The sequence below is a fragment of the Gopherus evgoodei genome, chromosome 3 (assembly GCF_007399415.2).
Source record: "Gopherus evgoodei ecotype Sinaloan lineage chromosome 3, rGopEvg1_v1.p, whole genome shotgun sequence".
Taxonomy (NCBI): Eukaryota; Metazoa; Chordata; order Testudines; family Testudinidae; genus Gopherus; species Gopherus evgoodei.
The window spans coordinates 84415341-84559519 of record NC_044324.1 but is presented as its reverse complement, the minus strand read 5'-3'; the positions used below and the strand labels follow the sequence as shown (position 1 = coordinate 84559519).

Below are 144179 nucleotides of genomic sequence, written 5' to 3'. Positions count from 1 at the left end.
AGGGACAGCGAGGGCTGTGGTGGATGAAACGGTAGCCCTGCACGCATCAGGGAGGTAGTCAGCCACCAGTCGAGGGAGCATAAGGTGCTCGGAGGAACTGTCACCAGAGTGTCTATTGGGTCCCTGCCAGGACGGTAGACCGAGTTGAGCCACGTTTGAAGGGGCCAGAGGCAAAGCCTGGCATATTTGGTCACATAAGTGCAGGTGGCCATGTGGCCTAATAGGCCGAGGCATATGCGAGCCAAGGCACATGCGAGCCGAGGTGACCGGGGAGTTCTGCAGACCTCAAATGATTGCCGTCAGTGACTGGAAGCGTGGCTGAGGTAGGTAGGCTTTGGCTTGAGTGGAGTCCAGGGTTGCCCCTATGAAGTCCAGCCTTTGTGTGGGAACCAGTGTGGACTTTTCGGCATTGAGGAGCAGCCCCAACTGAGAGAATAGGTTCGTGATTATGTTCATGTGCTGACTGACCTGAGTCTGGGAGGTTCCCTTGATGAGCCAGTCGTCCAGATACGGGAATACATAGATCTGCCGCCTGCGGAGGTGGGTGGCGACGACAGCCATGCACTTTGCAAACACCCTCAAGGCCGTAGAGAGGCCAAAGGGGAGGACCGTGAATTGGAAGTGCCGGTGACTGGCTACAAAGCGAAGATACCTCCTGTGTGGAGGGAAGATGGCTATATGGAAGTACGGGTCCTTCATATCGAGGGCAGCATACCAGTCTCCAGGATCCAAGGACAGGATAATAGTCCCCCAGGGAGACCATTCGGAACTTCAACTTGACCATAAACTTGTTGAGGCCTCGAAGGTCTAGGATGGGCCTGAGGCCTCCCTTGGACTTGGGGATCAGAAAGTAGCGGGAGTAAAACCCTTTTCCCCTCTCGTCTGGTGGTACCTCCTCTATTGCTCCTGCGGTGAGGAGAGACTGCACCTCTTGTAAGAGGACTTGCTCGTGAGAGGGGTCCCTGAAGAGGGACTGGGTTGGGGGGTGGGAAGGCAGGGATGAAACAAATTTGGAGGCAGTATCCTTGTTTCACCATCCATAGGACCCAGATGTCTGAGGTCAATTGGGACCACGCTGAGAGGAAGTAGGAGAGGCGGTTGGAGAAGGGAGGAGAAAGATGCTGTTCTGAAACTGGTACGCCGTCCTCGTGCATACCTTCAAAAGGTAGACTTAAGACCCGAAGGTGCTTTTGTGGGGCCGCTGTTCTGACCCCCTTGGGGTCCGGACTGGTGCCTACGGCCACCTCTCCCGTGCCTTCTGCTGAAGTCTTGTCTGTGCCGGGGCACAGAGTAAGGCCGGTGAGGTTGGGGCCGGAAAGGTCTGCGTTGGGTCACAGGTGTATGCATGCCCAAAGAGCGCATGATGACCCTGTTGTCCTTGAAACTCTGCAACCTGGGGTCAGTCTTTTCAGAGAATAGACCCTTGTCATCAAAGGGTAAGTCCTGGATGGTGTATTGGAGCTCGGGTGGCAGGTTGGAGACCTGTAGCCATGAGATACACCTCATGGTGATACCTGAGGCCAGAGTTCTGGCTGCCGAGTCGGCCACATCGAGAGAAGCCTGGAGGGAGGTTCTAGCCACCTTCTTCCCTTCTTCAAGGAATGCAGCAAATTCCTGGCGAGAGTCCGATGGTAGAAGATCTGTGAATCTACCCACCTCTGCTCAGGTAACGGCTCAGGAGGGCCTGCTGGTTGGCTACCCTGAGCTGCAAGGCACCTGCCGAATACACCTTGCGGCCCAGTAGGTCCATCTGCCTAGCCTCCTTTGATTTGGGGGCTGATGCCTGTTGGCCGTGGCGTTCCCTCTCGTTGACCGACTGGACAACTAATGAAGAGGGAGGAGGGTGAAGATATAGATACTCGTACCCCCTAGAGGGCATCATGTATTTTCTCTCAACTCCCTTTGCCGTAGGGGGAATGGAGGCTGGGGACTGCCATAAGATGTCAGCAGTGGCCTGGATGGTTTTGATGAAAGGCAAAGCCATCCTAGTGGGGGTATCTGCCGACAGGATGCTGACAACTTGGTCCTCAACTTCCGGGACTTCCTCTACGGGGAGATTGATGTTGAGCGCCACTCTCCTAAGTAGGTCCTGATGGGCTCTGAGGTCTATCGGCAGGGGCCCTGATGATAAGGTCCCTGCCACCATCTCGTCGGGAGAGGAAGAGGACGATAGACCGGGAATGAGGGGGTCCTGGATGGCCTCCTGCTCCTGAGTTGGTTCCTGCTCCAACGGTAGCGGGGAACTGGTGGGTGGGATATCAGCTCCTCTGTCCCAGCTGGAGGGGGATGGCTAATGGTGGCCTCTGGGGCTCGATGCTCTGAGGAAGCGGAGCGGGCCTGGAGCAATGGGGCACCCTGGGCCTGATGGTGCGCCCAGGGTGTCCAAAAGGACCACTGGTGAGGTCCCGGGTCCTGAGACCGGACCTCCTGGAAGACCCCAGTAGGCACCTCCGTATCTCACTCCTGGTCATAGTAACTGTCCGCGTGGGAGGATACAGACGACTGCCTGGACGGTCATGGAGGAGCAGAGAAACCTTGGGCTGAGGTTCCAACGGACCTTGCTCCCTTCTTTAACGGGGACCGGTGCCGGTATGCCTAGCGGTACCAGGATCGAGATTGGGACCTGCGACCGGACCGGTGCCAGGAGGTCGACCGAGATCTCGAGTCTCTGCAGTGTGAATGGCTCCAAGAGGTACGGTGCCTGGATCGACGCTGAGAGCTGGAGCAGTGCCGTGAATAGCGAGGCGGAGAGCTGGAGTCCGACCGGTGCCGTGTAGGGGAATGGTGCTGGGACTGCGAGTGGCGTCGAGAGCGGGAGCGTTGTCTCGACCTGGAGCGTCTACGGGACCGCGATCTTGAGAGGTGCCGGTCCGCTGTGCTGACGGACGGTGGTCTAGGCAGGGTCGGCTTGCCCCGAGATTGGATTACCCGCACCAGCGGTGCCAGGGGTAGAGGCAGTGCTGAGTTCGTCAAAGCGATTAAGTCTGTCGCTGCCGAATATGCCTCAGGCATGGATGGTATGGTGAGCTCTACCGTGGCACGTGCCGGGGAGCTATGAGGTGAAGGACTCGATGGCCCTTGCGGGACCGGAATCAACGGTGCCGATTTAGTCGGTGCCGCAGCAAGTATCGGCGCTGGGCGGTTGGAACTGGGCGCGCTCTCTGGCTGCGGCGTAGTTGGTGCCAAGGCAGCAGGAGTCTTAGCCTTCTTCGACCTCGGGGAGAGGGTGCGATGCAGAGTCGACTTCAGTGCCGGTGTCGGCCGGTGCCAAGAGTCCTTAGGCATACCAGTGCGATCCGGTGCCATAGGGGTGCCTCTGTTCACCGACTGACCGGCGCTCGGTGCCGAAGGTGGCGGTGTCAAGGCCGCCTCCATGAGGAGCTGTTTTAGTCTGATGTCCCACTACTTTTTAGTGCACAGCTTGAAAGCTTTGCAAATAGGGCACTTAGCTGTTAAGTGTGATTCCCTGAGGCACTTTAAACAGGAGTCGTGTGGGTCTCCTGTTGGCATCGGCCTGTGACAGGCCGAGCACGGTTTGAAACCTGGTGAGCCTCCTCTAATCCCGGCTACTCCTCTAATCCCACTAAGTAATACTAAACTAACTATACTATTAAAGTAAGAACTTATAACTGAGTTTATCTATATATATATAAGAACAATAATTATGCACACGATAACAACGAGAACTACGAGTAGCTAGGGAAGGTGGAGGTCAGCTAAGCCACACTCCACTGTTCCAACGACCGACATGGGCGGTAAGAAGGAACTGAAGGGTGGCCGGGTGGGCTGGGGTATATATACGGTGCCATAGCGGCGCCACTCCAGGGGGCACCCAGCCGACCCGCCGAGTGTTGCTAGGGTAAAAAAGTCTTCCAACGAACGTGCAGACGGTACGCACACACCTAACTGGAATGCATATGAGCAATCACTCGAAGAACTCAGAGAACCATTTTTCAAGAGATGCTCCTAAATCAGTGCTTTTGAAAGTTTTACTCTTATGTTTTTTCCACTCTGGAGGTCCCAGGATTAATCCTTGGTGTCAGCCAAGATGAGGCCATTGCACTAACATCACTTAAACCACAAATTTCTTTCTATATAGAGATCTTCTATAGTATATTACCTTTGAATGCATGATCAGATACTCCAAAGTGCTCAGCAGCTGGCACCACTCGGTGAGAACATTGGCTGCTGGCCAGTCCTCTTCTTCAGAAATCATATGGAAGTCTAGTTGGCCTCTCTCTATATTAGAGCTGGTAAAAGAAAAAAAAAAGAGGCAATTTTCTGGAGAAAATATTTGCAAAAACGACTGTTCCTTGCTCTTTGTCAGGCAAAAATGTTTTTATTGAAATTTTTTGACAACGTCTAATAAATATAGAGATTTTATGTATGGTACTCTAGGCTCCAGTTCTGCTCACACAAAACACCAGAGGCTTCTCTGCGAATACAAAAGAAAACTGCCTTCCCAAAAGGGACTCATTCTTTGGGGTTAGAGCACATTAAGAGAAAATTTCAGATTCAAATGCCCTTCCAATATCCTCTGAGCTGGCTACTCAGATAAACCAAACTACAGACAGCTAATAAACAGGATCAGACCACAGGGTAGGGCTCAATTTTCAGTCTCCCCTTAGAAATTCTAGAAGCTTCCTACCCAAATGGAGAGAGGTTACCTTTAGCAGCCTCTTTTTTCTAGAGGCTGACCTTTATTTCTGCTCCCCTGGGTTAGAAAGGAACCACTGCTGCCTTTGTTCTAGTGATTCAGACTCCCAAAGGAATTTCTGTGTTCTCTTTCAGCTTCCCTGATCTGTACCAGGAACTCCCTTGAGTCCTAACTTCCCTCCTGTCCTCTCTGTCCCAATATCTAGACTTTACATCATTTTATTAGGGAAACTCAGATGGCGTGTGCCAGGGATCATGGTCCCCCATTTCAAAACTGAAAGGGTCTGTAATGCTTGTTGCAGGTACCCTTTGAATACGCAGCTACTAGGCACAAAAATTCTCTATAGCAATTAGTCTTATGTTCCAAGTAGATATATTTTCTCCTGACTTCAGCCTGATTGAACCTTGAGAGAATTCAAATGTTAAAGCCTGATTAATTTATCTTGGGTCTCAGTGTTTCACCTTAACTGTATAGTAACCCTGTTCAGGGAGTGCTCTGCAGCGGGTGTCTAACACTGCTCAGCCTTCTGGGTCCAAATTAAAAGATTTTCAGATAACCAGCAGTGTTACATTTGAACCTGGTGTGGGTCAGATAACTCTAGCTAGGCGTCAACGTCTATAACAAAACACGCACCCCTCACCAGGTTCCTAATATACATATGATTACACCATAAACCTTTTAACCAAACATTCATATCCTCTTTCCTGTTGTATATTCTTTCCTTGAATTAATTTCCTCTGCTATAAGTTATACCCATGATTACCAAAGAGATTGGAATATGATGACTTTGCTTACTTTCTTAGTAACCTCCATAAGGCAACACTTGATTGTTAAAGATAGAGAGAAGAACTGAGAATACTGGGGAGGGAGGGTAAACTTTTCAGTGAAGATCTTTCTTTTGTAGTTTCCCCCACTTAAAAATGGTTTCCTTCTGGGTCAACCAGGAAAAATACAAATTATTCTTCTATCGTCAAGCAAATTGCTGTCTTCATATGGAAATATAGACAATATAATTAACTGCAATCTGACCAAACAGGTGGTAGAAAAGAAAGATGCAACTATGAGCCTCCATCTTCAGTGAGACAGAAGATTGGGCCTGGCAGTATGTTGATTTGACAAAGTGTCTCCAGTATTGTGATAAATAAGTCTGATCCTACTGAACTGTTAAGGAGTGGTTTGCCACCTGCTAATTTCATCATGGACAAAGGAGCTCAGGTTGCCTGGGATGCTGAAAGCATCCTGGATTGCCTGGCAAGAGGTCCAGCCATGTTTTTTATATTTAGCATATTTTGTGTTTTATTTCATCCTCTCCTCCTTTGGCCTGATCCAAAACCCACAGAAATCAATGGAAAGCTGCCGATTGATTTCAAAGGCCTTTGGATCAGACCCTATGGCTAGACTCTGGTAATTCAGTATTTTCCAAAATACAGGCAGTAAAACTTATAGGGAGAATATGAATAAGAAAAAGAAAAAGCTATAAGGACAAGTACACCATTCAGCATAATGTCCTTTACTGGGTAAAAGAGAAAGTTATTTTTTCCTCTGCAAATGAGACAATATGATGGGGAAATTAAATTAAATGGTGATGTTATTCCCCTAGGGCAAAACAATTCCATTCAATAAATTAATTTTACATCAGTAGCTCTTTCCTTCCTTGAAAATGACAGTAATAACTTGACAGCTTAAAGCTTTAATAAACTTCAAGAACTAGGAGACTTACCTCCCTTAAAAAAAAAAGTCAAGCATATCATAGGTATTATAATCATTCCTTGTTCATCATAAAAGAAAAAAAATCCTCCAAATTCAATTCTACTTACTGTATTTACTTGATGAACCAGACCACTTATGATGGTTTTTGACAGCATGCAGTTTTAGTATCTTAATGTTCCCATTCTTCAGAAGATGCTTAAACCTCAGTGACATTTTGAATTAGGTGCCTCTAAATAAATATTATATGAAAAGGGCAAACACCTGGAAGAAAGTATTCTGTGTCTGAGACAGATTTGCCTGCTAAAAAAAAAAATGTTATAAAAGCACTGGTCGTTGTACTCAGTGTCTTAGAGGACTCTAGGGTCTCCAATTCCCACTGACTGAATTGGAAATAAAATAAATAGTATTTTCTTAAACATTCTTTTTAATTTTTTCCTTTAAGAAAATCAGCAGCACTATGGCATATCCACCAATAAACCCACCATCCCCAAGCTGAGCACCTCACTATGTTTCATTTTGTAAGGGAGAGCTTGTACAGCTGCTACTGTTTTCTCAGAATAGCTGCAAGGAGAAATGAAGGGCTCTCTCTTTCTCTCTCTTTATTTTTAATCCTCAAAGTCAACTCACAAGTGCAAATATTAACCCCCAGCCCTAGAATAAGTCATCTCTTTTATCCTTCTCATAAAAACTTTATGTTTCTCCAAAAGTATTTTACAACTGTGACAGAAAGCGCTGTTGCAGATTCCGGTAGAATAGGACTGAGAAAAAACCTGGGAAGTCAGCCAGAATTAAAGAATGATTCCCCTTTTGCACCCGCTCCAGGGTATGACATCATCTCTTGTACTTTGGTGCCTCCACACAAAACCTTTGGATAACAAGCCAAATGTATTGTGCCAAATATCTTTGCTATTATTACCATTTTTCATTTGGGGATGAGTCTGATAAATGATTTGTAAATGTAAAAAGGCCATTAAATAGAATAATAAAGAGTTACTCAATTCTTCAGCTGCACAGAGTGGTTCCAATTAGAGTTTGAAGGAGGAATATTGCCCTTTCTATCATTCAAGTCTATGATACAGCACATCTCCCTGAGGTCACGGGTCCTGGATATTCAAAGAAAGATGTCACCTATACACTTGAATAGATTATAGAAGTTTCCTATTCAGTAAAAATTTGGGTCTCCCTAAACATTTATTGGGTGGTTGGGCAGAAAGGGCATTTTAATAGCCTAGAGCACTACCATTATTCACAAACCATTTTGGAAAACAGGATAATGAATCTAAATATTTGCCACTTTTTCCTTTGGTTTAAATCAGAATACTACTTTTAAAATAACCTGTTTTAGGGTACATCAGCATAAGAACATAAGAACTGCCATACTGGTCAGACCAACAGTCCATCTAGCCCAGTAGCCTGTCTTCCAACAGTGGCCAATGCCAGATGCTTCAGACGGAATGAACAGAACAGGTAATCATCAAATGATCCATCCTATATGAACACCTTTTTAAAGCATGTTTTTAAGTGAGAGGAGCATTTGTGTTAAAGAAGAGGCCAAATGCATGCCCCAAGATGTGCTCAGCATCCTCAACTGTTATTGAGCTTCAGGAGAATTCAGGACAATCAGCTAATCACAAAATAGAGGCTTTAGCAGTTGATTTTGAAAGGTTGTATAGTTGAATTCAATGGTAGTGGAGGGTGCTCAATGTTTTCAGGTGTTGCTCAGCACCTTCCAGAATTGAGGCCTTACTGGGTATCTTTTGGACAATCCCCAATGGCAAACATCTCCTCAACTTCATTGTGAGCAGGGTCTGACCCTATGAGCCCAATCTGCATTCATTTACATCCATGCAACTCCAGCTGAACTGACATGGAGTTGTGCTTGCATTTATGAAGGCAGAATTGTGACCTGTAAGAATAGAAGGGAGAGGACAGAAGGCATTCTGGTGAATTCTCTGTTCTATTCCACTGAAAATTTTGATTAAAATTGATTCCCTGCCTCAACTATTTTTCACTGAAAACAAACAAGAGGTCATTTTTAAGCACAGAGTTCTGTGTGCTTTAGTAATTATAGAAATGATATTTTTGAGTGACTCAGAAGAGAAATTATCCATTGTCAGACAACTTTATTAAAACCTTACATTAATAATGCCTAAATATAGCCCTGCTCTCCAGCAAGTCATAGGGTCTGGAACATGGTCTTAGCCATTCTTACAAGGTCACCCAGGTGATTTCACTTGACATACAGCAGCAATTTGGCCTTCATTTCTTCTCCCAATGGCCTTATTTAACACTCTTATCGGAGATCTGATCCTTGAATAGTACTAGTGGCATAATAATAATATATCTATGAAAACAGTGATTTTACATTTTATTAAAAGTATTAATAGTAAAGGATAACTAAGACTGTGACAGCAGTATGCGAAATGCCCTCCTCTCACAGCAGAGAGAGAGAGAGAACTATAACATTTTCATTCTGTAAATAACTTTTGAAAGCAAAATAAATACCACTGCATTTCATTATAAAGCATCAAAGTTCAGCCAAGCAAACCATTAGATTTAGCTGGACTTTTTCATATCTAACATTTCAGCCTGTGCAAATAATAAATGACATGCTTGAGATAGTGGGAAGTTTATAGTTTGTTTCTATTTTGGTATTTTTTTTTTTAAGTTTTAAAAGACAAAACCATAAACAAAAATAAGCAGTTCCTTTGCTACATATTAATAGCATTATCTAATGGCTTCTTTTTAAACTCATTAGACTGGAAAGACATTTAAGTCTGGATGAGACAGAATCACCTGATTTTGTTCTCATGTGATGACATGCCAATTGGAAGAGAGAGATTACCAATATAAAATAAAATCTGCATTTATATATATTTAATATATTAATATATAGAAAATTAAGAAGCACTAATTGTGAAATTCAGGTCTATTCAGCAGGCTATCACAAGGCCTATGCACCTCTTAAATCCTCAAAATAGAGATTAACTAGTAATTAATGTATGTGTCAGCCTGCTGAACTGCACAGGGCTGAATTTCACCTAAGAATTTTATACTGCAGTGGTATCTAGGATTTAGTTTTCTGGTAGCTCTCTTTTGGTGGTGGTTATTTTTAAGGTGAAATCCAACAGAGGAAGCACATCTGAGAGATTCTATCCTTGGGTACAAAAGACTCCCTAAGTGATCTTGGATAGGTCAATTACAAACTCAGCTCCAATTCTACTTCCCAAGGCCTTGAACCAAAACCCACTGCAGTTAATGGGAGTCTTTCCATGGGCTTTGGCTCGACAATAAGGAATACCTGCTTAAACTGGTGACACCTTACCTAATGGCAAAAAGGACAAAGAATACTTTTTAAACACTGTTACTGCAAGTGAAGTCAGTTGCAGGTTGAAATGCTGAAGGGAAACGTGATCCTAGACCCTTATCTTCCAGACCTCATGGCTCCTTCACTCAGCATGAACTAATGAAATTTCTCTAGGGGTACCCTTCAGAAGAATGTATTTCAAAGGTTCACCGAACTATAAAAGAGAGGGAGATTGAACCCCTAGGCTGTCTTTTGCTTTAAGGAGACAAAGAAACCAAGAGATTTGATCTCGGTGATGGGTCCTGGCCAGGCCAGCCAGTAAAAGGCTGGAAAGGAGACTGGCTGTAGAGATACTATTTTGAACAAAAACTATATCTCACTACATTACATTTTAGACTTTTAAGTGCATGTTTTCACTTTTAATTGCTTGTAACCAACTCTTTAGACTTGTGTTCTTTGACTTGGTATCACTTAATCCATGCTCTTTTGTTAATAAACTAGTTTTGCTTTCATTCTGAGCCAGTTCAGTAAAGAATGTGCTTCTAGTAAGCTAACAGGTTGGACTGTTATACTGTCTCTGTAGAGGCAGCAAACCTAATACTTTTTTTCAGTTGAGGGTCCAGTGAGAGGACTGGAGCCAGCAGGATGACAATTTTGGGGCAAATTCAGGCCTGGAAGGGTGTGAAGGCCATCCTGCAAGGAGTATCAAGTTCGGTAGCATGAGTATTCTGGCCTGCTGGTAGGCTGCTGGGGTCAGAAATCTGAACCAAAAGCTACCCAGCTACAAGTTTTGCAATGAAGAAACAGAGTATTCCCAACTGTAGGATAACGCTTTCAAATGACAAAACTTTCTGGTTTGCAGTGCTGTTGTAGCTGTCTTGGATCCTGAAGACAAGCTCTGTGTAAGCTCGAAAGCTTGTATCTCTCATCAACAGAAGTTGGTCCAATAAAAGATTATCTCACTCACCTTATCCCTCTAAAACTGTCTGGGTCATTTCCTTAGCTGGTGTGATCTACTGAAGCCAATGCATCTATGTTAATTTATACCATTGGAGGATCTGATCCTTTGAATTAGGCTCAGATTCAGCGAAGCATTTAGAAATGTATTTAAGTTCATCCCTATTCAACAAAGCACTTAAGCATGCTTAGTGTTTTGCTGGATAGGAATGGATTTAAGTACATACTTGCGTGGCTTTTGTGGATCAGGCTATAGAACATTGTCATTATTTAATTGCAAGTGCTATAGTTAGAGTTTCTGTTTTCAGGGTTCACCAATTTCATCTTTCAGGTTTTATTTTTAGCATTTTTTGAGCTTTACACAGATTTCCAAAAATGGGAGGGGAGGTGCTCAGGGCTCTCTCTTTGATACTGCAATGAGAAGATTTTCTTGGGTACGTCCCATAATACTTATCTAAATAGGATCTACTTTAATTTTTATTATATGTACAAAAATGACTTACATGTTAGTTTAAACCAGGGATTGGCAACCTTTGGCATGTGGCCCGCCAGGTTTGCCACTTCAGGCCAATGGGGACTGCGGGAAACGGCACGGGCTGAGGGATATGCTGGCCACTGCTTCCTGCCACCCCCATTGGCCTGGAGCAGCGAACCGCAGCCAGAGGGATCTGCGATCGTCCGAACCTGCGGATGCGGAAGGTAAACAAACTGGCCCAGCCTGCCAGGGTGCTTACCCTGGCAAGCCACGTGCCAGAAATTGCTGATCCCTGGTTTAAACTTTGTATCCTTGGTTTAGTGCATTTGTTCCTGCTATGCTTTAATGTAATACTGTTTTGAATAGCATTATGCTAAAGCACTCTAGGAAACCTTTAGTAAGCACCAGCTGGGTCTATACAGACTAATTAAAGCACAACACGTTAGTGCGTTTTAGAAATCACACCATTGTAGTCCACACTACTGCTCCATTTAGACAAGCATTTAGGCTACATCTACACTATGGACCTAACAGCAGCCCAGCTGTGCTGCTGCAAGGTCTCCTGTGTAGCCGTTCTATGCCAGTGGGAAAGAGCTCTCCTGCCAGCAAAATAAAACCACCCCCAACAAGCGGCGGTATCTTTGTTGGTGGGAAAGTGTCTTCCACCAACAAAGTGCTATCCACATTGGCACTTTTCACTGATACAACTTTTGTCTGTTGGGTGTGTTTTTTCACATCCCTGACTGAAAAAGTTTTACTGACAAAAGGGCAGTGCAGACATAGCCTTAGATATAAGCTAGGGAGTAGAGATATCACCTATATAAATAAACTGCACCGGCAAAGGGGTGAAGTTAACAGAAATTAAATAATCATTTCTAGTATCAGAAGGGTAGCCATGTTAGTCTGGATATGTAACAGCAGCAAAAAGAGACCTGTGGCACCTTATAGATTAACAGACATATTGGAGCACTGCATCCGATCGAAAGCTCATGCTCCAATACATCTGTTAGTCTATAAGGTGCCACAGGACTCTTTGCTGCTGTAACCATTTCTGGTGTTTTTCCAGTGTTTCTTGAGTAAACACTGATATTTTTGTCCTAGGGGTGTTCTATTGGTGTTTATTGGTTAAACCGGAAATCAGAATCCCTAATTATGGCTAAGAGACTTGATTAGTGATAGGCGAGCCACAAAAAGTTTGAAGAATTGTTTCAGATACAAATCCAAAACTTTTTTTACTATTTTGCTAATGAAACATAATCCTGACAAAAAGCTTGTTTTATGAAGTTAACTTTTTTTTTCAGGTAGTACATCAGATATCTGCAGAAGAGAGGTGATTTTTATGTGCTGACACATTGCTAACACATCAGTACTTCACAAGCAATTCCTATCAATTACATTCTTGTTCATGATAGGAAGCTTCAACCTGAAAATCAGATTTAAGTTTTTAAGACCCAAACTTGCTAAGAATTAGCCCATTGATTCTGGTCTGTGATTCCAAGGGGATCTCAGTTCAAAAAAAAAAAAATCATAGTTAGCTTTTTTCCCTTAACAAATTTAAGAACGTAGAAACAAGTGGAAGCTACATTCATTTGACTACCTGTACAGTATTAATAATCTCATATCCTCTGTCAAAAAAATAAGTTCATGGTAATTTTTACTTCCACTAGGCCCACTCCCTTCTCCTGAGTTGTAATTTCCCATGGCTAAGTACAAATGAGATTGCTACAAAAGAGAATAAAGTTGACATCATTTCCCACAGCTGTGTAAGGCTCCTTGTGTAATTATTGAGCCTGTGATGATGTATATGAGAGCAAACCACTTTGTCAATAGGCTGCTGGAAAGAATTAGAGGTTGGACAGTTTATACAAGATACATTATAGAGAAAAAGTGGGTAGACTTTGTGGAATGGAGCCAATATAGCAAAAATAGAAACAGTACTTGCAAATAGACCAAGACAAGGACTTCACTTTACAACTCATTGTCTCAAATGATGATTACAAATTATTAGTACAACCTGTGCAGCCCTCTATCGCATGGCTCAACTACTTGACCTTTGCTGCTTCTTACCTTACAAAATTATAAGCACTTTAGTACTTGGTCACAAAACTCTCTCCAAGATTTCTTTACTGATTATCTCACTTTCACCAGCTTCTGTATCAATAGTGAGTGATGGGATTGAGAAACCTTCATCGTGCGATGCTGTACCTGCCCCTATGAGGCATTGCAAACCCAAAGCACTCTGCATGATGGGATAGCTACCAACACTGCTCTGATCTCTGTATTAATGCAAGAGCTATTATTGCGGATGTACTCCACCGACACAAGGAGCATAGTGTGCATGTGCAACTGTGGTTTAATTACAGCAGTGGCTGTATGTTGGCATAACTTGCATTAACAAAACTCTGTAGTGTAGACAAGGTCTGAGAGATGCGAGCTTTTGAGCCACACAGAGCTCTTCTTCAGTTCTGGGAAAGGTACTCCCACCAAGGTGGAACAATTTGTTTAGCATCAATAGTTAGCACATATTGTAAAGGACCATTCAAGATAGAGGGCCCTGTTAACCCTCTGCAGTCACAGGAGAAAAAAAGGGAGGTTACAGGTTGTTATAATAAGCCATAAAACCAGTGTCTCTGTTCAGTCCATGATTTTCAGTGTCTAGTAGAGTAATGACTTTAAATTCCAAGGCTTGTCTTTTGAAGGTGTTGTGCAGGTTTCCTTTGAGGATGAGGACTGAGGATAGGGTGACCAGCTGTCCCGATTTTATAGGGACAGTCCTGATATTTGGGGTTTTTTTAATATGGGATCCTGTTACTCCCCACCCCCTGTTCTGATTTTTCACACTTGCTGTCTGGCCACCCTAATTGAGAAGTCATATATAGAGTGATAGTTTTGTGAAGAGTGTTCATCCACAGATATAGTGTGTTTGTCTTTTATCATTTTCCTGTGTGAGTTCACTCAAGAGTATAGTGGTTGTCTGGTTTCACCTACATAGTCATTACTGGATGAGGTATACTACATGTTGTGATAGGCATGTGTAGGATCCATGGATCTTGAAAGGTTTGTTGTAGGGAGTGTTGACCATTATAGCAGTGGAGATACGTCTGTAAGTTTTGCATCTGTTGTTCTGGCAGGGGCTGGGGCTGCTTTGATTTGGTGCGTCCTGGTCTGTGTGGTGCTTGCTTCTGATGATGAGTTTGGTGAGGCTCGGGCGTTGTTTGAAGGCCAGAAGTGGGGATTCATGTAAGATTTCTTTCAGGATAGGGTTTCCATAGGGCATGAGTTGTAGTTGTTTGATGATACCCCACATGGGTTCCATTGTGGGGTGGTATGTGACAACTGGGGTGTGCAGTCAGGGGGTGGGGTGTAATTTCTATAATGAAGCAGGTTCTCGCAAGGTATTTAGTTGTCCCATTCCATGATGCAATCTACTTTTCTGGCGGAGTATCTTTGGTGAAGGCAGTTTTGAGTATGTTAATGTTTGTATCCTGGACTTTCTCCTCAGAGCATATTCTGTGCCTAGCTGTAGATTTCTTGGTGTGTTCAGGGTGGTTAACAACAATCTGTAACCCATGGATTCCCTCTCTTTGTCCTATGACTTCAGATGTGTTAACAGGCCACTCTTCCTTGAATGGTCTCTTAAACTACATATTAACTATTTATGCTAAACAATCTGTTCCACCTAGCATTTTGCTGTGACACTGGAGTTCCTTTCCCAAATGGGAAGAAGAGCTCTGTGTAAACTTGAAAGCTTCTCTCTCTCACCAACCAAAGTAGGTCCAACAAAGGATATTACCTCACCCACCTTGTCTCTCTAGTATCTTGGGACTGACATGGCTATAACTACATTGCATATATCTATAGTGTCAGTTAATGTGTAAAGTATTTGTGAGCTTTACTGATGGATATATTTGACATAAAATTGCACTGCTAATAATGCTGACAAATGGAGTATGAGCAAGGTAAGGTTCCCAACTGGTTCTGCTAACGCACTACATCTTGAGTTGCAACTGTGTGACACCTCTGCTATCCTAATCTTGAGCCTCTCTTAGCACAAACTGTTTACTGTGCCAACTTATGCATGCCAATTTGTAATTCTGACATCTAACGGACCATGTCCACCTTCTCTAATCACATCATAGGGAGAAATTAATCTGGGGTTAATGCTAACACCATATACCATAACCCGACTGTGATCTTACATCATTTTATTGAAGAGGTTCAAACAGTTTGTTTGAATTTCTCTAACCTCTATTTGGCTACAACAGATTGTATTTATGAATATAAATTGTCCAAAAAATTGATTATAGGAATCAAGGTTAACTAATTCCAGCACCAATAATGTTAAAAGTTATCAAGACATGTTTGTTTATATGAAGGTTAAACATTTTAGATCCTGAAATGTGTCAGTAAGCAGTGATCAACAATTCCTTTTTGTTGGACACAACCAGCCAAAAAGAAAGGAGTTCTCAAAGTGTGTGAGACACATTAATTTTGCTTCATAAAATGTTTCAGACAAAAGCACAGGTTTTCACAAGACTTTAAGTGAAAATAACAACAAATAAATTTCCACTAAGAAACCAAGAAAGAATGTTTTTCATAGGCATGATTTTTCAATAAAAATTTTGGTTATGTGGTGTCATAAACAGATAAGAAAAGTTAATAGCACAGAAGTACTTTATATCTCTTTGACTGTAAAGGGTTAACAAGTTCAGTAAGCCTGGCTGTCACCTGACCAGAGGACCAATCAGAGGACAGGATACTTTCAAATCTTGAGGGAGGGAAGTTTTTGTGTGTGCTGTTAATGTTTGGTTGTTGTTCACTCTGGGGGCTCAGAGGGATCAGATGTGCAACCAGGTTTCTCTCCAATCTCCCTGATACAGTTTCTTCTTAGATCCAGAATAGTGAGTACGAGGTAGATAAAGCAAGTTAGGCTTATGTTTGTTTTCTTTATTTGCAAATGTGTATTTGGTTGGAAGGAGTTCAAATGTGCATTTGGCTGAAAGGAGTTCAAATTGCTATTTTGCTGAAAAGATTTTAATTTGTACTTGTATACTTAGGCTGGGAGAGTATTCCCAGTGTCTATACCTGAAAGACCCTGTACCTATTCCATTTTAGATTTACAAAGATAATTTTTACTGTTTTTCCTTCTTTAATTAAAAGCTTTTCTTGTTTAAGAACCTAATTGTTTTTTTATTCTGGTGAGACCCCAGAGGACTGGGTCTGGATTCACCAGGGAATTGGTGGGGAGACAAGAGGGAAGAGGGAGAGAGAGGCTGATTTCTCTCTGTGTCAGGATTACTTTCTCTCTCAGTGAGAATCTGGGAGGGAGAAGAGAAGGAGGGGGAAAGGTGCATTTTCCTCTCTGTTTAAGATTCAAGGAGTTTGAATCACACAGTGATCTTCCAGGGTAACCCAGGGAGAGGAAGCCTGGGAGAGGCAACGGTGAGGGAAAGCGTTTACTTTCCTTGTGTTAAGATCCAGAGGGTCTGGGTCTTGGGGGTCCCCGGGCAAGGTTTTGTGGGGACCAGAGTGTACCAGGCACTGGAATTCCTGGTTGGTGGCAGCGCTACAGGTTCTAAGCTGGTAATTGAGCTTAGAGGAATTCATGCTGGTACCCCATCTTTTGGACGCTAAGGTTTGGAGTGGGGAATTGTACCATGACATGTGGGTTTTATATCTGAGTTCACCAAATTCACTTTTTTTTGTCAAAGAGAGAATACAATATTGTAGACATTCTAAAATGCTGCATTTGAGCTGTATTCTACCTTGTACTCTTGCGCAAATGTCTTTAAGTTCTGCATGCAAAGGATGGAATATGGAACTTTTAAAAGGGATCATGTGCTATATATATATACACACACACACACACACACATACACATACACACACATATATCATATTCGGTTTTCAGTAATATCAGTCTATGTTGCTAGAACTAAAATATTGGACCTAAAAAAAGGACTAAAACAATATCACATTAAAATATACTAAACAAGCAGTGGCAGCTCCAGGCACCAACGCTCCAAGCGCGTGCCTGGGATGACAAGCTGTGGGGGCACTCTGCAGTCCCTGCAAGGGCAGCAGGCAGGCAGCCTTCGGCAGCACACCTGCGGGAGGTCTGCTGGTCCTGCGGATTCGGAAGCAATTCGGCAGTGGGTACGCGGAATCCGCAGGACCACAGACCTCCCACAGGCAATCTGCCTGACTGCCATGCTTGGGACGGCAAAAAAGCTAGAGCCGCTCCTGTAAACAAGAATGGTTCTCTAACAGGGCCGCCCAAAGGATGCAGGGGACCTGGGGTCTTCGGCAGCGGGGGGCCCCGCTTCGGCGGTAATTCGACGGCGGGGGGTCCTTCCACTCAGGGACCCGCCGCCGAAGTGCCCCGAAGATCTGCAGTGGGGCCCCCCCCACCAAATTACCACCAAAGGGGGACCCGCCACCAAAGTGCCGAGTCTTTGGCGGTAATTCGGCTGTGGGGGGTCCTTCCACCACGGAGTGGAAGGACCCTCCGCCGCCGAATTGCCAACGATGACCCGGAGCGGAAGAAGCTCCGGGGGTCCAGGCCCCACGAGAGTTTTCTGGGGCCACCGGAGTGAGTGAAGGACCCCGCTCCAGGGGCCTGAAAAACACTCATGGGGGCCCCTGCGGGGCCCAGGGCCTGGAGCAAATTCGGGGGGTGGCCCTGTTCTCTAATAACCAACAGGCAATAACAGGGGCCAATAGTGAGAATCAGTGCACAGTGGAGGGAAAAAATGAAGAAAATTGAGTAAACATTTTATACATTTTAAAATCAGGGCCTGGATATTGATATGAAATATAAGTCAGATGAAAAGAAAGAAGCAACAAAACAGAATGATTAAGACAACTGACAAGCTTAAAAGAAAACAAGGAATTTAATAATTGAAATGCCTACTGTCAAAAGAAAACAAAAGGACAAGACAATGGAAACAAAGGAATCAGGTAAAACTCAAATAAAACATGGGAATAATGATCAAATAAAAATAGCAACTGGGTTTGGATTTTTAAAAAGTTAAACATATAGTTTCCCCTGAAGAGGGCCATTTCACTTGAGATTGTCACTTGAGTTACTTTTTAGACCATAAGGCCATCAATCAATATTTGGTCGCTCCAAAACTCTTAACAGGGATGCCCACATATAGGTTGCCATCTTCCTTCTTTTCATGGCAAACATTGAAACATAAGTTCATACCTACGTGTACGCCAACTCAATGTACAAGGCCTCTCTCCTGCAAAATGGGATTACTTGACCAAGCTGCTATGCAAAACAGAAGATTGATGTCCTTGTGCTACAAGAGACTCATTTACAGATAATGAAAAAGCATCAAAATGTTGCATTCCAGGATACCATTTAGTGGCAAGCGAGCACCGCCCAAAACATGGGTTGGCGACATTCATGAGTCAAGAGCTAGAACATCTGCTCTGTGGACTTGTACCTTTCAATGCGATATGCCATCTCATTGAGAATTGGCTACCTTATGATCACCAATATCTATAAGCCACCAAAAGTTAGTTGTACCAAATCACAGCTAAACTTCAATACAGATTAGAGCTTTCAGTAGCCTTCATGCATCCTTGGCGAGACTGCAGGCAAGTCCAGAATTTCTGAAAAACCTAGGTCAACATGTCAGTAACTGGCTAAAGTATTTCTTTACCAACCTTAGTGCCCTTGGCAAAATGCACAAACCACCATCCTGAAACTGGGGAAAGCAGCTGATGAACCCCAAAACACCTACTAGCCAATATAATTCCTATGCATAATGTGCAAACTCTTGGAAAGGGTGCTACTCCACAGATTTACATCCATCTTTGAGAACTAAAGCCCTAAAGAGTAATCTGGGTTTAGACTTGGACAAAGCACCTGCCATGAGTTAATTGCACTGATGATCTACATTTTGGCCAGCTATCACATAAGCTCAAAACAACAGTGGCCTTTGTGGCTCTGTCCTCAGGATGTGACAGGACAGCCTGCTTCTGAAAGTGTTGAAAATAGTCCTCTGCAGAACAACACTGTGCTGACTATTATGCTCACCACGGGCAAACTTTGCATACCCTTAAAGAAACTGGTCAGCGACTTCATCTATTGAACAACAAGCTCCCACAGGGATCTGTCTCGGAACCATCACTCTGTAATATTTGCATCAGCAACGTACCCTCCACCCAGTCACATAAATATGGCTATGCACATGATTTCATGCTAACCACTGAAGTGAGCACTCTCACCAACATGGAAAGCATCCTTACTGAAGTTTGGAAAAAACTGGAGGAATACTACTGGTGATGGCAACTCTGATAGAACCCTCAAGAAAACAACTGTGTATGCCTGAGCAACCAAAATGCAAAGAAGCACCTGAATGTCACTTTCTGCAACACCAAACACATGCACAAGGATTTCTCAAAATAACTTGGAGTAGTTCTGGATCGTAGCCTCACATACTGCCAACACCCAATGAAGATAGCTGCCAAGATAAAGATGATCACCAACATGGGGAGTAGTTGAGAAGCAGATGCTCACACCTTGTGGACAGCCAAATTGACCCTCATCGTCTCAGCAGTTGAATATTGCTCGTCAGTATAGAACACATATGAAACTTTTTGCTATGCAATTGAACACTGATATGAGAATTCTCAAGGGGGTGTTGAAGTCAACATTGATCATTTGGCATGCCATCTTCATGGATATTTTACCACTGTCCCTACAAAGAAAAGCAGTAATAATTTGAGAATATAACTGCAAAATAAAAAATGTAGACATGCCTATGGTTAGATGTTTGGCTGTGTGTGTGTGTGTTCTCCCTGTGTGCTTGCCCAGCTCTGCACAGATGGCTGGCACAGCAGACCTTGAGCAAACTGCCCAATGACCACAAGATTCATTAAGGTACGAAGGCTCCAGGCCAGGTTTATTGTCAATAAAGCATGGTAATAGCACCTGGCAGCATCTGCAAGGATACCAAGACATATATGCTGTGACAATGGATGCAGCTCAGTGAATGTCAGGACTTTCCATTCCAACCTAGGATGGACAAAGATACTCCCTCTGAGATACATCTTTATACCCTGATACAAACAATTTAGTACTGCCTCTGACATCATTAGTCACTGCCCCGACATGGCTAGTTATCACCTTGTACATGTTGGTTTGATCAAAAAATCTCTATTATGTACTGTCAACCTGACCTTATCTTTTAGGAGAGGTCAGTGTGTTCTTGTTATCCTTTGGGAATGTTTTTGTACTATCCTTGATATCAGGATGTGTTTGCGTGAGTTCATGTACAAGGTAAAACTAGCCATGTTATCAACAGCTGCAGAGGAGGGCGAGCACGGAGCTGCTCAGTTTGTAGTGCTAGTAGCTCCTGGAACATGTCCGCTGGGTGCTCTGTAATTTTTAAGAGCCGCTCCATGGCTTCGTTCTGGCATGCCACAGCCTCCTTTCGGTCCCTCTTCTCACTGTTCCGTCACTCCTTCAATTCTTGTTTTTCAGTTGCAGAGTGCATCATGACATCACATAGAAAATCTTCTTTAGTTTTTCGTGGCCACTTTCTAATTCTGCGCAGTCGTTCAGAAGGCGATAACAAAGAGGAAGGCTGAGCTCCAAAGGTCATATCTGTGAAACCAAAATGCAACATTTTACAGAAGCAATATTGTTTGCAACACACGGACGACTGATTCAGTGATTTAAAACACAGCGAGTACTCACATACCTGTCACTAACTGGTTGACCCCAGGCAAGCACACGAGCCACAAGACCCCCAAAATGGCAAGTGCCCACAGGGGCAGGGTCAATCAGTGTTCCGGGCTTGTACTGTACATTGGGTACATGGCTTTTGGGGAGAGCCAGCACTGTTGCAAGGGCCTTATAATCATTACTGTCCACACACTTTCCACAGGCTTTGTTCATTATGGAAGATAACTCGTGAGTGTGAGCAGGGAATCAAGGGAGGGTCTTCTCCAAGACTGCGGCTTCTGCCTTAGCCCCTATGTGGCTTATTTGTGTATAGCAATGGTCCCCCATCCAGTGATGGCAGAGTGGTGTGGGAAAATTACCCTTATTGGGGAAAGAAACAAAGCAGCTCTGCCAAAGAACCTGCAGCAGCGGATTGCCCATTATCTCCATGAGAGTTTCATGGAGATCTCTGAGGCAGATTCCTGTGAAGTGAGGGAGTCAATCAACACCCTGTTCCACAGCTCAGACTAGGCATATGGTCATATGCGCATCAAACAGACACAAGCCTGCTTTCTGCCCCCAACAACTCACTTCAGCAATTCCCAAAATCAAAGCCACTTACCAGGGGCCTCCTCTTCTGTTTGCACTTCCCCAAGCTTGACTGCTGTGACTGGCTAGCCTCCTCCAGGGTAGAGAAGAGCTCCCAGCTGCATGCATCTCTGACCTCCAAGTCATCCTCTGCCAAGATTTCAGTCATCCTCTGGGTCCCCTTCCCCCTCCACATCCTTCACCAAGATTTCCTCCTCGTGGCTTGGTCCATTCTCGACTGGCATGTGAGCCACCACAGTATCCACAATGGCCTTCGCAGTGGAGGTGGGGTTGCCACAAGTATTGTGTCCAGCTCTTTGTAGAACTGACAGCTCATGGGTGCAGCACCAGAATGGCAGTTTGCAACCCATGCCTTATGATAGGTATTCCACAGCTCCTTCACTTTGATACTGCATCGCAGTGTGTCCCATGTAATGGCCCCTTTCTGTCATGCATCGTGAAATCTGTCTCTAGATATCATAATTCCTATGGCTGGAGCGCAGCCTCCTCTCACCAAATGGACCAAACTGGACAGCCTCCTCTCACCAAATGCTGATGAGGTCCAGCAGCTCAGCATTACTCCAAGCAAGGGATCTCCTGATGTGTGGAGCAGGCATAGTCACTTGGAAAGATGCGCTGAGACCACTGCATGCGTCACCGAGCAAACAGGAAGGGAACTTTCAAAATTCCAAAGGAATTTAAGGGTTGGGGCAGTAGAGTTCAAACCGATGAACTGAGAGGTGAAAATAGGCATTGTGGGACACCTCCCAGAGGCCAATTGCAGCACTATAATTGACCAGGGTGTCTACACTGGCACTGCAGCACCACAGCCCTGGTGCAGAAAGCTGTACAACTCTCATTGGGGTGTTTTTTTACAGCGCTGCAACTGCACAGCTTCTACGTGCTAAGTGGCTTGGCAGTGTGTACACCTTGGGAGTTACACCACAGAAAGCTGCTTTACTGCTCAGAAACTAGACAAGGCTTACTTGTTGGCCAAAAGCATGGGTTCTGATCTGGACTATGCTAGTAACTTACACACAAACTCCTGTATTGATTCCAGGACAAATGTTTCCATGTATAGAAAAACTGGAATATCCCAGAGCACATACCACTCTTCTATTCATACCACCTCATTGACTAATTCTTTTTGTACCAATCGGACCTAGCCTCTTTTTGTGTTGTTGTATTAACTCTAGCAAAGCATTCACACAGCCACTATCCATTATGTTTTATATAACAAGCCTGCATCAGAGCCTTACATGGGCATAGAAGTTACCTACTACGCAAATGGAAAATGAAAGACAAACTGATATGTGAATGTGGAGAAGACATCCAATACCATGGGACAATTAGTGAACCACTGCTCTCTAAGACCTTTCTTCAGAGGGATGGCCTTGATTCATTCCATGTCACCAGAAACCATGTAATGGATGACAAACCTGGATGTTGTTTTTCAAGTTGTTGTACAAAAGTCCTTACAGTCCTTTTGTTTGGCCATCATTAATAGAGGGCAAATACTTCATTTAATTAAAGGCTCTCTACTTGCCTTTGGTATATATGTAATTCCCATGTTTATGTTCAGAACAGTGAACATAAAGGAACCTCCCACATCTCAAATACTTTTTATAGTTCTTATTACATTTTCTCTTGTTCCAGGCCTTGTTTAATCCAAAATATGATCTGGTGTTTAAAGCACACGACTGGGAACTGGGAGACTAACCTACCTTATGGACGATGAGAGATGACATTGATATCTGGAAAGGACTAAAGAAGCACAAGGTATAAAGTATCATTATGTTGAATGCTTCAACAGTGAGAAACTAACTTCATGACTGAAAGGCAGTTTAATGTGTGGAACTGTAGGAGCTAGCATGGATTTGCTGTTGAAAAGGGTGACTGCCCTTGAGAATGGAAAAAACGCAGTCCCACACTGTTCTGACCACATTCACTTTGCTTACTCAGGAAGATACAATGACAGGCAGGGGCTGGAGATGGGGGGAAGGGAGGATTTGACCTTAATCTTGCCATTCAACTCTCTACAAGAATTGCTGTCAGCACAATAGTGACATAAGGCAGCGAATCAATCCAATCCAAGAAAGGGACATAGGATAAAAATACAAACAAGGAAGAAGCTTAGATCCTTTTGGCAAGGTAATCCAGATGTTTCAGGAGGGTGGAGGTTTACCACTGCGTCTTTCCATCAGGAACAGAGAAATGCTTACAACACTAAGTTATTTAACTGTAGAATACCTCACAATCTCTCTACTCATTGTGAATTATGTATAACCTCTCAAAACAGATATTAGATTGTGTGCAGATGGCAGATCACGCGGAATTAGGGATACCTGGTGACGATGGGGAAAAAAGTCAGAACCCAGATGTATTTATTGAAAAAAAGACTTATTGAAGTAGCTGAACTAATAGATCAATGCACCAAAGTTTATGAGTTCAAGTCAACTGTCGCTGGCATGGCTATGGGAGTTATAATATTCTAGTGAAATCTCCAGATTGAAAAAAAAAAGAATTAAAATGCCTTTCTCACTTAATTGATAAACCAAACCTGAATCAATAGTTTCTGATTCCTGACCAGGTCTGACATTTGCCATATGTCTCTCGATTCCTAAACTCTCATATAAACCTCTGCATCACAAGTAGCAAAATCTGAATTGTGGGAATTCTGTTATTTAGTAGAACACAGGGCACAAGAAAAAGAGGTCCTCATTTTGCCACCGTTATTCACTCTGAATAATAGCTTATTCATTAGCTCACTGTAAGGGAGGTATCCAAAGAGTGGCAGAATCTGGCCCAGAGATGGTATGCTTGCAAAAACTATTGAAGCTCTCATGCATCTGTGTATGTTATTATTAATTTAACTATCAACAATGTGCTCTGTGGTGTATTAGAAACACAAGATGACATGGGGTCATACACTCAGTTTGGTAATTTGGCAGAACTCCATTGGAGTCCATGTTTAATTTTTTTAAACTCACGAACATAATTCTAAAATAGCTAATAAGTAATAATTAAATGTAATCTTTTTCACAGTGGTTGCCTTTTAAAAATGTGATTACTGTCATGCCACTATTTGTGGAATGTTACTCAGGCATTCTACATTAATCCACAGGCAAGCTACAGGAATGCTTTGAACATGACAGTAAAGTTAATTTTATCTGCAAATGATACACTCTCAAGAGCTTAAATTGTGATCACTATTATTATATATTATACATATAGAATGTAGCACAGTTAGTTCTATTCCTAATACACTCCATGCATAGCAGTTCAGATCAAATTAAATGATACTAGTAAGGAATATGTTTATACTAATTTTTATTTATCGGTTTTCCTAAGATGTATATTTAGTAAGTGATGATTACTGTACTCTTTAGTCTCCTATGCAATAAATAAGAAATAATAATGATAATAATTGGGAATACTCATGTGTGTACAGTTCAGCAGTTATGTAAGTATTTTCAGAATCAGGGCCTTAAACTGTATTAGTGTAAATTACACCAAATTAAAAAAATAAAATAAAAATAAAAATAATTTTAAAAAATGGCTACCCAATTACTGGAAATAAATATTCAGTCAGATTCAGTCAGATTCATCTGGACCTTTACATTCAGTTGTGTTTTCCTATATGATGGTCCATTAGTATACACAACAAATTCTAATATATAGAGACTTCAATTGCTAATTAAGATAACTCAGGTTTGCTCCTGACAACAACCTAAGTAAATACGAATCACTTTCTCTGAAGTTTACAATATATATTCACAGTCCCTGTAGTATGAAGAACTTTGATTAAACAATGTAATAAGCAAAAGCATAGCAAATCAACCTGCTATACAAGAAACAAGAAGTGAGCATTTCCCAGGTTGTTACAAGCTAAGTGCTATCTATATACAAAAAAGAATCTTTACACCATAGCCAGATTTCCAGAAAAGTGACAGTTATGCTAATATACATTAGCAAAATGTAATGACAATGGGAAACATTAGCTTCCCATCCTTTTCTGTGCGCTTTACAAAAGTGGAAAGTTTCTGAGACTATCTACAGTAATTAGAAGTCCCTGGTTATATTTACACTGTTAGCAAGTGTAAAATATGATGACCCGCTGAGGATTTGCAAACAGCTAAGTTATAATGATGGATCATGGAGGGAGGACATGTAAGATTTCCCAGACTTCTGCTGGGAATACTTCAAAAGTAAAGCATGTTGTTTTCCCTTGGGGTTTATAACACCTTTTTGACTTAATCAATTTGCCTTTTTGCTCTCCAGGAGAAATTTCTCCAGTTTTACTCATGATGTTCCCAGTGTTATGATAGTTAAGAAAATCATCATCTTCTTTATGGTAGACATTGGAGTAGGGTAGAAAATGACTCCTCTGTAAAATTTGGTTCATTATCTTTGAAGAATGATAAATTGTAATCTCTTACAAGAGTGGTTTTTTTTTAATTTAATAATTCTGATAATTTAAAGAAATATCTTAGCTTTCACATTAAAAAGGTAGAAGTCACAAGTGTGAAGACATCATAGCAAAATAAATAGCAATTTTTTCCAAATTATTGGGGTGAATTATAGGAAGAAGCCTGGTAAAAGCAAAATTTGAAGTTAATTTACATTCTCATGGCATCCAAGCAAATTATTCCTTCTCTGTGATGGGATAATGTATGCAAGCCGTGCTCACTTATTTTATACAGTAACATTTGAACAGAGCTATCACTTACTGTATGCTTGCTCTTGTGTCTCAAAGAAATAAAGCAGAGAAATGAGTAATGCTTTATTACTGCCAAACCCTGCTCAAAAGTGAAGAATACCCATGGGCATAGTTTGAAACATTACTGTGGGTAGGAGGAGCTTTGCCCATCTCACTGACACAGCCAAGAGAAAGCAGAGTTGAAGGGTGAAAATAATTCAAGAGAGCTACTTCATAGCCGCAGTATCTATCTCCCCAGCCCCAACCTCTCCAGATTCATAGCTAGAGCTGGATGAATAATGGGGGAAAATAATCTAATATTATTTGAAAAAAATTAATGGAGACAATATAAATTATCTGACAAATATGATTCTACCATCCTTAGGCAGGGGGGCCTGTCTCCCTCCCTTTGTAATAATACTGGTTGTATTATTTGTAGTGCCCACGTGACCCAATCAGGATTGTGGCTTCATTGTTCTAGGTGCTGTGGGAACACACAGTAGATATAGTATCTTCCCTACAGAGATTACAGTTGAGGGCTCAAGATATTTAGCATTCTGGTTCAATCCAGCAAATCATTTAAGCCCAAGTAGCTCCTCTGAAGTCAATGGAGCAAGTCAAGTGTTTGGAGGCAAGCACTTTAGCTTTTTGCTAGAGGGGTGCGAGTTCTTAGAAGTAGGGCTTTCAAATTATTTTTTAAAAAAATTGCAATTAATTGCAGATTAAAGAAAATAATCATGATTAATCACAGTTTTAATTGCTCCTTAAACAATAATAGAATATCATTTATTTAAATATTTTGGAATCTTTCCTACATTTTCAAATATATTTATTTCAATTACAACACAGAATACAAAATGTACAGTGCTCACTTTATATTATTTTGATTACAAATATTTGCACTGAAAAAAAGATACAAGAAATACTATTTTTCAATTCATCTCATATAAGTACAGTGGTGCAATCTCTTTATCGTGAAAATGCAACTTACAATATGTAGAATTATTTTTGTTAATAACTTCACAATGTAAAACTTTAATGCCTATGAGTCCACTCAGTACTACTTCTTGTTTAGCCAATCATTCAGACATTTATTTACATTTATGGGAAATAGTGTTGCCCACTTCTTATTTACAATGTCCCCTGAAAGTGATGAGAGGTATTTGCATGGCACTGGTGTAACTGGCACTCCAAGGTTTATGTGCTAGATATACTAAACATTTATATGCCCCTTCATGCTTCGATCATAATTCCAGGGGACATGCTTCCATGCTGATGATGGATTCTGCTCAATAGCGATCCAAGGCAGTGTAGACCAACACATGTTCATTTTCATTATCTGAGTCAGATGGCACCAGCAGAAAGTTGATTTTCTTTTTTGGTAGTTTGGGTTCTGTAGTTTCTGGATCAAAGGGTTGCTCTTTTAAAACTTCTGAAAGCATGCTCCACCCCTCGTTCCTCTCAAATTTTGGAAGGCACTTCAGATTTTTAAACCTTGGGTCAAGTGCTGTAGCTATCTTCAGAAATATCACATTGGTACCTTCTTTGCATTTTGTCAAATCTGCAGTGAAAGTGTTCTTAAATTGAACAACATGTGCTGGGTTGTCATCCGAGACTGGAAATATATGGCAGAATGCGGGTAAAACCAAAGAGTAGAAGACATACAATTTTCCCTCAAAAAGAACAGGAGTACTTGTGGCACCTTAGAGACTAACAAATTTATTTGAGCATAAGCTTTCGTGGGCTACAGCCCACTTCATCGGATGCATAGAATGGAACATATAGTGAGGAGATATATATACATAAAGAGAACATGAAAAGGCGGGAGTTGCCCAACCAACTCAAAGAGGTTAATTAATTAAGATGAACTGTTGTCAGTAGAAGAAAAAAAAACTTTTGTAATGATAATCAAAATAGCCCATTTAAGACACTTTGACAAGATACTTGACATGGGGGAAATAGATTCAATGTGTGGAATGGCCCATTTAAGACAGCTTGACAAGATACTTAACATGGGGGAAATAGAGTCAATATGTGTAATGGCTCAGCCATTCCTAGTCTCTATTTAAGCCTAAATTGATAGTATCTAGCTTGCATATCAATTCAGCTTCAGTAGTTTCTGACTGGAGTCTGTTTTTGAAGCTTTTCTGTTGCAAAATTGCCACCTTTAAATCTGTTACTGAATGGCCAGAGAGGTTGAAGTGTTCCCCTACTGGTTTTTGAATGTTATGATTCCTGATGTCAGATTTGTGTCCATTTATTCTTTTGTGTAGAGACTGTCTGGTTTGGCCAATGTACATTGCAGAGGGGCATTGCTGGCACATGATGGCATATATCATTTTGGTAGATGTGCAGGTGAATGAGCCCCTGATGGTATGGCTGATGTAATTAGGTCCTATGATGGTGTCACTTGAAGAGATATGTATACAGAGTTGGCATCGAGCTTTGTTGCAAGGATAGGTTCCTAGGTTAGTGTTTTTGTTCTGTGGTGTGTGGTTAGTGGTGAGTATTTGCTTCAGTTTGGGGGACTGTCTGTAAGTGAGGACAGATCTGTCTCCAAAGATCTGTGAGAGCGAGGGATCATCTTTCAGGATAGGTTGTAAATCTTTGATGATGCGCTGGAGAGGTTTTAGTTGGGGGCTGAAGGTAACGGCCAAGGAGTTCAATCACAAATTTAATTTATACATGTTTTACTGTACATTTTGTATTCTGTGCTGTAACTGATATCAATAAATTTGAAAATGTAGAAAAAATCCAAAAATATTTATAATAAATTTCAATTGGTGTTCTATTATTAACAGTGCTACTAAAACTGTCATTAATCACGATTAACTTTTTTAAACAAGTTAAATTGTTTTGAGTTAATCGCTTGAGATAACTGCAATTAATTTACAGCCCTACCTAGCACCTTACAGGATCAAGCCTGTAGGGCTTGATCCAAAGTCCTTTACACTCAGTGGGAATCTTTCCATTGGCTTCAATGGCTTAGGATCAGGCTCTAAGGATAAGACTTTTGTAAGTGCCTTAGCAGCTAAAGACTGCTTGAAAGTCAATGGCACAATTAAATTTTTATCCTTCAGGCCTGATTTAGCACTGTACTTCAGCACATGAGTAACTTTAAGTATGTGAGTCAATGGAATTACTCACATATCTGTTTAATTTCAAGGACACACAAGAATTTGCACAACTAGGGCTTATTTTATGATAAGAGAGTAACAAACAATCAGAGAAAAAGAGAATATAGAAAGATAACTGTAATAAGATCACATGATTACATAAAAAAGGTATGTGCATAGCTTGATGGGTTCAAAACATTTAAAAATCTTGTTATATAAATAATTGCAAATCAACTATCTCAAACTCTCCCTCAACTTAGCCATCACATTTCAAGTGGAAGTTGGTAGGAGTGCCAAATTTCTGACCACTCATGACTTCAAACAATATTGAAAACAAATGTATTGTAATAATTGTAAGACTGCATAACATCTACAGAACAGAAATGAAATACCACATTAGGTTTTCAAACTTCTTTCTACCATCATGAGGGCTAGGAATACTTTTTTTAAAAAAGAAAGATAACTGAGATTCTCACATAATCACATGACTCCAGGAACTGAAGCCTGAGCAAAAAAAAGCAAACACCAACAATCATGAGACTCGCGATAAAAGAGGAAGAGTTGGGAAGGCTAATAATCAATCCCATAATTCCTTCCTTCACCATTTGTTTATGGCCATTCCCTTTCCCCTGATTATGTTCTGTCTTATTTAGAGCTCAATGCAAAAGAAGCATGTTGAGCCAAAGCTCTAAGTGTCAGCATCTGTGCAGAGACTTCTTCATAGTGTAGGACAATTTGCATTGTATTCAGCAATGTCCTGAATGAACTGAGAGAGAAAAAGAGAGAGAGTATAAAATGTGCTCCAAACAACCTGAATTCCAGAGGGTGGGGGAGGATTTGTTTGGCTAAAGAGAAGAAAAGAAGTTGTGGCTCCTTTAAAGATTTTCTCCATTCATTTGGGTCAAGAGGAGAAGGCAAAGGGGCATCACCTGAGCTAGGGCAAACCAGAAGGGGCTCAGGTGAGTCAATGGCCCATGTGCACCTGCACGAAGGAGGGTATTTATATGCTGTTCCCTCCAGATGGCGCCTTCTTTCACCCTAAACAGCAGTTCCCACCCTCCCATCTACAATATCAGAGTAGGACCAGGATTTTTGGTCTCTGGTGGGCATTGCACTTTTTGGGATATTTCATCTTCCCTACAGCAACTCAAATACCTCAAATCAGGAGATTGGGTTCAAGTTGCCGCAGCTTAGCAGGTAGCAGTGCAAGTGATAATTCTATTGGGGTTCCAGTTCCCTGACAAACTGGAGTTGGAAGGGGACTTATGGGAAAGCATCTCCTATAGAAGCTGGGAAATGAGATTGGGGCTCCTAATGTCTGGGGTACAGCAAGGAGATAGTCCCCTCTTCCCAGCCCATTGACCCTCATACAAAGGGAAGGCAGGAGGCTCCCAGTAATGCGCAGAGAATGGGTTGGAAATAGGTGGAAACGATTAAGGAAATAATGATAACCTACACTGTACAATTTATCCAGGGGTAATCCCAGATGAGTTAATAAAGTTGTGATCTAATTAAACCACATCCCCTTGTATCTTGTTTTTTTTTTCTGTGTGGGCAAGAAAATGGGATGTAGAGACAGGCACCCTGGGTGCAGTTGTTTAAAAGATCTGTGCAACTATTGTCTTAACAAAAGTAATTTTTAGATCCATTGTTAATGGAAAATCGACTTCTGCAATATTTGTTTTGCTGCTAAAAAACTGCCCTATGTTATTTTCAAAATAGAAATAAGGTTGTGGATTGCCTGCCAGGGAAAAGCCTCACAGGTTTAGACTTAGCACTTCTTTTCTTATTGCTACTTGCATAGCTGTTTCTTTCAATATTTCTTTACATGCCCCCGAATTCCAAAATTGATTTTTTAAAAATGTGTAGTTCATATTTTAGTTCAGTGCAGTAACTACAAATTATGGGTCAGATCCAAAGCCCACTGAATCAATGGGAGCCTTTCTACTGACTTCAGTTGCATTTGAATCAAGTCCTATGGGCAGAATGGTCATTTTAAGGATTCTGATCTATTCCAAACACCAACCAGGGGTAGCATCTTACTTTGCTTTGCTTAGAGATGAGCTGGAAAAAATAGGCATAATTGTTTTAATTTTAGAAATTCAAACCTTGTCCACTCTTTACCCCCTTGGCAACTGGAAAGGTGGAGGTCTTCCCATTGACTTCAGCGGACTTTGGATTTGGTCTTTACATTACAAAAGGTAGAGTTTCACCTTCCATACACAATCTGATCTAATTCTTCCTAAGTATTTTTACCTGAAGTGCGTTTTCTCATCATTTTCTCTATTCTGTGTAACAAACTTTCAGCATTCCATCATGTCATCTGACTTCTTTTCCCCATCCCTTCTGTACTGGTTATTTACTTCAGTTGAATGTTCTGCTAATTAAATAGCTATACATAGCTAATATAACTTATGCTTGTTAACAGTCTACATATTGTGCATACCAGAAATGAGACTATACCTGTCAGGGACTGGCTATTTCTATTTATCTCTCTGGGCTGAAATCAGTCTTTCCATCTTTCTCCTTGTTGAAATAAATTATTGATCAGACCATTCTTCTCCTACCCTGATTCTCAACCTCCTCTTTAACAAGTCATGTATTATAAGCTACTGAACAGCTGAATTCTTATGTTCATTTTTCACTCTTACGATTCAGTTTGGATCCACATTAACTTGTGAATTTTATATCTATAGTTAAGACCTTTCCAGCATTTTCTTGATGCTTAAGGGTCTCCTGTTTTTATCTCTGGTAAGCATCCTGCTTTAGTTGATGGCAAAAACATTGATTAGCCAACACTGTTCTCTCCACCCTTTTAGCCACTCTAATCTTATGCTTTCCACAGTAGATAAAAGTGAGAGTCAAAATAGTATGTCCAAAGTGCTACTCTCCCTGCCTTTGAACACACAAATAAAAAAAAAATTTGAAGCCAAAGAAAAATGTTGGGTGTCTTACATTTTTGTGTGATTGAGCTAAAGCCTCTTGTCTACTTAGATCAATTGTGTTAACATTTCCATTACTGATAAATTAATAACAATTTTAATGTCTGTACCACCTTTAATCAGATAATCTCAGAGTGTTTTACAAATATTAATGAATTAAGCCTCATGAACTCCTGTGAGGTATGTGTATATATAAATTATTTTATATAGTAAAAGTAAGGCACAGGGAAATTTTAATGATTCTTCAGCCTAATTTTTTGAGGCAGCTTAGCTTTTTCTATGATGGTAACTTTAAACGTTTAACAACCAATTCTTCACACGCTACCATTGAAGCCACATACAGGATATTAGAGAGTTGTTGCATCTTAGTTTTGGGCTACCAATATATTATAAACTGCATACATACCTTTAATTAGCTCTTTCATCATGAAGTGACTCTCTGCCTTTAACTTTGTGAAAGATTTTCTCTTTGATGTTTATTCCTTATTTTGCATAAATTTGTTTTTCAGTTCTTACTATCTGCCATTTAATGCTCTGTCATTGTCTGTCAGTTGTGCTATTTTTATCATTATTTCAATTATGTCTCTTTTATTTCCCAGTTACTCAGGCCTTTAACTGTTTGCAGGAGCGGTGGCCATCAACCTTCACAGGCAAAGTGTAAAGAGCGGATTGCAACCCCTTTTTACATTTATAAACCCAATACGCACTTTGAAAATTTGCATATATATTATGAGTTGTTTCCATTAATTAATTTAATAAACTTAGTTTTGACTCTAAGTAGAATGTTCCTGGAAATCTGCACAAGGAAACACTTAAACAGAAGAGAGATCAGTAGTTATAGAGAATTCAGCCATCACTATTAAAACATCAGAATTTTCCACACCAATACTTCCTTTTCTAAACATAAGGCACACTGAGCTTATAATGGCAACCTCTGGGTCTACTTTTATCTGTAGTTAAACCTGTAAGCAAAAGTTAAAAAATAGTTACCTATTTTTAATATATTTTCTCTATTAAGTCAAAGTAGATGACAACTATTGTATTTGTTTTAAATCTCTATTGCAGAGTTACTTTTATACAGCTTAAATAGAGCAGGACACTAGTCTCATAGATTGACCCAGAAGCGGTTCACAGAAAGCCTTGTGCCCCCCTCATGATTTTCTGTTAAACAGAGTAAATGTTTTAAGGTCATCAAGTTAAAACCTCTATTTTTACTAAATGGCTACACCACATACCTGCATTGGGGAGCCTATTTTTCAACACAGTTTTCTTTCTTTCTTTATTATACACAGCTGTTTATAAATGTCTGTGGAATTTACATTTCTGTTGGAAACTGTTTTACCAGCTAGGTCTGACAACAACAGGTGAAATTTATGCCTGTTTCTGCAGTATCTTACCATTCCCTTAAACTCCCTCCCCCTCCCATGCTTGAGAGCAGCTACCCTCCCCAAAGGAGAGGTGAAGCAGCAATGTATTACCCATGCTTTCTAAACAGTGCAGATATTGAAGACTATACTAAGAGGAGGTGGTAGGTTTCAAAATATCCTTGGTCCACCAACTTCAATGTGAGTTAAGGGTACTGAGCATTTTGCTGCATTTGACCCTTTTGCTGTGGGAAGGGCCTTTAGCAAAGACTTCCAAATAAAACTTCTAACTATAGGGAAGTCTTTGAGAGTTGCAAAAGTTGCTCATCTGTAAGGTTCTACAGTGCTGTGAAGACCTATACACCATTCCTTATTGCGGAGCCTTCAAATATGTTCACCCTCTGCAGGGTGAAACCCTTAAAGATTTCCACATATGGTAGCTGAATGTTCTTTAGCAATGTGTTATTCTTGGTAATTCCTTCCGTCTATGGTTTTAGTTATATCTATATAGGACAAAATTCTTTAGAGCTGTTTAATCGTGCACTCTGAAAATTTCACAGGCAGAGCGCCAGTCACTTAATTGCACTAATTATTATTCACGCATTAGTGCCTATTAGTCTGCACTTTTTTTTTTAAGGGGTTCAGTCAGCATTCAGATCTTGCTTGCTTGGCAGAATGTCATAGTGGCTTTCAAAATCTGGCAAAAAGCCTAAAAGAGAGCCCACTTTTGCCACTGGGATAGCTAATCCAGACATCATTATCGATCAAACTGACATATGCCTGCCAAAATGGTTGAAACTGTGTTACGGGAAAAAAACAGGAATCTGAAGCTCCAGTATTTCCCCATCCTAAACCTGCCAAATGATGGTGATCAAAATATGAAATCCATATTTATATGGATGATATGAGTCTATAATTACAAGTATACTCGTGGGATTTCAGAGGGAATAACATGTATTTAATGATGCAACATTTAAAAAAAATATAAAAGACCATGGTCAGGAAATTCAGAAGAATCTTCCTGTATAAGCTTCAATCCAAGCTTTGATCCTGGTAATACTGAATCAAAATATCAAGGTTAAAAAATATTAATAATAACTGGAGATATACCAATCTCCTAGAACAGGAAGGGACCTTGAAAGGTCATTGAATCCAGCCCCCTGCCTTCACTAGCAGGACTAAGTACTGATTTTTGCCAGAGATCCCTAAGTGGCCCCCTTAAGGATTGAACTCACAACCCTGGGTTTAACAGGCCAATGCTCAAACCACAGAGCTATTCCTCCCTCCCCCATTAGACTACTCCCTTACTGGTTAAGAATTTAGAGGTTCCGTTTAGAGAAAAGGTAACCTGCCAACATAATAAAAGCACAATTACAAAAGCACCTGTAGTCATCAGAGCTTCTAAATATATCTGAATTCCCATCACCAGGCACGGCAGAGGGAGTACAAGGGTCATTTAACATTGTGGCTGTGGAACGGAGTGTGGTATAAGTAACATAAAGGAATAGATATTGTGTGTGGGACACAGAATGATTTTGACACTCCAAAGGCTAGATTTCATTTTATGCTGCCTTTTTACGAAGCCATCCCACCTGATTTATTATTAATATGGATGACACCAGAGTAGATTTGGTACCAGTTAGCAACTGGCCCATGGCAGAACGTGGCTCAAGGCAAGTTGAGAGAGCAAGGAAGGACAAATGTCAAGTCTACGTTGTTCTGGCTTGCACTTTGCCTGGTAACTTACTGTGTCTATCCACAGGTCTCAAAGCAGACTAACCATCATTTCTTTTCTCCACCAGCTGTGACAGCTTCTCTACAGGGCACCAGGGGGCTAACTATAACCATGTGGAGCGTATGTTAACAACTTTTTAGTGCCTTACTTTATGAACATAAAATACCATTTTGGACTAGCAGATGAGCAGCATATCTTTCTGATTATAGAGCTTCACAGAGCATATGCTAGGGACAAATGCTCATTGCATAACCTTGACAGAGAAATCAGAATCTCTCTTACTGTTCCTGTTTCCCAGACTAGCTTCAACCTCTGGATGTACTGGATAGCTAACTATTAAAGGTCTTTTACTGACTGATATTCTGAATTGATCACCCTTCAGTTGCATGATGGAAGAAATGAGAATAATATAAAAGTGAATATACCTAAGGATGGGAAAATGCACTTTGCCTCATTTCTGTCCCACTGGAGCATCATGAGTTTGAAAAGTCAATTTGAATTGAGTTTGTGGGCCACTTAAATACTGAGGGGAGATGGGGAACTGATGTGTGTGTGTGCGGGAGGCAGCAGCAGAGCAGGGGAGAGAAAAAATATAGTAAAAAACACCAAACAGGGCAGAAGGGTGGAGTAAAAAACAAACACACACAAAACCCCCCAAAGACAGAGAAATCATGAAAAAAGGAGCAGACAAGGGGGGGAGAAACACTCTAGATTACAAAGGAGAGGAATACAGAGTATACCACTATGTCCCACACTTGTGATAGCTGAGAGTTTTTGGGTGGATTTTCCAACTCTAAAATATAACACAGGCTTCTCTTCTGCTAGAAAAAGCACTGAACAAAAGTTAAAATCACTCATGGAAAGTTGTGTGAACCCCAAATAATTCTGCAAATTCAAAAGTCAGTGAAAGCGATTCACCCATTCCTATATATAATTCTTAGAGCACTAGACAGAAAACACTTTTTAAAGAACCTCCTCTTGTCTCTCCCCATAAAACTAGAGCCTCACCTATCTCCAGCCTCCTAGCCCCTATCCACCTCTACATTCTCTCCTTCAGCCAGCTCCCTCCCACTTCTCCTGCACACCAGGTTTAACTCATGGTTTGTCTCCATAATGGTGAAAACCAAGTAAAGGAAAAAGGACAGGGACTGGTAATAAAACAGACAGGTCATGTCAGAAAGGAGGCCTGGGATAGGAGGAAGGTTTCTGGCAGGGTGAGAAAAGAGGCAGGGTGAGTCAGGGCTTACTCCAGACATGAATGCTAACCTTCCTGGTTTCCCAGCACCCAGAAGTCCTTCTCGCCATCACAAACCATTGTGTGTAGTGGCTCCCCCAAATCCTTAGGAAGTTAGCAAGTCCTCTGGAGCCATGAACCTGAAAATTAACCACTTTTGTCTTCACTGAACATCATTGCATCCAAACAGGCTGACTCAGTTGAACTGCTGAAGATTTCTGCTTTCAGGGCTTTTCAGAACCTGGCATCAGGGATGCCTGTGATTGTAATTTGTAGTTCTAAATCATCTGAAAAAATGTTACATAATCCATCTGAATATTAAAGTAGGGTAACTTTTCATGCCCCAGTGGGTACTCACATGAAAATTCAAAGTTTGTCAGAACAGTGCAGTCCATAATATATTTTTACAACTTGCCCCCACACACTCTGCATATATATAATTACTATTAGTAGTAACAATAAAGTACTAATAATATGATCAGTGCTGCATAAGACACAAAATAGTTTACAGTGTAAATCAGAAGACAGACAGTAGACAGGACAATATGGGGAGAATTAAAGATGGGAATAACTGTATACATATTGTCCTCGTGAATCCTGCTAAAATCCTATGAAGAGTCTCATGTTATTTTAATAGCACTAGTCAGAAAGTATCATCAATTATGGTTCACAAAAGGGCATGTCAGTGACATCTGGGAAATGCCTTTTCTCAGAAAAGGAAGGTTGAAAAAAAATAAGAGAAAAAAAGAATTTCCTTTTCTACGAGAATGTCCCTGTAGTCAAAGGCTTCTTATTTGCAAAATTGTCTCTTTAGATCCCTTTTGCTCAGTAGCTACTAACTACGCGGTCTTACAGGGTAAAATGTTCAGGCGAGTTAGGAGCTTAATTCTGTTGACTTTCAATGAGACTGAGTCTTCCAAATGACATTTGAGAATGAAATTTAGGCTCCGAAATCACATAGTGCTTTTGAAAATTTTACCCTCACCAAAAGTTAATCTTAATCACCTAAGTCACTTTTGAAAATGGAATGTAGGTTCTTTTAAAGATTCTACCCACAGTGTATGTGACAGTTTTTGCAACATGGCTAATCATCCTCCTGCATGAAGGTCACAGAAATCCATTTATTTAATTTACTATAGGTCTACAAAATCACTAATTTCATGGGGATTAACAATAGCTACATTAATTACCAATAGCTTATAAAAACTTTTAAGAATGCTTCTAACTGTTCCTATCAATGGTGTCCTTGTCTTTCCCCATTCCTTCCTATTGATTGTTACATCCATTTGTTGCACTTTGCCTTAAATCAGATAGCCCATGTCCCAACAATTGTATTGTGTGTTTGCACAGTGTCTAGAACAATAGGGCCCTGATCCTGAAAAGGGAGCCTTCTGTAATAATAATCCTGCAGAAGAACAGCAAAGGCATTATTCACTAAATCACTCAGCTCCCCTTGCATGTTATTTCAAATTTCTTATGTGTTTTTTGATTGGCCAGGGTGGGAAAAGGAAAGAATAAACAAACAGATGATGACCTTTATGAGTAAAACATCTAAGCATAAAAAGATTAATCAACCCCTGTCAGCCAGTCATTAAAATCAAATAAGAGCTTTCCTTGTACTTTTAAAGCTCAGATTTACAGTCAGGCAAATTGTGTAAAAAGGCTGGTAATACAGTGACGCCCAAAGCAACTGGGCTTTAGAAAGCTGACAGTTGCTGTAAAATAGTCATTAAACAACCTCTAGAAGAGACTCATCAGCAGATGCCCCCAGGTGAAGGAGAGAGAAAGCATAGAGAATGAAGGAGAATCTAACATCTTAGCATGACTGAATTAAACAGAGCATATTATGCTGATTTTCAGAGTCAGCCCAGTAATTTAATTTTCATAGCAGTTCCTTTGATTGTAGCAACCATTTTATGAAACATTTATAAAACTTCTTTTTTTATGTAGCACAGATCCCTCTTCCATTTCATTAAAAAAAAAAAACAGCATGTATGAATTTTGCTGACCAGTAACTCTGTAAATGATGAAAACAAATGAGAGATTATTTTTAACACAGTGATGTTGTAGTGCATACACTGTAGCCACTCGGTACAATAATCTCAGCACGTCATATAGTAAAGTCATCTAATAAATCAGAAGTTAGGCTAATATATATGTGTGCACATATATATTATTTTTGTATGTAACTGTAGTTATACAGATATTATATACTCCATTGGGCCTGATTGTGTTCATGCTTATGCTGGTGTAAATCATTGAGCTCAAATTACTTAATATAGGAATAAAATTGATGTAAGCAATAGGAGATTTAGGTCTATATTAAAGCTGGTTGGAAAACTGATTTAAAAAAAAAAAACAAAAAGTTTTGAAAATTTCAAAACTCATTTTTATTATCCAGGTTTAGACAGGAATGATTTTTTTGTTTATTTTATTATTTTTCACAAAAATTCTGTATTAAAAATTTCAGTTTTTGCTTTTCTTCTTCCCCTTTTATCCTGCCCAGTTATTCCCTTTTCCTCTTTCCCCCCAAATATTCTTCCAGTTTGCTAGTGAAACAGAGGGGCAGAGGAAAGAAAAAAGGACAGGGAAAGGAAAAACATGGCTGGTGTGTGTATGTGTCTATATTTTTCATTTTTGAGTTTAATTTAAATAACGGACATTTTGAAAAAACCCAAAATTTTCCACTAAAATTATTTTATTTGAAAAAATGTTGACCAGCTTTACAAGATGTGGGTGAAACACTCAGCTCTGACAGAGACTTCCTGGCACATCACCTCATCTCTTTGTGCCTCAGTTACCCATCTGTAAAATGGAGATAAATATTACTTTTCTCTATCTTGTGAGCACTTTGCCAGTAAAGATATACTGTATACAATGTATCTCAATTTTTATTTTATTTAAATATTAATTGCAAGGCATATTAACAGTAAGTTTTACACTTAGAATAGATGTTAAATATAAAACTCTCTATATATGCTCAGAAGATGTAATTGCAGTGTATACAATGTATAAAGATAGATTCTACCAGCAAAGAACTCCTAGTGTGGACACAGCTTATACCAGTAAATCTGCACACAATACACCACTGACCGACAGCTATGCTGGCTAAAGTCTGTAGTGTAGACCTATCCTTAGACTTTAGGCTTTTTGGGCAGGGACTGTCTTTTACCTTGGGTCTGTTCACTACCTTAAACAATGGACCCCTGATTTCATTTTGTGCTTCTAAATGCCACTATAATATAAACAACTAACAAGAGTATGAATACAATATGCGAAATGCAATATAAGCAACAAACCATAGGTCATTTAACTTTACTTTCATCGGTTTCTCCATCTATAAAAGGAGAATAATACTTGTCCCTTTGTAAAACACTGAAGCCAACACATGAAAGGTGCTATAATTGCAAAGTACCATAAATCTACAGTATATTCATTTCTGCCAGGTCAGTGTTACACTGATAGCAGCCTAATGGACATATAAATTACATTATATATTGTGATTATTTTTTGCGCTATCTCTTTTCATTTATTATATCCTAACAATCTGAAAAGCCATGTAAGTTACATTTAGAAAATGTTTATTAAACCTGAATAAATAGCCAGCAATTCTCTTATTTTTATTTAGGATTTATTATTGCATAATTCCTTGATTATATTATAGCATATTATACACTGCAATTACATCTTTTGAGCATGTGTATACAGTTTTATATTATTTAACATCTATTCCAAGTGTAAGCCTTACAATTAATATGCAGTAAAGTGCCTACCAATTACAAATTAAAGTGCTGTATAAGAGTACCTTTCCATAGAAAATTCCAGGAGCATTTACATAAAGTTTCTTCATCTAACAAAAACACAAGCACTTCCTCTAATTACTTCAAACACATTAACCCTTTATTTCCCATTTTAATTAGTGGATTTAATTAGTAAACAAAATTGATTTTCCCATAAGTAAATTAAAAAATTCACGCTATAGTCTATAAAGCTGTTACTGGAAGCTAAGAATTTTGTACATCACGACAAGGTAAATGTTGTAAAAGGCAGCCTATCACAGGTTTCACTGTACAGATGAAAGGCAGGGCACAGCACTATCTTTATAGACAGAGTTTTAGAAACAGAAAATTGTATTAATTTCTGTCCTATATTTCCCACAAGAAATGTGTTTTTGCAGAATAATTCATTTTTATAACAAAGAAGATTCTATATGTCACCAAGACAATAACACATTTTTTTCAGAGAATCTACACAGATGGACTGATAGGCTGCAGCATAACTAAGAAACTGAAATTTATAAAACACAACTTCCAAGGAACCCCAAAACAATGCTCACAAATTCCTGGTGCAGTACAGTTAGGCACAATGTTCAAATAAGGAAGAATATTTTTCCCTGTGTCAGGTGGGGATTTAATTAGAGAACAACTGGGAGTGGGGGAGAAGGGAGGAATACCACATTTGTTTCTTTTATCATTTCCTAACCATTCCTTTCAAAGGTTAGCAGATTGAAAAAAGCACAAATACCAGGAAGTTAAGTTATGTAGCATACTGGGCTCTACTTTTCAAAAGTTTAACCTCTACTGCAAGTCAGATCTTTTTTTTTAAAAAAAGCTGCTGGCCTCAGTATTTCCTGCAGTGTTATTTTTGATCGAAAACTTTGTGGATGTATATGATATTGCTAAGACCCTATTGGCAGCTGAGCATCTCTTGCTGTAGTCTCCATCATTATTTGCCTGTCTTGTCTATTAACAAGCACTATCATCCCATCGTAGGATGACAGCTGCAACACGTACTCAGGCGCAATAAACAGCTAAATGAGGCGCACAGCAATTTCACTTGTCACCAGAGCCCTCGGCACGACTGGCTGCACAGCTTGATGCATAAATTCATGAAGCTGTTGCATATGATGGAGTATGCCTGGCTGAAAGAGGTGATGGATAGCAGGGCAGCTAAAAATGGCCATCACCTTGACTCCATCAGGACATTTTTTAAACCTACCCTACCAGAGCTCTTGCATTCTTTCTTGGCCACTATCCCCGAGCTAGAGGCTTTCTGAGGTACTGACTTGAGACTTTTCTTTAATAAAGGTTTTTGAGCCTAGAGTCAAGTTTCTTCTGTTTGTTACTAGGTCATATAAATGCAGTACATAATAATTTCATTTATGGTGAAATTGCTCTAAAATAATCAGATAATTGAACACCAAGAAGTAATAAAGGATAATAATAGAAGTCTCATAATTTTTCAAAAGAAGTCTAAAATATGCTGGTTTAAAAAAATTTATATAGACACAGATCAAAATAATATATTTCATTATATATATAAATACATAAATAAAACAAGTTTTGTAAAAATCTGTAGGCAGATTCAGTCATTACACTACGGAAAGTGACAAAAATGTATACAGTTCAAAATAACATTCCAGTGCACACTGCTGAATCTAAGTTAATAATGCATTTTCTAATTAACCAATAGAATTGAATAAAGTAAGAGTCCATGAATTAACCTGTGTCTTAAAAAAAGCTATTTGGGGCGTGATTGGGTGAATGAGAGACAGAAAAAGCCCATTTGAACCAACTTACTGAGCTTTCCAGAATTAAAACCAGAACTCCAGTTGCCAAAAATGCAGTATTTGATGTCCCAGTGAAATGTGTTACGGGATATCCCCTTCATCTATGTTACTGTAAGTCACCTAAGGAAGACAAATATAAAGGCAACAAAATCAATGAGGCAGTATCCTGAAAAGCTTTATGCATTAATCTCTATCATACAGAGAAATATACACCACTACAAGGGAAGGAAGTCACTTGTTCTCCAATAAAAAAGAAAACCCTTGGTAATAAACAATTAATAAAGTTGTCATGATTAGTTACGCAACTATGAATTAGTGTTCACAATAAAGATGACCTTTTTCGTAGTTTTACATATCTATGATTCAATCACATTTTAAAAAATCACTAGTATATTTAAGTTTTTACAACTATTCTGATCATTTTCTTAATGCTTTAATACAACATTGAATTTAAAAAGGGGGAAAATTTATTCTAGTCTGTACAATGAATGATCTGGGAGCAAATTCTCTACCCCCTCTGCCCCTTTATTATTCACAACCATTCCCATTCAGTCTGAACCTCAATTTGGAGTACTTCAAATTCCCCTTATTGATATTTGTATATTTTGCTTTTCTACTCTGATAATTTTCTTTCTTTGGTATCTCCTATGTTAGTTCAGTCACTTAGGGCTTGTCTACACTGGCATGCTAAATCAGCTTTGCTGCGATCAATACAGCAGCATCGATTTAGCGGGTCTGGTTAAGATGCAAGAAGTCAATGGCAGTCAGCTCTCCCTCGACTTCAGTACTCCATCTACCCGAGAGGTAGAAGCTAAGTTGGCGGGAGAGCATCTCCTGCTGGTCTAGATATCACACTAAGTCAATGTAAGCTACATCGCTCAGGGGGGTGATTTTTTCATGCTCTGAGTGATGTAATTTACATCAATTTCACTGGCAGTGTAGAACATGCCTCAGATATAGTTTCCTCCCAACCAGCAGATGGAGACTGTACACTGCAACTTTATTGATGTCATCCCTTGTTAAAAACAAAAACAAAAAAGGGGGGGCACTAACTTCAACAGCAGACAAATCAATGGCTTCATAAACTCAGTTTGATACTTGTAATCCTAATCTATGTACTAGATAACAATAGTGAAAAAAAGAGAAGAGAACCTGAACTATCCTTGAAAAAAAAATTATCCCATTGTTTTTGATTCTCTGTCATTCCAAAAGCAATATTTTAGCATAGTTACAAACTGCAGACCACTCTCCTTCTAAGCACTGACTCCGCTGAAGCCTGACCATCAAGGTCAACATTTTCAAACTAGGGTGCCTAAAGTTAGTTGCCTGAATTTTAGAGGTGCTGAACTCCCATGGAAGTTAATGGCACCTCTGAACATTTAGATGCCTAAATATGGATTTAGGTGACTGATTTTAGATATGGCATAGTGCCATCTTGTGGACATTGCAAAATTCTATTCATAAAAGAGGTAGGATGACGTAGTCTACAGAAAAAGGAGGCATACAAAGTTTCAGGATTCTCTGAGTCAGATACAGAATAGAGACTCATGCAGTGTAATAGTTAAATAAAAACATTTCACTGAAATCTGAAACCCCCTGCTTCCTCCAAGAACACAACATTAGTCACTGAAGCTGGACAGTGTTGGCCTAACTCTATAGAGTGTTTGGAAAAAGCATGAAGCAAAACCCAAGTGGTTGCTTTCCAGATTGTCAGGAAAGAAGGATCTGCAACTATGTAGTATTGGAGTCTTAAGGGAACCAGAGATGTTTCTACTTGTCATTTGTTGATTATCAGCTGGCAGGGGAGTGGATTCTCAAACAAGTGATCTTGGTCTGCTAGCAAGCCCCCTATGTATCTGAGAAATGACATCAACTGCTGGTAGTGAAGGCCTACTGAATGTTCTACCACAGTGATTCCCAGTCTGAGTATTACAACCCAAAATGGGGTTGCACCATTGGCAGATGGAGTCGTGGAGATCCCTAGAGTGCATAGGACACCATTGTGCACTGCATAGAGTGACTTCAGGTGTATGATGTATGCAAAGTCATGACACATGGAGGATGCCATTTTTGCTGTACAAAATGGAATCCTCCACATAGCATGACATCACAGGTACCAAATGTACAAAATCAAAATGGCGTCCTCTATGTGGCATGACCTCACACATATGGTGCATGTGAGGTCACACTGTGTGGAAGACACCATTTTCCTCTACAAAATAGCATCCTCCATGAGACTAACAAATTTATTTGGGCATAAGCTTTCGTGGGCTAGTGGGTTCTAGCCCACGAAAGCTTATGACCAAATAAATTTGTTAGTCTCTAAGGTGCCACACGGACTTCTCATTGTTTATGTGAATTCATGTAACTTGGGAACTTCCAAAATGCTATCAAAACTTAACTAGAAAAGGACTGTGTGTGTATAAAGCTTTTTACAAAGCACCCTTACGCTTTATCCTAAACAGAATAATCACGCTTCTTACTGAGAGATCTGAAGATCAAGCCTAAGGGCCAAATTCTTCTCTTAGTTACACGTTCACCTGTGTAACTGATAGCACAATTTGCCCTCAGGACTTTAAATTTGATCTGATAGTCTATGGGCAGGTAGTGCACTGATCAGAGCATCAGAGTGATGTGCTGCTGTCAACCTGTGAATCAGAGGAACTGCTGCATACACATTGAGTGAGGAAAAAGATCCATGTAAATAGCTATTGAAATTACTTCATACCTCATTCTAGTAGGGATGGGCAAATCTGAACCTCGTGGGTTGAAATTCAACACGAACTTAAATAATGTTTAGATGCCAAGGAGACTGCTGCCTTAGAAATACTTAAGATAAGTTGATGATTAATCAAGTTTGCCTTCCACTTAGCAGCAGAGATGGCAAGAGAGATATTGGCATGAGGAAAAAAAAAACAAAGTATATACCAAGCTCATTTATGGAGTACCCACTTGATCCAGCTCCACTTTTAGGGGCTTCTTGTATGGCTAATATAGTACACACTTTTCTCTTGCTAGAAAAATATACTCCAGTTTTTAAATGAAATCAACCTTACAAGGGAAAAAATATGATTTAAAATCACTGGACAAAGTTTCAACAACTCAAATTAATGTTGCAATCAGAAAACATTTTGACAGGAACCAGTGCTAATTCCTCATAGACTGGACATTTTGCAAAACTTAGTACACTGGGAAGTTATTTCCGCAGTCTTTTTGTTGTTTTTTGAATTGATAATGGAGAACATGGGCCGTCAAAATGTGTTAAGCAGGCTGAGAATGTGGGAAACTGTTTTAAGACTACAGAACTGATTTTAGAGCTGCAAACCATGAACTGGCTCAAATTGAGCCTACATTTGAGTTTCACTTTTGGGAATCTCAGGGACGAAGTCTGAACAGTAAAGAAACTACAGACTTTCTTCCTTCAAACAGCCAGCTCCTTCACTGAGCCTCCTTCCCTTACTCAGTCGCAAAACCCACCTTTCCCTTCATAGTTCCAAGCTCTTCTCCTTTTTACTGTTGCCTAGCTACTAGATTAGCCTATAGAGCCAGCTTTCACAGGAGAGGGAGTGTTTCTCTCTGATGCTGCCCAGCTGGTGCTGGCGGGAATGTTAGGCATTTCCAGCCAGTTCAGAAAGCCCTGGGGATTTGGAGCTGGCAGGGGCCATATCTGATACTTTCCGAGGAAAGAAGAGATGCTAGCCAGCATCCCTCAAAAGCCCTAGTGGGAGGCACACACTCTTTTCCCAGCAATCGATGTAAGAAGACCCTCAAACCCTACCTGATGAACCCCAAAGTAATTGAGGGTAAATGATCCTAGGATTTAGTGTAGTGGGAGACATTTCCCCAGTGGCTTTGATTCATCTTACTTGGATTTCCAAAGCAAAGCTATGCGGAAGATCTATGGTCACCATCTAGCAAATGAACATCATCTGGCAAACACCACTATGAATCCAGCACATTTCACACAGCCCTAGTTAACAGGGGAAACATACCAATGGGCCATATGCATTTCAGATGATGGAAAAATATTCTAACTGCAGCTTATGTAAAAGTGTTCATTAAACTGGGATAATATATGCTTTTATGGGAAATTAGTTAGCTTCCCATTCCCAAGTATCATGCAGAATGGACAGACAGCAGGCTGTACACATCTCTATTTTCATCAGAAGATTCCTCAGTCTACTCTGAGGATAACAGTCTACTCTCTTCCGAATGAAGAAAAAATCCCCTACTGTCTTTCACAGGCCAGACAGATTCTCCTTCTTTTTCTTGTTCATTATCATCAGTGTGGATGGGGGTACTGTGACACTGCACCCTATATTCTTTATAGTTATATTATGATATAATTATAGCATAATTCTATGCATTTTGTACAAGATAAGTCACGTGAGGTGTCATTGGAAAAGTTATGATTTGCTTTGAATATGATTATTCTAATTCTATGCATGTATCATTTTTGTATCTCAAGTTATCAATACTGACTACATATCTGTATTTCAAATGTAGTTACACCTGGGTAACGCCCACTGGACAAGATGCTTTCAGTCTAGATAGCTGGCAGGGAAGGCCCTATTCATGATAATGGGCCATTAGGGAAAACAATAGGCCTTAGGAGAAGCTCCTCTCTCACACAGTGAGCCTTCCTGGGAATGCTCCAGACAGCCTGTTGGCTGCTATGACTCTACAAGGGCAAGTAACCAGACCATGTGACTCTGGACTCCATCTTGTGATGTCAGTATTTTTCCACAAACTGGGCTGGGAACTGGTTTTGGAACAAAGGGTTCCCACCATATACTAAAGTTATATAAGGCAAGGAGTGACATAATCAAGACGCTCTTCATTCCCCACACAAGAAGACTCCTGGAAATACCTGAGGAACTTAGACTGAACTGGGAGAAGTGCTGGACCCAAGCTAAAGGAATTTCTAGCGTGTGTATGAAACACCTGGGGATTCCAAGCCGCAAGGCAAACTTGTGCCTTAAAAACGAGGAGCCTGGTGGCACCTTAAAGACTAACAGATTTAATTGGGCATAAGCTTTTGTGGGTGAAAAACCCACTTCTTCAGATGCATGAAAGAAGTGGGTTTTTACTCATGAAAGCTTATGCCCAAATAAATCTGTAAGTCTTTAAAGTGCCATCGGACTCCTCATTGTTTCTGTGGATACAGACTAATATGGCTACCCCTCTGATACCTTGTACTTTAGAAGCTATAAGTCTGCCTTAATCCAAACCAGTGAGCTTTGACTGGAGTACTTGGGGAGAATCTCTCCATGGTTACCACAAGTGTGCATTGTTCTCTTCACAACGAGGGAGAGGCGGACCAGATATTAAACCCATATATGGGACAGATTTGACCAGGACAGGATGGTACTGCTCTGGGGTTCTAGGCTGGGAAGCTAGTAGTTAGAGAGCCTGCATGTAACTGCAGCTGGGTGTGTCCCTACCTGTGTGAATGCTGGTGAAAGTGCAGGTGGCAGAGCTTTGTAGCTTGTCACCGCAGCACAGTGTAAGCCCAGGCTGGTGGGTTAGAAGGCTCAGTGGTACCTCAGTTCCAGGCGGCACCCCAGAGATACCCATCACAGGGACTTTGTTTAATTCTTATTGGGTATGAAAGGAAAGCAACATCAGGAACTTTTTGGCTTTTCTTTATTGTCCCACTTTCATTCTTAATTTACAAGTTAAAATATTCCCTTTGCAATGTAAATAATCATAGAAGCATCTGGGAGGAATATTTCCTGGACATATTAAAAATAAATAAAAAGGTAAAAATATACACTCTGGAGGTAAGTTAAAAAGAAAATGGCAGAAGGGGTTTCAGGTGGGGAACATGAGGGTGCACCACAGAACTCAGAATAATTCCCCATTTATTCCTTTCTCCCCAAGCATTGTTTGTTCCCAGAGTATCCCAATTACTCCAAAAGCTCAATCTAGTAGTATTATTAAAAATATGAGAATAAACACAGGAACTTTACTCTACTGTAACCAGCTCAAGAGAGTGAGTCCAGCATCCAGGAGAATTAGCCAGCCCCATCTTTGACCTCTGACTTCTAAGCATGAGCATATTTGTTCTAAGGATTCTAAAGTGAGGAGCTGCAGTTCAGTGGTTACTTTTCTTTTGCAATGACAAGTATGAGTAGGGAGCTCAATGTTCCCACTTTCGACTCTGTGGTGGTTCAGTCTGAACCCTGGTCTCTTCTAGACAGCTGCCCACCCCCGTTGCTTCTCTATTGTTTGGTTGGGGGAGGTGGAGCATTGATCTGTGGCCTAGCTGGGGAAGATGTTGGTGGGGATTAGTTCTGGTCAGAAGACCTACTCTATCTTTTCCTTTTTCCACCAGACCTTTCACCAGCCTCAACAAGCCCCTGGAAAATGGTCAGTCATGAACAGTAAAACCACCTCAGGACTGGCCAGCTTCCCTCCATATCAGATCTCCTACATGTGTCCCTAGGGGTCCACAACTTGTTTATATTCCTTGTCTGTATTCAACAGCCATGATACAACCCAGAAGGCTGGAAGCATTTTTCTCCACTGTGATAGACAGGAACAAAGCCTTCTGGAGAAAGCAGTGGATAGAAAGTAAATAGGTTCTTGAGCTCTGGGAACACTATTAGCGCTGCAGGCAGGGAAGCAGAGAACATAAAATAAATATAGTCAAAGAGTATAGAAAATATATTTATTTCTATTCCTTTAAGTTTTGTAAATCCAAAGAGGTGGTAAGGGCAATCTTAAGTCCAGAATGGCAGAAAACATCCTCTATGCAGGTGACGCACTTGACTGACAGGACAGGAGAACTGATATGGGATTCTGAGTGATCTTGTCTATCAGTGAAGACTTACATCAGAGTTCAAGCCCCAAACTAGTAAGAGCCAACAAAAATATTCACTGCCATCACCAAGAGTATCCAGACTAACATTTAATATATTTTTTACTTTGCTTTCAACAAATATATGTGATCTCTGTGATCAGTCCTGACAGAATGACACATGCAGTGCAAACACACCAGTACAGTCTGGACCATAGCAAGGAACATTCTACAAATTTGAGCATTACTTGAGAGGAGCATTTTTACCTAAGTTGAGTGCTAATTGTCACAAGTTGCATCCCTTATGTACACATGGTGTAAAATCCACCCTATAACACAATGCAATGCTGCACATAGAGTAGCTCAGTATGTAGTATTTAAGCTAAGCATGAAGTTTTTTTTTTAAATGAATATTGCCTGGAAGGCACAACAAGAGAACCAGCACTGCACTAAATCAATATTCTGTCTCGCAAAACATATAAGAGCACTGGGAAATAACACTTAATCTGAGCAAGACCTGGTTATGATGCATTCCTATCTCTATGGAATGCTCCCCAAGTAAAATGTTTACTTCACTCTCCTTTCAATTTATACCTGAGATTATGGTCCAAAAATAATTAACTTGGAAGCATTTATATATACAGGTTGTTTTATATGGTGGTATAAGATTTTAAGTGAAAGCACAGTGTAGCGGAGCGGGACCGGGGCTCAACTCTCCTTGAAGGCGGAGGGGAGCCACACCGGCTCATCACGCTCCGTTGGCGCGGGGCCATACGGCAGCCCACTGTCACTTAGGGCTCAGGCACTCTGCTGCAGGGCGGGGCAAACAGACACAGTTAGCAGGTGGCTCCGGCCCTCGGCTGCAGGGTGGAGCCGACAGGCAAACAATTAACAGGTGGCTCAGGCCCTTTGTTGCAGGGCTGAGCAGACAAGCAAACAGTTAACAGGTGGCTCAGGCCCTTTGTTGCAGGGCTGAGCAGACAAGCAAACAGTTAACAGGTGGCTCAGGCCCTTTGTTGCAGGGCTGAGCAGACAAGCAAACAGTTAACAGGTGGCTCAGGCCCTCTGTTGCAGGCACAGTTAATAGGGGGCTCAGTTAATAGGCACAGTTAATAGGGGGCTCAGGCCCTTTGTTGCAGGGCTGAGCAGACAAGCAAACAGTCCCAAAGGCCAGGCCTTCAGAAGGGCGGGGCAATAAGCAGTTCAGGGGCAGAAAGCCTGGGCCCTGGCCCAGGGCGGGGCAACAAGCAACTCAGGGCCCAGGCCCTTCAGGAAGGGTTGAGCCAACACACACCAGGAATGGCCTCCTCAGGCCAGGGAGGAGGGGGAGTCTGCCACCCGTGAAGGGATGGCAGGGGGAACGCAGGCCCTCCCACTCCACTGCGTTCCAGCCCGGGGCCCTAGTAGCGGTTAACACCGCTGGCGGTCAGTCGGGTATCCTGACCGAAACACACTGATATCGGCTCAGGTGAGTCTGCAGCTTAACTGGAGTCGGCTGCCCCCGGGCCACTTCCAACCTCCCCCTCACTGGGTACCTGCCATCCGCCAGCGTTGTCCGGTGGGTCCCAGATCATGGGCTCCTCAGGATACTCCTCCGGGTATTGAGCACGGGGCAGGTCGGGCCAACACTCCTCTGGGTACCGAGCACGGGGTAGGCTGGGCCCAGCAGGAGCTCGGGCCCCAGCGTCTGCCTTCTCCCGCAGTCTCCTCTCAACTGAGCGCTAGGGCTGGGCTTTTATACTTCCTGTCCCGCCCCTTGACTTCCGGGGGGCGGGGACAGGTGGCGGTGGCCTTGGACTTCCTGTCCCGCTCCTTGACTTCTGGGAGGCGGGGACAGGCGGTGGTGGCTCTGCCCGTTGTCGCACCTGTTCTGGCCTGTTCCTCTCAGGCGCGGCGGGGAGTGAGGCCCCCTCACTACACACGGTCATAGAAATTAAAGATGAAAAATAACTCAGAACATTTTGTCCAACGACTACCAGCATGGTCTTGTTCCCTACATTACATTTCCCAAACACTTGTGGCTCCCCGATGAACACTCCATGGCTCCTTTAGGGAGCCATGGCTCACAATTTGGAAAGCATTGTTATCAAGGTTCTTATATTGCCCTGAGCACCATAGTATCTGAGCACCATTATGCTGCCAGGGCAGTGCAAAGGGGCCTTAGAGTATAAGAGAGTCAGTATGTGTACACACGAACACACACCTATCTTTCTTGAATTGAGATGACCAGAACTATACACATCCTGTAGAAACAGCCCAAAATTACAGAGGCTCTTTACAACATCACATCACATTACCCGCTCATGTTCAATTTGCTGTCTACTGTCACCCCCAGGTCTCTTTTGGGCATTCCTGTTTTACAAGTAAACACTTGTGTTTCAGATAATTTTCCCTGATGTATTAGCTTTTTGCTACTATAGACTATATAAGGCTGACAAGTGAGGCCAGAAAGAGAATGATTTCTTGAGCCCCTGAGCACTCAGAATTCATTTAAAGAGGTGCTATAATATTTTACTGATTTACATTATGCCAGGGAGAGGAAAAAAACAGTCACAAGGGGGAAAAGGAGTGAGTAGCAAAGCTGAAGGTAAGGAAATGAGTCAATAGAGAGGAAAATCTAAGAGTTTTCAGTTTTCCATTGGAGGGAGATACAGCTAGGAATGTTAGATTTTCCTCTGACATTTTATTTTTCTTCATTGAACTATAGCATACATGTCCTAAAGGCATCTGCTTGAGAAACTGCTGTTTGGCTTGTGCTATTATTACAGGCCTAGTGTCTCTGACACATGATTGAGGCCTCACTCATAAGTAAGATCCACTATAAATTTAAACTACAGTCTTGTTTAATCCTCTTTTGCCCACACAGCCAGGAAATTTACTGGAATGTATTACCTTGTATGTTCTCCTTGATTTATTTGCATGTTCCTCTATTTGACGTTATTTTATACTTCATAATATATTTCTTCATCACATTATAATATACCATGTGTTAAGAGCAGCCACATACTCAATTTTTTACTTCTTTTTACCTGGGCCATTATTATACCTGTACAATAATATTCATTATGTGATAAAAGTCTGACTCAAACAATGACTTAGGTCACCACCTTGTTCATTTCCACTACCTGTGTACCAAGGAAATAATTGTGTGGTAATTTATTTGACATTTGTAACAGGATGGTAGGCTCTATGACCAGCATAGACTCATGCTGTTAGCAAGAGCAAGAAGCTACATGAAACCACTGAAGTTTTTGACTCAGAGTAGTTGGTGTGACTTGTTCATTGCACCAGGATATAAGAAGTCTGTGTGCTTCTATGATCAGATGGACACTCTGAGATGATCAGAGACAAAGACGCTCTGCAGAAAAATCATAGGAACGGTAACGCTTCAAAGAAAGCTTAGGCTGAGGTTTATGAACTCTCAAGTGTTGTTGTAGGTGCATTGCTCCCAGGAGATGAGAAAGACAAGTTGGGTCATCTGAAAGAGTTCCGTGTAGCTCAAAAGCTTGTACCTTCCATAAACAGAAGTTGGTCCAATACTTTTTCTCTTTATTTGTTACCAATACAGCAAAACTCCAAGCAATGGATAAAGTTTGCTCTAATACAGCACAAGATTACTTAATACAGAGTGGGAATACTATCTTGCTTCCAGTGTTATCAGTAGACTTGGTTGAAATTTTTTGAACTAAGTATTCTTTTTTTTTAAAAATAACACTTTTTTGAAAGAAAAAGAAAATTTCAGAAATCAGTTTCATATTAACCTTTTTTCAATGAAAATAAACATTTTCATTTTTGTCCTGCTCATTTCCTGCATTTTCAGTGAGAAAATAGAAAAGGGGAAAAGGAGAAGGGAGAAAGGAGAATAGTGGTAGGAGAGGAAAAGCCCTGAAAATTCTCTCTCTCTCTCTCTCTCTCACACACACACACACACACACACACACACACACACACACACACACACACACACACACACACACACACACACACACACACTTCTTATTGAAAACCATGGAACAAAAACACACTTCCAAAATTTTGTGCTAACTCTCCTGATCATTTTTTAATCAGTTCCAATTTCAAGTACGTCTCCTTTCCCCCATTACATTTCTACAAATGAAAAATAGTCAGGTCTTTTCTGTTCATGTAATATGGGTTCCATACCCAGGCGCCTACTCCATGGGTGCTCCAGCCCTGGAGCACCCACAGGGAAAAAATGGTGGGTGATCAGCACCCACCAGCAGCTCCCCGATCAGCTTCTCCCCCTACCTCCCAGCACTTCCCAACTGTTTAAGCTAAGTGAATGGCAATTTGCTTATTTGCTGCTACTGCAAACCAAACGTTGATTGATTTTAGGAGGAGGAAGACTTCTGTCTAATACTTTGCTATTGTAATTCCAAACATAGTGAGGAGACAGTGCCACAAGGACATAACCTGTAGTACAGTGAGGCACATTGCTGGGCTGCCCCAGGGAAGGATTGGAGTCACAGAATTATTGTGGCTTTTCCACACAGCACAACATGATACAAATGTATGTGATCGCCTACATTTCCATTCCTTTCAAAATTGTGTTCTTTGAATATTTGCCTGATACTAAATTTAAATAGCTTGTGTTACTACCACCAAGCCTCTCTGCTGCCCTCATAATCTTAATTCCTCCACTTTCAAAATAAAAAACGAAGCAGGTCATACTCACCATCATGTATTGTGACTTACAGTTATTTACTTTATTTCCCATATGATTTTATTAGTATTTATATGCAGTAATACATTTTTTTTCATTTTTTTTACCCATACTTTGATACAAAACATGTCCATCTCATTTCTAAGCATCTGGGTTGGAAGCACATGCTTTCAATTAAGTGAAAGTTCCACCTTTCTCTTTTGACCTAGTTTAATGCCTGCCTAAGCCCTTGCAGTCTGAAAAATGGGGGCGGGATGGGAGGGTGGAGGGTAAGGGAAACGTAGTCTTCACGCTTTCTATAGGCATCTTTAATTTTAAGATCCCAGTCATGTCACTTTAAAATAAAAAGACAGGAAAATTACTATCATCTATGATTCTTTTAATCTTTTTACTCTGGCATGACAGCAAACTCAAAGACACTACGTGGACTTGCAGAAGACAGTATGAGGAGAGTTACTGAGGCATTGGTTCAAGTCATGCTATTCAGCTCTTTCTTTTTCTGTTGCCTGAGTTATTAAAAAGATAGAAATTCAATGGCTCCCTCACATACCCCCCAACAGCAAAAATTCCCATTCTACAGTAGCTGTAAAAATTAAGAAGATTCAGAAAATAATCTGGGACAGAATACATCCTCTGTATCAAATCTGTACACACGGGCCATCCTTTTCAGGAAAGAACAATAAATGTGCTTTCCGCAAGACAAACTTAGTGGTAGAATTTAAATCCCCCTCTCTATACTGTTTTACATCTAGGATCCAGTGTGATTTCTTTCATTTACAAAGAAAAATATTCTAGACCTTTTTTGGAAGCAGGCGGGAGGAATGGAATGTTTGAGAACTTGGTATTGGGAATATGCAGCTTTTAGTAAATGACAAGATGCGAAAGGCATCTGGGGACTGTGGAGTATGATCTAGTTACCACTACTTACTTACCAACTTAAAATTGCTCTCTTCCCAAAGACAGGTGGCATCCCTTCCAGCCAAATTGAGAACCAATAAATATCACGGCTGTGCTAGCCGGACATGGTTCAAAGACAACTATATGACCATCATAAATGCAATGGTTCTAATGGAAACAGAGTAGACACTATTAACAAAGTATCATCTGACATGCATCTGAGGAAGTGGGTATTCACCCACGAAAGCTCATGCTCCAAAACGTCTGTTAGTCTATAAGGTGCCACAGGATTCTTTGCTACTATTAACAAAGTCATCTGCTGCACAATGATTGTTTACCATTCTTCTGTTTTCAGAGGCCCTAATGAAGACGTGCACACTCTCTCTGCTAACTGAGTGGATAAAAAAAAAGTTTAAAAATATTCATGACTCTTTTACACTTTATTTTGTTTTAGCTATGGAGATTTTCCTTTTATCTCTCAAATCCTTTGCAATCATTTCCATTAATGCAGTGATAGCTCCGGGAGAGTGCAGAGATCATCAATCACACACTCCCCTGCTGCTTCACTCAACTAACACACTACTCATGTCCTAGTCACTGTCTGTGCTTTTAACCATTAGATAATCTGTAGACTTGATCATCTCTCCTTCCCAGGAGTTAGGATTGATATGATAAAGAACCTGATACATTTGGTTGATGAACTTAAGACCTTCAAAACCACTTTTGGCATATTTGATTTTTTTTTTCAAAATGGGAATAATACAAAAGAAAAGGCAAAACATTTAAGTGAAAATAAAGGGTACTATTTTTCTTGCATTGGTTCATAGCTTTTAAAAGAATGATCAACATTCAGCTAATAATCATGTTTGTCGGCACAAGTTACCTATGGGTACAAGCCTTCCAAGCCTAAAATATAAAACCTGTATGTATTGTCAATACAAAGAAATGAGACCCTGCCAGGATATGATTTTCACATTAAAGGGACTTTTTCAAATCATATTTGGCCCAAGACTATGATTTTGTAAAAGTAATCTTTACAGAATCTAAGACCAACAGAAAGGTTTCTATGACTTTTTTTTTTCCAAATTCCAGTAGAAATATAAAATTGCTAGATTTTCTGGTATAGAACTAAGTCATGCAGCATCAGACTAAAGTGGTCAAATCAATATATATCACTATTATGTTTTACAGTACAAGGCTTAACGATGAAATCATTACTTTCTCCTCAAACTGGTATAGACATTTCACCTTATTATCCAGAGCCCAAGGCCTAGGCTAAACTAGTAGGGGGGTTCGAACTAAGATATGCAACTTCAGCTACACTATTCACTTAGCTGAAGTCAAAGTATCTTAGTTCAACTTACCTGGCCATCCTCACAGCAGTGAGTCATTTGGCGCGGCTCCCCCATTGACTCCACTTACTCCTCCTGCCGAGGTGGAGTATGGGCATCAATTAGCAGATCGATTTATCACATCCAGATGAGATATGATAAATCGGTCCCGGATACATCAAACACTACCCGCCGTTCTGGAGGGTAGTATAGATGTACCCCAATAGTAAAATAAAAGGAAAAACAGAGACATAGCTATTGTAGGTCTAATCAGGTACAGTCAAAAAAGGGCTAGATTCTGCCATCTTTACAGACGCTGAGCAGAATCTTATTCCTTGAACTTGCAAACATTTATGTACATGCTTAACTTTAAATATTTGAGAAGTCTCTCTGAAGTCAATGGAACTATCCATGTGCTTAAAGTTGAACATCTGTTAGTCTTTGTGGGATTGGGATTTGACTGCTCAAACCATCTCATAGATTTACATGAAAAAAAAAACCTACATGGAAGAAAACATGTATGAGATACATTATAGATGGTGTTACTTGAGACTAGGACTCCATAGTAAAATATTTGAGTTGCTGTCATAACCTTAGTCCCAGATTTGGACCTTAGCATCCAAAATATGGGGGTTAGCATGAAAACCTCCAAGCTTAGTTACCAGCTTGGACCTGGTACTTGCTGCCACCACCCAAAAAATTAGAGTGTTTTGGGGCACTCTGGTCCCCCTGAAAAACCTTCCCTGGGGACCCCGAGACCCAAATCCCTTGAGTCTCACAACAAAGGGAAATAATCCTTTTTCCCTTCCCCCCTCCAGGTGCTCCTGGAGAGATACACAGACACAAGCTCTGTGAAACTACACAGAGTGACTCCCCCTCTCTGTTCCCAGTCCTGGAAACAAAGTACTTTCCCTTCACCCAGAGGGAATGCAAAATCAGGCTAGCAAATCCAACACACACAGATCTCCCCCCCTGATTTCTTCCTCCCACCAATTCCCTGGTGAGTACAGACTCAATTTCCCTGAAATTTCCCAGTAAAGAAAACTTCAACAGGTCTTAAAAGAAAGCTTTATATAAAAAGAAAGAAAAATACATACAAATGGTCTCTCTGTATTAAGGTGACACAATACAGGGTCAATTGCTTAAAAGAATATTGAATAAACAGCCTTATTCAAAAAGAATACAAATCAAAGCACTCCAGCACTTATATTCATGCAAATACCAAAGAAAAGAAACCATATAACTTACTATCTGATCTCTTTGTCCTTACACTTAGAAACAGAAGATTAGAAAACAGAACTACTTCTCCAAAGCTCAGAGAAAGCAGGCAGACAGAAACAAAGACCTCAGACACAAAATTCCCTCCACCCAAAGTTGAAAAAATCCGGTTTCCTGATTGGTCCTCTGGTCAGTGCTTCAGGTGAAAGAGACATTAACCCTTAGCTATCTGTTTATGACACGCCCCCCAAATTGCAGACAGTGGGGAAGCTCACTGGCAGCAATTTCCTTCTAGAACTTTAAAATAAACAGATTACTACAACACATGCACCTTTACATATACTAATAAGTATATAACTAACAGACTTCTACATTTTAAGAACACTTTTTAACTACTGAAATCTGGGAAACTCTCACGGGAGAGTGCATCAGCAACTTTGTTAGAAGCTCCTGTGATGTGTTGAATTTCAAAATCAAAATCTTGGAGAGCTAAACTCCAACGAAGAAGTTTCTTGTTGTTCCCCTTGGCAGTATGAAGCCACTTTAGTGCAGCATGGTCAGTTTTGTAGTTGGAACCGCCGTCCCCAAACATAGGGGCGTAGCTTTTCCAGGGCGTACACAATGGCATAGCATTCCTTTTCACTGACTGACCAGTGACTTTCCCTCTCAGACAGTTTCTTGCTGAGAAACATGACAGGATGGAAGTTGTGATCTCTTGCTTCCTGCATGAGCACTGCTCCTATACCACGCTCAGATGCATCTGTGGTTACTAGGAATGGTTTGTCAAAATCCGGGGCCCTGAGCACATGGTCGGACATGAGCGTTGCCTTAAGTTGGGTAAAGGCTTTTTGACACTCATCAGTCCACTTAACGGCATTTGAATGGGTCTTTTTGGTCAGGTCGGTCAGTGGGGCAGCGATTTGGCTGTAGTGTGGTACAAATCGCCTGTAGTATCCGGCCACGCCTAAGAAGGATTGGACATGTTTCTTTGACCTTGGGACAGGCCACTTTTGGATAGCATCCACCTTGGCCTGTAGGGGGTTTATGGTTCCTCGACCCACCTGGTGCCCCAGATAAGTCACTCTGTTTTGGCCTATTTGACACTTTTTGGCCTTAACAGTTAGTCTGGCCTGCCTGATGCGCTCAAAGACCTTTTCCAGGTGTAGTAGGTGTTCGGACCAGGAGTCTGAAAAAATGGCCACATCATCGAGGTAGGCAACTGCAAATTCTCCCAGTCCAGCTAGTAGACCATCTACCAGCCTCTGGAAGGTGGCGGGTGCATTTCGAAGGCTGAAAGGAAGGATATTGAATTCATACACCCCCGCATGGGTGACGAATGCTGACCTCTCGTTGGCAGGTTCATCTAGCGGTACTTGCCAGTACCCCTTGGTTAAGTCTATTGTAGAGATGAACTGGGCACGTCCCAACTTCTCCAATAGCTCATCGGTGCGTGGCATTGGATAGTTGTCCGGACGAGTTACCGCATTTAGCTTACGGTAGTCCACGCAAAAACGTATTTCCCCATCTGGTTTGGGTACCAGAACCACTGGAGATGCCCATGCACTGGTAGATGAGCGGATTATACCCATCTGTAGCATGTTCTGGATCTCCCGTTCTATAGCAGCTTGGGCATGAGGAGACACCCGGTAGGGTGGGCTTCTGATTGGGTGAGCATTACCTGTATCAATGGAGTGGTATGCCCGTTCAGTCCGTCCTGGGGTGGCTGAGAACAATGGGGCGAAGATAGTACACAGCTCCTTGATTTGTCGCCGCTGCAGACGTTCCAGGGTGGTTGAGAGGTTCACCTCTTCCACGCCACCGTCTTTTTTCCCGTCGTAGTAGACACCGTCAGGCCACTCAGCATCATCTCCCTGGACTGTAAACTGACAAACCTGTAAGTCTCTGGAATAGAAAGGCTTGAGAGAATTAACATGGTAAACTCTAGGTTTTAGTGAGGAATTGGGAAATGCTATGAGGTAATTCACAGTTCCTAGGCGCTCTTGGACCGTGAATGGCCCTTCCCATGATGCTTCCATCTTATGGGCCTGTTGCGCCTTCAAGACCATAACCTGGTCTCCTACCTTGAAAGAACGTTCTCTGGCATGTCTGTCATACCAGGCCTTTTGCTCTTCCTGAGCATCCTTTAGGTTCTCTCTAGCAAGGGCTAAAGAGTGTTTGAGGGTGCTTTGTAAGTTGCTTACAAAGTCCAGAATGTTAGTTCCTGGAGAAGGTGTAAACCTCTCCCATTGCTGCTTCACCAACTGTAATGGCCCCTTAACCTCGTGACCATACACAAGTTCAAACGGTGAAAACCCTAAATTGGGATGTGGTACAGCCCTGTAGGCAAACAGCAACTGCTGCAACACTAGGTCCCAAGTATTGGAGAATTCGTTGATGAATTTTCGTATCATGGCCCCCAAAGTTCCATTGAACCTTTCCACCAGGCCATTGGTTTGATGGTGGTACGGGGTGGCAACCAAGTGATTCACCCCATGAGTTTCCCACAGTTTTTCCATGGTCCCTGCCAGGAAATTAGACCCTGAATCTGTAAGGATGTCGGCGGGCCAACCTACCCTGGCAAAGATGTCTGTTAGGGCCAGGCACACAGTGTTAGCCCTGGTGTTGCCTAGAGCTATTGCTTCCGGCCATCGGGTAGCAAAGTCCACTAAAGTCAGTACGTACTGCTTTCCTCTGGGCGTCTTTTTTGGGAAAGGGCCCAGAATATCCACAGCTACTCGCTGAAATGGGACCTCAATTATGGGGAGTGGCTGGAGAGGGGCCTTGACCTGGTCTTGAGGCTTTCCCACTCTTTGGCATACCTCACAAGACCGGACATACTTGGCAACGTCCTTGCCCATCCCCTCCCAGTGGAAGGACTTCCCCAACCGGTCTTTGGTTCTGTTCACCCCAGCATGGCCACTGGGATGATCATGGGCTAAGCTTAAGAGCTTCCCCCGGTACTTAGTTGGAACCACCAACTGTTTTTGCGGCTGCCATTCTTCCCGGTGTCCACCAGAAAGAATTTCCTTGTATAAAAGTCCTTGGTCTATAACAAACCGGGATCGATTAGAAGAGCTGAGAGGCGGTGGGGTGCTCCGTGCCGCCGCCCACGCTTTCTGAAGGCTGTCATCTGCTTCCTGCTCAGTCTGGAACTGTTCCCTTGAGGCTGGGGTCACCAGTTCTTCCTCAGACTGTGGACTTGGGCTTGTTCCCTCTGGAAGCGATGTAGGTGATGGGGTTGTTTCTGTTGCTGGTGAACCGCTCTCCGCTGGTGCACCTGAGGGTATTTCAGGCTCTGGCTGAGCCTTTTGGGTATGGCTGTCTTGTGCTTCTGCCAGTTCTGGCTCGCTGGTGCCCTCTGGCATTGAGTTTGAAGATGTGGTTGCACTTGCTGGTGCTGGTTGCTGTTCCAGTTCCGGGCCTGGGACTGGAGATGCTGTGGCTGTTTCAGTGGTAGGCATGGAATCCGGGTCCACTACCTCTGTCTGGGTCTCTGGTAACACAGACGGGGCCTCTGTGGACTGCTTAGGAACAGGAATGGGTCTGGAAGCTTGCCTGGTTTGGCTACGGGTAACCATTCCCACTCTCTTGGCCCACCTCACCTGGTCGGCCAAGTCTTCCCCCAGTAGCATGGGGATAGGATAATTGTCATAGACTGCAAAAGTCCACATTCCTGACCAGCCTTTGTACTGGACAGGCAGTTGAGCTGTAGGCAAGTCTACAGCTTGTGACATGAAGGGGTAAATTGTAACTTTGGCCTTTGGGTTGATGAATTTGGGGTCAACGAAGGATTGGTGGATAGCTGACACTTGTGCCCCCGTATCTCTCCACGCAGTAACCTTCTTTCCGCCCACTCTCAAATTTTCCCTTCGCTCCAAGGGTATTTGAGAGGCATCCGGGCCTGGGGATCTTTGGTGTGATGGTGGTGTAATGAATTGCACTCGCATGGTGTTCTTGGGACAGTTGGCCTTGATATGTCCCAGTTCATTACACTTAAAGCATCTTCCATCTGATGGGTCACTGGGCCGAGGTGAGTTACTGGAGACTGGTGAGGTGGAAGGGTAGGGTGTCTGTGGCTTTACTTGGGTGGTATGCGGGGTCTTTGGCTGCCCCCTGGGGTAATCGTTCCCCTTGACAGTAGCTTTCTTGCTTTCTGCCAGTTCCATCCATTTGGCTCCAATCTCCCCCGCCTCAGCGAGATCTTTGGGTTTTCCATCTTGTATGTACCGTGTGATGTCTTCAGGAACACCATCCAAGAACTGCTCCATTTGTATGAGGAGGTGCAGTTCTTCCAAGGTTTGAACATTGTTTCCTGTTATCCAGGCCTCATAGTTTTTTGCAAGGTAGTAGGCGTGTTTGGGAAATGACACCTCTGGTTTCCACTTTTGGGTTCTGAAGCGCCGACGGGCATGATCTGGGGTTATCCCCATTCTGTATCTGGCCTTGGTTTGAAAAAGTTTATAGTCATTCATTTTCTGCTTAGGCATATCAGCTGCCACCTCTGCTAAAGGTCCACTGAGCTGTGACCTTAATTCTACCATGTACTGGTCTTCGGGGATGTTGTACCCAAGACAGGCTCTTTCAAAATTTTCCAAGAAGGCCTCGGTGTCATCCCCTGCCTTGTAGGTGGGAAATTTCCTGTGCTGTGGAGCAATAATTGGCGCCGGGTTGTTAGGGTTGGCTGGAGTCTGTTGCTTAGCCTTTTCTAATTCCATGGCCTGTTGGTGGGCTTCCCTCTGGAGTTCTATCTGTCTTCTGTGGGCTGCCTCTTCTTCTTCTAGTTTTCTTTTGTGTGCTGCCTCTTTGATTTGTTCTTCTCTTTCTTTCATCTCCATTTGTCGCCTGTGTTCAGCTTCTTTGAATTGCTCTTCGGCCTAAATTTTTGCCTTAGAAGTCATGATTCCTGTTTTCTTGTGTTGGGGTGCCCTCCGGTGTTTATCCTCTGAACTGCAGGTTCTCTGTTGCCTCCTGAAGTCTGCCTAGCTACAGTGCCTTTAGCTAATCTTCAATGTTAAGTAAACCTGAAAAACCACTTTATTTGCATATATATAGTGCTGGTAATGACTCTCAATGGGAGTGCTATTGTGTGACAAAAGACTCTTAATAGCACCTTAATGATTTCTTGCTTAAGATGCAAGCTACAAACTGCCAGAGAGAGCAGAAAAAACAATTCTCTCTGGTTTCCTTTTAAAACCAACTGTTTCTCTCTGCTAAAAAGCCCTTAGCAGAGAAAAGAAAAATATAATATTCCTACTGTCTTCTGGATTCTGTCTATATCCCAACCGCTGCTGCACCATGTCATAACCTTAGTCCCAGATTTGGACCTTAGCGTCCAAAATATGGGGGTTAGCATAAAAACCTCCAAGCTTAGTTACCAGCTTGGACCTGGTACTTGCTGCCACCACCCAAAAAATTAGAGTGTTTTGGGGCACTCTGGTCCCCCTGAAAAACCTTCCCTGGGGACCCCGAGACCCAAATCCCTTGAGTCTCACAACAAAGGGAAATAATCCTTTTTCCCTTCCCCCCTCCAGGTGCTCCTGGAGAGATACACAGACACAAGCTCTGTGAAACTACACAGAGTGACTCCCCCTCTCTGTTCCCAGTCCTGGAAACAAAGTACTTTCCCTTCACCCAGAGGGAATGCAAAATCAGGCTAGCAAATCCAACACACACAGATCTCACCCCCTGATTTCTTCCTCCCACCAATTCCCTGGTGAGTACAGACTCAATTTCCCTGAAATTTCTCAGTAAAGAAAACTTCAACAGGTCTTAAAAGAAAGCTTTATATAAAAAGAAAGAAAAATACATACAAATGGTTTCTCTGTATTAAGGTGACACAATACAGGGTCAATTGCTTAAAAGAATATTGAATAAACAGCCTTATTCAAAAAGAATACAAATCAAAGCACTCCAGCACTTATATTCATGCAAATACCAAAGAAAAGAAACCATATAACTTACTATCTGATCTCTTTGTCCTTACACTTAGAAACAGAAGATTAGAAAACAGAACTACTTCTCCAAAGCTCAGAGAAAGCAGGCAGACAGAAACAAAGACCTCAGACACAAAATTCCCTCCACCCAAAGTTGAAAAAATCCGGTTTCCTGATTGGTCCTCTGGTCAGGTGCTTCAGGTGAAAGAGACATTAACCCTTAGCTATCTGTTTATGACAGTTGCATTTCTCTTTGTGTAGTCAAGCGACTAAGAAATGTTCTATCTGCCTGTTCTAAAACTTACTTTCTATTAAAAAACAGATTTTTTAAAAATGAGAGTTTGTTAAAATTAGTTAGGATTTTTCTTAACGGCTATTTATGAACTGGCTAGTAGCTTAGTGTTAAACTTTTTATACTTTTTGTTAAACTGGAGTGAGTCAGGCTTAAAGTATTTAAAGATATATTTATTAAAAATTCAAACTGCAATATTATAAATACCATTGCTTTTACATAAACTATTTTCTCTCCAGTTCCATTTTAATTAAAACATTTTTTGGAGACTCTGGATATTATTTTTATTGGAAATCATTTATCATCATAAGCCAAAATATTACAGATGTACACATATATTATTGGCCAGTATGAAATGATTTTGACAATTTACTATTTCAATGACTATTCTGTTAAACATTCCCATCCTTTTTAGTATTTAACTATAGCTTATAGTTTTTAGTATTAGTATTTAGTATTTAACTATAGCTTATGTGACAGACTCAGAGCAGTGGGGTACAGGAGTCTGGTAGAGGGCAAATATACTAGTCACTGGATGAGTAGTTTTCTGTTCCCTGAGTGACCAGAGCAGGGGCTGCACTAGAGTAATCAGGAACCTGCTAGAACCAATTAAGGCAGACAGGCTGATTAGAACACCTGCAGCCAATCAAGGCAGGCTAATCAGGGCACCTGGGTTTAAAAGGGAGCTCACTCCAGTCAAGGAGGGGGAAGCCAGAGGAGAGGAAATGCATGTGAGGAGCTGGGAGCAAGGAGCTGAGAGTGAGAGGATGTGCTGCTGGAGGTCTGAGGAGTACAAGCATTATCAGACACCAGGAGGAAGGTCCTGTGGTGAGGATAAAGAGGTGTTTGGAGGAGGCCATGGGGAAGTAGCCCAGAGAGTTGTAGCTGTCATGCAGCTGTTACAGGAGACACTATAGACAGCTGCAATCCACAGGGCCCTGGGCTGAAACCTGGAGTAGAGGGCGGGCCTGGGTTCCCCCCAAACCTCCCAACTACTGATCAGACACAGGAGGAGTTGACCCAGCCTGTGGGTTCCAACAGAAGGGAAGATCTCTGAGGTGAGCAAATCCACCAATAAGCACAGGACCCACCAAGGTAGAGGAGGAACTTTGTCACAATATATTAAAAAAACGTGAAACAATTGAAAACTGACAGCTGTATGAATTCATTTGTAATTGTGTAAGTTTAGCAATTACTGACATGCAGTTTTCAGGTTATATCACAGTCTTGAAACCTTTTTAATCCTACCTCAAGCCCCTTTAAAGAAAACCAAAAATACTTTTTTTGAAGACTCAGGGGACTTTAAATTTGAAAACAGATCTTCACTTATGTCCCTATTTAGCAAAGCACTTACCGGTAGAATAGGTCAGGAATTTTTCAACTAAACATTTTTTCATTGAAACCAAAACTTTTCATGGAAATGTATCAAAACTATCAGGTCCAGGATGGCATTTCCGGTCAAAACTAAAGATACCCACCTCATCCTAATATAGCTAATCACTTAGTAGTTAGGGTACTTTGCTGGGACATGGGAAACCCAGATGACTTCCTCAATCACCAGTTTAATAGCTATTTTAGAGGGGTCTCTCTCTGAGAAAAATTTCAAAAGGTCTTTATTTCTGAAATATCCAATTTTCATAGAACAAGAAAACCCAGCTCTAATTAGGGGGTGAAATGCAATAATCAGTGTGAAATCAGAGATCCAACTAGATGATCATAATGATCCCTGCTGTATGCAGTGTTGTTGTAGCCATGTTGGATCCAGGATTATAGAGAGATAAGGAGGGTAAGCTAATATATTTTATTGGACTGACTTCTACTTATGAGAGAGACAAGATTTTAAACATACACAGAGCTCTTCTCTTGTCTCTGTAATGATCCAGTCTCACTTTACAATCTATTAATGAAGCACATGTTTAACTTTAGGCATATTTTTAGGTCCTTTGCTAAATAAGGATGGGCTTAAGCACATCATAAATGGTTTGCCAAACTGAGGCTCTATAGATGGAGAAGTAGAGGTGTAAAAAGCGGTTTAAAATCACCTTCGTACTTCCCTAATTCTGGGCTGTTCAAACTTCTGTTGACAAGCTGTGGCCTAAGGGGTGCATGGGAAACCAGCAGAATAATCAGGCACCAATAATCCAGCTCCTGACTTTATGCTTCATGCTATAATCTCTGCATAAAATGAAAAATCCATCTGCTTTGCAACTGACTGCAGCAGAGGAAACAAAGGATCACTTTCCTCTCCATGCCTTTAGCTTCGAAGTACAACATTTAACTCCCACTTCCACATCATTTTGATAAATATTCTCAGTGTGTTACTTATGCTAAGGACCACAAGGCACCATGCTATATTTTTAAGTATGGTTTACATGAAAGAATTGGGAGATTACTGTCATCATGTAATGATGAAGAGATCTACTGTGTTACCATTTTCTCTTTTACTTTAGTCTTTGCTATATGAATGCCACTGTCTGTTAAGATCATTTATTTTTTCCAGATCTTACTGTGATTTTTTTAATCATGAGAATCCAAATCTATTAGGAGGCTGACAATTTATTAAACATTCAAATCCAATGAAAATTCATTCCCATGGCAAAGACTGGAATCAGAAGAGAAATGGCATAGTGTATATTTTTGCTCAAGACAATGTTAAGATAGTAACAAGAATAGGCAGTAATAGAGCAACATTTAATTATAATACTGGAAAAGATTAGTGCAGAGGAGGAAATAGTTCAAAATGAACCTTTGTGAAAACATTACAATAGCAATTTTACATCTTAAATCTCGGGTGCAGTGATAGTTACGATGTATCGACTTCTGAAGAATAAAAATCCTCCTCTAAGCTTTGCTTAAGAACATTATATTCCCAGTATCACTTTTGCTACTTAATTGTCCCTCATAGTTGAACCTAAGTTTTATAAAGAGTTGTGTGACTCACTAAAAGATAGGAGTTTAAAATGCTCTGCTGGCATAGCTTTAAGAAGTTGATCACATTTATTATCTCAAAGCAAAATATTTAAATGAGATTATTAAAGCTGTTTAAAAATATAATGTTAAAAGAAATCGTATTTTGACATCACACGTACTACATGTAAAAAAGAATGTTCACTTTGACATCATCATTTGTATTAATGAAGCAGAATAGAGTATGGAAAAATAAAAAACCAGGTAAACATAACCTCTTGCGGTGTGGTGTAAAAAATAATGAAGAACGTTTATGAAAATATAGCAAAATAACGTGTACTGTGACAGTATAAAAGAAATCACAGAACAATAATCATGTTCTAAAAGTCAAAGAAGGGAGAATTCTGTGCTGATTTACTGTATGATAAATATGACATGACAGAAGACCATCCACTAACCAAAGCTTTATATACTTAAGTCAGTAACTCTCTTTCAGAGTATTTGATAAAGCTGAACCCAGGCTTTTTTCCCAACTTTTTTTTTCTGATGCACACCATGAATGTGTTAACCGAGAACCAATGTCCCAAGTCTCATATCCCATAAGAAGTTACCTTCCACGTTTAGCCATAGTTTGTGTCTAGTTTCAAAATGCTAAGATTCTGCTCCAATTGTCTGTTGATAATAACTTGTCTATTAGACTGCACTTGGCCAAAGAGGACTGCAGATTAATTGCTATGTGCCTTTCCTAGGGTTTTTGCACCATATTACTACTTTAACACTCCATTTTTACAAAATGAGTGCAAATTTTCAGATCTATACAATCCAGGAAGTGAAGGGGAGAGAGAGAAGAATATGTTAGTGTTACCTATATAGTTCCCTTTTTCAAAGTCTTCCTGGCCCTGCCATTTGTATACCATTGTGTTTTGGTCTCCCTGAAAAGATATAGGTATCAACATTGATCATTGCTGTAGATGAAGTCAGTGGCCTATGTTGTATCTGATTCAATTCAATAACTGAATGCTTTCATAATGAGGAAAATGCATCAAATTCCTTCCTACATTAAGTAAGCAAAGCAAAGCAAACAGCACACATTTAAATTAAATCTCCTCTATGGATTTTATTTAAAGTGTAAATATGGCTAAAATATTACTACTGAGTGTTGGCCAAGTCATTTGTGAGCCTATAAACTTTGATTGATGGATACTAGGAAAGAAGGACTGACAGATCTCGTACCTGACGATGATGTACTGAGTGACTCATGATGGTTTACGAGGATGTTTAAAGCCTTAACAGCGCTGCTTGTTTCTATGTAAGAGCTGATTTTATTACTTGGACCAAAGGCCACTGACATTTTGATTCCATAAAACATATATATATCTATTAGAGCAGGTTTATTTTTCAGAATATAAAAAGTCACAATTAAGCCTGTGGGCAAACATTGTTGAACTGAAATAAAAACATTTCTATGAGAAAAAAATGATGTGATTATGGTAGAAAGTAGAAATGTAAAAGATGTCAGAGGACTGTATAGCATTTATTAACTGGCCTATAGAACATACTGTACTCCTGTCACTTTAAAAAGTATGGTGGATATCTGACATCCACTGTCCCATGTGACATGGAATCCATCAAATCCATCTACAGAAGGCATGTTCAAATATCCATTTAAAATTGCAAACATAGGCTCAAATGCAGCGGTGGGCATGCTTTTAGAACAATGGCCAATACTCTTGAACAGGCAGGATGAAGGAGGTTTAAAATATCTCTCTCTATAGGCTTTATTTTCTCAACAAAATACACTTAAAATCTCTCTCTCTGTTGTACTGGAACCACTTTTAGATCACAAAAAAATGTCCTGGGTTTCCCAGGGCTCTTCAAAATCCTGCATGTTGGAGTTCCTTATGCTTGAAGTGAAATCACTTGGCTAGTGAGAGGTACAATTTCAAAGTGCTGGAGGTACCACTAAGGGAGTGAGATACCAATAAAAATGTTTGAAGTTTCAGGGATTTGCCCATCATATGATTTTCACAAAAACTGATTTTCCACTCAACGTGATTCTAATTTAAAGTGATACGTTCAGATATGTACATGACATGAAAACTGATGCATGTATATTTTGATGCAAAAAAAATATGAAATGTTGTAGGCACAATCCCACAGAAAATGAAAGCGCAAAGGTTTTCATGAAAAGCACACCACACATTTTTACATGCGTGAAATCCATGCCTCACTTCTGGACACAAAAGTGTCTTTGCATAGAGACAGAGTTCAGGATCCATCACACCTGTGTGCTATATGGGCCAGGAACCTGGATGCTCCTACACACAGACTTGGAATGGCTAGAGGTATTCCAAATGTGACATCAGTTCCAAATCCTGAGAATAAAGTTCTTTGACTTTGCACAAAATGTCACAAGTTCGCAAAGATCTGGCTTTCCTTCAGTCATTCATTATATTCAAAAACTGCATTGTCCGGTTTTCAGCCATGTCGCTTGGATGGACAAAAATATCCCAATACAACATGCTCTCAAGCTCTCCACCAACACATAAACCCTACCTGGTGCCGCCACACCAGATAGCCATGCATTTGCAGGACTGAGCCAAATCTGGGCTCTTCATTGTATGATGCCTGCTGCGTCACCAACAACCATGGTCACTGTGACTGGAGGTACAGTCCTTAGTAGGACCATGAGTGTTTGATCTGAGGTATCTGTCAACCTGTGGAGGCTCAAATGTGGGCGCTTTGCATGACAAAGACACAAAATGATGCACACAAAAAGTTATTTATAAAAGAAACTTGTGCAATCTACTCCTTCACTGTGAATAACTTTCTATAAACCTCAATTTCATGATTTGATATTTCAGTCAGCTTTCAACACAGAAAGTGAGGAGACATCAAATTTCTGTCAAAAGTAGGTGTTTTTGGGAATTAAGCAAATGACATTCCTCAAAATGAGGGACATTGGAAAGAGATCCAGAAGCAACCTTTCATGTATTGGTATTCTGTGTGGCTTTCCAAATGGGTGACATTATTCTCAAACACATAAAACCTGAATAATCAGATTTTATATGGACGTGTGCAATGGATGAGGATAGCAGGGACACAAGATTAAGTCCTGTGGCCACTGCACTTGTCTGTGGTTTGGAATACACTCACAACCACTCCATGCTGTTTTTCTTACAGTTGTTAAGACCTCTGGATCCACATAATTATACTACCCTTCATACTGACCTATGGATAGCCCAGAGATCCCATCCATGAAATACACAGATTGAAAGGGTGCCTTGCAAAACTACTCCTCCCACATCACATCACATTAAATATTTAGTTTACATGATGCAGAGGGCCTTGACCAGAAAAACCTTACCCTAAGTGTGATTCATCCAGAATGAACAGTGGATAGCAGCAGGCATCTTAAATCTCCCTATAGTAAGCCAGCAATAAAAGAGTTTGTTGCCAGCCCGCACGCTGGCATATACTTTTTTCAATCTACTGCATCCTTAACACAACCATGATAGACAAATATACACACATCTTTGCCAAAATAATTGTACCCCTATGGATTCATTTTTGAAATGTATTAGAAGTCAGTCATGACTGGCTTCTGCAGGAATCATGCTGCTAAAATCTTATACAATATTTTGAAAATATATCCCTCATAGTCTTTGCAAATTGGCTTACTTCCCTTTTTGGGGGGATACTGTGTGGGGAGGAGGTGTGAATGCAATCTCAACACCATATCTAAGTGCCAGGGCAATCATTAATAGTTATACTATCCAGTTATGTGAACAGATTATATAGAAACAAGTGGCCCCATAAATGTGTGTATAGTGGAGTCCATGATTTAGTTTTCAATTCCAGAAGCTGTGTTCCCTCATTCTCATGAGATCCACTGATCACTCAGGATTGTGTTTTGGGGCAATTGTGCCATTTCTGCACCGACTCGTTGTAAGTGCCAGCAAGCAGCCCATTCTGTATTATATGCCTGCAGGTCTCTGCATTCTGTTTTTAATGCTGGCATAGGCAGCGAGTTCTATGGGCCCACGGTGCCACTGCTCCACCAATGTTAGGGAATGTGGGCCTGGCTCCATCAATATTTGGGCTTATATTTTCAGAGCCGTTCCATCCATAGGATGGACTGGGACAACTGCCCTGGGCCATGCACTTTGGGAAGCCCCACACTTCAGGGGGACGTGGGGTCCAGGGTGTACTGGGGGGCTAGTGGGGAACCTGGTGCTGGCAGCAGCAAACGACACGGACCCAGCCTACTGTGCTCTATTCTGCCCTGCCTGTTCCTGCCTCTGTTCCACCCTGCCTTTCCCCATTCCACCTTTTCCCCCAAACCCCTGTCCCACCTCCTCCTGCCCCTGCTCTGTCCCACCGCCTCCTGCCCCTGCACTGCCCCCTTCTGCTCCCATTCCACCCCTCCCATCAAGTCCCCACCCTGCCTCTTTCCAGATTCTCCTGAGTGATGCTGGGAGCCAGCAGGGGAGGGCGGAGCAGGCTGGGACCGGGTCACTCACTGCTGCCGGTGCCAGGCCACTCACTCACCACCCAGGCCGCTCTGGACCCTGCATCCCTCTGAAGCATAGGGCCCTCCAAATCGCAGGGCATGGGGCAGTTGCCCTGGTCCATTCTATGGATGGGATGGCTCAGCTTGGACCCATTCTGGGCACCATCAAAAATTATACAAACCCGGTGCCCATGAATGCTGGCCAAAGCTAGCTTGTTTTGATATCACTTATGCTCAGGGGGCAGTCTAGTCAGGATGGTTGATGGCTCCCTGGAGTCTCATAGCTCCCACTGTGCTGAAGGTTGCAATGTATTAGCCTGAACACAAATATGAACTTAAAAGGGTACACAAAGTATTTATTTAGATAATACATGCAGATACATTTACGCATTTCCTAGAAGGATAACTTTATGAAATTAACTTGAAGTATGGTAACTGACGTACATGCTGCTCAGTCAGACTCAATGATGCACTTAGTGTTTTCTTGTTATGAAAAATTAGACTTGATTTATTTTTATAAAAATAAAGGTGATTTTTCTAAAATATATGCATGTTAACAAGGGGACAATTTTTCTTAGAAGGATGAAATATTCAAAAACAAATATTTGTTTCTCTTAGATACATAAAGGTTTTTAAAGCATCAGTTTAAATAACCACTTCCCCTAGATATGTAGTCCTTAAAAAATCCATTTTAAATCACTTCTGGTTGTGAATTGCTGATCCTTGAAATATCCTTGTTTCAATGTCACAGGCTAGGTGTCCATTTGCCTTTCTTTACTACAAAAAAAAAAGTAAGTAATGCTGTGGCTGTTGAGATATAGCGACGTGACACAAAGTGACAAATAGGACAATATGTCACAATGAAATATGTTATATTACAGCATAATGCAATGCTGATACCTAAAGAATCTATAATATGAATCTTATAAAAAAAAAACCTTACTGCTGTACTTGAGTCCAGGGATTTTTCTGATAGATTAAAAGGCTACCGTTGCAATCCAGCCAACTTTAACAAGGATAATCATTTATTTATAGTTTATACATGGTCATGTATTTTTGCTGTATTCTTTTTACAATGATGTCTGAGTCAGGATGTGTGTGTGTATAAATAGACATTTAAAATATTAGCTCACTCCTCTTGCCTGATGGTATCACTCAATGATATCATAGTGTAGGGTTGTATCCTCCATTTCAACACAATGGAAAGGACTGTGGCTTCAGGAGCAATGAATAGTTTCATTAGGAGCTACAGGCTTATTAAAAAAAAAAAACAGAGGCCCTGATTCTTGAGTCTGTCCATATTCCACTTGGCATACCTCCACTGAGGTGAAAGTGAAAGGAGGCTGTAGCGGGATGGTCACCCTGCTCCTGCCCTGAAGGGCATAAAACAGCCCTGGGAGAGGGCTGAGGCAGGAAAAAGCCAGGCTGCTTGTGGGAAGTAGCCACAGGTGGGGTCACGTCCCAGTCAGGCCACAGCTGGCCCTATATGAGGCCTGAGGGTTAGAGGCTAAGAAAAACACACTCTCTCTAGCTTGCTTGAGAGAGAAGGACCTGGCTGCCTGGGAAGCTGAGAAGGTTATCTAGGGTGGAGCAGTCCTGGGGAAGGGCAGAGGGAGCTGGGGAGCTCCGGCCTAGCAAAGCCCCAGGCTGCACACCAACTTAAGGGCCCACAAAGATACTGGGGCTTCAGAGGGGCACTCCAGATATAGGCAGAGGCAGCTGGTCCAACCCCCTTGCTGATGAAGAGTGGTTTATAGATTGAAGTCCACCCCAGGGAGCGGGGGCTAGATGATGACTGGCAGTAGCCACTGAGGCAAGGTGGGGATAGAGGGTTGAGGGTTCCCCTGGATGGGAAGACCCAGATTTTGGGTTACTGTTGGGTGAAGAACCCCAGTTTAAAAGGGCACTGGGGTCCAGGAGGGACATGGGGCCAAGCAGCAGGAGAGAGTGCTCCAGGCTAGAAGAGCTAATTCCCAGGACGACCAGAAGGAGGCACTGTGCTGGTGAGTTGTCGCTTCACTACAAGAGGTGGAGAATGCGGGCATAAGCAGTCCACCTCTGATACAAGGGACAAGGGCAAGGTCTGTGGAACTATTGGACAGATCCGAGAGACATGTGGAACCAAAAGTGGAGACAGAAAGATGGACTGGTATTGGAGAGCCTGTGTGGCCCCACTCCCTGAGCAGCAAACAGGACTGTTTCAGCTGCTACGGGAGAGGGTACATGGATCTCAGTGGGAACCAGGCACCTGGGGCAGGAGGCTGGTGCCAAGGCAGAAGAACTGCTGGGCCTGTGGGGAACCAGGGCACAGTAACAGGGAGTGCCTCTAGGGACTCGCAGGGCACTGGCTAGCTCTGAAGGAAGGGCTATGCCAGAGACAAACTGTGGAAGGGACAGAGTCCCCCTGTGAAGTCAGCAGGGGGGGCTCCAAACTTGTTGGGGCTGTGGGGAGCCTGGACGTAGGAAGAGGGAGTGCATCTATGGAATTCACAGGGCCCAGGCTAGCCCTGCGATGGCCAAAGCAAGGCACTGGATGTGCTTCCTGTTCCACAAGGGGGGCCATGTCCGATGGCCATGCCCCCAGAGATGGAGGGGGAGGCCGGAGGTTCAGGCTCGGTCTGAAACTGCCCCAAAGGAGGGGGTAGCGAGGACCAGAGTCCTAGAAAGGAGATTGTCTGGGGCAGAGAGACCCCAGACAAAATGGGGGACCCACACCGGAGCTGAGAGGGCTATGGTGGGAACCCAGACTGTATTAGAGGGAAGCAGGTGGCTCCATATAGTGGAGAGCCTGCAGCAAGAGAGGGATTTCCTGTGGGCCCAGCTGCGAGGGAAGCTGGTGTGATAGGGAGTCTCTCCATGAGTAATCTTAAGAGGGAGGGTGTGTAGTTGGGTGGTCACCCTGCTTTAGCCCTGAAGGGCATAAAACAGCCCTGGGAGAGGGCTGCAGCAAGGAAAAGCCAGGCTGATTGGGGCCACGCCCCAATCAGGCCACAGCTGGCCCTCTAAGAGGGCTGAGGGCAAGAGGCTAAGAAAAACACACTCTCTCTAGCTTACTTGAGAGTGAAAGACCTGGCTGACTGGGAAGCTGATACAGGTATCTAGGATGGAGAAGTCCTGGGGAAGGGCAGAGGGAGCTGGGGAGCTCCAGCCTAACGAAGCCCCAGGCTGCAGGCTGAATTAAGGGCCCATAAAGGGCTCAGTGGTTTGAGCATTGACCTGCTAAATCCAGGGTTGTGAGTTCAATCCTTGAGGGAACCACTTAGGGGTCTGGGACAAAAGCAGTACTTGGTCCTGCTAGTGAAGGCAGGGAGCTGGGCTCAATTACCTTTTAGGAGCAACGCAGACAGGGGAGTTTGAGAGGCAGAGCAAGAAATTCCACTGCTGAACAGGCTACCAGGTGAGAGTGAGAGTACTAGCTGCTGGTGTGAGTGAGTTTGCTTGACCATTTGAATTTTAATTTTGATTCTGATTTCAGGTGACTTTAGTTTCAGTTACAGCTGCTTTGGCAGTTGGGACTGAGTATCTGACCTAGTTCCCTTGATTGCCTTTGACTGGCCTTCCCCAATGTGACTCACGAGGGGGTAGGACTGACCTAGGCAAGCAGGCTTTAAAACCCAGAGGTAAAGTGACCAGGGGGCTGCAGGCAGGGGAGTTTGACAGAGGAAGGCTTGTGATGGTTAGGAAGACCCGTAACACCTGTGCTAGCACTGCTTCTGTCTCCTCCACCTGCGCCTGTAGCCAGACAAAGCACCTGAGCATGGATGCTTCTACTCAGATCCTGGTGTGGTTTTGCAGAGACTGTGATTTGCAATTCCCACTTACTGACATCCAGGCAGGGGAGACCATCCAATGTGAAAGGTGCTTGCTGGTGAAATCTCTCAGACAGCAGGTGGGGGCGCTACAGGAGGTGGTGGCTAGGTTGAGGAGCATCCAAAACAGTGAGCAATTCCTGGACAGTGTCCATGTGGAGACAGCTGAGGTAGCTGTCCCAGTACACAGGACTGCTGACACACCACTGGTGGAGGAGAAGATGTCTCAGGGTGGACACTGGCAGCTGGTTACTTCTGACAGCAGGCGCTGCAACAATCCCTGCCCCGAACCCTCCCGCCATGGTTATAGGTAACCACTATGCTCTTCTTAATACAGGAGAGAAGGAATCACCCCCTACAGTAGAGAAGGAGAAGCGTTGTACACTTAAGGCTGGGAGGTCTGGTGTCACCACTGCAAATAGGAAACGTAGGGTAGCGGTGGTCAGGGAATCTCTTCTGAGGGGGATGGAGGCGCCCATCTGTCGCCCTGACATTTCATCTTGGGAGGTATGCCTCCTGCTGGGGGCCCGTATCCGAGATGTTATGGAGGCATTGTTGAGGATTATCCAGCTCTCTGAGTACTACCCCATGCTACTCATCCATGTGGGCACAAATGATACTGCGAGGTGTGACACTGAACGGATCAAGAGTGAATACAGGGCTCTGGGAGTACGGGTGAAGGAGTTTGGAGTGCAGGTGGTATTCTCTTCAATTCTTCCTGTCGAAGGCAGGGGCCCGGGCAGAGAGAGGTGCATCGTGGAGGTGAATGCCTGGCTGCAAAGAAGGTGTCGCCAGGAGGGCTTTGGCTTCCTCAACCACGGGATGCTATTCCAGGAAGGACTGCTAGGAAGAGATGGTGTTCACCTTTCGAGAAGGGGAAAGACTATTTGGACACAGACTGGCTAAACTAGTGAGGACGGCTTTAAACTAGGTTCGACGGGGACAGGTGAGCAAAGCCCTCAGGTAAGTGGGGAACATGGAGAGATGGGTCAGAAATAGGAGGGAGCGTGGGTCATAATGGCAGATAGAAAGGAGGGTCAGGGCAAAACTGGGAGGTAAGATCAAATCAGTATCTTAGATGCCTATATACAAATGCGAGAAGTATGGGTAATAAGCAGGAAGAACTGGAAGTGCTGATAAATAAATACAACTATGACATTGTTGGCATCACTGAAACTTGGTGGGATAATACACATGATTGGAATGTTGGTGTGGATGGGTACAGCTTGCTCAGGAAGGATAGACTGAGGAAAAAGGGAGGAGGTGTTGCCTTATATATTAAAAATGTACACACTTGGACTGAGGTGGAGATGGACATAGGAGACAGAAGGGTTGAGAGTCTCTGGGTTAGGCTAAAAGGGGTAAAAACAAGGGTGATGTCATGTTAGGAGTCTACTACAGCCTACCTAACCAGGTGGAAGAGGTGGATGAGGCTTTTTTTTAAACAACAAACAAAATCATCCAAAGCCCAAGATTTGGTGGTGATGGGAGACTTCAACTATCTAGATATATGTTGGGAAAAAAACACAGCGGGGCACAGACCATCCAATAAGTCCTTGGACTGCATTGTAGACAACTTTTTATTTCAGAAGGTTGAAAAAGCTACTAGGGGGAAGCAGTTCTAGACTTGATTTTAACAAATAGGGAGGAACTTGTTGAGAATTTGAAAGCAGAAGGCAGCTTGGGTGAAAGTGATCATGAAATCATAGAGTTCATAATTCTAAGGAAGGGTAGAAGGGAGTACAGCAAAGAGAGACAATGGATTTCAGGAAGGCAGATTTTGGTAAGCTCAGAGGGCTGATAGGTAAGGTCCCATGGGAATCAAAACTGATGGGAAAAACAACTGAGGAGAGTTGGCAGTTTTTCAAAGGGACACTGCTAAGGGCCCAAAAGCAAGCTATTCCCCTGAGTCGGAAAGATAGAAAATGTGGCAAAAGACCACCTTGGCTTAACCATGAGATGTTGCATGATCTAAAAAATAAAAAGGAATCATATAAAAAATGGAAACTAGGACAGATTACAAAGGATGAATATAGGCAAACAACACAGGAATGCAGAGGCAAGATTAGAAAGGCAAAGCCACAAAATGAGCTCAAACTAGCTACAGGAATAAAGGGAAACAAGAAGATTTTTTTTTATCAATACATCAGAAGCAAGAGGAAGACCAAGGACAGGGTAGGCCCACTGCTCAGTGAGGAGGGAGAAACAGTCACAGAAAACTTGGAAATGGCAGAGATGCTTAATGACTTCTTTGTCTAGGTCTTCAATGAGAATTCTGAAGAAATGCCTAACATAGTGAATGTTAGTGGGAAGGGAGAAGGTTTAGAAGATAAAATAAAAAAAGAACAAATTAAAAATCACTTAGAAAAGTTAGATGCCTGTAAGTCACCAGGGCCTGATGAAATGCAACCTAGAATACTCGAGGAGTTAACAGAGGAGGTATCTAAGCCTTCTCTTATCTCAGAGTCCCGCTCATGTGGCTCAGAGCGAGGCTGGGCTGGGCACTGTGGGCAAAGTCAGTTCCATGGATGGACTTTCAGCCACCTGGGCTGGACTGGGTTTGCGACGCTCCAGTTTCTCACTGAGCTGGTTATAAAGATCCTTCACAGCTTTGCCGCTCTGCTTGGTAGGTTCCAAGGCCTTCAGGAGTGATTCTAATTTGGCAAGTGCCATTTTGTGATGCAGGTGAAGTAGCAATCTTAGCATGTCTATATGAACATTCTCTTTTCTTGAGCAGGCAGTGAGGAAGAAGCCATCAAAGAGACTGGTACAGAAGTCCTCCAGAGCAAATTCATCAGCCAGCAACATGAAGTTATCGGTGAGCAGGTGCAGGAAAATATCACTGAAGGCCAGGTCACTGAATGTCTCGACTAGTGCTGGCAGGAGCCTGAGAAAAGCATTCCTTGGAAAAACATTGGGAGACAGGAGAGATTCCAGAAGACTGGAAAAGGGCAAATATAGTGCCCATAAAAAGGGAAATAAAAACAACCCAGGGAGCTACAGACCAGTTAGTTTAACTTCTGTGCCAGGGAAGATAATGGAACAAGTAATTAAGGAATCACCTTCAACGCTTGGAAGGTGGTAAGGTGATAGGCAATAGCCAGCATGGATTTGTAGAGAACAAATCACGTCAAACCAATCTGATAGCTTTCTTTGATAGGATAACGAGTCTTGTGGATAAGGGAGAAGCGGTGGATACGGTATACCTAGACTTTAGTAAGGCATTTGATATGGTCTCACATGATATTTTTATCAATAAAGTAGGCAAATACAACTTAGATGGGGCTACTATAAGGTGGGTGCATAACTGGCTGGATAACCGTACTCGGAGTAGTTATTAATGGTTACCAATCCTCCAGGAAATGTATAACACGTGGGGTTCCACGGGGGGCTGTTTGGGGACCGGCTCTGTTCAATACCTTCATCAACAACTTATATATTGGCATAGAAAGCACGCTTATTAAGTTTGCAGATGATACCAAACTGTGAGGGATTGCAACCACTTTGGAGGATAGGGTCATAATTCAAAATGATCTGGACAAATTGGAGAAATGGTCTGAGGTAGACAGGATGAAGTTTAACAAAGACAAATTCAAAGTGTTCCACTTAGGAAGGAACAATCAGTTTCACACATACAGAAAGGGAAGAGACTACGAAGGAGTACGGCAGAAAGGGATCTAGGGGTTATAGTGGACCACAAGCTAAATATGAGCCAACAGTGTGATGCTGATGCAAAAAAAGAAAACATGATTCTGGGATGCATTAACAGGTGTGTTGTGAGCAAGACACGAGAAGTCATTCTTCCACTTGACTCTGCGCCGGTTAGGCCTCAATTGGAGTATTGTGTCCAGTTCTGGGCACTGCATTTCAAGAAAGGTGTGGAGAAATTGGAGAGGGTCCAGAGAAGAGCAACAAGAATGATTAAAGGTCTTGAGACCATGATCTGTGAAGGAAGGGTGAAAGAATTGGGTTTGTTTAGTTTGGAAAAGAGAAGACAGAGAGGACACAATAGCAGTTTTCAGGTATCTAAAAGGGTGTCATCAGGAGGCGGGAGAAAACTTGTTCACCTTATCCTCTAAGAATAGAACAGGAAGCAAATGGACTTAAACTGCAGCAATGGAGCTTTAGGTTGGACATTAACCACCCTGACAGTTAGGAAATTTTTCCTAAACACTGAAATAAATTGCCTAGGGAAGCTGTGGAATCTCCATCTCTGCAGATATTTAAGAGTAAGTTAGATAAATGTCTATCCGAGATGGTCTAGATAGTATCTGTAGCAAAAAGTCCTGTGGCACCTTATAGACTAACAGACGTATTGGAGTATGAGCTTTCGTGGGTGAATACCCGCTTCGTCGGATGCACGTAGTGGAAATGTCCAGGGGCAGGTATATATATTCAAGCAATAAGCAGGCTAGAGATAACGAGATTGGTTCAATCAGGGAGGATGAGGCCCTCTTCTAGCAGTTGAAGTGTGAAAACCAAGGGAGGAAAAACTGCTTTCGTAGTTGGCTAGCCATTCACAGTCTTTGTTTAATCCTGAGCTGATGGTGCCAAATTGGCAGATGAACTGAAGCTCAGCATTTGCTCTTTGAAGTCTGGTCATGAAGTTTTTTTGCTGTAGGATGGCTACCTTTAGATCTGCTATTGTGTGTCCAGGGAGACTGAAGTGTTCTCCTACAGGTTTTTGTATATTGCCACTCCTAATATCTGATTTGTGTCCATTTATCCTTTTCCGTAGGGACTGTACAGTTTGGCCAATGTACATAGCAGAGGGGCATTGCTGGCATATGATGGCATATATTACAATGGTGGACATGCAGGTGAATGAACCGGTGATGGTGTGGCTAATCTGGTTAGGTCCTGTGATGGTGTCGCTGGTGTAGATATGTGGGCAGAGTTGGCATCGAGGTTTGTTGCATGGATTGGTTCCTGAGCTAGAGTTACTATGGTGCAGTGTGCAGTTACTGGTGAGAATATGTTTCAGGTTGGCAGGTTGCCTGTGGGCGAGGACTGGCCTGCCACCCAAGGCCTGTGAAAGTGTGGGATCATTGTCCAGGATGGGTTGCAGGTCCCTGATGATGCGTTGGAGAGGTTTTAGCTGGGGACTGTATGTGATGGCCAGTGGAGTCCGGTTGGTTTCTTTCTTGGGTTTGTCTTGCAGTAGGAGGCTTCTGGGTACACGTCTGGCTCTGTTGATCTGTTTCCTTATTTCCTTGTGCAGGTATTGTAGTTTTGAGAACGCTTGGTGAAGATTTTGTAGGTTTTGGTCTCTGTCTGAGGGGTTGGAGCAGATGCAGTTATACCTCAGTGCTTGGCTGTATACAATGGATCATGTGGTGTGCTCGGGATGGAAGCTGGAGGCATGAAGGTAGGAATAGCGGTTAGTAGGTTTTCGGTATAGGGTGCTGTTAATGTGACCATCACTTATTTGCACTATGGTGTCTAGGAAGTAGACCTCCCGTGTAGATTGGTCCAGGCCGAGGTTGATGGTGGAGTGGAAGCTGTTGAAATCATGGTGGAATTTTTCCAGAGTCTCGTTCCCATGGGTCCAAATGATGAAGATGTCATCAATGTAGCATAGGTAGAGAAGGGGCGTGAGCGGATGAGAGCTGAGGAAGCGTTGTTCCAGGTCGGCCATAAAAATATTGGCATATTGTGGGGCCATGCATGTGCTCATTGCAGTGCCACTGATCTGGAGGTATATATTGTCATCAAATTTGAAATAGTCGTGTGTGAGGATAAAGGCACAGAGCTCAGCAACCAGTTGTGCTCTGGCATCATCAGGGATACTGTTCCTGACAGCTTGTATTCCATCTGTGTGTGGGATGTTTGTGTAGAGAGCCTCTACATCCATGGTGGCTAGGATGGTGTTTTCTGGAAGGTCACCAATGCATTGTAGTTTTCTCAGGAAATCAGTGGTGTCACGGAGATAGCTGGGAGTGCTGGTTACATAGGGTCTGAGTAGAGAGTCCATATATCCAGACAGTCCTTTAGTGAGAGTGCCAATGCCTGAGATGATGGGGCATCCAGGATTTCTGGGTTTGTGGATCTTGAGTAGTAGATAAAATAACCCTGGTCGGGGCTCTAAGGGTATGTTGATTTGTTCCGCTGTTAGTGTAGGGAGTGTCCTGAATAGATGATGCAGTTTCTTAGTGTATTCCTCAGTGGGAACTGAGGGAAGTTGCCTGTAGAATTTGGTATTGAAGAGTTGTCTGGCGGCCTCCTTTTGGTAGTCAGACCTGTTCATGATGACAACAGCACCTCCTTTATCAGTCTCTTTGATTATAATGTCAGGGTTGTTTCTGAGGCTGTGGATGGCATTGCGTTCTGCACGACTTAGGTTATAAGGCAAGCGATGTTGTTTTTCCACAATTTCTGCCTGTGCACGTTGGCGGAAGCATTCTATGTAGAGGTCCTTACTGTCATTTCGACCCTCAGGAGGAGTCCTTGTGGTGGTGTTCTTCTTGTGCTGTTGGTCGGAGGGTAACTGTGTATCAGTGGGCTGTTCAGTGTTATCCTGAAAGTGTTCTTTGAGTTGGAGCCGGCGAAAGTAGGCTTCCAGATCGCCGCAGAACTGTATCATGTTTGTGGGCGTGGCAGGGCAGAAAGAGTCCTCGAGATAGGACAGACTTTTCCTCTGGACTGAGTGTATAGTTGGATAGATTGACGATGTTGCTGGGTGGGTTAGGAGTACCACTGTTGTGGCCCCATGTGGCAGGTAGAAGTTTAGACAGCTTATAGTCCTTTTTCCTTTGTAGAGGGGTGAAGTGAGTAATGTAGATCTCCTGTCTTATTTTAATGAAGTCCGTTTGTATGGAAGTCCGTGGTTATTTATGAGAGTCTCCAGGTTGGAGAGCTCTTTTTTGATGTTTTCCTGTTTGCTGTGTAGGATGCTGATCTGGTGCTGTCTATAAGGTGCCACAGGACTCTTTGCTGCTTTTACAGATCCAAACTAACATGGCTACCCCTCTGATACTATACAGTATTTGGTCCTGCCAGGAGGGCAGGAGACTGGACTCTCGAGGTTCCTTCCAGTCCTAGAACCTATGAATGTATGAATGGTACTGGGGCTGCAGAGGGGCACCCCAGATATAGGCAGAGGCAGCTGGTAGCCCATGTGCCGATGAGGAGTGGTTTATAGAATGGAATCCGCCCCTGTGAGCATGATGACTGGCAATAGACACTGAGGCAAGGTGGGGATAGAGGGTTGGGGGTTCCCCTGGTTGGTGAGACCCAGATTGTGGGTTACTGCTGGGAGCAGAACCCAGCATAAAAGGGCACCGGGGTCTGGGAGGGACATGGGGACCAGCGGCAGGCAAGACACTGATCTACAGAGAGCACTCCGGGCTGGAAGAGCTAATTCCCAGGACAACCAGTGGGAGGCACTGAGCCGGTGAGTCATGGCTTCAGTATAGAGGCTTTAAGACACTATTGTGTTGCTATTATAGTTGGGCTATCTAGGTTCTAATCTGGACACCAGGACAGGTTAGAGCAGTTTCAAGGCTCCTCTAAATTGCATTCAGCTACCGCTACCGCAAGGGGCCATTGTGACAACCGAGAAAAGCTAGAATATAGCGGTGCTCTGGTCTCAGCCCTTTTCCCCAGTCAATTTACCACTACATTTCCCACACTGAGGGCTGTGAGAAGATGTAGGGATAGCATCACCCTCTGCACTCTATGCCTCTGGAGGAACACTAGAGTGTCTCCTGAGGGCTGAATCCAGTTGGTTCATGGCCTCCTTATAGTACCAGAACAGCTTAATTGAGGACATATACTGTACCTATGAATCAGGCCCATATTTTTAATATAAATGGCTGGTAATCAGAAATGAGAGGAAGCAGGCCCGCCGACAGGGGGTGGGCAAAGGAGACAATTGCCCAGAGGCCGAGACTCCTGGCCACTGCTACCACTACTACAGCAGCAGCGGCTGGGAGCCCTAGGTCCTTTTAAATGATCTGGGTGGGCCACAGGGCTCCTAGGTGCATGGGGTGGTGACCGCTCTGGGCCCTGTGCTTTGGGGGGCCCCACAGACTGGCGTGATTGGCCAGTGTGGTCCTTCCCAGAAGTGACAGGTCGGTCCTCGAAGTGACTGATTCATCACTTCCATCCTGGATCTCACACTCCCCTGGGGCCCAGAATTGCTGTTGGCAGGCCTGAGAGGAAGTGTATAAAGCTTGAAGAGTTTTAATTAAATATTACTTTGGGAGAAAGTTTTCTCAAGTGATTCAAATGCAATATATCACAGCTATCATAGAGTATATCTATCCATACATAAATGCTATATTAAGAGAATGGCCAAGTTATATGGTTAAGAAATTAAAAATCAGGAAATGCCAAAGTTAAGATTGCATGTGTCACCTTAAACCTGCCCTTTGTTTGTATCACAGCAAAGTCCTTAAAATACATGATCATATGTTTTTTCTTTTGCTCTCCTATGTCCCCTCTTCTTTCCATTTTTTCCCCCTCCCTCTTTTTTATCCTCCTTTTGTCCAGAAAATGCCTCTGGTTCAGAGCTCCAACTTGTATGATTTTAAAATCAAGAGTGATTTAGAAAATATATAAAAAAATCACAACTGTACTAAGAATATGGAATTTATCTGCACACAACAAGAATTCCCAAATTACCCATGATGAAGTCACCCGTATCTCATCCAGATAAATTCCAGTACACTTAAGATAAATTCCCTGCACAGTGGAAAAGAATACATAAGAGCTAAACTCTTCTCTGACATTTATCTTCGCTTGTGAGGAGAGTTAACTCACAAGTACTGAGTTATTATATCTCTCCTCACAAGCAAAGATAAATGTCACAACAGAGATGAGCCATCATGTACGTATGCTGTAAATGTATATATGAGTATATAAAACATGATAAATATTTCTTTTCCCTTCCTGTTTTTCAGGATTGAAATTGCTTTTGATTGCAGCTACTGAAAATTAAAAGGAAATTGATGTTGAAGTGGGAGGGTTCAAATAGGATACTTTAACATTGTATTATATTATTAACAAAATAACTATAGAAATAATCCCTGTTTTTGTGTTCCAAAGTCTAGTGATTAGGACACTAGTCTGGGACTTGTGAGAACCAAGTTCAGTTTCCAGTGCCAGACTTTTTGTGACACTGAGCCAATCACTTAGCCTTTCTGTGTCTCAGTTCTCCACCTGTAAAATGGGGATAATCCACTTTGCTACCTCAAAGGCTATTGAGAGGATAAATGTATTATAGCTTTAGAGGTTCTCAGATACTATGGTATTGGGGGGTATTATATCCAGGAGTAAGACTTAAATCTAGATTTCTAAAAACAGAATTTACCCAATGAAGAAAATGTGCAAAATATTTTCAATCTCTACCCCTTACACACACACATGCACACAAGATGTAAAATCTCAGGGTGAAGCTGAGGTTTTAAGTATGATATGTGGAGAAACTAAGGCCTATTCAGTTCTCCCTTCTCATCCAGAACTCCCACAGACTTCAGCAGGAGTTCTACCTAGCTGGGAAGTCAATAAGGGACTTAGGATCACTAAGTCTTTGCAACTACTTTTCTCCAGTGGGAGAAAAAGGGGAGATGGCAGGCACAGGAAGTAAGAAAAAATGGTTTTCTTTCACAAAAATAAAATTAATTTTTTTGTCACAAAATAGAAAAAAAATCAAAATAAAAAAGCTTCTTTCTATTTTTAACGAAAATATGCTTTCCATTTTGACAAGCATTAATCTTAATTCATTGCTGCTTTTAGCAGTGTTAATTAACTATTGTCCAAAAAAAAAATCACAGCAGGGTGGCAAAATACAAAGTGTTCCTGTACTCATAAAAAGGCCATGTGCAAACTGTGTGCATACATAGGTAAGCTTCATCTCATAAGAGAGAGAGCTTGGAAAAATATATTTTTGTTTCTCTACACAGTGGCCCTTTACAGGTGGTGAGATGTTGGCATGTATTTTTAAATAAAGCAGCTGTATCTGCGGGTTTTTCAATGGGTTGCTGGTCACACCCACTCCTAGTTATCACAAATATTTTCTCTCATGACTAGATGGATATAATTTAATTTATGTAAAATGTGTAGTACATTTTTGTATAACCTGAAATGTCTGCTCCCAGCTTCTAGAATGTATCTTTGTATTCTTTATTAAAGTGAAAATTTAAGGACTCACCATTTCCTTTATTTATAATAAAGATTTGCAAAGGAGATTGAGCACCTCAGAAATCAGAGCTAGATAAGCAATGCTAAAATGATTGCGCAGATGTGTTTTCAACATTCTGCAAATTGATTTAACTAGATTAATGGATTCACAGTTTCTAAGGCCAGAAGGGACCCTTATGATCATCCAGTCTGACCTCGTAACATGGGCCATAGAACTTCCCCAACAGAATTCCTAGAGCACATATTTCAGAAAAAAAAACAAGCTCGATTTAAAAAATTGTCTGTGATGAGGGCTAAGATTTACTGTTTTATGGGGGCTTGATCTAGTAACCTTTTCTTTAACAAACCTAAAAGAACATAAATTTGGTAACTTTCAGAGCAGGAAATTCTCATGTCATTTACTTATTACATTTTGGAGGGTCGCCACTGAAGAGCAAAATTTCAGCCTTACATTTGAATGACATTTTAAAGAAGTACATGTTATAAATAGACTACCCTGAAAGTTTTTTTTTCATTCTGTAATACATACTGTATCAACTCTTCCTGATCATTCCATTGCATACAAAGTTTATATATATATATATATATATATATATATATATATATATATATATATATATATATATATATATATATATATATATATATATATATATATGTGATTCTGCACACACCTCACCTATACAGTGCCAATATCCATGTGATAAGTTTCAAAGTCTGTAATGATAAGCCTTATCTGCTTTCTGCATACTAATCTTGTCATAAACAGATAGCTAAGGGTTAATGTCTCTTTCATCTGAAGCACCTGACCAGAGGACCAATCAGGAAACCAGATTTTTTCAACTTTGGGTGGAGGGAAGTTTGTGTCTGAGTCTTTGTTTTCTGGCTGCCTGCTTTCTCTGAGCTTTGGAGAAGTAGTTCTGCTTTCTAATCTTTTGTTTCTAAGTGTAAGGACAAAGAGATCAAATAGTAAGTTATATGGTTTCTTTTCTTTGGTATTTGCATGAATATAAGTGCTGGAGTGCTTTGATTTGTATTCTTTTTGAATAAGGCTGTTTATTCAATATTCTTTTAAGCAATTGACCCTGTATTGTGTCACCTTAATACAGAGAGACCATTTGTATGTATTTTTCTTTCTTTTTATATAAAGTTTTCTTTTAAGACCTGTTGAAGTTTTCTTTACTGGGAAATTTCAGGAAAATTGAGTCTGTACTCACCAGGGAATTGGTGGGAGGAAGAAATCAGGGGGGAGATCTGTGTGTGTTGGATTTGCTAGCCTGATTTTGCATTCCCTCTGGGTGAAGAGGAAAGTACTTTTTGTTTCCAGGACTGGGAACAGAGAGGGGGAGTCACTCTGTGTAGTTTCACAGAGCTTGTGTCTGTGTATCTCTCCAGGAGCACCTGGAGGGGGGAAGGGAAAAAGGATTATTTCCCTTTGTTGTGAGACTCAAGGGATTTGGGTCTTGGGGTCCCCAGGGAAGGTTTTTCAGGGGGACCAGAGTGCCCCAAAACACTCTAATTTTTTGGGTGGTGGCAGCAAGTACCAGATCCAAGCTGGTAACTAAGCTTGGAGGTTTTCATGCTAACCCCCATATTTTGGACACTAAGGTCCAAATCTGGGACTAAGGTTATGATAAATCTATATTCCCAGGACCACCCTAACCATTCCAAAACTTCCAGCACCTGCAAACAGAAGCCACAAACCAAAAAATATGCTAGAATAAGTTTCCTTTTCTTTCTTCAAATGTGGATGAACTCCCACCTTCACCTTAAAAAAGTAACACGTGTTTGAGGTTCAGGACAAGAATTGAGGTGTTGTGGACTTTTGACTGTTTTAATGTCTGACAGAGCCTGATCCATCAAGACTAACATTCAAACCACTGGAAAAGGGGAGATACGCAGCTGTTCAAAATAACCCATCATTTGCTTCTAGCTCTGTAAGGTCCTAAGTTATTAGACTATAATATTGTAACATTATTCTCTCCCCAAAACTGTTTAGGGAATTTGAGAGTTTTTATAATTTCCCCCTCTTTCTTAGGCCTGTATGATTAGACTTACCAGTGTGATGACTAAGACACCTAATTTAACAAGAAGAGGGATATGAAATATAGGAATGTGATGGGAGGTGCCTCACCACTGCAGTGCCTCCTGCTGGCTGTCCAGGGAATTAGCACTGTACTCTCTTCTGGTGCTGTCCTTCCCACTGTCACTTCTGTTCCTGGACCCACATCACTCCCAGGACTGTGGTGTCCTCTTCAGTGACATTGCCCTCCGGCTGTGCCACACTCCATGTCTCCCCCGCCTCCTTCCAGGGTGAACCTACAGTTTACTGTCCGGCCACTCTCTCCAGTGGCAAACTGTAATTCATGATCTAGCCACTTCCCATGTGGCTCCAGCAACCTCCTTGCCCTTGTGTCAGGGCCTCATCTGCAACCCCCAACAGCCATCCAGGAGCTGTCTTTCGCTCTCTCAGGCCATGTCTACATCTAAAATTTTGCAGCGCTGGTTGTTACAGCTGTATTAGTACAGCTGTATAGGGCCAGCGCTGCAGAGTGGCCACACTTACAGCAACCAGCGCTGCAAGTGGTGTTAGATGTGGCCACACTGCAGCGCTGTTGGGCGGCTTCAAGGGGGGTTCCGGGAACGCGAGAGCAAACCGGGAAAGGCGACCAGCTTCGCCGCGGTTTGCTCTCGCGTTCCCGGAGCCACCCAGCAAACCGCAGGGAAGGAGACCTGCTTGCTCAGGGTTCTGGGAACGAGAGAGCAAACCGGGGAAGGAGACCAGCTTCGCCGCGGTTTGCTCTCGCGTTCCCGGAGCCACCCAGCAAACCGCAGGGAAGGAGACCTGCTTGCTCGGGGTTCCGGGAACGAGAGAGCAAACCGGGGAAGGAGACCAGCTTCGCCGCGGTTTGCTCTCGCGTTCCCGGAGCCACCCAGCAAACCGCAGGGAAGGAGACCTGCTTGCTCGGGGTTCCGGGAACGAGAGAGCAAACCGGGGAAGGAGACCAGCTTCGCCGCGGTTTGCTCTCGCGTTCCCGGAGCCACCCTGCAAACCGCAGGGAAGGAGACCTGCTTGCTCGGGGTTCCGGGAACGAGAGAGCAAACCGGGAAAGGAGACCAGCTTGATTACCAGAGGCTTCCTCCTTCCACGGAGGTCAAGAAAAGCGCTGGTAAGTGTCTACATTGGATTACCAGCGCTGGATCACCAGTGCTGGATCCTCTACACCCGAGACAAAACGGGAGTACGGCCAGCGCTGCAAAAAGGGAGTTGCAGCGCTGGTGATGCCCTGCAGATGTGTACACCTTCAAAGTTGCAGCGCTGTAACTCCCTCACCAGCGCTGCAACTTTCTGATGTAGACAAGCCCTCAGCCTCTGTTGGCAACACTGCTCTGTCCAAGGTGCTGGCAGTTCTCTCAGCCCTTCAGGGACTCAGTCCTTCCTCCCTGGGCTCCCAACACAGAACTCCCTTTTCTGCCCTGCAGCTCCCTTTTCATATGGACCTGCTTTGGCTGATTAATTGCTCCTCTCAGCCTCTCTCTGATAGGCTGCCTCCCACACAGCCTCCCTAGGGCTGCTTTTAACCCCTTTTCTGCCAGTGTGGGCAGGCGCCCCATGACAAGGACAATAATTTTTTTCAATGGTCTAAACCATTGTCCCATTTTATGCCCCTGTTACAACACATAGCATTTACAAAATTCATATAGAGTGGTATTTAGGGTTTACTGTTATTAGTCTGGGATGTAGTGTACAGTAATCATTCTAGATCCAAGAGGCTTGAAAGAGATCTTCTTTATTCATGGATACTGTTCCAACTGCCTTTGCATGACAGAATATGGGCTTCTGCAGCACCTTTCCCCCAGACTTACTGCCTGCGAAGATAAACCACTTAATGGTACAATTGCCAATACCACAAGGATATGTTCACATGTTGAGATAGATTTGAAAATAAAGCTATAGTCAGACTATTACCATTCAATAACTTACTGTACAGAATATCAACTTTGCTGATGAAAGAGGTACCATCCATGATATCAGCTACGTAGGACCCACAATGAAAGAAACTTCAGGTCTGATGCTGCCCCCAGTGAGCTCAGTGGGGACAAGATCACTCCCTTTTTCCTTAAATAGTTGCTAATCTATTTTAGTATGCATTTATTTTCAAAAGAACTTACAATAATGAATTTTCAGAGCGCTAAGGAAAATTAATGCGGCTTGCTTTTACAGCAAATGGCAAAATGAATGGCCTAAAACGACAAACCTCACAGACTATTTAATTGCTGCACCAACAGTATATGAAGAGTGGTACCAAATCATAAATCAGTTAAATACAACTGCAATGTAGCAAAGAATTTTCTGCATACATTGAAAATCTCACTTTTCACTTTACTTCTGGTTAGACTTCTATTTCTATATTGCAGTAAAAGCTCTGTTATCCAACATGTTGGGGACATGCGGAGCGCCGGTTAATTGAATATTCTGGTTAACTGAGAGTTATAGAATTTGGAATACCAATTTTCAAAGAATCAGAATACAATAAAATGAATAAAGTATAAAATAGTATACAGCTACTTACCAATCCAGTAGCAGTACTGCACTGCAGAGTGGTTGGTTTCTTGAAGAACTTGGGTGTATACAGGTAAAGTTTTCTATCAGTGGGTTATCTTATGACACTACATATCACTATGGGCAGCACATGGCATAAACTCAGATCACTAAAAATACACTTAACACTAAAACTATACTGAACATATTTAATCCTTCTTTGATGATTCAGAAGACACTTCAGAGTATTGCAGTGCCTCAGGTCCTCATTATCAACATCAATTAGCATTGTAGCTGTAGAAAGTGTAGGAGATTGGGCTGAATCTGTAATGACCCTATGACATGCCCTGGAAGCTGCTTTTTTGATTAAAGACCTGGTATCAGCTTGCTTGCTTGTCTTCTGCCTCTTTTGCATAAAAGTAGAGTGCAGAATGTGCTGGGCAGTATACTAGTCCCAGTTACTAGATTGAAGATTTGTATTGAGAGAGATCAGAAATGCCAGTTAATTGAGCTTTCTGATTTTATTGAGTGCTGGATAACAGAGCTTTTACTGTATTTTACAGTAGTTACACATTGGAAAGCACAGTGAGCTACTCCATATGGGCATCAGTGTACGAATGTTGCTCTATTGTGTTTTATCATATTCACAATTCACACAAGTTAACTGCTGCTGACAATTGTATTCTAATAACACTAAAACAGACAATTTCAGAAGCAAAGCTGAAGTTCAGGACTCCACAGACATGTTACACATGTTCTGAACCAGGCCTGCCCAACTCAAAAGTGGCAAAGGCCATAATACTCCAAAGAAAATAGCTGAGGGCCAAAACCCCTCGGACCCGCCGAACCCCCCACCAGCACCGCCAAGCCCCACCGAAACACACCCCCCGCCCCAGCGCTGCCCAGCCCTGCCAAAACACACACCCCGCCTCAGCGCCACCCAGTCCCGCAGAAACAACCCTCCCAGGGCCGCCCGCCCGCCCTGCAGAAACAAACCCTTCTTTCCCATCTCCGCCCCGCGGAAACACTTGTGGGCCGCAAAGGAAGGTTTCGGGAGGGAGGAGAAATGGCATGCATAGGGTGACCAGATGACAGCTCAACCCCACCATCACATTCCCAGGGGTCACTATATTACTGCACAAAGCAGTATCAAAAATTAAAATATTGAAAATGGATGCCCCCCTCCAGCCACCAACTCGCTGCTCGCCTCCTCACTCCACCCAAGTATAAAGCCTCACCGCCACTGCCCGCCCACCCCCTCAGCTCGTCATCCCCCCATGAAATTAGGGGAGGGGAAAAGTGGGACAGTTTGAAGGGATTTTCTGGGACTGTGAACTAAGGGGAGGGGAAAGGGGGGCAGTGTAAAGGGATTGGATGTGACTGTCCAACACACAAACACATGGGCCGCAGGGAGCCCGGGGGGCAGGGGCAGTATGATAGGGGCCAGGGAGGGGGAAGGTCCCTGGATCAGGGAAGGGGGCAGCAGTTGGGGCAGGGCAGGTGCAAAACACACACACATACACACATACACACACACACACACACACACACGTACGTCTCCCCCGGGGATTTCCTGGCTGCCCATAGACAGTTCAATCACTATGGAGGCTGCCCTGGACCAACCAGTGTAGTAGCCGCCCCACCCCACCCCCAATCGAAGGGGGTGGGCTTAGGGGGACTCTTGGCCCAGTTCCCCCACCTCCGAGCTGCAGCTTGAACCCAGGCCAGGCGCCCCTCCCCTCGCTTGGCACTTACTGGCTCTGCTTCGTGCCCAGTGCTTCCCGCCTCAGCAAGCCCCAGAAGTGATGCACCCACTGTACGCCAGGCAGGGGTAGCGGGAGACGGAGACACGTGCGGTTCTGGCCGTTAGGGAGGTTGGTGCGTGCAGGACTGTGAGGTGGGCCCCTCCCCCAGGCAGGAAGCAAACCCAGCAGCCCCACCCTGCCACTTGCCCGAGGTCCACATATTGTGCAGGCCTGTTCTAAACCCAAGAGTGACATATTCAATCTTCTGATCAATTCGATAGCCTGACACCACGTATATACACTAGTGCAAATGTATTCTACTAGCTTTGCTGATTCTAAAGTAAATGGTAAAACACTCCAGATTTGTGGCATAACATATTGATGAAAGGCACATCATATTTGGTATGTTCAATAAGTAACCCATTCAGCCTTTTAAAGCCAATAACTTAGCAACTTACATATACATCCTGGCTCATATAGATAGATAGCCACAACAATCCGAAGGACTGAATAAATGAATATTCTTCAAACTTTTCATTAACTTGTTGACATAGCTATGGATTAATACATAACTGTTCTATGTGCAGGAGGATAGTGAATTTTAACAAAGTATAATGAAAAGGGGAAAAGAGAGTTCGGAAAGACATGTACTTCATATATGTATGTGGGTGTTTAAAGACTAATGAAAATTGACCTTTCCTAAAGGGAAGATTCTCAAGACGATGCCAGTAAATCAAGGATTTGCACTTAAGACAACTTTGTTCCTTGCTGCATTTTTTCCTCAGAACATGTAGGAGCTTCACAATATCTGATGGATCATAGAATTATTTTCAGAACATGCCATGTACAGGGGATGTATCCATATAGTAAATAATGTATTCAGTATGCCATGTGGGTAAAATCCTGACCCCATTAACAGCAACATATGTTACAATCTATGGATGTACATTTAAAAAGAATTTAGCAGAATTACTACACATAATCAAATATATAAAGTGCCATTCACACCTATTGCTCTATATAAATGAGTCAGCTAGAAGAGCTTCCTCATAGCCTCAAGCTTCTAATAACAGCAGAAGCTTTTGACCAACCACCATTATTCACTTCAGTTTTATATCAAATACATTGCATCCCGAACATGTGTTGAATGATGTAACCACGATTCTGGCTACTGTGAACTGCATCTTTAAATATGGAGTGCTCACCTGTGTGCTAAAGGATTCATAGATTTTACTTCAAGAAACGACTATTATGATCATCTAATCTGATCTCTTGCATAACACAGCAGACACCTTTTAGAAAGGCATCTAATCTTGATTTAATGACCTCAAGCACTGGCAAATCCACTACATCCTTTAGTAAAATGCTCCAATGGTTAATTGCTCTCACTGTTAAAAATGTGCATCTTATTTCTAGTCTGCATTTATCTGCCTTCAGTTTTCAGACACTGAAATATCATTATGCCTTTGCCTGCTAGATTAAAGAGCTCTCTACGATCAGAAATCTTCTCCCTATGTAGGTACTTACACACAATGATCAAGTCACCTCTTAACCTTTGTTCTGATAAGCTATATAGATTGAACTTCTTAAGGCTCTCACTGGAAGGCATGTTTTCCAGATCTCAAGTCTTTCTTGAATTATAAAGAGTGAGAAACACATTAAGCTTAAAAAAATCTTTCATTGCTTTTTTGAACAACTGAAAGTACATATTTTTCATACATGGAACAAAACAACACCCAGCAATTAGAACATTGTTCTACTTTTTGAAAACATCCTTTAAAAAAATAATAAAATGTTTTGTTTGAAAAAAATCTAGTTGGAAGCTTTGTGCTTTTGTGACCAGTTACAATAAGTTGCATCACTGCAGTACCTCCCTTCTCACCTCCAGGAAAGCTAAAGTCCATGCACTTTCATTCTAATCTTATGACTCACTCTCTGATTTTCATGTACAAATGCTGCTCCATTTGCCAGATATGAACATTTCAGATATAAGCAAAGTCCAATACTTAGTATAGCCAGCAGAAGGTACGATAAGTTCACAAAGAAATTGAACTCCTATTGTACAAAATACATATGCTCTATGTATCACCAGAAAAATGAGGAGCAGTACATTTTTCACACAGCTGGATTTTGTTTGGAGTTTAATGGGCACTGCATTAGAAATCATATCTACACTTTTTGATGTTTTGAACTACAGTATGTTTTCCCTAAAATATAGCAGATATTCACATTAGTAGTCTGTATTTCAGACAGCATGTTGGCAGGTTGTGTGCCCAAAGTTAAATATTATTTTCAACATCATTTAGAAGGAAAAAGATGCTCAAGTATTGTTTAATAGTACAAATGATTGTTGCTCACTCTTACAAAATTCTGGTTTCTCTTTAAGAGAGGTTCCAAATTTTCCAGGCCTCTTTCCTCCTCTTTGCCCTCTTCTACTGCTTATGTGTGTGGTAGTTTTCTCTCCTCCCTGACCCTACCCATCTGTGAGTGATGAGCTGACCATGGGAGGAAGTGGTTCCTTTGGATTTGGAAAGGTGGATTTCATGGTCCGTTAATCAGTGAATCAGCAATAACCTTTTTCACTAAAGTTCAATGTCATGGGGTGGTTCTCTGGGAGTCTCTCTTGCCTTAGGTACAGACCACACTCATTCCAGGCCACCTTCACCACCACCATGCTTTATTACAGTGTTCTAGTAGGCCATTACCCGTAGTACTATTTACAACTCCCAATCAACTCCCCACCTCTTGCTTCTGTGGAAAAAGGGAATGGTACTAGCAGCAGCCAGCTCCGTCTTCCTTCTGGCTCTCCACCACTTTCCCCCTCCCCCTTCCAGGGCTTCGTTCCTTTCTATTCATCTGCTCCCAATTGCTCAGGTTGCTTTCCCTTCTAATTAACCTTTCAGCTGTGGCCCTACTTGTTAACTGGGACCTAAACAGAGGATCAATTAATCTATATTGGTGGGGATTTGAGTGACAGGGTGCTGAGTCAACTTCTGCCTCAGAATCTCTGCAGCAGCAAGACTGAGATACCCTTACTTGCACTGAGTAGTAGCTAAGTCCACCAGGAGCCCCATTGACTTAAATAGGACTACTCATGGTGCAAGGTACTATTTCATTGTAAAGTATTGTAATCTGAGTCTAAGATAGCACTTACCAGGTCTGACTGCTTTATAGAATGAGCATAGAATCAGAAGTTAGAGATGGAAAACACAAATTCCATCATCCATTCTCTGTCACAGAAGAATCAGCTACAACACTCACAATTCAATATTTAATAAGAATTAACCAAGGAATGAAAGTTTAATTGTCTTGTTTTAGCCATACGGTGGTGGAGCATATACTGTATACAGGCAATTTTAATCCTTTTTTTTAAACATTTGAAGGGAACCTCAAAGTCTCAATTCAGTCCAATACATTTTTTTAAAATCCTATTGTTAGAAATACACCCTATGGCCCCAGTTCTGCAATTAAATGTGTACATTTCAATGTGACTCCACTCAGGTGCATGCTCGTACTCAGAGACTTGCAAGCTCAGGGATTAAGTAAAAGAGGCTAGAGAAAAAATATTTTCTTTCATTGAGTCCACTCCCACCCCTCACTTCCCTCTAGTTTGTTTACTTCATGCATTGACTGCTCCTTCTAAATAGTCAGTTTTACTGTCTCACCATACACACAGTTCCCTCAGTTTTTATTTCTAATTTTTTTTAGTGTTTTGGTCAGCAACATGGAACTGAACTTTTTTTTAAAAAAATAGGCAAATGCACCTGTAAAATTACAATAAACAGCTAGTGTGACCCTGGGAACCCTTAAATGCCAACTGGCAGAGGGTCAATCATACTGTAACTGGTCTCAGGCCTGACACACTCATCACTCCCAACACACTATTGTCATAATATGCCTCTAAAAGGTGTCATGTGCAAACCGGTGACACACTGGTCCCAAAAATCATTGCGGGATATATGTACAGGTTATGGTCAAAGAGTTATGTGTGCGTGCTGAAAAATACGTTCTTAAAATGCATTTGGGAGGCAGTGCATAAAACTAGCCTGCCCAAGACAAAGAAATGTGTATTTTTCTCTTTGACCGGCTTGATTACTGGCAGAGGACAATGAAAGTACATTTACATATAAGATAAACAAAAAGATCAAGCTAAAGAGCAGCATCTTAGCGAGCACACTGAGGGAAAGAGTCTGTACCCCAGCAATCCTTCTTGCCTCTTGAGGCAGAGTCAATTGACTTTGGATAAAATAAGGGAGCAGAGGGAAATCTTAGCTATTCATCATTTAGAAAACAGAGCTCTTTGGTTCTCTGAACATTAGGTTCCCCGGCCTATAGGGCTGGAGATGCTGGTAACAATGTACGAAAACTGTGTAGGCAAAAGATTGTAACTTGCTTAGATTAAGTTTTAGTCATCACAAAAAAGCATGTTTTTTTCTTTTTGTTTGTAACCATACCATACCATACTTGCTTAGTATCACTTAAACTTCTGTTCTGTTAATAAACATTCTTGTTTTATTACAAAGCCATCTCATCACTGTATATTGGTAAGGTGTTAGACATCAGGTAACCTAACAGGCTGGTGTGTGCTCTGTCTCTTTGAAGGCAGCAAATTAATTTCTGTGAGAGTGCAGTGAGAGGGACTGGACACTGCGGGGAGACATCTCTGGGGAACTCAGGAACTGGGGTTCACTGATTGTTATCTGCAAGGCAAGGTTAAGACTGGCAGAGTCTTGAAGAGAGAGAATTGACACACAGCTTAGAAGCAGCAAAACTCTCACTTGCCGAGGCAGAGCAGTAACAGTGCCTTAAAGTTCTTGGTGTCCTGAGTAGGACATCACAGCAGGGGACACAGGCAGGCACAGGACCTGAAACTACTTTTAACTTGTTCTTAAATTGGCTCATTATCAGTTGATGGTAAGCCTTTCACTTACTCATCTTTGTTTTAAGAGGCCTAGGCCAAGAAAAAAATCAAATTGAAAATCATTTTAAAGTCTCCAGAAATCTCCAATGTCAAATGAAAATACAGATTATTTGACATGCCTCATCAAATTGTCTGAGCCATTCAGATCCTGCAGTGAGTAGGCCCATATACTAGAAGTTTCTGGATGGATGGATGGATAGATAGATGGATATGCACCAAACTGCCAGCACAAAGTAGCCTTATGTTTCCTATGCTAGCTTCCCACCACCACTCCACACAGCTGACATAGGTGGCATGGCCACAGAATTCTTAACTCCACTGATTTGCCACCTCTTTATCAGCTCATTGTGGACATTGGCGGCTGGTGCAAGTTAGCAGCCTGTTGACCAGTCTCATTTCACCACAGCCAGCCATCATTGAGGGTGTAAAGGTAGATTTACGCCAGCTTTGTACTCCCAGTTACCTGAGACACCCCTGAGGATCTGGGTCATTTGTAATTTGTTGAAACCTACTACCATGGAAATATGATGCAAAGCCCTACTATGAAGCTCAGGGAAGGCAATGGTAACACAGGCAGTCCTTGTATTTACGACACAATTGGCTCCTGAAAATCGCGTCTTAAGTTGAAAACCTCATAACTCAAATTTTCCATAGGAACAATGTTGGATCGAGCATCAAAGTTGAAACCAACATCGTAAAGTCTAAATGCAAAGACATTTTATAAATGTCATTAAGTGTTGTTCGTCATAACTCGAACGATGTAAAGTTGAGGACTGCCTGTATTCTGATTTTCTTCAGTAGATTTTGATTCAGGCCTTAAATGAATAGGATCATCATTGCAGAATATTTCAGAAGATATGTGACATTGCAACTGCCTCACTGGAGCAGGTATGATTTGAAAGTAAGGTGAAGATTGTGCATCTGATGAACAGGAGCATTCATCCTTCTTTTTTGTCACTGTATTGTGCAATTTTCATGTCAACGTAACAATTTCTGTTTAAATGTTTGCATGAAAAGTTCACTAAAATCAAATGTTTTCTGCAGTGTCTGTAGCATGCTCTTAAGTGGTATGAATCACAATTAGTATTAAAAATAACACAGTGCATCATATTTGATATGACAAAGACTTTGTTTGCAATCAGGACTGTTCAGTGAATTTTATTTTCAAAATCCAGACATTTATACCTAGATCCTCCCTAGCCCCTGCTCTGCATAAAAAAAGTTACTCCACCCAATTCCATGTACTGTATTTGTGCTCTAAATCCAAAATAGCTATATGGGCTTAAATCAAACATAGAGAGAAAAAAAGAAAAGAAAATGGCACCTGCTCTATGTTGAGAATTTCTATAGCAAGTTTCAGACCAATGTGAATTAAAATGGCTAGGTTATAAATCCCTCAAAAATAAGGTTTATAATGGAAATGCTGACAGACATATAATGATAGCAGGAGTAGCTGGCACCATTTAATAAAAGGACTTAAATGAAAAAGATCAGTATGCTTCACAAAGGCTTGTGGATTTCAGGGTAGAGCTATATGCAAGCTCAATGTAAAGATGGACATTAATATGCTCAAGTCATTATGATGCATGGGTGTCAGTTACAAAGAATCTCGACACTCAACTGCTAGTCAAACTGAAAGAATTTAAAGGAAAAGCACAATCCATAGATTCCAAAGCCAGAAGAGACCACTGTGATCATCCAGTCTGACCTTCTGTATAACACAGGTCACAGAACTTCCCCCTAAAAACTCTTAAAGCATATCTTTTTTTAAAAAAATCAATCTTGATTACAAACTGTCACTGATGGAGAATCCACTACAACCCTTAGTAAATCGTTGCAATAGTTAATTAACCTCACTATTAAACTTACACCTTATTGCCAATCTCAATTTGTCTAGCTTCAACTTCCAGCCATTGGCTCATGGTGATACCTTTCTCTGCTAGATTGAAGAGCCCATTATAAAATATTTGTTCCACATGTAGATACTTATACACCATAGTCAAGTCACCCCTTAACCTTCGCTCTGTTAAACTAAACAGATTGTGCTCCTTGAGTGCATCACTATAAGGCATGTTTTCTAATCCTTTAATCATTCACATGTTTCTTCTCTGAATCCTCTCCAATTTATCAACATCTTTCTCGAGTTGGGCAACGGAACTGGACACTAGCAGTGGCCACACCAGCACCAAATACAGAGGTAAACTAACTTTTTATGCCCCCTCAAGATTCCCTTGTTTATGCATCCCAGGACTGCATTAGCTCTTTTGGCCACAGCATCACTCTTGGAGCACATGTTCAGCTATAGATGCCTTGTGACTCTTTCATTTGGGGAGGCTTATGTGAGTGCTGGAAGCTCCCTTGAAGTGGGGGGACTGGTGCTCAGACCATGCCCCTCCCCCAGATCCAAGGCCCTGCCCCCCTCTGCCTCTTCCCCCTGTGGCCCCATCCTTGCTCCATCTCTTCCCCTGAAGCCCCCTCCACACACTTTACTCGCTCCTGTCTGCCCCCTCCTTCTCCGTTGATCACCCTTAAGGCAAGAAAAGAGTGGGAGGCATAGCCCTCTCATTTTTAAAAGCAATCAGGCCATGGGCCCCTGACCCGCCTTGTTCCAGCACCCTTTAGCTGAGTTGCTCTGACATCAACACGCACAGCAGGAGAAGAAGTCCCGCAGCTGGGCCAGCCAATGAGAGGCTGTGTGTGCTGATGCCAGAGCAACTCAGCTCAGGGGTGCCGGAACACAGGAGAAGGGAAGGGGACCATGGCCCCATCACTTTTAAAAGTGGGAGCAGGGGTGGGAAGAGATGGAGTGATAGCAGGAAGAGGCATAGCGAGGATGGGATCTCAGGGGAAGAGGCCAAGCAGGGGCGAGGCCTCAGGGCGGAGCACAGGTGGGGACATGGCCTGTGGCATGGCCTGTGGCATGGCCGGTGGCATCCCCAACTTCTAGGGAGCTTCCAGCTCCAAAGGCAGTGGGCCAGCACGCTACCAAATGGAGGTGACCCACACCACATCTGGCATTTCTTGCCCCCTGCAAGGCGAGCCTTTTTTTGAGAGGTTTACCCGCCCCCAAGCCTCTTATATATGCAGCCCATGTGTTCAGCTGATTATCCAATATGACCCAAATCTTTTTCAGAGTCAGTGCTTCCCAGGATAGAGTTCCTCATCCTGTAAGGACGGCCTACATTCTTTGTTCCTAGACATATACATTTAGCCATCATAAAATGCATATTGTTTGCTTGCACCCAGTTTATCAAGTGACCCAGCTTGCTCCGAGTTAGCGACCTGTCCTTTTCATTATTTACCATCCCCAATTTGTGTGTTTTCTACAAACTTTATTGGTGATCATTTTGTGTTTTCTTCCAGGTCATTGATAAAAATGTTGAATACTGTAGGGCCAAGGGCCAATCCCTGAGGGACCACACTGGGAAACAGACACGCTCAATAACAATTCTCCCTTTGCAATTAAATTTTGAGACAATGTTGAAATTAACATTGCCCTCTCCCTCCTCCCACATGATCTTTTTTTTTTATCAGATTCTTTCTAGTGTGTCAGCATCTGAACACATAACAGTGTGTAAAAGTATCATAGACACAACAGCCCTTTACTCTGCACATGCAATCCAAACAAAAACTGGGTAAAATATCCAAGGAACCATATTCTGTATATTTATCTCCACTTTTATATGGACCCCCATTGTCTTAGTATCTGAGAACATATGATATTCCCATCTCTTATAAGATTCCCTTCCACCTTGGATAAGATTTTAGTAGAGGCTGCAGATTTGAATCAACCACTGAGCCCTAAAACATCAAGACTCAGAAGCCTCCAACTTAAATTCAACCAATAAGTTATTACCTAGAAAGTTAACCAAAACCAATAGCAGCAAATGTAGCATCCTAGTTTTGAAGTCCCGGGAATTATTAGGTTGACACAAAAATTCCCACTGAAAAACTGAAGCAATAGCCTTGAACTACTATTTCTTAGTGTTTCAGAATTAAATGTTTCCTATTTATTCAGTGGACTACAAAAGCTGAAGATACTTCTTTTTTTTTTGGCAGCAGCATACCTGACTTGGCCAATCAAAAATCCACCAGGTAGTAGTAACAATTTAGAGATACCTGGTCACTTACATATTCCTGTTTTCAAATAACAATGAACCAGGTCTCTCTCAAATAGTTCCACTTGGTAATCCTTTCATGTCTATTCTGCTCTTGAGCTGTTCCTGCACTGCATCGTCTACAGGGAAAGGGAGGCAGAGTGAAAAGGAGCAGTTGTGTGTGTGTCAGTGTGTGTTCTTTTTCCATGCCTATAAAACCCAACCCAAACTGTCAAGGTGACAATCCAAAACGATAATCAAAACCACTTTTTACATTCCATCTTGTAACTGCCTCAGGCAAGTTTTAAAGGAGATGCTAACAAATCCCAAAGTATAGCTGGTATTAAATATTTGATATAACCAGAAATGTATATAGTGACGTCGAGCTTATGTTATATATCTCTGTAATTTCTATTTCTATACCATAGGTAAACAGTCATATTTCAATAACAATGCCTTAGATGGGTATTTGGAAATCTACATAAAAATCTATTTACATTTTAAAAAAGACTCTGGTTGCGCAAAGCAGCTACAATAACAACAACAACAAAAGGGATTTTACTAGGGAATATTACCTCCTAGAGACATGCTAGGAAAAATATTTTCAAGTGGGCCTGTTTAACGGTTTGTATCTTTTCTTGTATTTGATTTAGAATGATCTTATATTTATACTATGGACTGGTTTAAATTGTAAGACTTTCAATTAACAAAATACAAATACACTCATGCCCACAGTCTACATTTTAATGTTTGCCCAAGACTTAGTATCTATTAAAATGCAACTATTTTTATATAATGTCCTTCACAGGAAACACTGAGAAAGTTTATAGAAAGAAGAAATCCTCAACTAAAGGAAAAAAGAAGGCTTAAGGAAAAATTTAAAGAGGTTACTTGGTGGCTCGGAGAGAGATAAATAAGGCAGCATAGCAGAAAGAGTGACCTTGCCCCCAACTCTTCAGAGTCAGAGAACAGAAAGCAAAGAGACCAGAAAGCAATGGGAGTAAATGGTTATGGAGTAGGTGGACATTAGGTGAGAGTGATAAGGTAGAGAGAGCCTATGGAGCAATTTGAAAATCAGGAGAGCAATTTTGCCTAATTTGGAGATGGGAAGGAAATTATAATTATTTGCATGACAGTAGTACCTACTGGTTCTGATACCACACCACATTCTGTACAAACACATAGTAAGAGACAGTCCCTGAAGAACTCACAGTCTATTGAAACGCTCAACTGAAATAACAGACAAAGATTGGGCAGGGAACCAGAGGCACAGAGAGGTGAAGTGACTTGTCCAGACTAACACAGCAGGTTGGTGGAAGAGTCAGGAATAGAATCCAGGTCTCCTGACATCCAGCCCCGTGCCCTGGCCCCTACATCACCCTGCCTTAAAATGAAAGTGATAGAGGATGGGTAGAACTCAGAGAAGAATTTCTTTTTTCTACTTGTAGAATGTCAAGAAGCAGACTGCTGGGTTTTTTCAAGTTTATTTGTTATTCAAATATACTAAAGAAACTTCTTTTGCCAGTTTTTTGCCTTTTCGGTGGATTGATAATACAGGATTCACCATGTGTATTAAACAGCTGGAAATAAAAAGGAACTGACAAGATATATGTAAAATAGTTTCTTATTGCCTTTACTGTGTAATATTCAGGCATACCACACACCCTGTGCCATTTTCATGCATGCTGATATTAGATTGAAAGGATCAGAAGGATCCAAACTGGTTCCTCGATGAAATAACCTTTCTTCTGGTCATCTGTAAAGCAACATGCATGCATGTTACACCAGTGGTTCTCAAAGCCAGTCAGCCGCTTCTTCAGGGAAAGCCCCTAGCGGGCAGGCTGGGCTGGTTTGTTTACGTGCTGTATCCACAGGTCCAGCCAATCGTGGCTCCCACTGGCCGCGGTTTGCCGCTCCAGGCAAATGGGGGCTTCGAGAAACAATGTGGGTCAAGGGACGTACTGGCTGCCGCTTCCCGCAGCCCCTGTTGGCCTGGAGGGGTGAACCACGGCCTGCAGGAGCCACGATCAGCTGAACCTGTGGATGCGGAAGTGTCAAACCTTAGTCCCAGATTTGGACCTTAGCGTCCAAAATATGGGGGTTAGCATGAAAACCTCCAAGCTTAGTTACCAGCTTGGACCTGGTACTTGCTGCCACCACCCAAAAAATTAGAGTGTTTTGGGGCACTCTGGTCCCCCTGAAAAACCTTCCCTGGGGACCCCAAGACCCAAATCCCTTGAGTCTCACAACAAAGGGAAATAATCCTTTTTCCCTTCCCCCCTCCAGGTGCTCCTGGAGAGATACACAGACACAAGCTCTGTGAATCCAAACAGAGTGACTCCCCCTCTCCGTTCCCAGTCCTGGAAACAAAAGCACTTTCCTCTTCACCCAGAGGGAATGCAAAATCAGGCTAGCAAATCCAACACACACAGATCTCCCCCTGATTTCTTCCTCCCACCAATTCCCTGGTGAGTACAGACTCAATTTCCCTGAAATTTCCCAGAGAAGAAAACTTCAAAAAGGTCTTAAAAGAAAGCTTTATATAAAAAGAAAGAAAAATACATACAAATGGTCTCTCTGTATTAAGGTGACACAATACAGGGTCAATTGCTTAAAAGAATATTGAATAAACAGCCTTATTCAAAAAGAATACAAATCAAAGCTCTTCAGCACTTATATTCATGCAAATACCAAAGAAAAGAAACCATATAACTTACTATCTGATCTCTTTGTCCTTACACTTAGAAACAGAAGATTAGAAAGCAGAAACTACTTCTCCAAAGCTCAGAGAAAGCAGGCAGCCAGAAAACAAAGACTCAGACACAAACTTCCCTCCACCCAAAGTTGAAAAAATCTGGTTTCCTGATTGGTCCTCTGGTCAGGTGCTTCAGGTGAAAGAGACATTAACCCTTAGCTATCTGTTTATGACAGGAAGGTAAACAAACCGGCCCGGCCTGGCCCGCAAGGAGCTTTCCCTGAACAAGTGGTGGACTGGCTTTGAGAACCACTGTGTTACACTATACAAATATATTATTATAAAATACAGAGGGTATGGAGCTAGCAGCAACTGAGAAGCCTGGACAATTAGGTTTTCTGAAAGTGGTCAGACTTAGGGCTCAGGTATAGTAGTAAATCCCAGAGCTGAGGGTTTGCCACCAACAATGCCCTGCCATTGGTCCCTTGTGTCTCACATATGGGACTTAAGTGCTCCAGGACCATAGAGGAAGAGCTTTGACATAAAAGGCCTAGAGTTGGCCATGGCCTTGACCTTGGAAATATTGATTTGCTACTGGCAATTGCCCAATAGTGATGGTAGCATGTGGAGCATGATTTTAATATGCTCTCATTAGTCCACCAGCTACTCAGTAGGACAACTGTATTGTGCACTAACCATGCTTTCAAGTGCTCTTCACAGTTAGTGTCAGATTTCTCTAGTTCACAGGAATTATTTTGGCTATGGCTTGAGCCATGCAAGAGGTCAGAATAGATTATCAGAGCAGTCTCTACTGGCTATCAAAACTATGAATCTTTGAAAAGAGTGCATTGCTGTAGACAAGCCTAAAAGGTCCCTACGTGTTTGTTATTGTTCATTAATGCACTTTCATCTAGTCCTGTTTCAAAGAGCGTATTAACAAACTGTAATGTGCATCAAAAGGGTCCACGTGGCAGTGGAGCACAGCAAGCTGAAGCAAAATAAATTCATATCCCAATTTGCTGCAAAATAAGTGTTCAGGTAGACAAAGCCTTATGTCATGAGCAACTGTAGCAAAGTCTGCATTTAAGAAGAAAAGGTGCCAGGTGCCCCTTAAGCCAGATGCTGCCATCAGGGACTCTAAGAGCAGATATGAGTTTGATACACAACCGAGATTCTGAATACAGTAATTATGACAACCTCAATTGAGGGAGAGATTATAGAATTCATCAGTTCCTCAAAATGTTTCTCTGCATAGATCAGCATCACGTCTATCTTATCAGGAGCGAGTCTGAGTCAGCTGACTTCCACCAAGGCCCCTTTCCCTTCAAAAATGGGAAGCATAAGCAAACAACTCGGTCTGGGTCCATTAAAAATGAGATGCAAAGTGGAGCGTCATCATGTATGAATGAAAGTAGCACATTTTGCCTCCTCATTTCCCCCAGTGACCTCATGTAAGTGCTGAACTTGCAGGGCAGCCAGACTGAGGCTTGTAGGACTCCATAGTTGAGAGCCACAGGGTAGAAAAGGCTCTGGGTTGCTCTGACAAGGAAAAGCTCAACGACTTTACAGTAGTTGTGCAAATATTTTCTGAAGTTGTATCCTGTGCAATCCCTGTATACAGGGCTGCTCAGGGAAGGACTTCATGCAGCTTGGCTGCACCTGGCCTTTTTAGGTGGGACATACAAAAGATGGACAGAAGAAGGATCCTTTGGCTGGACTTTCTTTTTTTTTCCAAAGTAAGTTTGCAAAATCAAGAACACATCACCTGTGAAAAACAGCAAGCGGTATGAAAAAGTTCATTTTCCATGAACTAATTCCACTAGCAATCAAGGGGATCATGCTAACTACCATAGTCTCTCGTGTAGACATGGTCTTAGACCTTACAGCAGCACAGCTGTACCAATGCAGCTGCGCTACTGTAAGATCTCCTGTGTAGCTGCTCTATGCCCATAGACATAATTAAACCACCCCCAAAGAGCGGCAGTAGCTATTTTGGCGGTAGCTATGTTGGCAGGATAGCATGTCCAATCGACAAAGCGCTGTTCACACCAGTGCTTCTGTCACTGTAATTTATATCACTCGGGTGTGTTTTTTTCCACATCCCTGAGTGACATAAGTCATATCAACAAAAGTGCTAGTGTAGACACAGACTGAAAATTAAGTTCAGCAAATAAAACTTTAGGCTTTCTCAGATAGTGGAGGGAAGCAAAAAAACAGATTAAATAATTTAGGGGAAGCTGTTTCATATATTTATTATTTGTGTTTTAGTTTGTTACCAGACTTGGGCTCAGCCAGCTGCTCTGACAGCACTCAGAGTTGAATTGCAGGGTCTGCTCCCAAGTCCCAGCCTGATACAAACCCCGTTTCCTGTCATCTGGGGAAGAAACATCTAGAAACGAATGTTTTATTTGATTTTCTTTTACAGCAGTGCACCGTCAGCCCATTCATTTGGGATCCAATGAAAAGAGAGGTGATATATGTGAAAATAAGGCTTCCCAGAGAGAAGTTTTTAAAATTTATTTTAAAATTTTGTATCAGCACTGTAGATTATACTCAGTTGTCAGCCCCTGAAATAAATTGTGCCTGCAATCTAGGAGGGTGGAGCATGACACGTAGTGAAGCAGCATTTTCATTAACCAAAAAATAAATAAATAAAAATCCTCTGAAATGTGTCAGGATGCGTGCAGCTCAGTAAGAAGCCACAAGAGGAAATTAAATCTGGTGGCATGTATCTTCTCGTTATAATTCCCTTTGGCAAGCACCAAACAAACTCTGGCTCATAAGACTCAGATGGTAACATTTCAATTATTCCCTAGTCAACAAAACTGTGATGTCATAAAGCATTATTACAGCACTCCATAGGTGCTGGAACTAGGGGTGCTGCCACACCCCTGGCTTTAAGTGGTTTCCATCATATACAGGGTTTACACTTTGGTTCAATGGCTCTCAGCACTTCCACTATACAAATTGTTCCAGCACCCCTGCATCACCACAAACTCAAGCAGAATTGAGAAATTGGAAAGAAGAGGGACACCGCTTTACTGAAACAAATACTGAAACTTTAAATGTAGGGAGAGAACACAGAAAAATATTCACAAACATACATTATTATACTGTAATATTCATAATACAAAAGGGACCACAAACTCTAATCAGGACCAAGGCACTGTTGTGCTAAAGGCTGTGTAAAGAGGTTGATATGGTCTCTGCTTATTTTTGTGTATAGAAGATGTTCTTTACCAAGGTTGCATGAGTCTGAAAATCCTTCATTAATAAAGGAGACAGCTTGGAGGTCAAAACACCACATTTTGAATACCTTGACTCCCTGGAGCTACAGATTCCATTTCCAGCAAGGGTTGACTCAGTCCTTCATTCTTCCAACTTTTATAGAAGTCAAGGCCAGAAGGGACCTTCAGATCATCTAGTCTGACATCTTGAATATCACAGACCATAAAATTTCATCCAGTTATTCCAGTATTTAGCCCCATAATTTATATTCGACTAAGGTACATATGTAACTTAGGTAAGTACATCAAGGTCCACGCAGTACACTGTGTGAGCATGTGGGGGAGGGGTGGGGAGGGATTTCTTAGATAGGAGCTCAGTTTTCAAGTCTTATCTATTTCATGTAGCTATTAATGATTCCATGGTACTTCTGTAAGAAAAGAAGTTTATACAGGTATTTTTAGCCAAAACTTCCCCTTCACAACACTGTGGTGCAGTTGTTGCCCTGCCTTCCAGAAGCAGTTGCATGGAACTCCCTTTCTACAAATCATAAGACAAAATTAATGGGAGCGAGAAAAACTTCCCAGTGGGCAGGTTATTTCATAACTGCCTGAAAGCGGGTTTCTTGCACCTTCTTCTGAAGCATCTGGTACAGGACAATGTTAGAGATGGAACACTGAACTAAACAGAACACCGGCCTGATTCAGGCCTGGTCTATGCTGAGTTAGGTCGACTCAAGGTAGTTTATGTTGACCTAACTATGGAAGTGTCTACATTTAAATTTCACTCCCGCTGATGTAACTGCCCCCCTACGCTGACTTAGGCCTGGTCTACACTAGGGGACGGGGTCGATGGAATAGCGTAGCTGAAGTCGAAGTATCTTATTGCGACTTACCTCCCGTCCTCATGGCGTGGGATCAATGGCCGTGGCTTCCTCCTTCCGACTCCACTACTGCCGCTCGCTCTGGTGGAGTTCTGGAGTGGACAGGAGCGTGTTCAGGGATCGATATATCGTGTCTAGATGAGGTATTGATCCCTGATAAACCGATTGCTACCCACCGATCTGGCGGGTAGTGTAGACATACCCTTAGTAACTCCATCTCCGTGAGAGGCATAGACTCAATGTTGATGTAGTTAGGTTGACACAGTGTCAGTGTAGACATCATCATCGACTGTTAGTGGCTTTCAGAACCCATCCCACAATGCCCTGTACTGACAGTACAATTGATAAAAGCTCTCCCAATGAGGGCATGCACTGCCGACACACGAAACAAAGTGTAGACAGGCAGTGGTTGTATACCAACATATGTTAGGATGACTTAATTTTGTAGTGTGGACATACCCTAACTAAGGCAATTTCTATGCTCCTATGTAACCTATATAAGGCCATGATCTAGAAAAACACTTATGCACATGTTTAACTAAGGATCGGAGTAGTCCCACTGAAGTCAATGGGTGTACTTGTGCTTAAGCACCTTGCTGGATCAGGACTATAGTTTGTATGAAAATCTTAGTGGCCAATTTGTCACTAATTGTCCTTTGGGAAGAGCTTCTCATCATGCTCGGAAATGCCAATAGCAGCTCCCTTACCTCAGTCATCGTACATACAGGACAATAGTGGGCTGGGAATCTTTGTTTTCAGTCTCCAGCCAACTTCCACATAAAGGTTTTGCTAGAGAAACTTAAAACTATCCAAATTTTAGCCATTATACACTGCATAGAACAAAGCTCTCCATTCAAATTCTTTCTTTAATAATAAGACTAGAATTCCATGGATTCTACATTAAATCTATTATGGGCAATCTTGTAAATCCCAAACATCTATAATGCATGCAGAATTTTTACTGCTTAGTAGTGACATATAATAAAGAGAACATAGTCTTTGGTTAAAAAACATCTTTTGCAACATGTTTCTTGTGACTGCCTCATATAGTTGCTGCCTGTAAATTATTTTGTGGAAAATCCATAGTCTGGATTCAGAACTGGCAGCTTGTGGCATCAAAATTATCAGTTTACAGAGAGTGGGGGAAAAAACCAAACCAAAACGAAACACACCCTCTGTTCCCCAGACCAGTAAAACATTGCATTTGTATAACGGTATAATCCTGTGAAGCACTAGCAAGATAGCATCATAGAAATCCAGCCAATACTTTCTTTCAGGATATAAAATAGGCAGTGACTTATGTTGGAGTTACATGATGCTGACAAGAGGCGATAGTGATGCTTAGCAATAATAATATTGCTAATTATATTGCTATAATAAAGATATAATAAATAATGCTATTAGTTCCTCTCTAGCGTAACATATTATGGCATTGTAAACACAGATAATATGGCTGGCAAACATCAATTCTGATGCTTCACAACATAATGGAAGCCCTTCTCTGGCCCAGTAAAAATAAAAAGGACCAAATTATTCTTTTGATCCACTGCTACATGGTACTGTAGCTTTGCCTGGTATTTTTGACGAAAGCCTCACTGGTTAAATCCATATGCTGAAAGCAAAATAATATTCCATAATAAAAAATTATCTGTTCAATTCTAAGCTTTAACAGTTGTTTTCGGAGTTATTTTATAAACAACTAAGACAAATCAGTTCTTCAAAAATGTCAAAAAAAAGTATTTGAAACCCATCAAATTATTTTTGGAAACTGTTAAACATTTCTTATCATTTTTCACATACTGAAGACAGTTTACAAAAGCTTCTTGCATGTATATTTAATGAACCATATTTGTAATCAAACATGGGATTACTTGTATTTCTGTAGCAAAGAAGCTGCAGTTGGCAAGTATATTACAGGCTAGTTTTTTGAAGGTAGCTTTTATCTTCATCTTGTGTGTCAAAAAGCTACAGTAATGTGGTATTTGCATATAACACATAACCTTTAATCAGAACAAACTTTGACCTCTGTTTCTAGTTAACAGATGTATTCACTTTCTTAACCCTTGGATTTTTTTTTACTCGCAATGTATATTATTGTTGATCACTACTACAATTCAATGAAAGTTTTCCACGAGTAATAAATGCCAAATTTTTTAAATAAAATCTGTGCCACTACTGAATTGCATTCATGGCACTGTTGAGCATATGAGCTAATCCCACAACCATGGGGTAACAAAATTCTGTTTGGCAGTCAAAAGCACACTGATGATACCACTAAAGAGCAGCAACAGAATGGTTTCTTATCATCAGCACCCTCACCACTGCCAATGTTTTCCTGAGTCAAATATCACACACATTTTAAGTGTGTGTAGAGGATTACAAAAAATCCCTAAGTGCATCTCCAGAGAGCCACCACAAAGGGTTAAACAAAATCAACCCTGACAATACTAGAAACCGTTCTCTCAGTGTGTGTTGGTTCACTGCTCCACAGGGCATAGCAGATGTTGTGTCTGGTAGTAAGAAGGGCCCAGGAGGTGTGAGCTGTCAATCACTTTTTTTCTAACTGCAGGCTGTGCTATGGATATGAAGCACGACTAAAACAATCTGTCTCAGCTGGAGTGTGTGAGGTATCAATAACCCTTGGTAGAGGTGTCAGAAGCCTGGCTGGAATCAAACTACCCTGCTGACCAGCTGCTTAGCAAGTTAACAAGCTAGCATTCAGCATTCACTGCCCTCCCAATGCAACAATTAACACAACTGGAGAATGACTCTATTGAAATTCTTAAGAAGGAACCTCACTCCAGAGCTCCCTTATACTCACTATAGACACATTTATATTTTTAAAATATAAATATATACAGGGATAAGGTTGTAATAACTAAATGGGCTGGATGAAAGCTAAGAAATATAGTGCATTTTATTTGTTAAGGATACATGCAGATGGAATGTTATCAATAATTGCAAATTTGTATTGAATAAATAAAAATACTTACAAAGTATTTCCACAACCAGCATCAATATGAGCTGTATCTACTTGTATAATGGAAAGAATGAAACTATTGTTAGACAAAATCCTCTTCAGAAGCCAAACTAAGGTAAATTTAAACAAGAGGGACAAATAACAAAATGAAAGAGTTGTGCTGAACTAGTAAACTAAACAATAGCTGTGTAGCTGCTTGTTACATGACTGGTCATAGTATTTATGTAACAGCCAGATTGTAAAATGAACAGAAAAACAATCTGAAAGTCTTAAACCACTAACATTTTACACTCCTGGGTCATATTCTATTCTCAGTTATACTAACATAAATCTGGAGTAACAATTAAAATCAACAGAGTTATACCAGATTTACACCAGTTTAACAGGGCAGAATCTGGCTGCGGGTTTGTAGAAGTATTATTTGATTTTTCATTTTACAAACTGCTAACTCTAGCATGCTAAGTTAATGCTTTTCCTGAGCCCCACACACATTTATTTTTTGTTTTGTTTTGAAAACTGAATTACTTTCAAGTCCTTTCGTATTCTACATTACTTTATTTTCTGGTTTTGTTCTCAAGGGCATCAGGCAGTGATTATATACTGTTCTGTTCTGCAAAAATACATGGTGTACAGCAAAACATGAATATTAGCTCTAAACAATTTAATGTTGTTTGCTTTGAAATTCAATAATGCCATCAGCCCATAAGACCTCTTAGAGCAGAGCATTTCACACAGTGAAAGCTGCTTTCTGCTACAAAAGCACAGCAGCTGTGACTCCTGCAGATACTCTTAAAGACAGATATAATAAAACACTGGGAGGGAGTAGGTCGACACAGGAGCATGAAATGGACGAGATGAAGCCCCTTTGTCACAGTCAAACAGGCTGTAAAGTTACTATAGTAACATACAGTATTAAGCTCCAGGTGGATTGACTTAATGTTGCCTAACAGAAAAAAGGTTATCAAAAACCAAACCAATAATTACACTTATTCTGCCAAAATGTTTGCCAAGATGTTGTTATTTTTGATTTAACCAAAAGCAGGATGCAGGCTGCTCTCTAATCTGGCGGGTACCACTACTCAGAAGTTTAGAGCAAAAGCCAAGTTGTGAAAAAAGAATATGGACAATTCTACTATTCCCATGATTGACACAGTAGTGAAATGTAGGCAAGAGATGGAGGCAGAATATAACTGTCTTGAATGAGTCCTTAGTGCTTCAGGAGCTGGCCAAATTTTTCCTGGTGTCAGAAACCTAAACACATTATGGTGTTCAAAATCATCCTGACCTCCAACACACACTAATCACTATGGCATTACAGAAGGAGATATTTTAATATTTCCCCCCATTGATTAAAACTAGAGTTGCTTGACTTTGCCATACTTTTTTTCCCCCAAAAGGCCTTGGACTCCCTTCTGTTATTCTTAGTTGTGTTTTTGCTGGATGAATAAGATGATGTTCTCAATATCTTCCCAACTGGCCCTCCCCAAAGCTGCAGGTATAGACAGCTCCTCCACACTAGTTCTTCAGATGCTTATCAAGGTTGGCTCTCTCTCTCTCACAAATCCCTCCCAGTAAGGATTTTCAGGGGGATCAGACTATTCCTGTTCCCTTACTGTAGCAGCAAGAGCAGAAAGACTTCTCCCAATACAATTTTTGCTTCAATGGCCATTTACCGCACTTTGGACTGAGAGATGTCCCAGGATGCTCCACAATGCTGGGAACCAAGCAATCTGGGGAGGTTCGGCGCAGAAATAGGTTTGGGAAAACTTCCTTGTTTTCTTATGAAACTATTTAGGATAACAGAATTGATACTTTCTGCTAACAAAACTACAGATGTTAGTTGGTCACTCCATCTCAAAAAAGATGTATTGGAATTGGAAAAGATACAGAAAAGGGCAACAAAAATTATAGGGTTATGGAACAGTTTCCATACTAGGAGTGTCAAGGTATTTTTCCCCCAGTTTGAACTTTAGTGTCCAAAAGTGGGGACCTGTATGGACACTTCTAAGCTTAATTCCTAGCTTAGATCTGATAGCGCTGCCACCAGCCAAAATATAGTGTTTGGCACTGTCATAAACAGATAGCTAAGGGTTAATGTCTCTTTCTCCTGAAGCACCTGACCAGAGGACCAATCAGGAAACCGGATTTTTTCAACTCTGGGTGGAGGGAAGTTGTGTCTGAGTCGTTGTTTTCTGTCTGGCTGCTTTTCTCTGAGCTTTGGAGAAGTAGTTTCTGCTTTCTAATCTTCTTTTTCCAAGTTGTGAGTACCAAAGAGTTTGTTTCTTTTGTATTTACATGTCTATAGTTGCTGGAGTGCTTTGATTTGTATTCTTTTTGAATAAGGCTGTTTATTCAATATTCTTTTAAGCAATTGACCCTGTATTTGTCACCTTAGTACAGAGAGACCATTTGTATGTATTTTTTCTTTCTTTTTATATAAAGTTTTCTTTTTAAGATCTGTTGGAGTTTTCTTTACTGGGAAACTTCAGGAAAATTGAGTCTGTACTACCAGGGAATTGGTGGGATGAAGAAGTCAGAGGGAGGTCTGTGTGTGTTGGATTTGTTCGCCTGACTTTGCATTCCCTCTGGGTGAAGAGGAAAGTGCTTGTGTTTCCAGGACTGGAATTACAGAGGGTGGATTCCCTCTGCTTAGATTCACGGAGGTTGCTTCTGTGTATCTCTCCAGGAGCACCTGGAGGGGGGAAGGGAAAAAGGATTGTTTCCCTTTGTTGTGAGACTCAAGGGATTTGGGTCTTGGGGACCCCAGGGAAGGTTTTTCAGGGGGACCAGAGTGCCCCAAAACACTCTAATCTTTTGGGTGGTGGCAGCAGTACCAAGTCCAAGCTGGTAACTAAGCTTGGAGGTTTTCATGCTAACCCCCATATTTTGGACACTAAGGTCCAAATCTGGGACTAAGGTTATTGACATGGTGGCAGCGTTTATGGGAAAGATAGAATCCAGAAGCCAGTAGGAATATTATATTTTTATTTTCTCTGCTAGGGGCTTTTTAGAAGAGAGGGTTTGGTTTTCAAAAGGAACCAGAGAGAATTTTTTTTTCTGCTCTCTCTGGCAGCTGTGGCTCGCATATTAAGCAAGAAACCATTAAGAGACTGTTAAGGGTCTTTTGTCACACAATAGCTCTCTCATTAGGAGGCAAATACCAGCACTATATACATGCAAATAAAGTGGTTTTTCCGGTTTACTTTACATTGAAAAGACTAGCTAAAGAAAGAAAGGGAAAAAGGCACTGTTGCTAGGCAGACGCCAGGAAGCAACAGAGCCTGCAGTTCAGACAACAAACACCAAAGGGCACCCCAACACAAGAAAACAGGAACCATGCCTTCCAATACAAAAATGAAGGCCGAATAACAAATGAAAGAAGCTGAACACAGGCGACAACTGGAAAAAAGACAGAAAGAGGTGGAGCTGAAAGAAAAGGAAGAAAGCATCAAACTGGCAGCCTACAAAAGAGAACAAGCAGCCAAAGAGGCAGCCCACAAAAGGAAACTAGAAGAAGAGGAGGTGGCACACAGAAGGAAACAAGAAGAAGAAGAGGCAGCCCACAAAAGACAGATAGAACTCCAGAGGGAGGCACACCGCCAGACCCTGGAATTAGAAAAGGCTAAGCAACAGGCTCCAGCCAATCCTAACAACCTTTCGCCAATTATGATTCCCCAGCACAGGAAATTTCCCACCTACAAGGCAGGTGATGACACCGAGGCCTTCTTGGAAAATTTTGAAAGAGCCTGTCTTGGGTACGGCATCCCTGAAGACCAGTACATGGTTGAATTGAGGCCACAGCTCAGTGGACCTTTAGCAGAGGTGGCAGCTGAAATGCCAAAGCAGCAAATGAATGACTATAAACTTTTTCAAACCAAGGCCAGATACAGAATGGGGATAACCCCGGATCATGCCCGTCGGCGTTTCAGAACCCAAAAGTGGAAACCAGATGTGTCATTTCCCAAACACGCCTACTACGTTGGGAAAAATTATGAGGCCTGGATATCAGGACACAATGTTAAAAACTTGGAAGAACTGCACCTCCTCATACAAATGGAGCAGTTCTTGGATGGTGTTCCTGAGGACATCACACGGTACATACAAGATGGAAAACCCAAGAATCTCACTGAGGTGGGGGAGATTGGAGCCAGATGGATGGAAGTGGCAGAAAGCAAAAAAGCTACGGTCAAGGGGAATGAATACCCCAGGGGGCACACCGACCATAAACCCTACAACCGAGGACAGCCAAAGACCCCACATACAACCCAAGTAAAGCCACAGACGCCCTATTCTTCCACCTCACCAGTCTCCGGTAACTCACCTCGGCCCAGTGACCCATCAGATGGAAGATGCTTTAAGTGTAATGAACTGGGACATATCAAGGCCAATTATCCAAAGAACACCATGCGAGTGCAATTCATTACACCACCATCACACCAAAGATCTCCAGGCCCAGATGCCTCTCAAATACCCTTGGAGCGGAGGGAAAATTTGAGAGTGGGCGGAAAGAAGGTTACTGCGTGGAGAGACACGGGGGCACAAGTGTCAGCTATCCACCAATCCTTCGTTGACCCCAAATTCATCAACCCAAAGGCCAAAGTGACAATTTACCCCTTCATGTCACAAGCTGTAGACTTGCCTACAGCTGAACTGTCTGTCCAGTACAAAGGCTGGTCAGGAATGTGGACTTTTGCAGTCTATGACAATTATCCTATCCCCATGCTACTGGGGGAAGACTTGGCCAACCAGGTGAAGCGGGCCAAGAGAGTGGGAATGGTTACACGTAGCCAAACCAGGCAAGCTTCCAAACCCATTCCTGTTCCTGAGCCATCCACAGATGCCCCGTCTGTGTTACCAGAGACCCAGACAGAGGTAGTGGACCCGGATTCCATGCCAACCACTGAAACAGCCACAGCACCTCCAGTCCCAGGCCCGGAACTGGAACAGCAACCAGCACCAGCAATTGCAACCACATCTTCAAACTCAACGCCAGAGGGCGCCAGCGAGCCAGAACTGGCAGAAGCAAAAGACAGCCATACCCAAAAGGCTCAGCCAGAGCCTGAAATACCCTCAGGTGCACCAGCAGAGAGCGGTTCACCAGCAACGGAAACAACCCCCTCATCTACATCGCTTCCAGAGGGAACAAGCCCAAGTCCACAGTCTGAGGAAGAACTGGCGACCCCAGCCTCAAGGGAACAGTTCCAGACTGAGCAGGAAGCAGATGACAGCCTTCAGAAAGCGTGGGCGGCGGCACGGAGCACCCCACCGCCTCTCAGCTCTTCTAATCGATCCCGGTTTGTTATAGACCAAGGACTTTTATACAAGGAAATTCTTTCTGGTGGACACCAGGAAGAATGGCAGCCGCAAAAACAGTTGGTGGTTCCAACTAAGTACCGGGGGAAGCTCTTAAGCTTAGCCCATGATCATCCCAGTGGCCATGCTGGGGTGAACAGAACCAAGGACCGGTTGGGGAAGTCCTTCCACTGGGAGGGGATGGGCAAGGACGTTGCCAAGTATGTCCGGTCTTGTGAGGTATGCCAAAGAGTGGGAAAGCCTCAAGACCAGGTCAAGGCCCCTCTCCAGCCACTCCCCATAATTGAGGTCCCATTTCAGCAAGTAGCTGTGGATATTCTGGGCCCTTTCCCAAAAAAGACGCCCAGAGGAAAGCAGTACGTACTGACTTTAGTGGACTTTGCTACCCGATGGCCGGAAGCAGTAGCTCTAGGCAATACCAGGGCTAACACTGTGCCTGGCCCTAACAGACATCTTTGCCAGGGTAGGTTGGCCCGCCGACATCCTTACAGATTCAGGGTCTAATTTCCTGGCAGGGACCATGGAAAAACTGTGGGAAACTCATGGGATGAATCACTTGGTTGCCACCCCATACCACCATCAAACCAATGGCCTGGTGGAAAGATTCAATGGAACTTTGGGGGCCATGATACGAAAATTCATCAACGAATTCTCCAATACTTGGGACCTAGTGTTGCAGCAGTTGCTGTTTGCATACAGGGCTGTACCACATCCCAGTTTAGGGTTTTCACCGTTTGAACTTGTGTATGGTCACGAGGTTAAGGGGCCATTACAATTGGTGAAGCAGCAATGGGAGGGGTTTACGCCTTCTCCAGGAACTAACATTCTGGACTTTGTAAGCAACCTACAAAGCCCCCTCCGACACTCTTTAGCCCTTGCTAGAGAGAACCTAAAGGATGCTCAGGAAGAGCAAAAGGCCTGGTATGACAGACATGCCAGAGAACATTCCTTCAAGGTAGGAGACCAGGTTATGGTCTTGAAGGCGCAACAGGCCCATAAGATGGAAGCATCATGGGAAGGGCCATTCACGGTCCAAGAGCGCCTGGGAACTGTAAACTACCTCATAGCATTTCCTAATTCCTCACTAAAGCCTAGAGTGTACCATGTTAATTCTCTCAAGCCTTTCTATTCCAGAGACTTACAGGTTTGTCAGTTTACAGTCCAGGGAGATGATGCTGAGTGGCCTGACGGTGTCTACTACGACGGGAAAAAAGACGGTGGCGTGGAAGAGGTGAACCTCTCAACCACCCTGGAACGTCTGCAGCGGCGACAAATCAAGGAGCTGTGCACTAGCTTCGCCCCATTGTTCTCAGCCACCCCAGGACGGACTGAACGGGCATACCACTCCATTGACACAGGTAATGCTCACCCCATTAGAACCCAACCCTACTGGGTGTCTCCTCATGCCCAAGCTGCTATAGAACGGGAGATCCAGAACATGCTACAGATGGGTATAATCCGCTCATCTACCAGTGCATGGGCATCTCCAGTGGTTCTGGTACCCAAACCAGATGGGGAAATACGCTTTTGCGTGGACTACCGTAATCTAAATGCGGTAACTCGTCTGGACAACTATCCAATGCCACGCACCGATGAGCTATTGGAGAAGTTGGGACGTGCCCAGTTCATCTCTACAATAGACTTAACCAAGGGGTACTGGCAAGTACCGCTAGATGAACCTGCCAAGGAGAGGTCAGCATTCGTCACCCATGCGGGGGTGTATGAATTCAATGTCCTTCCTTTCGGCCTTCGAAATGCACCCGCCACCTTCCAGAGGCTGGTAGATGGTCTACTAGCAGGACTGGGAGAATTTGCAGTTGCCTACCTCGATGATATGGCCATTTTTTCAGACTCCTGGCCCGAACACCTGCTACACCTGGAAAAGGTCTTTGAGTGCATCAGGCAGGCCGGACTAACTGTTAAGGCCAAAAAGTGTCAAATAGGCCAAAACAGAGTGACTTACCTGGGGCACCAGGTGGGTCGAGGAACCATAAACCCCCTACAGGCCAAGGTGGATGCTATCCAAAAGTGGCCTGTCCCACGGTCCAAGAAGCAGGTCCAATTCTTCTTAGGCTTGGCCGGATACTACAGGAGATTTGTACCACACTACAGCCAAATCGCTGCCCCACTGACCGACCTGACCAAAAAGACCCAGCCAAATGCAGTTAAGTGGACTGATGAGTGTCAAAAGGCCTTTACCCAACTTAAGGCAACGCTCGTGTCTGACCCTGTACTCAGGGCCCCGGACTTTGACAAGCCATTCCTAGTAACCACGGATGCATCTGAGCGTGGTATAGGAGCAGTGCTCATGCAGGAAGCAACAGATCACAACTTCCATCCTGTCGTGTTTCTCAGCAAGAAACTGTCTGAGAGGGAAAGTCACTGGTCAGTCAGTGAAAAGGAATGCTATGCCATTGTGTACGCCCTGGAAAAGCTACGCCCATATGTTTGGGGACGGCGGTTCCAGCTACAAACTGATCATGCTACGCTAAAGTGGCTTCAGACCGCCAAGGGGAACAACAAGAAACTTCTTCGTTGGAGTTTAGCTCTCCAAGATTTTGATTTTGAAATTCAGCACATCTCAGGAGCTTCTAACAAAGTAGCTGATGCACTCTCCCGTGAGAGTTTCCCAGAATCCAGTAGTTGAACAGTGTTCTTAAAATGTAGAGGTCTGTTAGTTATATACTTAGTGGTATATGTAAAGGTGCATGTGTTGTATTAATCTGTTTATTTTAAAGTTCTAGGAGGAAATCGCCGCCAGTGAGCTTCCCCACTGTCTGCAATTTGGGGGGCATGTCATAAACAGATAGCTAAGGGTTAATGTCTCTTTCACCTGAAGCACCTGACCAGAGGACCAATCAGGAAACCGGATTTTTTCAACTCTGGGTGGAGGGAAGTTTGTCTCTGAGTCATCGTTTTCTGTCTGGCTGCTTTTCTCTGAGCTTTGGAGAAGTAGTTTCTGCTTTCTAATCTTCTGTTTCCAAGTTGTGAGTACCAAAGAGTTTGTTTCTTTTGTATTTACATGTCTATAGTTGCTGGAGTGCTTTGATTTGTATTCTTTTTTAATAAGGCTGTTTATTCAATATTATTTTAAGCAATTGACCCTGTATTTGTCACCTTAATACAGAGAGACCATTTGTATGTATTTTTTCTTTCTTTTTATATAAAGCTTTCTTTTTAAGATCTGTTGGAGTTTTCTTTACTGGGAAACTTCAGGGAAATTGAGTCTGTACTCACCAGGGAATTGGTGGGAGGAAGAAGTCAGAGGGAGGTCTGTGTGTGTTGGATTTGTTCGCCTGACTTTGCATTGTCTCTGGGTGAAGAGGAAAGTGCTGTTTCCAGGACTGGAATTACAGAGGGTGGATTCCCTCTGCTTAGATTCACGGAGGTTGCTTCTGTGTATCTCTCCAGGAGCACCTGGAGGGGGGAAGGGAAAAAGGATTATTTCCCTTTGTTGTGAGACTCAAGGGATTTGGGTCTTGGGGTCCCCAGGGAAGGTTTTTCAGGGGGACCAGAGTGCCCCAAAACACTAATCTTTTGGGTGGTGGCAGCAGTACCAAGTCCAAGCTGGTAACTAAGCTTGGAGGTTTTCATGCTAACCCCCATATTTTGGACACTAAGGTCCAAATCTGGGACTAAGGTTTGACAGGCACACTTTCTGTTCCCCCAAAACTTTCCCTGGGGAACCCAAGACCCAAACCCCTTGGGTCTTAAAACCAGGAGAAATAAACCATCTCCCCTCCTTTCCCCCTCTCTGGGTTACCCTGAGAGGCTACACTGATACAAACCTTCCCTTCCTTTTTTTTCCTCCCACCAATTCCTGGTGAGTTCAGACCCAATCCCCTTGGGTCTTAAACAAGGGGGGGAAAATCAATCAGTTTCTTAAAAAAGAAAGCTTTTAATTAAAGAAAGAAAAAGTAAAAATTATCTCTGTAAAATCAGGATGGAAAATGTTTACAGGGTATTCAGCTCATATAGACTAGAGGGACTTCCCTCTCCCAGCCTGAGATTCAAGTTACAGCAAACAGAGGCAAAAATCCTTCCAGCAAAATACACATTCACAAGTTAAGAAAACAAACATAAGACTAATCTGCCTTTTCTAGCTAGTACTTACTATTTTGAACATGAGAGACTGTTTCTGAAAGATTGGAGAAACCTGGGGTGCACGTCTGGTCCCTCTTAGCCCCAAGAGCGAACAGTGAACAAAACAAAAAGCACAAACAAAGACTTCCCTCCACCAAGATTTGAAAGTATCTTGTCCCCCGATTGGTCCTCTGGTCAGGTGTCAGCCAGGTTTACTGAGCTTCTTAATCCTTTACAGGTAAAAGAGACATTAACCCTTAACTATTTGTTTATGACAGGAGAGATTAATAAAACTGGGACTTTTCAGATTGGAAAAAAGAGATGACTAAAAAGCAATATGATAGAAGTCTATAAAATCATGACTGGGTTAGAGAACATAAATAAGGAAGTGTTATTTACTCCTTCTCATAACACAAGAATTAGGATCATCAAATTAAATCAGGTTTAAAAACAAACAAAAGGAAGTATTTTTTCACACAACACACAGTCAACGTTTGGAACTCATTGCCAGGGAATGTTGTGAAGGCCAAGACTATAACAGGGTTCAAAAAAGAACTAGATAAGTTCATGGAGGATAGGTCCATCAATGGACATTAGCCAGGATGGGCAGGGATGATGTTCCTACCCTTGGTTTGCCAGAAGTTGAGAATGGGTGATGGATAATTACCTGTTCTGTTCATTCCCTCTGCAGCACCTGGCATTAGTCATCATCAGAAGACAGGATACTGGGCTAGATGAACCTTTGATCTGAGCCAGTATGGCCGTTCTTATGTTCCAGTTTTGTCACACATGCTAATTGGTTCAAACATAATATCTTTAATCTTTCTAGAATAAAGAAAACATTTTGCTACATTCAATGTCATATGGTGATTTTCAGTTTGATTAGTTCATAGAGGGCCAGGGAAATAGCTATTAAATCACAGGGAGAAATTGATATAGATACTGTGTACCAGAGGTTTTCCTAATAATTTAAATGGGGAAACACCAGAATTATCACCACTTACATACCTTACCATGCTTACATATTCTACTAGTCATAGACAAGTAGGAAGGTTGACTACTTTTTCTTCTACTTACATTTGAGTGATAGGTGTGGGGGGTCACCATAGTTGTGTCCAGTTGCAGCTACTATGCATGGATATGTGGCAGTGCTTGGAAAGAAAAAGTTCTCCAATCACTGTATCCCAGCTATTAGTTTTCTCTGTGATCTTAGTACTGTCTTCACAGTTGACATAAGCATGTTCTTGGCCCTCACTGAGGTTCATGCTCCGCTAAATTCTGCCATGACACTGGCTGCCAGCATTCTTTTAAACAACCGGAGTTCATAGGTGGTTGAAGTACAACTACATCATGTGCATTCAGAGCTGATTGGTAATCTGCAGGGAAATATTGAAAGGAGTTCACTAGATATGGTGTTCTCTAGTTAGAGTTGCAATGTTTGTGTGTGTATCACAACATGAGATTGTCCTTACTATGTGCCTGTTTCACCAACAGTATTCTTTACCATTCCCTGTCCCAGGGATTAGGGCCCAGTCATGGGAGAATACTTTCACATTTAGCAACAGGTGAACCCAGCAGCCGCTGGGTACCAGTTTCTACTGTGATAGTTATTTTAGGAAAATCCCAGCATCTCAGCATGCAGCTGGAGTCAAAGCCAGTAGACAGTTTGAGTCTAGATCAGAGGCTGAAGATTTTAGAACATTAATACTGCCCAGTTATGAAAATTCTATAATATTACAGTATGCCAAAAAGTGATACTTGTTTTGCCTGTGCATCTTCCTCCTTTTAAATTTCCCTGGCACAGAACTTTCCCATTAGTTACTATGCCTGAGTATGATTATCCTGCTGGAAGAAACAAGAAGCCAGGGAAGCTTGGGTGCCTAGATCAGAGGTTGGATTTTAACAACACTTGAAGCACCTATCCCCAGCTCTGAAAGTTACTCCAAATTCCAGGGCATCTCAAATTGAGTGTTCACAGTCCCTTCTGCATACTCCCAGATGAAAATAAGAAACTCATCTTGCTTTGGGAGGTACTGTAGTTGAATGGATGAAGCATAGGATTTAGAGACAACGATCTTGGATTATAATCTTGGTTCAAACTATTTGTTTGGTAGTTTGGCCATGTCACTTAACAGTGAAAATAAGACTCAGAAGGTTATCAAAGGGCAGTGGTATTTTACCCACTTCCTACCACAGGCGAGTTATGAGACCTACTTAACGTGTGCAGAGTGATTGTTGGGTAGCATAATTAAATAATGTTAAATAGTGCAAAGCATTGCTGAGGCTCATTTGGTGGCAAAGTGGGAGCAAAAATCAGAGCCTCCTGATTTACAGGACTGTACTTAATCCTCTAAACCATAAAGCTTTATATGGATACCACCATCAATTTTTTTTGTGAAAGTTTTTTCAAAAGTGTGAATTAAAAAAAAAGTCTACTTCTAGATTTTAGAAACATCCAAATAGTAAGAAATATCATGCACAGAAATGCATCTTTTAAAGTTTTGTAAAGTTGATCCTCCTTTCTGGAAGGTTAGTGACGTGAAAACCAGAAAACTTTTGCTCAGCTCAACTCATTAACCAGTGGTGACACTTTCACAGCACCACACATTTGCTTTCTCCTTCAAAAAGGGAAACTCAGTTTCTATTTAATTTAAAGCATTAGAGGTGCAACTGTCCTTTGCAGGAGAATGGAAGTAATGGCCAGTGGATCTACACTGTTATAGAACTACTGCACATGCTCCAAATAACCCCTCATTTCCCCCTCCCCCACCTCCAATCCTACCTTCTCCTAAATAAGACTGCATAGCCATCATGGCTGGAAATCACTATGCTGTTAGTGTACAGGTGATGGGGATTCCTGAACAGGCTCCCAAAATCCTCTTTTCCTGCATCAAGGGCCAACCACACCCCCCGGAGAGAGAGCAGCGTTTGCCAAAAGTGCTTAATTGATCTAGTTTATTCCCTCCATTTCCAAACTAGTGCGTAGCATAGGTGATTGAAATCCAATGCTTCAGTATGAAAAAATATAGAACTACAGTGTATTTTATCCTAAAGCTAAGGAAGTAGTGATAGTATCAAAGGTACCGTTGGGCAAGTAGCAATATGCACATCGGTTACATTGCTATCATGGGTTGACCTCAAGCCCTAGATCTGAACAATTGAGAAGAACAAGAAAGTTCAGATCTAACTTACAGGTCAGGCCCATCTTTGTATTCTTTATTTCTAAGTTAAAGCTGCAGGGTTTTATGTTGTGCACATTTTACGTATCCATGATGCTTTCAAAAATGAAGAAGCAGGTCCATTTAAAAGCCATGTATTTCCCATGATTCACTTCCACTTGTATGTTCTTTGTACATAAAAAAGCTAAATATTTCAACTAGCAATAATCACACCTCAGATTAACCTCATTGGCTATGATTCTGCCACTACTAAAATCATTGCAAAGCATTTTTCATGTTACAAGAACAATATTAATCTCAATTATAAGAATGTCTTCAAAAGATAGACGATGCAGTTATGAAGTTTATTTAATAGCATTTAAAAATGGGATTTCAATCCTATGAAGTGTTGAAGGGCTACAGCTATTGGGCATAGAGATGTTAAAGACTTGTGGTTACATTTTTAGAGGTAGTCCTTCAGCATTTCTCTGTGGTCCCCAGAATACCTGTCCATTAGTTGAACTTGTGATGCTTATTTGATAGGCTTAGAGCAAAGTGATAAAAGCTGAACATGCAAGTGATGAAAAAAAAAAGCACTTTTACACTGTTTTGTTTCTGAAATAAGAGCCTTAGCCTTTACTACTATGTACAAAGAAAATTAGGGCATGCATACGCTGCAGCTTGGAGGGTGTTTCCCAGCTCGACTAGATAGACATGCACTAGCTCTGCTCAAGCTAGCATGCTAGAAGTAGCAGTGTAGCCAAAGATAGTATGGGCACCAGCTTGGGCTAGCTATCAAGCCGCTATTTACACTACTGTCGGCTACCTGGTTACTTTTAGTGTGCTAGCTCAACCAGAGCTAGTGCATATCTATGTACCCAAGCTGGGAAGCATATTCCCAGCTGCAATGTAAATGTACCCTTAGAGTGAAGGGAAATGTTACCAAGAGTGAAATATGATAAATATACCAGAGTACTGATCTCACTGGTGAACAAATGCCTTAAAAATAATGCAGTCCAAATCTCTGGGTATGTAGTTCACATATGACCCAAGCAAAGTTTTCTATAAACAAAGAAGGAAAGAACAACAAGTGTCTACATAAAGTCCACTAGGGCCCTTGCTATTTAGGAAATTATTTATCAGGGAAGAACTTATGTTTGATTGTGTAATGGGAACTATAACAATCCCTGCTATAGAGGATAGCTTAGTTTAATAACCAGAGTAAAGAACTGGGTGTAAAGACATCCTTCACTGACTCATAGGGCCCTACCAAATTTACAGTCAATTTTGGTCAATTTCACAGTCATGGGATTGTTAAAAGTCATAAATTTCATGGATTTCAGCTATTTAAATCAGAAATTTCACAGTGTTGTAATTGTAGGGGTCCTGACCCAAAAAAGAGTTGTTGTGGATCGCAAGATTACTATAGGGGGAGGTTTGGTACTGCTACCCTTACTTCTGCTACCCTTCAGAGCTGGGCAGCTGGAGAGTGGCAGCTGCTGGCTGGGAACCCAGCTCTGAAAGCAGAGCCACTGCCAGCAGCAATGCAGAAGTAAGGATGGCATGGTACAGTATTGCAACACTTACTTCTGTGCTGCTGTCTGCAGAGCTGGGCCCTCAGTCAGCAGCCACTCCTGGTCTTTTGTGTGCTTTTACCCTAAAGAGAGATTTCATGGTCCATGACACATTTTTCATAGCTGTGACTTTGGTAGGGCCCTACTCATAGTGTTACCTTAGACTGGTCACTTAGGTCAGTTTTTGGAGACTTAGCTTGACATCCCAAAAGAACATTAATGCAACTGCTTAGGGCAACCACTACTGAGTTCTTTTTGCCCGTGACAGGGTGTTCTACTCACTGCTGGCACACCTCTTTCTGGCCACATCTGGGGACTAGCTCTGCCAGGCCAACACCCCATCCTGCAGTTGCACTCAGTCACTCACCCAGTCTAGCCCTCTCAGGATGCAACTGCTCCTGCTTCATGGCTGGGCCCTCCAGCCAGGTCACTGGGGGGGTTCCCCTTTTGGGGAAAAATTGCATGCATCAAAGTCTCTCAGGACCCACTGTCACCAACAGTCTTCTCTTTCACTGCCCCTTAATGGTGCCTCTTCCCTAGTGCCTGGGAGGGGAACCCAGGCCCACCCTCTACACTGGGGTCCAGGCCAGAGATCCTACAACAAGCAGTCAAGGTCTGCACAGTCCTATCCCTTAATGCTGTATTCTTCAGCTACTTCCTACCTTGTCTTCTCTCACTCTAACAGCGACTGGAATCTCTGTCCCTCTGCAGTCCCCTTCCTCTCTCAGCTGCTGAGCTTTATACTTGGTCTGTCAAATGATTTTTTTTTTTAAATCACAATTAATTATGAGATTAAAAAAAATAGTTGTGATTAATAGCAGTTTTAACGGCATTGTTAAACACTAATAAAATACCAATTTAAATTCATTATTAATATATTGGATGTTTTTCTATATTTTCAAATATGATGTAAGCAGAGTCAGGATGAGCTCTACCCTGATATCTGGTGGTGAATTATGGGGAGTGTGGAAAGGAATTTCAGGTATTTGCATTGGCACACCCACCCCACCTAGCATAGCCCACGGCAGCCTGGGATGGTTGTTTTGACAGCTCTGGGATCCCCAATTTCTTTGTTATTGGGGCAGAAGGAATAAAGTTTTGTCACCCTGATTATGTGAATGAGGAATTATGAGACTGCTTTATGACAGGGACATCTCAATATCAGTTAAGTAGCACTTGCTACACAAGGTACATGGGTGGAAAAACCCATTGAAATGAGAGAGATTGGGGACTGGTGTGTGTACCTGATGGTATGGGCCTGAAACACCAATTGCACATCCTCCTCTCTCCACTGTTGAAGAGTAGAGCTAATTTTGATTCCATTAGGAGTCCATCTAGAGGCTGCTGAACTGAATTCACTTTGAGCCAATGGTACACTAGCACTAGGGCTCCCCTACTATAAGCTGAAATCACTAAAAGAGCTAAGCTAAGCTTATTGAGCTGATCTGAGATCACTGAATATTGTGTTAACTAGTGGGGGAGCCTGAAGATCTATCGCTAAGCAGCTGACAGAGCGGAGCAGTTTGCAGCATCTTGGAGCAGCCCATGGAACAGTGAGCAGAGTGGAGCGGTTTGCGGGGACGGCTGGAGTGGCTCGCAGGTCAGCTGGAGGAGCGGTACAGCTGGTGTAGTGGAGCTGGTCCGTGGTGAAGGCTGCAGCAGAACTCCACGGAAAGGCAGAGTAGTTGGCCTTGGCCCACGTAAGGTGCCCCTTAACACCCTGTGTGTGCCTCCCCCTATTTCCACCCAGGTTGGAAGTGTAAAACTCTGCAGATAAACTTTTGAACTTTGGGGTGGCACTGACCAGAGACTTTCGGGTTGTTGAACTTTGGGGTGATAGGACTTAAGACCTTAAGGAGGAAAGGACATTGCCAAACGTAATTTGGAGGTGGGTTTTTGCTTATGGTTTGTGTTATAATCCTATTTGTGGTGTTTCTCCAACGTGATGCCGCATTGTTTCTCTCCTTTATTAAAAGAATTTTGCTACACTCAGACTCCGTGCTTGCGAGTGGGGAAGTATTGCCTCCTAGAGGCACCCAGAAGGGTGGTATGTAATTGTCCCAGGTCACTGGGTCGGGGCTTGAGCCAGTTTTGCATTGTCTTGTTGAAACAGAATCCCTGGACACAGAACCCGGCCCTTGTTGCTGCCAACTCAGAGGGGCAGAAGGGTTACATTTTGATTTCATGTACAACACAGAATATAATATCAGAGGGGTAGCCGTGTTAGTCTGGATCTATAAAAGTGGCAAAGAGTTCCGTGGCACCTTATAGACTAACAAATGTCGATGCATCCGACAAAGTGGGTATTCACCCACAAAAGCTCGTGCTCCAATACGTTTGTTAGTCTATAAGGTGCCACAGAACTCTTTGCCGGTTTTACAGAATATAATGTGTGCAGTGCTCATTTATAATATTTTGATTACAAATATTTGCATTAAAAAAAGATAAAACAGTATTTTTCAATTCAAGTACTGCAGTGTAATCTTTTTATTGTGAAAGTGCAACTTATAAATGTAGAGGAAGCTGCCACTTTGTGAGGAACAGTTAATGCAGCATCTGACTAAAAAGTCACTGTTTGCCATTATGGAGACTTTAGTTTTGTTCCTTTTTGTTTTGCAATCTCTCAGTCTACACTGAAGGCCATTCAGAATGAAAACATCATACACATTGCACATGTAACTGCCTGCAGGATTGATGGAACTATGTCTATGCAGATTGAAAGGAGGGAAACAGCTTAGGTTGGAAAATACTGAAGTGTTGTCTGAAAAGCTGTGACATATCCCAAGGATATTTTCCTGTATCTTGTGGCCAGTTGATTAAGATTTTGTTTATACTGAAATGCATATGTAAACAAACACTTAAGAAGAATTTATTGATTACAACATTACCTAAAAAATTATTGATTCCTAGATCTGCAGGCTCCTGCTTAGGAAAAAAAATACTTCTAGAAAAACCACTTCAGTGCATAAGTGCTGGAACAAGGAGTGCCGAGGTGGAACAGCATCCCCAGGCTTGAAATAGTTTCCACCATATACAGGGTTTACAGTTTGTTCAATGGCTCTCAGCATCCCCACTATACACATTGTTCCAGCCCACCACTGCTTCAGTAAGATCTGAGACAAACCCAACAAATTCTCGTTTCACTTGGATTTTATTTCATTCTTTCAGGCCTAACATCTCACTGCATGAACAAAGAAAATATCACCTGGAAAGGGCTTCAGGCTAGCTACTTCCAAAAGGATTCAACCTTCTGAGTACTATCAATATCATCCCTACGCCCACATGCTTAGCACTTTTTAATACATTCGCTGAAAACCATTAATAAAGCAACAAATCTTAGTCAAGTTCTTAACCATGTGTCACACTGAAATAAGTTCATGTAAATCTGTGAACTGCACGACAATGATCAAATTAACAGTCATTTCAGAAAAAATACCCCTCAGGCTGAAAAATAATTAGTAGTCTCTCACTCTGTCTTTTCCTACTAATAAAAATCACGATATTATTGTTGACTGTGCTAATAAAACACCTTCCATGACCCTGATGTAACTAGATGTAAAATATAAGGACTATTCCATTATGCAGATGCACACATGCTTTATTGAACATTTCTATTTGGCTTCTCATCCGATAACTGAATTGCTTCTACTAGAACTTTTGTCAAAATGTTACTACACTCTTTTCTTTTTTTTGGGGGGGGGAAGGTGAGGGGAGAAATTGACATGCTGAAGTGAATACCAAATTTTCAAAAAACTCCACAGCCTTTTAGTTTAGCTTATCAGTATAAATGATCATTATGTTAAGTACAAGAGAGCAAGAAGCCTTTTTTTCTGTTTTAAAAATATCCACAAGCGGGACATCAAATTTTAAAGATTTTGATCATTCTTCACAATTTTCCATACAGGCCCCAGGCCTGCAAAGAGATCTGTGCCTATGGGGACCCCCAATGAAATCCATGGAAGTCTGCCCCTTGCAAGGTTGGGGCCATAGTTTGCATGAGCAAATTTTAGCCTTTGGCTCTGCTATCAAATCAGAAACAATAAGTATTTACTGACTGCATTATGTATCTGGTCACTTAAGTCATGGGATATTGTTTCTGTTTCCTGATTAGAAGATCTAAACTTTATAAACAGGGTGTTCCATTTTTTTGTTCACAAATTATATGCAATATTTGTGATTGTTCAATTCATTTACGATATTATGCAAATAAGAGTTTTTCTAAATATCCTTGGCAAGTACTCTCACAGATTTGCACTAGTATGTACAAGGCTCTTCCATACATAATTCCCTATTTCTGAATACAAATTCACTCACTGAGTACCTGATCAGAAGGGATTCCAAATAGCTGTGAGGGAAATTGGTGGGTATACAACCTGGCAAAGCCCAGTGAGGTCAATGGATAGACCCCCATGAACATCAGTGGGCTTTGCATCAGGCCCTTATGTCAAGGTTCCTTCCCCATTCTAAACTTTAGGGTACAAATGTGGGGACCTGCATGGACACTTCTAAGCTTAATTACTAGCTTAGATCTGGTATACTGCCACCATTCAGAAATCAGTGTCTGGAGCACTTCCTGTCCCCCCAAAACTCTCCCCTCCCTGGGTGGCCTTGAAAGACTTCACCAATTCCCTGGTGAACACAGATCCAAACCCCTTGGTTCTTAAAACAAGGAGAAATTAACCATCCCGCCTCCTTTCCCCCCACCAATCCCTAGTGAGTCCAGATCCAATCCCCTTGGATCTTAAAACAAGGACAAATCAATCAGGTTCTTAAAAAGAAAGCTTTTAATTAAAGAAGAAAGGTAAAAATCATCTCTGTAAAATCAGGATGGAAAATACTTTACAGGGTAACCAAATTCATATAGCCCAGAGGAACCCTCCCTAGCCTTAGGTTCAAAGTTACAGCAAACGGAGGTAAAATCCTCTCAGCAAAAAAGGACATTTACAAGCTGAGAAAACAAAAATAAGACTAATCTGCCTTGCCTGGCTATTACTTACAATTTTGAAACATGAGAGACTGATTCAGAAAGATTTGGAGAGCCTGGATTGACGTCTGGTCCCTCTTAGTCCCAAGAGCGAACAACCCCCAAAACAATTAGCACAAACAAAGACTTCCCTCCACCAAGATTTGAAAGTATCTTTGGTCCCCTATTGGTCCTCTGGTCAGGTGTCAGCCAGGATTACTGAGCTTCTTAACCCTTTACAGGTAAAAGAGACATTAACCCTTAACTATCTGTTTATGACACCTTAATTCTTCAAAATGTTTCAAGATCTACTTTTTTTGCTGTATTTGCTCAGATCTTCCCAATGGTACACACCTACCCAAGGCTATAGTCCAGCAAAGCAGTTAATGAGATGCAGAACATTAAGCATACAAATGGTCCATTTGAAGGGAATATGGGACTGCATGTGTGTTTCAAGTTACACACATGCTTGGGCGTTTTGCTAGACTGTTGCTCAATTCTGCTGCCTCATTCCCTCTTCCATCTATTTCTCTTGCACTTGTCCACACATGTGCTTCCATACAATCCAATACACTTGAAACTCCCTCCCCATAGCTTCTTTGTCCGTACTGTAGTCCTTTCTCAAAATACACATGATCTTTGAAATTCACTTTCACATGGCCCCTCTTTTGAACAAAAAATCTATTGGGTTTTGTGATTATGGATTATTTATAGGAATTGGTAAGAATATGCAAAACCCTCCAATCTTGTAGATTTATATTTCATAAACCTTATCCGTTGTCTTTGTGTTGAGAAAAGGACAGCAGGGACAGCAAATAAGTATTTGTAACCTGATGATTTTTTAAATATTTCCCTGAAGCTTCCTCATGTGTAAATAAAATCCTGTCCAAATGACTTCTGTGACATGAGGAGTCTATAAATATCATCATAAAAATAGGATTGGCCTATATTTTAGATATATCACAAAGAATAACACATTATCAAAACTGCCTCTTCCCCACTGTCAAGAAGTAACGCTCATGTGCCGGTTGTACATTAGGCAATTAAGAGCTCACTCAAATGCTTTACTGGAGGCAGAAAACACACTGAGCCTGCTGCATTTCTGCATTATAGAAATGACATCATCAAGCAATCAGAAGACCAGAAGAACCCATTTTGTTGTGTCCCAGTAGCCTCCCATCACTTGTTAAATTTTGCTTAGCCTAATTGCTCAGAATTAAACCTTTGGAATAATAAAAAATACACATGTTCCTCTGATAAAGCTAAGAACACTCTAGGTTCTGTTCTACAAATAGGATATTAAAGTAATTCCCATCTTTCAAGTATTATTAGAAAACAAGTATTAGTAAACAAAAGGTAAATGGTAGTAAAAACCATCCTCACGCCCAAAGGAATTCTTACAGAGATGTTCAGTGCTTCGAAGAGTCATGCCCACAGCTACTAAATCCTATACAACTCAGTACTGTTAGAGACTGGAGACAGGCATTGGCCCAGAAAAGGTGAATCATTCTGCAAGTTGAGTGAAAATATGTTATAAACAACAAAGTAGTAGCAGGGCCTTAAAACACTTATATTTGTTGGTCTTGTAAAGCATTGGAATTGCATGCATTTCAGTCATTGACTTTACATTAAAAATCAAATTCTGGATGCAATTTGGTGTTGCTATTGTAGTTTTTGTTGTTGGTCTATCTCAGGGGTAGGCAGCCTATGGCACATGTGCCAAAGACGGCACTTGAGCTGATTTTCAGTGGCACTCACACTGCCCGGGTCCTGGCCACCGGTCCAGGGGGCTCTGCATTTTAATTTAATTTTAAATGAAGCTTCTTAAACATTTAAAAAACCTTATTTACTTCACATACAACAATAGTTTAGTTATATATTATAGACTTATAGAAAGAAGCCTTCTAAAAAACGTTAAAATGTATTACTGGCACGCGGAACCTTAAATTAAGCAAATAAATGAAGACTTGGCACAGCACTTCTGAAAGGTTGCCGACCCTGGTCTATCCTGTCTTCAAGACTGGGACACTTTTCTATTCTAGGTGTGTACATTCCCTAACAAAGCAGGGCTCTGACCTTCGTAGGGGCCTTTTAGGAATAACTAACAACAACTACTCTTGTGTGGAAGGATGACTGAAATGCTATATATAGGAAGGAATATTAATAGTTTCCTCTGTCACACATTTTGTGGGAAGTAGAGTTGTGCCTGCAAACTTTGGATCCCAATTTGGCCCCAAATTTCATGGCTCTCACCCATCTCTAGTAGGACAATACCAGACATTTTCTCTCACAATTAAAACATAAAACATGAATCTTCCAATAATGATAACCTAAGATTCATAATCATTAATGATCTGGAAAAAGGAGTGAACAGTGACGTGACAAAACTTGCACATGATACTAAATTATTATGGTTAAGTCCAAAGCTGACTACAAAGAATTAGAGAGGGATCGCACAAAACTGGGTGACTGGGCAACAAAGTATAAGATGAAATTCAGCATTGATTACTGAAAAATAATGCACACTGGAAAAAATAATGGGCCACATTTATATTATAAAATGATAGGTTCTAAGTTAGCTGTTACCACTTAAGAAAGATCTTGGAATCACTGTGGATAGTTCTTTGAAAATGTCCATCCAATGTGTAGCAGTGTCTAAAAGGCTAATAGAATGTTAGAAACTATTAGGAAAGTGATAGAAAATACAACAAAGTATAATGCCACTATATAAATCTGAAGTGCACCCACATCTTGAATAATGTGTCCCGGTCAGGTTGCAACATCTCAAAAAGGGTATAATAGAATCAGAAAAGGTTCAAAAAAGGGCAACAAAAACGATCAGAGTATGGAACAGCTTTGGCACAAGGAAAGACTAGAAAGATTAGGGCTGTTCATCTTAGAACTGAGACAACTAAGCGGGATATGATAGCAGTCTATAAAATTATGGATGATGTGGAAAAAGTGAATAGGGAAGTGTTGTTTACCCTTTCTTATAGTATAGAAACAAGAGGTCACCCAATAAAATTAATAAACAGCACTTTTAACATAAACAAAAGGAAATACTTTTTCATACCACCCACAAACAATGCCATGGGATACTGTGATAGCCAAAGCATAACAGGGTTCAAAAAAAAGAATTAGATAAGTTAATGGAGAATAGATCCATCAATGACTATTAGCAAAGGTGATGGATCTATTCTCCATTAACTTATCTAATGACTATTAGCAAAGGTGATCAGGGATGCAACACCATGCTCAGGGCAACCCTAAACTTCTGATTGCCAGAAGCTAGGATCGGAAATTGGGGTGGATCACTCTAGCTGTTCTGTACATTCTCCATGAAGCTCTGGCACTAGCCACCATCGGAGACAGAATACTGGGCTAGATGGACTATTGGTCTGACCCAGCGTAGCAGTTCTTATGTTCTTAAGATTTCACAGGAGTCACAACATCAGTCAGATGTTGTCGATAAGTATAGCTCCAGTGAAGTCAATGTAATGACACCAATTTACACCAGAAGAGAATTGGGCCCATCATTATACAACCTATAAAGCAAGTACTAATCTTTATCTTTTCTCTCTGTGCTTATCATTATCATTATCTATACTACTGTGCTTCATTAACATTTTTTTTAAAGCCATGGGATGTTAGGATGTAGTTCAGACACTCGACAGAACAACTGCATTCTATCTTGATTTATCCCACATACTCAGAAGAAATAGTTAAATGATCAATGAGAGAGAAGGGAAGAGCCAATTTACAAAGCCAAGTTCTGTGTTGTGTGACAAAGTTCCTTCTCTACCTTGGTGGGTCCTGTGCTTATTGGTGGATTTGCTCACCTCAGAGATTCACCATGTGGGTCAGAAAACAGCCAGAGACCTTCCCCTCTGGTAGAAGCCACAGTCCAGGTCAGTTCCTCCTGTGTCTGATCAGGAGTTGGGAGGTTTGCAGGGAACCCGGGCCCGCCCTCTACTCTGGGTTCCAGCCCAGGGCCCTGTAGACTGCAGCTATTTACAGTGCCTCCTGGAACAGCTGTGCGACAGCTGCAACTCCCTGGGCTACTTCCCCTTGGCCTCCTCCCAACACCTTCTTTATCCTCACCACAGGACCTTTCTCCTAGTGTCTGATAATGCTTGTACTCCTCTTTCTTCCAGAAATACATCATCTCACTTTCAGCTCCTAGTGCCTCTTGTGAGGTCCTTTTTAACTTGGGTGCCCTGATTAGCCAGCCTGTCCTAATTGATTCTAGCAGTTTCTTCTTAATTGGCTCCAGATGTCCTAATTAGCCTGCCTGCCTTAGTTGGTTCCAGCAAGTTCCTGTTTGTTCTGGAATTGCCTCTGTTACCTTTCCCAGGGAAAAGAGATCTACTTAATCTGGGACTAATATATCTGCCTTCTAACACTCTCCTGTATCCATCTGGCCTGACCCCGTCACAGTTGCTAATATCCTGTGTACTGATCTGCACTGAATTTGGCCCTAGAGTTCTTGATACATAGGACTCTTCACTTGATTTCTGTGAGGAGAAAAAGTAGTAGAAGAATGAAACAAAGGACCGGGGATGGGGGCGTTCAGGAAACAAAAGCCAAGAACAGTCTGTCTCCTTCAGGCAGGAGTCACTCATATGACTTGCACTTACATAGTATTTTAGCCAACACTGATACTGACCTTTCAGCATGACAAAAGTAACATTATCCCTGTTCCAATGCATCAGGTATACTGACTTTCTTTCATTATTATTTTCCAAAAAGAAGGCTGCATTGTTTCACTTCTTGCTGGGCAAATACACTAGTTATAATTCTCCCTTTGGTTATTCAAATAGGACTTCCAGTAAAATCAAAGAGAGACCCACATGTACAGTATCCAAGGGCAGATGATAGTTCACTGTGTTTATTGTGGCCAATGCTAAGAAAAAAATTCTCATATCCGTGTTGAGTTCTATCCCTTTTTAGTTCCCTCTATAGTGCCTCTGGATAATATTTCAGAAAAGATCTGACATTAAACCCATCTCTTATTGTGTAATCACTTAAGACTGTGTCATAGAGCAACTAGTCAAGACATTTTGTGAGCCTCTGAGCCATTAATTCAACTATCTTGAGAACAGTAGGATCAGTTGCAGAGGCAACAGCTTTTAGGAAATCGAAAAGAGAAGTACCAGAATTATCAACATGTGCATTGCCATACACTCCAATGTATCAATTCTTCCACAGATATAGAATCAATATGTTTATTTCCACAGACCTCTGCCAGGTGCCGCTTTTATTTATTGGTGAACAGGGTGTAAAGAGCATCATCCTCTGCATTGTTGGTGCAGTCCCTGAATGGTAGCACCATTCTTCATTGCAAGAGAGCTAGCTGTCAAAGTTTTTAGTCCACAGGCTCATAAGAGCTTGGAGTGTTAGGGAATGGGTCTGTTAATTTATAATGTCGGATGCTATCCACTTTTCTGATAGTACCAGCCTCCAGCCAATACAAAACTGTGCTGATTGTCTCATCTTCCAGTGGGACTGAAAGAGTTAATTACAAAGCTGTCTTGACAGCTGGGGGGAAGCCACAATACTTATCCTGTAGCTTTGCTGATTCACTGGGTCAGATACGCGTGATCTGAGGTGATTAGAAGAGAAAAATGGGGTTAAGTGGTGGCTTAAGCATATAAGCACAAGCATATAATACTTATTTGTTATGGGACAAAAATCAGGAGAACTGAAACTGAGATAGGTGAGGGCAGGAGGAAAGAGACCTCCTCAAGACGAATTGCATTGATCAGAGAACATTACTGCTTGATCATCTGCTTTTTATGGCATCCCATCTCCTATCTTTTATGGAGCAAGGAATTTGTCTGCACAGCACTTAGCACATTTTGGATTCTATAAATGAATAAAGACAATACTAATAAAAGCTTAAAGGCACAGTTGGTCAAACCCTGACCAAATATCACATTATTGTGTGATGGGTCCTGTGCACGCCTCCAGCTGAATAAAGAAATCCCATCAGCAATAAAATATATTCTGACAATTTCAATATGTCAGGGAAGGGGTGCCGGGGGGAGGGGGGCAAGTCTCCCACGAGGGTTTGGTTGAAGGATAATGTACAAATGTACATTTGAGCTGCCAGAGGAGGTATCTGAGCCTTTAGCTATTATCTTTGGAAAATCATGGGAGTCAGGAAAGATTCCAGAAGACTGGAAAAGGGAAAATATAGAGTCCACCTATAAAAAGGGAAATAAAAACAACCCAGGAAGCTACAGACCAGTTAGTTTAACTTCTGTGCCAGGGAAGATAATGGAACAAGTAATTAAGGAAATCATCTGCAAACACTTGGAAGGTGGTAAGGTGATAGGGAATAGAGAGCATGGATTTGTAAAGAACAAATCACGTCAAACCAATCTGATAGCTTTCTTTGACAGGATAATGAGTCTTGTGGATAAAGGAGAAGTGGTGGATGTGGTATATCTACACTTTAGTAAGGCATTTGATATGGTCTCACACGATATTCTTATCAATAAAGTAGGCAAATACAACTTAAATAGGGCTAATATAAGGTGGGTGCATAACTGGCTGGATAACCATACTCAGAGAGTAGTTATTAATGGTTCCCAATCCTGCTGGAAAGGTATAATGAGTGGGGTTCCGCAGGGGTCTGTTTTGGGACCAGCTCTATACAACATCTTCATCAACGATTTAGATATTGGCATAGAAAGTATGCTTATTAAGTTTGCAGATGATACCAAATTGTGAAGGATTGCAACTGCTTTGGAGGATAGGGTCATAATTCAAAATGATCTGGACAAATTGGAGAATGGTCTGAGGTAAACAGGATGAAGTTTAACAAAGACAAATTCAAAGTGCTCCACTTAGGAAGGAACAATCAATCTCACACATACAGAATGGGAAGAGACTGTCTAGGAAGGAGTACGGCAGAAAGGGATCTAGGGGTTATAGTGGACCACAAGCTAAATATGAGTCAACAGTGTGATGCTGTTGCAAAAAAAGCAAACATGATTCTGGGATGCATTAACAGATGTGTTGTGAGCAAGACACAAGAAGTTATTCTTCCGCTTGACTCTGCACTGGTTAGGCCTCCACTGGAGTATTGTTTCCAGTTCTGGGCACTGCATTTCAAGAAAGATGTGGAGAAATTGGAGAGGGTCCAGAGAAGAGCAACAAGAATGATTAAAGGTCTAGAGAACATGACCTATGAAGGAAGGCTGAAAGAACTGGGTTTATTTAGTTTGGAAAAGAGAAGACTGACAGGGGACATGATAGCAGTTTTCAGGTATCTAAAAGGGTGTCATCAGGAGGAGGGAGAAAACTTGTTCACCTTAGCCTCTAATGATAGAACAAGAAGCAATGGGCTTAAACTGCAGCAAGGGAAGTTTAGGTTGGACATTAGAAAAAAGTTCCTAACTGTCAGAGTGGTTAAACACTGGAATAAATTGCCTAGGGAGGTTGCGAAATCTCCATCTCTGGAGATGTTTAAGCATAGGTTAGATAAATGGCTGTCAGGGATGGTCTAGACAGTATTTGGTCCTGCCATGACGGCAGGGAACTGGACTCAATGACCTCTCAAGGTCCCTTCCAGCTCTACAATCTATGAAAAAACAAACATGGCTTAACATTTCGTACGGGGAATTAATTGACAAGGAGAACAATAGCATCCAACAGTGAACAAAGAGGAGAATCTCTCTCTGCAGTTCCTGGAATGGCCCCTTTTGGGGCTTGTTTGAGGCTTGAGGGGAGCTGCAATGGGGGATAACAAAGACCTGTTGTAGTGATCTAGGCCTCTCTGTTGCATGACCCCCATCCACTTCCTCTGTTCTCTTAAAAGAGCATTATGCTCCAAGAAGTGGTAAGTACCAAAAAAACAACACTTCTCCCCTCCCCCAAAAAACCAACTTACCAAACACATACCTCACCAATGATCTGCAAACTGAGTGTTACGGTTAGCAACTTTCCCACTCCAATCGTTTGATTTTCTGTAGCCATCTTTGCTGAATAGTAGTTTTTATTCAGTCTATAAATGCATATATAAAATCCTTAATATTATTATGAAGCTAATTTTAGAAGATTGTATTGCTAACTGTTCCTTTAGCAACTGTACATTAAAACAGGAAAAAGCATAAAGCAAGGCCGCGTCTCAGGTGAAATATTACAAGATAGGTTTTAATTTTAAGTTATTTTGATTTAATTTACTTGGATTATTGAGGGTTAAGCAGTCCATAATTTTAAAATGACATAGACATGCATCTCAGGAAAGTCACTATGAGACAGCATTAAATTAAAAAGGCTACAAAAAACTGTACTGGCATTGTCTATTTGTCTCTTCTCTAATTCATCTTTCACATTTAGTCATTCATCTGTACCCCATCTCAAGTCATTAAGGATAATAATTTCTAACTGCTTCATGATCCACTTTTTTTTTTACTGCAGAATGCACAAAAGTAATTAAGCCAAATTGAAACGATTATAGAAAAACAATATTCAATGACTGAGTTGCCAAAAAGTTTTACTGTACCCTAAGGATGCAAAAAATTGCCTGTGAAGCAGTAATATTATTCCACATTATATTTATTCCTGCAAGCTAGCCAAGCTCAAATTAATTGTACTGACTAAACTTTCCTTCTTAGAGAAATTAAAGATATGCTGTTGTCAACACTTGAGCACAACCTTGCCGACACTTAAATGCAGAGAAGGGTGTGACATCCTGCCCTGGCTGCCTTGTGCTAATTAATCACTCTGGTATTTAGGACCATTCAAGCAGACAAATTAATGGAGAATAATTAGTGTATCTTTGTTCCAGCTCTGCTTTGCACACCAGACACTCTTAGGGAGAGAGGGGAGTTTGTAGAAAGTGAGCTATTAGCATGCGCATAGTTTCGCTTCTGTTCAGCAAGTTCTGCAGAGATTAAGAGAAAAGCCAAATTAGCAGTCGTGTGACTGGGGTTAGGACATCTTTCTGAAAAGAAAGCTCTCTGTTTGGGTATCAGCTTCCAGAAGGAAGTTATTAATCCAGATGTTAGTTTTCACAAAGCACAAAACACAATTACAAACCTCTTCTCCCCTCTTCTCTCGCACATATACATCAAACAAAGAGGAATATGGAAGAAAAATCAAGAATTGCTCCTTTACATTAAAATGATTTATCTTAAATTCTACCATCCTTCAGTATGTTGTATATATATATGTGAGACTTCTAAACATTAACCTTCTCCTTGTAGGTCACTGTTGGGACTACACTAACTTTGATGGAGAAAACAGGACAGAATGCGATAGACCATGTAAACAATTTGATTACTTTGATCATCAACAACATTTACTACTATTTTACACAATCCCTTTATGGGTATTCCCTTAGAATGCAGAACTCCACTTGTTCTGAACAGAAATCCTGAGTAGCAAGAAATTTAAATTAATTGCAAACATAAAATCCAACTAAAATTTTGTGACTGTTTAAAGCATGAATAAGTGTATGTAATAGTTACTAAACTGCAACAAAACAGAGATCTACATTTCCTAACGATATTACAGATATCCTGATTCAGTTGTATGCAATTTAAGAAATTTTGTCACAAATTCTCCAGTTATTTCTTCTCCTAGGATCCAATCCTGCAAGGGTTTGACACCTCTTGAAAAGGTGTTGGGCACTGATGATGCTCAACACTGCAAGATCAGACCCATTAACCAAAGGATAAGTCATATTTTTATATCAGTGCAAATGGGCGACTCACACACTACCCTCATGATGGTTAGCAAGGCCTCAGTCCTGCGCCAGGGTTCTGTCTGGAAACTGGAGTTTACTCATATGGACATCTAGCAGAATCAGGGCCAAAAACTCTAGTTCTGAACTCCAACATTTGGGGAAGATTGAGAAAGAACTTTGCCTCTCAGATCCAGTTGAATGGATACAGACTGCAGGCACTGAGCTTCATATGCCAGAGCATTTCATAGATATAGTGTGTATTTCATAGTACTAGTGTGCGGGGGGAATAGAGAGGTGGAAAAAGGGTCAGAAAAAAATAAAAGAAGGCAGGAGACCACGCAGCGAGAAAATCTGACCATGCTCAGGGAAATTGTGTCCATCCTATAAAAGAACAAAATCATTTTAAAGGAATTTAATTACATGCAGACTATAAACCTGTGCTTTACTTTCATTCTTGATGATATCATATTGCATAAACAGAGAATTTTCACACCTGGGATTAGACATGATACAGGATATTGTTTTAACCACACTGGGCTACAAGGCTTCATAGAAACGTGATATGACTGTGCATATTGTTTTTGGATTTATTCATGTGTGTGTGTGTTCGGGGAGGGGGAGGAGGGAGAGAGAACCGATATAAAAGCACACATTCTTACAATTCCTCACTGGGCTTAAAAATAGACTGAACCTCTACAGCCTCCTGCTGTAATACTAAATTACTGTCTGAGATAAAGCCAGATGCCATTAGAAAGGCTACCATCCTGGGAGTAGGTCCTCCTAGATCTTTGAAGGTGCATAATCCTCATGAAAGGAAAACCCTGAGCGTAGGAAGGGCTGTGCTGACATCAAGGCACCTGGCCATGACTAAAAGAGCTGGCCCCATATGCGGCTGCTGCTGAGCAGCAGAATGTAATTTAGTCGCACCAGCAGGAGCAGAGGTCAATGATTTTATATTAATGGGGATCACGACAGTTCTAAACTGTGGCGTGCTTTGAAATAAGTGTTGTACAAGACAGCAAAGAGAGCTCAGCAGAGGAAATGAGCTGTGTCATTGTCTCCTCATGCCTTGCAGCAAACACTGGAATGTTTAAAGTTGCCATGGACTTAAAGCCATAATATTTTATAAACAACAATTACCTGTTTCAATCTAACATGTCTATAAATGATTAGTTCTTCAGCTGGCTTATTGTTGCAGATGGCATTGCTGATCTAAATACAGTCCACACATTTTAGACAAAAATGGAGGAAACATGATAGACGTACAGAAATCAAAAACACTTGTAATTAATAATTCATGTGTAAGGATTATGATCATGTATGACATGAAATCACCATGTATCAATGAACAATTCATGTCAATATCACCTTAAAAACAAAAACAAACAAATTAAACCAGGCAAAAAGATCTATGCTTTCATTAACAGATGTTCCAGTGTTTTAATGTTTGAATCAGAGCTTGAACTAAATTCACATTTAATCAAGCTTCTTTGTGGAAATATAGTGTGACCTCTATTGTGTTTCATAGGATTGATATTTGGAATTTCAAATGAGCAAATGACAAGCAATCCTTTACATGGATCAATATCTAACCCAAGGGTTAACTGAAGTTCTTAATTAGATTTTCTGGGTAAAGATTATTATTTTTTATTTTTATTTGTATTCCACTAGCCTTGCAAAGTGCTAGGTGCTGTCCAAACATGTATAAAGAAGGCAGTCCCAGCAGCAAAGAGCTTTCAGTCTGAGAAGACAAGCAACATGAAAAGGGAGGGGGAGCAGAATAAAAACAGAGCATAAATTAATTACCAGCAATCTTCAAATTACCCTTTAACCTACCTAGCATTAGCTAACAACAGAAATGGATGTCTGAAGGTGAAGGAGAATTGTGACCTTGTGGATCGGTTCAGAGAGGGTGTTCTATGCCTTAGGGAAGCATGGAAGAGGATGCAGAGATGGCTGAGAACAACCCGCTGGGTTGGGATTGAAGGTGATAGACCAGAGAGGGAGGTGAGTGATTGTGACAGGGTGTATAAACCCTGCATTGGTAACAAAGAAGTTAAAGAGCTACTGAGGGCAAGGTTGATTCCACCCACCCGGTCCTATCAGTCATGCTAGGGATGGAATAGGGGTTTAAAAGCAGGAAGTTCCAATCAGTTGCTGGGCAGCTCTGGGAGAGAGCAGACAGTAGCTCTACAGCTTCCAAAAGGAACTTCATGGAGTCTGCCCTCAGGGAGAACACTCACTGATCCCATGCCCCTACAAGGAAGCAATAGGCTCCTGTATACCGGCCGGATTAGGCCCAGCAGCAAGCCATTAGACAGTGAACCCTCCATCTCTTCAAGGGGTTGCAAGTCTGAAAGGAAAGCCACCATCTCTTCAAATGTAAGCAGACTATGTGGACTGTGGCACCGCAGGGTCTTTGTTGTCCTCAGACCAGGGCTGACCTTATCATGAGGCGAATTGAGGCGGCCTCCTCAGGTGCCAGACTGTGGGAGGTCACCACTAGGACCCAGAGTGTAGAAAATTGTGTCTGCTGCTGGTGCATATGTATTCTCTCTGCTCTAGATGCACAGAGATGGTGGAGTGCTGTGCTGGAGGAAGGAGGGCACAAGAGACATAACAGGCAGGCAGGAGAAAAGGTGAGAGGGAATAACAGAAAGCAGCAGGAGCTTCAGGGAGAGGGATGAGGAGAAGTCTCTTATGTACCTCTCTAGCACCCCCAGGAGCCTGGACTGATTAACACCAGCTTCTCAGGGAGCTTCCTGTTTCCTGCTGCTTCCCTGAACCCACTTGAGGAGAACAGGCAGTCAACTGAAGTAGTAGGAGCCAGTTAGGCCCTTAAGATGCTGATATCTTCCCTCATATCTTCCCTCACTCAGGCTCTGCTACCAGCCTGCTTATTTGTCCCCTTCAACTGAGCGTTGAGAGCCAGTATAGCTGGCACAGCACAGCAGTCATGAGTGAAAGAAGAAAATGCCCCTCTGGGGCAGCATTTAGAAAAAGAAAGAAAACATAGGAAGCTTTTCTATCTAATCAGAAAGGAGCTCTCCTGAGACACAAATATTCATGGTGAGCCTTCTGGCCCCAGTGAGAATGTGAGTGGTGAGGAGATGCCTGATCTTCCAGTCAGTCAGACTGCAGGTGACCTGGCAGCTAGTGCAGCATCCATATCCCCATCTCAAATGGATGTAACCATGCACATTCCTGAAGAAAAGTGTAGATCAAAGAAGAGTGCGGTGGAGCCGCAAGAAACAGCTGCTGCTGAGTTTAGTTTCTTAAGTCTAGATGATCCAGGACCGTGGACCCACTTCAGCAGTAGCCTGAGGGACTTCCTTGTACTGCATGGGCCACAGCAAGTGAAAAACTTCATGTTCCCCAAAGACAATGAAAGTAGAAGTTTCCATTCAACACATTACTGGTGTGAAATCCCCAATGGTGACAAAGTGGAGAGGCCATGGCTTATATACTCAAAAACCCAGAATGCTGCAAACTGTTTTCGTTCAAAATGAGGTCATACAGTTACTGGCAACAAAAGTCAAACAGAAGATTGTGGCAGATCTGAAGTCAGCAAGATATTTCTCTGTTATTCTGGACTCCACACCTGACATCAGCCATACAGAACGAATGACTTTAATGGTGCGTTTTGTAACAACAAGAGAACATAGTCAAAATGTCCCTGCAATGACGACTGTCAGAGAGCATTTTCAAGAATTTATTGACACTGATGATACTACAAGAACTGGTATGACAAATGTGCTTTTTAAAAAGCTGGAAGACATGGGAATTGCAATAGCTGATCGCCAAATGCACATAAAAATTTTACTTAGAAGTGATCCTGCAGCACTTGCTAGACAGTGGGGTTAAATGTAATGCTAGGAAAGACTCAGATCGCAAAGGAGGAAGTATCATATCCGGGGTATCTAATATCCAAGGGGTACAAGTGTTTAACTGTTGATGGCATTGAGGCTATTAATGCATGCCCATGACCAATTATGGTCAGGGGAGTTAGGAAAGTGTTGGGGCTATTCAATTTCTGCCGAACTCAAATCCCGAATTATTCAAGGATTGTCCAGTCCCTTAATAATAAATGAAGGGTGCTGGTGGACCACATGATGCAACTTAATGGACACTTGAATGTGAACAGGCATTTACCACATTGAAACAGAGGCTAAGTACTCCCCCAGGGTTGGGACTTTCTAATCCATGAATGCTTTTTACATTGTACACATGTCAGTGAGGGACATATGGCAGCAGTGTTAACACAAAAACATGGAAACAAAGAGCGCCCAAAAGCATACTACTCTTCTAAACTAGATGCTGTTGCTCAAGCAATGCTGCTATGCCTCCAGGCAATGGAAGGAGTTTCTATGACCCTAAGTCAGGCCTCACCACTTATTGGCGAGCAGGATGTAAATATTGTCGTGCCTCATGCTGTCCTTGCTGTTTTATCAGGAAAGAAATCTTCGGCAGTCCATGTGGCAAGATAGACTCGATGGGAAACGAGCTTGCTAATGTCTTCAGTACATCTGCAACGAGCATCATCACTAAACCCTGCCACTCTCATGCTTACCCCAGATGAGGGACACTTGCATCATTGTTGCCTTGAGGAAGAGCCCATGGACCTTCCAATGCTACTTTTAACACTAAGTAAGAGAATAGGGAAAAAAGCATTCTAAGCCCTAGAGTTGGTTAAGTCCGTCAGTTATGACCTTAGGAACAGAGGATACTGCCTTTAAAACAAAAACAAAACATCAAGATATAGATGAATATAGGTGTGCATTACAGAGTCTTTTCAAACAACAGCACAAAAGCAGTCATTCGCAGCACTGGACTATTTCTCCAATTCAGTTCTGCCCACAAAATCATCATTAAATATTTTAGCCAGATGTCTTTAAAATATTTAGATTTCTATATATCATAATTAATTTTCTTAATCAAAATTCCCATTTCAATACTTCCAGATGTGCAACATGAAAACTGGTTCTCATCCTCATTTACACTAACACCCCTTTCCACTTCACTCTGGAAGCATAAAGGGGCCTTAAAGTGAGTATACATGTAATTTATGTCCAATTTAAGGCTCCTCTAGATTGCCAGAATTGTGTGAAGGAGCCTTAAAGTAAATAAGAATCAGACCCTGTTTGTTTTAAGTAGTAAGTCTCTACCAAGACTGTAGCATTGTATCTCCATAATCTACAACATACAGGCTAAGACTGTAGCATTATGATTCAACAGAGCCGCCCAGAGGATTCAGGGGGCCTGCGGTCTTCGGCGGTGGGGGGCCCCCGCCGCAGAATTGCCACCAAAGACCTGGCACTTCGGAGGTGGGTCCTGGGTCAGAAGGACCCCCTGCCGCCAAATTGCCGCTGAAGATCTGCCCTGGGACCTGCTGCCGGTCTTCGAGGCACTTCGGCAGTGGGTCCCGGAGCGGAAGGACCCCCTGCCGCCAAATTGCCAACAGTGCCCAGGAGCAGAAGATGCTCTGGGGGCCCGGGCTCCACAAGAGTTTGCCGGGGCCTCCGGAGTGAGGGAAGGACCCTGCTCCAAGGGCCCCGAAAAACTCTCATTGGGGCCTCTCGGGGGCCTGGAGCCTGGGACAAATTGCCCCCTCCCCGGGCGGCCCTGTGATTCAATCTCATAATTTGATATTTAGCAAAAAAAAAAAAAAGATCTTTGTGTGCTACTATTGCTGTTGTCATAATGGGATATACCCTAGTGGCATTAACCCCAATACTTAGAAA

General features: G+C 42.0%; 2 pseudogenes; both read right to left on the bottom strand.

The window, feature by feature from the left end:
- Positions 1–76776: 76776 nt before the first annotated feature.
- Positions 76777–136724, bottom strand: LOC115649385 (annotated as a pseudogene).
- On the bottom strand, positions 122311–122481 carry LOC115649541 (annotated as a pseudogene).
- Positions 136725–144179: the final 7455 nt, after the last annotated feature.